This window comes from Aotus nancymaae, unplaced genomic scaffold (assembly GCF_030222135.1).
Source record: "Aotus nancymaae isolate 86718 unplaced genomic scaffold, 86718_ANA_hifiasm-v0.15.2.pri h1tg000016l, whole genome shotgun sequence".
Classification (NCBI taxonomy): domain Eukaryota; kingdom Metazoa; phylum Chordata; class Mammalia; order Primates; family Aotidae; genus Aotus; species Aotus nancymaae.
This window is the reverse complement of record NW_026988428.1, coordinates 672,764-816,942: the sequence shown is the minus strand read 5'-3', so window position 1 is coordinate 816,942 and position 144,179 is coordinate 672,764. Positions and strand designations below refer to the sequence as shown.

General features: G+C 39.2%; 3 protein-coding genes and 1 pseudogene across 7 annotated transcripts; all 4 read right to left on the bottom strand.

The window, feature by feature from the left end:
• Positions 1-13,277: 13,277 nt before the first annotated feature.
• Positions 13,278-14,209, bottom strand: LOC105728730 (small ribosomal subunit protein eS4, X isoform-like; annotated as a pseudogene).
• Positions 14,210-34,895: 20,686 nt separating this feature from the next.
• Positions 34,896-125,396, bottom strand: BLTP3B (bridge-like lipid transfer protein family member 3B). 4 transcript variants are annotated; one of them, XM_021675572.2, is made up of 22 exons: positions 124,768-124,962; positions 111,175-111,320; positions 95,608-95,770; positions 93,842-93,880; positions 92,652-92,743; positions 91,269-91,458; positions 89,939-90,079; positions 88,268-88,438; positions 82,506-82,686; positions 80,165-80,248; positions 78,368-78,550; positions 77,171-77,289; positions 66,918-67,059; positions 59,689-59,882; positions 57,864-59,365; positions 57,083-57,258; positions 51,059-51,201; positions 50,129-50,279; positions 47,832-48,085; positions 47,423-47,531; positions 41,839-42,023; positions 34,896-40,291 (listed from the first exon to the last, which is right to left on the bottom strand). In XM_021675572.2, exons 3-22 carry the CDS (start codon positions 95,668-95,670, stop codon positions 40,172-40,174), a joined length of 4,239 nt encoding a protein of 1,412 aa, XP_021531247.2. In that variant the 5' UTR covers positions 95,671-95,770; positions 111,175-111,320; positions 124,768-124,962; the 3' UTR covers positions 34,896-40,171. The 4 variants fall into 4 exon arrangements, with proteins under 4 accessions (XP_021531247.2, XP_012324683.2, XP_021531246.2 ...); XM_012469260.3 differs by lacking the exons at positions 111,175-111,320; positions 124,768-124,962 and adding an exon at positions 125,236-125,392; XM_021675571.2 differs by lacking the exon at positions 111,175-111,320 and having other exon boundaries at positions 124,768-125,048.
• Positions 125,397-133,220: 7,824 nt separating this feature from the next.
• Positions 133,221-136,691, bottom strand: LOC135275354 (golgin subfamily A member 2-like). Of its 2 annotated transcripts, XM_064376824.1 has the most exons (7): positions 136,649-136,691; positions 136,115-136,196; positions 135,736-135,867; positions 135,462-135,564; positions 135,280-135,379; positions 134,777-135,167; positions 133,221-133,800 (listed from the first exon to the last, which is right to left on the bottom strand). In XM_064376824.1, the coding sequence occupies exons 2-7, from the start codon at positions 136,115-136,117 to the stop codon at positions 133,633-133,635; spliced, it is 897 nt and encodes a 298-aa protein (XP_064232894.1). In that variant the 5' UTR covers positions 136,118-136,196; positions 136,649-136,691; the 3' UTR covers positions 133,221-133,632. The 2 variants fall into 2 exon arrangements, with proteins under 2 accessions (XP_064232894.1, XP_064232895.1); XM_064376825.1 differs by lacking the exons at positions 135,736-135,867; positions 136,115-136,196; positions 136,649-136,691 and having other exon boundaries at positions 134,777-134,970; positions 135,053-135,167; positions 135,462-135,729.
• Positions 136,208-142,705, bottom strand: LOC105728868 (golgin subfamily A member 2; the record flags this gene model as incomplete). The annotated part of the gene is given in 17 exon segments (XM_064376667.1): positions 136,208-136,695; positions 136,775-136,974; positions 136,977-137,016; positions 137,685-137,777; positions 138,039-138,128; positions 138,131-138,299; positions 138,301-138,340; positions 138,629-138,637; positions 138,872-138,950; positions 139,148-139,259; positions 139,365-139,426; positions 140,229-140,388; positions 140,718-140,776; positions 142,024-142,130; positions 142,227-142,320; positions 142,409-142,459; positions 142,589-142,705. Coding segments are annotated over 17 exon segments (1,617 nt in total), but the record flags the coding sequence as incomplete, so codon positions are not given.
• Between the last annotated feature and the right edge of the window lie 1,474 nt (positions 142,706-144,179).

Genomic DNA, 144,179 nt, shown 5'->3' with positions numbered 1-144,179 from the left:
TTCTTAATCTCTGCTTCTACTTTGTTTTGAATTTAAGGTTATTACTGTTACAGAATGTTCTTAATTTCAAAGTTATATAAAGTATTATAAAATGCTTTTTTTTAGAAATAAAGTTGCTTTTTCACTTGTATCTGGTGTCTGATTTCTATTTTAACTGACTTTGCCCACTTAGAAGTTTCTTTCATTCCGCATTTGAAGAAAACCAAAATAAGTAGACCATGGTTCACACTTTTAAAACGTCTACACATATTTTATGGATCAATGAATAGGAATGAGAATACTTTCATAAAACAATTTGCCTGAAAACAAAGCAAAGCTAAATATGAAAAAATGAGTAGTTAATTCTATCTATAATTATCCAACATACATATGCTTTTTAATTTTTTATACTAACAAAGAAACATGTGCAACTAATTACTTATTTGCCACAATCCAAAGTCCTCCCACCTACCATATTCATGGGCTGGATTCTTCTTGTTAACCAGCTGAGGCCCAAGCCTGCCAATATGGGGACCAAGCTGGACTTGATTTGCAGCCAAGAATAGAAGGGAAGGAATTGTGAGACTTTTATGGGCTCTGTAGCTAACATCTGATTAAATGTATGTGTCTTCTATGTTGATACCTAAATGCTATATACAGCACTCCTGTCATTACATTGCAAACTATGATTTTATAATAGAAAAAGCACTAGAATTGTGGTCATAAAACCTCGGTTTGGGCCAGGCATGGTGGCTCATGCATATAATTCCAGTCCTTTGAGAGGCCGAAGCAGGAGGATCACTTGACGCCAGGAGTTCAAAACTAGCCTGGATGATATGGAGAGGCCCCATCTCTACAAAAAATAAATTTTAGGAAATCAGCCAAGCTTGGTGGCACATGCCTGTAATCCTAGATATTTGGTAGGCAGAGGTGGGAGGGTCAGTTGGTTCCAGGAATTTGAGGTTAAAATGAGCTATGGTCTCACCACTGCATTCTAGACTAGGTGACAGAACAAGATCCTGTCCCGCCCCCCGCCCCAACCCCACCAAAAAAAAGACCTCAGTTTAAATCAGAAAATCTGAGTTTTGATCCTGGGGAGCTTGTAGTTGATGTTGTGGTTTTTTGTTTTGCTTTGTTTTTTGAGACAGAGTCTTGCACTGCTGCCCGAGCTGGAGTGCAATGGCATGATCTCAGCTCACCGAAACCTCTGTCTCCCAGGTTCAAGAGATTCTCCTGCCTCAGCCTCCCGAGTAGCTGGGATTACAGGTACCTGCCACCACTTCTGGCTAATTTTGTTTGTATTTTTAGTAGAGACGGGGTTTCACAATATTGGCCTTGGCCAGGCTGGTCTCAAATTCCTGATTTTGTGATCTACCCACCTCAGCCTCTCAAAGTGCTAGAATTACCAGAGTGAGCCACTGTGCCTGGCCTTATAGTTGATATTTAATAAATGCTAGTTAAATCTAAAAAAGGCTGGGCATGGTGGAGCCACCATCATACCTGTAATTTCAGCACTTTAGGAGGCCAAAGTGAGTGGATCACTTGAGGCCAGCAGTTTGGACCAGCCATTTGAAACCCACCTCTACTAAAAATACAAAAATTAGCCAGCTGTGATGGTGTGCATCAGCAGTCCCAGCTACTCAGGAGGCTGAGGCACGAGAATTGCTTGAACCCAAGAGGCGGAGGTATAGTGAGCCAAGATCGCACCACAGCACTCCAGCCGGAGTGACAGACTGAGACTCTGTCTCAAAAAAACTAAACAAACATGTAATTTTTGAGGTATCCATTGTTTCTAATATTTTTCATATCTCTATTCCCGAAACATAGGAAATTTGGTGTTGAAGGTAAACTAAATAAGAAATTTGTACTTTCCACAGGCATACACGACTACAATCTTGTAATAAAGTAATTCCAAAACCTTCAGTTACTTCTTTTGCTGCTTTTGAGATCCACCAGTAATCAAGGAGAAATATCTATGTGATCGTATTGTTCACTAGGCTCATACAAATTTTCTTTTTGGGAATTATGAGTATTTCAAACATTCTAGTAACAGAGTTGATGTATTCAAGGTTTTATTCTAAACTAGAGTCAAATTTTATTTATTTATTTATTTTAATTTGAGACAGTGGCTTGCTCTGTCACCCAGGCTGGAGTGCAGTGGCACAATCTTGGCTCACTGCAACCTCTGCCTCCTGGGTTCAAGCAAATCTTGTGCCTCAGTCTTCTGAGTAGCTGGGATTACAGGTGTACACTACCATGCCCAGCTAATTACTTTTTGTATTTTTAGTAGAGATGGGGTTTTGCCATGTTGGCCAGGCTGATCTCAAACTCTTGGCCTCAAGTGATCACCTGCCACCTCAGCCTCCCAAAGCACTAGGATTACAGGTATGAGCCACCACGCCTGGCCTAGAGTCAAACTTTTCAAGTTTGATTGCTTGACTCAGAAATCCAAAATGTGTGCAAATGTGTATGTATGTGTTTTCCTATGCATATAGTAAAACTGTAAAATCAGCAAAATACTGTGGAAGTGTTAATAAATACATTATGTTAATAAATACTACATTAGTATATGGATTATTGATATAAACAAAAATAAGTTAAACTTTCAGTATTTTGGCAAGTAACAAATATAGGCAGGAAATAGAAAAGATAAAGGCCTTCCCCATTGTATTAGGTCATTCTTGCATTGCTATATACCTAAGACTGGGTAATTTATATGAAAAGAGGTTTAATTGGTTCATGGTTCTGCAGGCTGCACAGAAAGTATAGCAGCATCTCCTTCTGGGGAGGCCTCTGAAAACTTATAATCATGGCCAATGGTGAGGCCAAAGCAGGCATTTCACATGGCCAGAGCAGGAGCAAGAGAAAAAGAGTGAAGGTGCCACACACTTTTAAACAACCAGATCTCACAAGAGCTCATTCACTATCAATAAGGACAGCACCAAGGGGCTGGAACTAAGCCATTCATGAAAAACTGTTCCCAAGATCCAATGAGCTCCCACCGGGCCCCACCTCCAACATTGGGGGTTACAATTCAACATAAGATTTTGATAGAGAAACAGATCTAAATCATATCACTAATAGTCTCAGTCACTGAATTACCTTTTTAAAAAATTATCAGGCCAGGCATGGTAGCTCACAGTTGTAATTCCAGTAATTTGGGAGGTTGAGGCAGGAGGATGCCTTGCACCTAGGAGGTCAAAGCTATAGTGAGCCATCATCATGCCACTGTACTCCAGCTTGGGCAACAGAGCAATGGCCAGTCTCAAAAAAAAGTAGTATGGGGGTAGGGAATTAGCCTGGTTTTATGATGATAATCAGTAGCTATAAAATGTCAATTTAATAAACAACATCACATTTACTAATGAACAAATACAGGTATCACTTCACCCAAATAAGTATGAGGTAAGATTCTGAATGAACATGGACAAAGAATTAAGTCATTTACAGAACTTGCAACCTGAAACAAGTATTTCACTTATTTGTTTCCTGGTTGGATAACTGTTTTAGTTAAGGAACTTACAAACAAAGTAGATCATTGCAACCCAGCTTGATAAAAAAGACATTTGTAAACATATATAGTCCAGAAAAAAAAATGGGATTATGTTCTAATATCTATAATTCAGGAGGAAGCTTAGAGAAAATTCCAGTGAGTCCTGCGGATGAGGAAGGATAAGGAAAGAAAATACTGAGGCCAGGCATGGTGGCTCATGTCTGTAATCCCAGCACTTTGTGAGGCTATGGCCGGTGGATTTGAGCTCAGGAGCTTGAGACCAGTCTGGGCAACATAATGAAACCCTGTCTCTACAAAAAAACACAAAAACTAGCCAGACACAGTGGCACATACCTGTAGTCCCAGCTACTGGAGAGGCTGAGGTAGAAGGATCGCTTGAAGCCAGGAGGTCAAGGCTACAGTAAGCCATGATCCTGCCACTGCACTCCAGCATGGGTAACAGAGTGAGACCCTGTGAAAGAAAGAGAAAAGAGAAAGAAAAAGAGAAAAAGAAAGAAAGAAGAAAGAAAGAGAGAGAGAAAGAAAGAGAGAGAGAAAGAAAGAAAGAAAAGAAAGAAAGAAAGAGAAAGAAAGAGGAAAGAAAGAGGAAGGAAAGAAGGAAGGAAGGAAGGAAGGAAGGAAGGAAGGAAGGAAGGAAGGAACTGAGACATTCAAGCTGCTAAAATAGAGACTTGGTGAACTACATTCCTTTACACATAGTAAATCGACCAGAACAATAAAAACACTTTTCACATAAAGCATTTAAAACTCATTCTACTGGGTAACTTTCTTTTCTAGGTATACATTACCTATGTTTGCAAGAATGTGGCAAGGAATAACTTCTGTAAAAATCCTCCTCTCTCATTCTCCTTCCCTTTGCTCTCACCATTCCCTTCCCCCAAAATTCAGGTATCCCAGGCTAAAGAGAGGTATTTATTTGGTAAATAATCTGAAGGTTTTTTTTCTGACTTTTGGTTTTCAAAAATCCCAGGCCCCTAGGAGAACGATGAAGCACTTAAAATATGGAGAGGTGGAGAGGTGAGGATAATAGGGTCCTCACCTCAATCCATCCCTGGGATAGAAAAATATTCCTGGTCTAGGTAGATAGCAAAAAAAAAAAAAAAAAAAAAAAGGCAGGAAAGCAAATGTATGAGATTGAGACCATCTTCACCCACACAGCTTAACTACTAGTACTGAGAACTCAGAGTCAACATGACTTTTCTATTACTCCAGATTTTTTTCCCAGGAAGATAATTCTATAAACCAGTACACTATTTCACTACACCCTTCAGGAGCTTCCTTAAAATAAATTTATCTGAACAAATAATTTGCTTAGCTAGGAAAAGAACCCCTTCTTAGGACTGTAGGGGGAAAACAAATGTGCTTTAAAGGAAAATCATGCATTGTTTAGAACAGATCTTTCTGGGCTATATAACTCTCAGAATTTTATAGAGAGTTCTCTGCCTTCCATTGCCTTTTAACTACTATACAACTCTTTAAATGGTATATAATTAATAGCAATGCAAAATAATTATTGTCTATATTCATGCCAATAAATGGTTCCATGAACATTCAGTTGGCTTTCCTCCTTCATTATAAAAAAAGCCCAGTTTGCCTTCATTTACACATTCATTTCATATTTCCGATCTGTTGTGTCCATTCTTTAAATTCTCCTTTGAGCCATTCAACATCTGCCTTGTTCCCTCATTAATAATTAGTTAAATAATAGTCTATAATCCCAGCAACTCAGGAGAATTGCTTGAGCCCAGAAGTTCGAGGTGCAGTGAGCTGTAATCATGTCACTGCACTCCAGCCTGAGTGACAAGTTCACTGCAACCTTTCAGCAACTTTGCAGAAAGTTCACTGTTCAATAAATTCAGTTTTGCTTGATCAACACTTAAGTGGCCTTTTTTGGGAGTTCTATATACAATGTATAGAGTAATGGCTTTCTAACTTTTGTGACTATGATCTACAGTTAAGAAATACATTTTACATTGCAATCGAATAGATAGATGCCCAGTCACTGTGTATGTGTCTCCATGTATGTAACAAACAAAATTTCAGGAAGCCAGAAAACTCTTTCTATAGGTGATGCATTCTGATATTTCTATTCTATATTATTTTTTAATGCTGATGTTGAGCATTAAATTGATGAGGTAGGATCCATATTTTAAAAAGCAAGACCATCCAGAAGAAATAATTGTTATCATTTGTGTAAGGCTAGGCAAATAGAGTCTTAGCCTCCTCATAATATTACCTGCCTCTCCTCACCTATCAAGTGAAGTGGACGCAACAGAATGACTTTCTTGCTCCTGAGCATTGGACAAAGAATGGGCATTGAAATGGAAACAGCATCACAAACAGACAATCAAGACTCAAGGACCAGAAGGGGTGACACGTATTTCACAGATGCCACTAGGAACAGGAAACATCAGGGGTCAGATGGTCCTTCTGTGTAAGTCTCCCAGAACTTTTTTGTAGCCACAAAAACGGAGAGCTAGGTGCATGTCTGTGAAGTATAGAGAGGGTTCTGAAGCTCTAAATGGAGTGGAATGGATTTCTACTTTCCTGACAGAAAAAAAAAAAAAATCTCAAAATAGAAATTAAGCTGAGTGATAGAAAGACAAAAAATAGTTACGTGTTTTTCATACCTGAATTTATGCCCTTAGATTCATATTAATCCCTTAAGATTATTTCAAAACTTGGATTTATGTTATGGAAATTATACATTCTTCAGATAAATTTTTTGGAATACTGCTGTGCTATCAATTAAACTCATAGATATTAATTTAGAGTAAATATTAGTGATGTTAGAGTAAATATTAGTGGTAAAAATCACCTGCTTTCACCACACACTCTCATTGGGACTAGAAAATTTGAACTATTAACTAGCATAGTTTTCAACTAAGTAGTAGTTTACAGGTAGAAAGCTGATTAAGCCAAATTATAACCAGAGCAATATTCTGAAAGCTTAAATTTATAGTTTAGTAAATTCAGCTCTATTTACTAATTGTATTAGTCAGCTCAGGCTACAATAACAAAATAACATAACCTGGGTGGTTTAAACAATAGAAATGTATTTTCTCACTGTTCTGGAGGCTGGAGGTCTAAGATTCAGGTGCCAACAAATTCAGTTTCTGGTGAGGGCTCTATTCCTGGCTTGCAGACAGCTGCCTTCTCCCTATGTCTGCTCATTGCCTTTCCTCTGAGCCCGTGTTGGGAGAGAGAACAAAACAGCAAGCTGTCTAGTGTCTCTTCTTATAAGGACATTAATCCCATTGAATTAGGGCCCCACCCTTATGACCTCATCTCACCTTCATTAATTCCTTATAGTCCTCTGGGGGTTAGGGCTTCAACATACGGATTTTGAGGGAAACACAATTCAGTTCATAGCACTAATGTTTTGGGATAAAGAGCTAGCAGAGGAGTCATGTTATAGGAACAAATAGGAACAAAGAGATGATTTATTGCAAGTAATACTTTTTTTTTTTTGACACAGAGTTTCACTCTTGTTGCCTAGGCTGGAGTGCAATGGTACGACCTTAGCTCCCTGCAACCCCCGCTCTGGGGTTCAAGTGATTCTCCTGCCTCAGTCTCCCCAGTAGCTGGGACTACAAGCACACACCACCATGCCCAGCTAATTTTTGTATTTTTAGTAGAGACAGTGTTTCTCCATGTTGGCCAGAATGGTCTCGATCTCTTGACCTCATGATCTGCCTGCCTCAGCCTCCCAAAGTGCTGGGATTACAGGCATGAGCCACTGTGCCCAGACAAAATTCTTAATTAGATCTGGACACAAGTGCTTTGTCAGATAAATACTTTGCCCATATTTTCTCCCAAGCTAGAGCTTGCCTTTCCATTTTCTTAGTGATTTAAACAAGCAAAAGATTTTAATTTTTCTGAAGTTCATTTATTAATTATTTCATTTATGGCTCATGCTTTTTGTATATCCCAAGGTCACAAAGGTTTTTCTCCTATGCATTGTTCTAGAATACACACGTTTTTACCCTTACATTTAGGACAATGATCTGTTTTGAATTAATTTTGGTGTATAATGTGAAGAAAGATTCAAAGTTTATTTCTTTTCCATGTGGCTATCCAGTTATTCCAACACTATTTCTGGAAAAGACTATATTCTTTTCCCATTTAATTTCTCTGGCCCCTTTACCGAAAATCAATTGACCATGTAAGTGTGAATTTATTTCTGGATTCTCAATTCTGTTTCATTGATCTATATGTCTATCTTTATGAATCCTTTCATTTTTAATCCTTTGGAACAGGGAAATATTTAGTGAAAAATATATATGTTCAATGCTTTCCACTGAAACTTACAATTTATCACAATTTAAATATGATAATTGTCAAACAAGGACAATGAATGGTTCTTTAAAATGTATTCTTACTAAACAGTTTAAAACAAAATGGTAATTAAATCATTTTGCACATTTTACTGAATCTATAAAAACTAGAAAAGAAAATCCTGTTGTTTAAGGGAATAAATCACTGCTAGTAACTGCTGCATTGATTATATTCATCAAGAATAATAATTTTCAAATTTAAGAGACACATAAACATTATTATGAGACAATGAAAGCATAGCAAGAACACACCTGGTTCCTTTAAACTGGTTCAGGTCTTTCAGCCACCAGTGAATTACATTCTTGGGAATAAAACATAATACTATGATGTAACTATATGCATGGTTTGAATGTCTCCTCCAAAACTCATGTGGAATCCCCAACTGATTGAGAAGTGGGTCCTATAACAGGTGATTGGATCATGAGGGCTCTATCCTGATGAATGGATTATTCCATTCATAGATTAATGGATTAATGGGTTATCATGGGAGAGAAACTGGTGGCTTTATATGAACAAGAAGAGAGACCTTAGCTAGCACACTCAGCCCCTCGCCATGTGATTCCCTGCACCATCTCAGGACTCTGCAGAGTCCCCACCAGCAAGAAGGCTCTCACCAGATGCATCCCCTTGACCTTGAACTTAGCCTCCATAACCATAAAAAATATATTCCTTTTCTCTACAAATTACCCAGTTTCATGTATTCTGTTATAAGCAACAGAAAACGAACTAATACACCATAGAACGACCATCAGTAATTTTGAGAAATGGAGAACACAAAGTTGCCAGAAGACTGAAGACGCACAGATGTTTCCATTTTCAAAACATAAAAAATGAATTCCAGAAACTAAATGCTAATAAGCATGATATTGAAAGCTGGCAAAATTATAGAACAGATGAAGCATATAGTTTATCAACATCTTTTCAAGTCATCAGTAGAAGATAAAATTGTTTCTTCATCAAACTAAATTACTTAAATTACATACCTGAAAATGGTTAACATAGATGCTGAATTATTGTAAGTATCCAGTAAATATCTTTTTTAAAAAAACAAACCAACTTCAAATCTGTCTCTGGCAAATTCTATAACAAAGAAGGAAAATGAAGTCAAAAACAGAGAAAACTACACAAAATTATTTTTTAAATATTGTGCATAATTCTACATTTAAAAATAAACAATCTTGGCCCAGATGCAGTGGCTCATGCCTGTAATCCCTGCACTCTGGGAGGCTGAGGCAGGCAGATCACTTGAGCCCAAGAGTTCCAGACCAGCCTGGCCAACATGGTAAAATCCCATCTCTACTGAAAATACACACACACAAAAAAAATCAGCCAAGCATGGTGGCATGTGCCTGTAGCCAGCTACTAAAGAGGCTGAGGTAGAGAATTGCTTGAACCCAGGAGATTGCACCACTGCACTCCAGCCTGGGTGACAGAGTGAGACCCTGTCTCAAAAAAAAAAGGAAAAAAAAATCTTGGCCAAGCACAGTGGCTCACACCTGAAATCCCAGCACTTTGGGAGGCCAAGGTGGGCAGATCACTTGAGGTCAGAAGTTTGAAACCAGCCTGACCCACATGGTGAAACCCCCATCTCTACTAAAAATACAAAAATTATCTGGCCATGGTGGTGGGCGCCTATAATCCCAACTACTTGGGAGGCTGAGGCAGGAGAATCACTTGAACCCAGAAGGTGGAGGTTGCAGTGAGCCAAGATCATGCCATCGCACTCCAGGCTGGACAGAGCAAGACTCTGTCTCAAAATATATTTTAAAAAATAAATGAAAATCTAGGGCCGGGTGCGGTGGCTCACGCCTGTAATCCCAGCACTTTGGGAGGCCGAGGCGGGTGGATCATGAGGTCAAGAGATCGAGACCATCCTGGTCAACATGGTGAAACCCCGTCCCTAAAAATACAAAAAATTAGCTGGGCATGGTGGCGCATGCCTGTAATCCCAGCAACTCAAGAGGTTGAGGCAGGAGAATTGCCTGAACCCAGGAGGCGGAGGTTGCGGTGAGCCGAGATCGCGCCATTGCACTCCAGCCTGGGTAACAAGAGCAAAACTCCGTCTCAAAAAGAAAAGAAAAGAAAAGAAAATCTAGATGATATGGATTCATCTCAAGCTGTCAAAATTGAGATGAAAATTGATTCATCTCAAAGTCGAGATGAAAATTGAGAAGCTCCTTCTCTGTATGTGGCAGGGCTGGTGACACAAAGTATAAACTAGAAAATACCCAAGTGGAGGTTAAATATGAGAGTTTAGAGTCCAGGGAAGAAGTCAGGGCTGGAAATTTGGGAACAGTCAAAGCATTTGTGGCATTTAAATCCATGACATCAGAAAGATCACAATGAAAAGGAATATGGACAGAGAAGATAAGTCCTAGGATTGAGTCCTGGAACAGCCAGGAATTCATTCACTAAAATAGAATGAGGAAGCAGCATTTTGGGAGGCCAAGGCGGGCAAATCACCTGAGGTCAGGAGTTTTAGACCAGCCTGGCCAACATGGCAAAATACCGTCTCTACTAAAAATACAAACATTAGCCAGCCGTGGTGCCAGTGCCTGTAGTCCCTCTGGGGAGGCTGAGGCAACAGAATCGCTTGAACCCTGGAGGTAGAGATTGCAGTAAGCCGAGATGGTGCCACAACACTCCAGCCTGGGCAACAGAGTGAGACTCTGTCTGAAAAAAAATAAGAGAGAGAGAATGAGGAAGTATAGCCAGTGAGGTGAGAGGAAAGAGACATGGGATAAAGCAGATCTTGAAAGCTAAATGAAGCAAATGTTTCAAAAGGAGGAAATGACTGACTGCATCAAATGCTGCTGAGTAGTCAGGTAAGATGAGGACTGAGAACTGAAGCAAAGTGGGGACTGGACAAGAGCATATTTTGTCCCTAATAGGAGCTAGACAAAAGCCTAAATGGAGTTAGTTCAAGATATAATGAGAAATGATAAAGAGAGTCAAACAGTACTTTGAAGAGTTCTTGTACAGAGAGGAGTAGGGAAATGTTGCAGAAGCTGAAGGGGAATGTAAGTTCAAGGAAATTTTGGGTTTTTTTTTTTTTTGGATGTTAAATTTTACAACACGTTTGTATGCTGTGAAAAATAATTCCACAGAAAGGGGAAAATTGATGATGTAGAAGAGAGGAAACAATTTCAGGAGAAATATCCTTAAATGGTTTAGAGGCATCACAAGTGGAATTATCTGGTGTGAGATGCAGCCTACACAACTCACCCATACAAGGTAGTGTATATAGGCCCCAATATTATTAGACCAATAGATTTAGAAGGTGTTGCAGGTTAGGTTTCCCAGAAGGCTAAGACAGAGTGAGGAGCCTAAAATACTTATTGGGGAATGACTCCTGTAAACAGAAAAGACGAGAATCAGCTGGAGCCATCAGACAACAATGGAGACTTCTATGAAGCTGTCCTAACAGTCTCTGCCAGCTCAGCTCCAAAGTCAAGATTGCCCATTATAGGAGTTCCACCTTGGGTGGAAATGAACACATCTTTGCATATTGCCTTGCTCAGTTGTTGGCTGAAGGTCACTAGAGAAGCCTATGGCATCAGGTTGAAAGCAGAAGGGAACCCTGAAGGGATTAACTGCTGGAAGCTAGCAGCTAAGCACATTCCTTGCAAATGGACAACTAGCCTTTTATTGAAGGGAGAGCTGAGTGGGCACATCTTCATGTCTGACACAGAATAGGAAGATGTAGAAATTCTCTTTTGTTTACTTTTATCTTCACAGTTGCACTAGGCCATTGTTGCATTGCTATAAAGAAATACTCAAGATTGGGTAATTTGTAAAGAAAAGAGGTTTAATTGGTTCCTGGTTCCGCAGGCTGTACAGGAACCACAGTAGCATCTGCTTCTAAGGAGGTTTCAGGAAGCTTACAATCAAGACAGAAGGTGAACAGGGTGCAGGCATGTCATATGGTGAAAGGAGGGGTAAGGGGTGGGGTCATGTGTCACATACTTTTAAACAATCAGATCTCATGAAAACTCATGCACTATTGTGAGAACAGCACCAAGTGGATGGTGCTAAAACCATTCATGAGAAAACCATCCCCATACTCCAATCATCTCCCACCAGGCCCCACCTCCCACTTTGGGGATTACATTTTAGCATGACATTTGGACAGGGACACACATCCAAACTGTATCAACAGTGAAGTAATAAACAAAGTCATCAGCTTGAATGAGATGAGGGAAGAAAGAGTATTGGAGGTTTCTAGCAGGAGGAGAAAACATGAAGCAGTTGACTCAAAGACTGCAAGAATGAATATAGAGAGATTACTAGGCAGCCCTGATAATTTATTTAATAGTGTTTAAATTTAAAGCAATATAAGCAGAAGAAAGATTGGCAGCAGAAGAAAGAATTATAAAAATAATTGAAGAAAACTTGTGGTTTTAAAAATATTGCTAGCAATCAGTCAACAAAAACAGACTACATGTAAGAAAACAAGAACCATGCTGGTCTCGTATTTCACTAAAGAAGCAACAAAACTTATTTTAAAACTATAAAACATAAAATATATAAAAGGTGTGCATTGGAAGATTCTTAGCCCTAAGAAATAGAAAACTATAGCTAGTATAAACAATAAGGCAGATTTATTATTTCACAGAAGAATTTCTAAGTTGGATCTGAGATTGGTTAATTCAGTGGCTTAGCCCTAGGTTTCTTCCATTTCTCTGCTTTGCCAGGCTCAGGAGATTAGCTTATCTTGAGTTACTCATCCTCTTGTTCATGAATTGGTCCTACAGTTCCAGGCATTACAAACACACATGACAATATTGAGCAGAATAAGACAGAAGATCTCACTGGCTAGAGTTGTGTCACATGCCCATTCCAAAGCCAATCACTATTAAGGGGAAAGCAATTGATTTAAAGTACATGTCTGGGTAGAGAAGCGTGGACTGCCCAAACAAAATCAGAGTTTCTTAATAAGAAAGGAGAAATGGCTGCTGGGTAGGCAATCAACAGTACTTCTATGAGAGGAAGAACATATTGTAACTTGAAAATTTAAAAATCCAGCAAAACTATCATTTTTTATGAGGGCACATCCTCAGAAATAAACATACTTAGAAAATATACCACCCATATACCTTTCTTGAAAATTTTTCCTAAAAATATTATAGATAACTGAGAGAAGAATAAGACAACTCAAAAGGAAGTTGTGTTATGAAATAACTGATAGTGATCAATGAATCCAATAACACAAAGTTAAATCTGATTGTTTTGTTTTGAAGTACACCTGCAAATTACATTAAAAACTAAACACTTAAATTATATTTAAGCTAGGATCTGAAAACTAAAAACCATTTAAACAGGTAAAGAGTTGAGAGAAGAGCACACCAGACAGAAGAAATGATGTGAGCATTTCCTTAAGGCTAGAGTGGAAATAAGCATAACATAGATTAGGAAGGAGTTAGATCATACTGAGCCTTGTGTGGCATGTTAGGGATTTGGAATTTTAAGCATATTGAACATTGCTAGTGTGTCAAGTATAGGAGTAACATATCTCATTCTATTTTGATAAGATCATACTGGTTTCTTTTTTTTTAATCATGCCACATTATTTTTAATTATGTACAATGATCTAACACATCACCCAGGGACCATTTCACCCACTGCTCTGTTTGGCCACCAGTCTTTTGTCTCTCTCTTCAGCAATGGTGAGGCAGATATCCTTTATTAGGGGAAGAGAAATCCATGGTTTGTTGCCCTTGCCAATAATAAAAATGTTGGAAAGTCAAGTAGCAAAGCTGTTGCCATCGGCATCTTTCACATAAACCATGTCAAAAGATCCAAGGTGCCTCTCTCTGTTGATGATCACACCAATTCTTCCCAGATTAGCACCTCCAGTAACCATTCACAGGTTACTAGTGTCGAACTTGATGAAATCAGTAATCTTGCCAGTCTCCAAATCAATCTGAATGGTATCATTCACCTTGATGAGGGGATCAGGGTAGCAGATAGTGCAAGCATCATTAGTCATCAAATGAGGGATTCCTTTTGTGCCCACAAAGATTTTTCTCACTTTACACAACTTGCACTTGGCCTTCTCAGGTGTAATATGAAATTCTCTCCCATCTTGTCAATGCTGATGACATCCATGAATCCAGCAGGGTAGGTAATATCACTTTGAACCTTTCCATTGATCTTAATGAACCACTGCATGCAAATCTTCTTTACTTCATCTCCTGTCAGGGCATACTTAAGTCTGTTCCTCAGGAAAATTATGAGGGGGAGACACTCTCTCAACTTGTGGGGTCCGTGGATGGACAAGGGGCAAACACACTGGTCAGTTTATGCAGCATCCAATGCTTTGAAACTGCTACTCACTTTAGATGCTTCTTGGGACCACAAGCATGGCTGCATTAAGCAAAGAAAGAGGACCTCTGTCTTCTAGAGCATGTAGAAATTTGGTTTCCCTTTAAAAAGGCAGATGAGAGCAAGGCAAGGGTAGAAGTTAGGACGCTACTGAAGGTGACAAATTATATTGTTTATACTAGGAAGGAGTGTGAAAATGAAGAGATATTGATAAATTGTAAATACATGTAGAGAGATGCAATAAGACAAGCTGAAGGATTGCAGCTGTATGAGGATGAGTTGAGGGAAATGGTAGAATCAAGGAGCCAAGCTTTTGGCTGTGTGGATGGTAGTGCCACTTACTAAAAAGGTAAGGCCCAAAAGATTAACAGGCTGCAGCTCGAGAAACGAGATGGGAGAAGGGGACCAAGAACTCTAATTTGAACATTTTAAGTATGAGATACCTGTGAGACTTCCAAGTAAAGACAGAGTACAGAATAGGTCTGATCTGGAGACATATTTTTGGAAGTTTTGGCATATATACAATACTTAAGACTATAGGGAAATGGCTATTTTATCAAAGGAAAGAAAAAGAAAGTAAATCTCAGCGCTTAAAGGTTGGTTAGAGAAAAAGAAAATAAAGGAAACTGAAAGGAAACAGGCAACAAATTAAGAGGAAAACCAATAGAGTGTTAGAGTCATGGAAGCCAAGAACAAGAAAAGAATAAACAGTTGTGTCAAAAACTAAATAGTTTAATAAGGTGATAATATGTACATTTTCATTAGATTTGGTAACAGGGAGGTTGATGACGACAGAAGTTGTTTCAGTTGTATGGTGGTGATTGGCATAATCTCAGTGCTTCAGAATGGAATTGAAAATAATGAATAAGAATGTGAGGAAATGAAGACAGCTGGTTTTAGAAAACACTTCTGGCACTTTGGGAGGTTGAGGAGGGTGGATCACACAAACAAGCAGAAAACAAATAACAAAACGGCAGGAGTAAGTCCTTACTTATCAAGAAAAATATTGAAGGTAAATGGACTAAACTCTCCAATAAAAAGAGAAAAACTGAATGAATTTTTAAAAAACAAGACCCAGGCCTGGCACAGTGGTTCACATCTGTAGTCCCAGCACTTTGGGAGGCCAAGGTAGGCAGATCACTTGACATCAGGAGTTCAAAACTAGCCTGACCCACATGCTGAAACCCCCCTCTATACTAAAAATACCAAAATTACCCAAGTGTGGTGGTGGGCATCTATAATCCCAGCTACTCAGGAGGCTGAGGCAGAAGAATCACTTGAACCCAGGAGGTGGAAGTTGCGGTGAGCCAAGATCATGCCACTGCACTTTAGCCTGGGTGTCAGAGTGAGACTCCATCTCAAAACAACAAAAACTAAAACAAAAAAAGACCCAATGATCTGTTGCTTACAAGAAACATACTTGACCTATAAAGACACACATAAATTTTCAGACACACTGAAAATAAAAGGATGGAAAAAATACTGCATACCAATAGAAACCGAAAAAGAGCAGGAGTAGTATACTTATATCAGATAAAATAGATCTCAAGACAAAAGCTATAATTAGACAAAAAAAAGTCACTATATAATGATAAAGGGGTCAATTCAGCTAGAAGATATAATAATTATAATATATATGCATCCAACACTGGAGCACCCAGATATATAAAGTAAATATTATTAGAGCTAAAGAGAGACATAGACCTCAATACAATACCCCACTTTCAGCATTGGACAGTGGTATGGTTTGGCTCTTCGTCCCCACCCAAATCTCATCTCAAATTACAACCCCCACTGTCAGAGGAGAAACCTGGTGGGAGATGATTGGATAATGGGAGTGGATCTCTCCCTTGCTGTTCTCATGACAGTGAGTTCTCATGAGAGCTGATGGTTTTAAAGTATGGCACTTCCCCACTCACACTCCCTCTCCTGCTGCCATGTAAAACATGCCTTACTTCCCCTTGAACTTCCACCATGATTTTAAGTTTCCTGAGGCCTCCCCAGATATGCAGAACTGTGAGTCGATAAAATCTCAACTCTTTTTAAATTACTCAGTCTCAAGTAGTCCTTTGTGGAAGTCTGAAAATGAACCAATATAGGAAATTAGAACTGGGATAGTGAGGTACTGCTATAAAGATAACCTGAAAATGTGACTGTAGGTAACAAGCAGAGGTTGGAACAGTATGGAGGGCTCAGAAGAAGACAGGAATATGAGGGAAAGATTGAAACTTCCTAGATACCTGTTGAATGGTTTTGACTGAAATGCTGACAGTGGTATGGACAATGAAGTCCAGGCTGAGGTGGCCTCAGATGGAGATGAGGAACTTCTTGGGAACTGGAGTAAAAGTGACCCTTGCTATGCTTTAGCAATGAGGCTGGTGGCCTTTCGCCCCTGCTCTAGAGACCTATGGAACTTTGAACTTGAGAGAAATGATTTAGGATATCTGGCAGAAGAAATTTCTAAGCAGCAAAGCATTCAAGATGTTACCTGGCTTTTTATAAAAGTGTATGGCCATATGCATTCATGAAAAGATGGTCTGAAATTGAAACTTATATTGAAAAGGGAAGAAGAGCAGACAACTTTGGCAATTTTGCAGGCTGATCATGTATTAGAAAAGAAAAACTCATTTTCTGGGGAGAAATTCAAGCCAGCTGCATAGGTTATGAGAAGCCAAATGTTAATATCCAAGGCAATAGGGAAAATGTCTCCAGGACATTTCAGAGACCTTCATGGCAGCCCCTTCCATCACAGGCCTGGAAGATTAGGAGGGAAAAGTGGTTTTGTGGGCCAGGCCCAGGGCCTTACTACTCTGTGCAGCTTCAGGACATGGCACCCTGCATCTCAGCTGCTCCAGCTCCAGATGTGGCTTAAGGGACCAACAATCAGCTCAGGCCATTGCTTCAGAGGGTGCAAACCCCAAGCCTTTGTGGCTTCCATGCGGTGTTGGGCCTGCAGGTGTGCAGAAGGCAAGAGCTGAGCTTTGGGGGCCTCTGCCTAGATTTCAGAGGATGTATGGAAACGCCTGGATGTCCAAGCAGAAGTCTGCAGTAAGGGTGGAGCTCTCATGGACAACTTCTACTAAGGCAATGTAGAGGAGAAATGTGAGGCTGGAGCCCTCACAGAGAGTCCCCACTGGGGCACTGCCTAGTGGAACTATAAGAAGAGGGCCACCATCCTCCAGACCCCAGATAGTAGATCCATCAACAGCTTGTACCATGCACCTGGAAAAATCACAGATACTCAATGCCAGCCCATGAAAGCAGCCACAAGGGATGTACCCTGCAGAGCCACAGGGGTGGAGCTGACCAAGGCCTTGGGAGCATACCCTTGGGCTCTCATTAAATTTTATGTATCACTGTGGCCTTGATGTTAGACATGGAGTCAAAATAGATTATTTTAGAGCTTTAAGATTTAATGAGTGCCCTGCCATGTGTTGAGCTTGCATGGGGCCTATGGCCCCTTTGTTTTGGCCAATTTCTCCTATTTGGGATTAGAACATTTACTTAATGCCAGTACCCCCATTGTATTTTGGAAGTAACTAATTTGTTTTTGAATGTACAGGCTTATAAGCAGAAGGGAGTTGCCTTGTCTTAGATGAGATTAATGACTTGGATTTTTTAGTTAATGCAGGCATGAGTTAAGACTTTGGGGGACTGTTGAGAAGGCATGATTGGTTTTGAAATGTGAAAAGGACAAGAGTTTTGAGAGGGACCAGGGGTGGAATTATATAGTTTGGCTCTGTGTCTGTATTAGTTCAGTTTTACATTGCTATAAAGAAATACCCAAGACTGGGTAATTTATAAAGAAAATAGGTTTAATTGACTCACATGGCTGGGAAGGCCTCAGGAAATTTACAATCATGGCAGAAGGGGAAGGGGAACCAAGGCATGTCTTACATGGTGGCAGAAGAGAATGAATTGTGAGAATGAGGAAGTGCCACACTTTAAAACCATCAGCTCTTGTGAGAACTCCCTCACTTATCACAAGAACAGCATGGGGAAAATGTCCCTATGATCCAATCACTTCCCACCAGGTTCCTCCCTGGACACCTGGAAATTACAATTCAAGAAGAAATTTGGGTGGGAACACAGAGTCAAACCGTATTAGTGCTCCCACCCAAATCTTATCTTGAATTGTAATCCCCACATGTCAAAGGAGGGGCCTGATGGGAGATGATTAGATCATGGTGGGCAGATTTCTCCCTTGCTGTTCTCATGATAGTGAGCTCTCACAAGAGCTGATCATTTTAAAGTTTGGCACTTCCTCCCCGCCCCCTCGCCGCTACCATGTAAGGCAATTAAATCTCTTTATAAATTATCCAGTCTCAGGTAATTCTTTCTAGCAATGTGAAATGGATTAATACATACAGATCTAGACAAAAAGTCAACAGAGTCAACAGAGAAATATTGAATTTAATCTGCACTATAGACCAAATATAGACCTAAAAGACATTTACAGAACATTTCATCCAAAGGCTGCAGAATACACATTTTTTTCCTCAGTACATGGATCATTCTCAAGAACAGACCATATGTTAGGTCACAAAAGAAGTCTTAAAACATTCAAAAAAATTAAAACAATACAAAGCATATTCTGTGACAACAACAGAATAAAACTAGAAATCAATAACAAGGAATTTTGGAAACTGTGCAAACACATGGAAATTAAACAATATGCTCCTAAATAACCAGTGGATCAACAAAGAAAGTAAAAACAAAATTGAAAAAATTTATTGAAAAATCTGATAATGGAAACACAACATACCAAAACCTATGAGAAACAGTAAAAGCAGTGCTAAGAGGGGAGTTTACAGCTGTAAGTACCTACATCAAAAAAGAAGAAAAACTTCAAATAAGCAGCTTAATGATACATCTTAATGAACTGAAAAAGCAAGAGCAAACCAAAGCTAAAATTAGTAGAAGGAAAGAAACAATAACAATCAGAGCAGAAGTAAATAAATTTGAAATGAAAAAAATAATACAAAAGATCAATGAAACAAAAAGTTGGCTTTTAGAAAAGACAAGATTGACAAACCTTTATCCGGACTAAGAAAAAAAGAGAGAACCTAAATACACAAAATCAGAGATGAAAAAGGAGACAATACAACTCACACTGCAGAAATTTAAAGGATCATTAGTGGCTACTGTAAGCAACTATATGCCAATAAATTGGAAAATCTAGAAGAAACAGATAAATCCCTAGGCACATACAACCTATGAAGATTGAACCATGAAGAAATCCAAACCTGAACAGACCAATAACAAGTAACAAGGTCAAAGCAGTCATAAAAAGTCTCCCAGGACTTTGCCCAGGACCTGATGTCTTCACTGCTGCATTCTACCAAACATTTAAATAACTAATACCAATCCTACTCAAACTATTCTGAAAAATACAGGAAGAGGGAATACTCCCAAACTCATACTACAAGGCCAATATTACTTTGATACCAAAACCAAACAAAGACACATCAAAAAAGAAAACTAGAGTTCAATATTACTGATGAATATTGATGCAAAAATTCTCAACAAAATATTAGCAAACCAAATTCAACAACACATTAAAAAGGATCACTCATTATGACTAAGTGGGATTTATCCCAGAGATGCAAGGATGATTCACATAAGTCCATTAATGTAATATATCATATCAACAGAATAAAGGACAAAAACGATATGATGATTTCAATTGAAATCTCAGGAGGCTGAGGCAAGAGAATCGCTTGAAATGGAAAGGCAGAGGTTGCAGTGAGCTCAGATTGCACCACTGCATTCCAGTCTGGGTGACAGAGCAAGAGTGTTTCAAAAAGAAAAGAAAACAATTTTACTTTAAATATATAATTGAATAACAGTAAAAGGAGATAAGAAAGTTAAAGAATAACAAAAATGCTGAAAAAGCATTTGATAACATTCAACATCCCTCATAACAAGAATCCTAAAAAAACTGGGTATAGAAGGAATAGCTACTATTTCTTCCTTAAAAAAGAAAAAAAACAACAATGAAACAAACCAACATTCTTTTGATCCCACTTTCAGTCACAGCCCTATCGCTTTCCTTTCCTTCCCAAAATGACATTTACTCATTTGGCATGACAGTTCCAGTTTATGCTTCATTATTAATTAATTAAATCATGGTTCAATTATTAATGGTGGCCTTTTCAAATGTGTTTTATTTTGGATTGTAAATATGTGGTTAGCTTTACCTTTTAATGTAGAACTCATTCTCTCCCATTTCTCACCTTATTTTCTCTCTTGAGCCCCACTGCAAACAGGTCTAGCCCCAATACTCCACTGAAACTGCTCTTTTCAAGGTCATCAACCATGTCCACGTTGTTAAATCTAATTGTCAATTCTCATTCCTCATCTTTTTGACCCTTGAATATCACTTGACATAGCCAATCATTCCTTCCTTCTTTAAACAATTTATTTGCTTGGTTTTAAAGGCACCACACTCTCCTGATTTTCTTTTTGTCACTCAGGAGAAACCATATATTTGCTCTAGCTGGTAGGAGGAAAGAATAAGTAAAGCTGTGTCCCTCCCTTTAAGAAAACTTCCCAGAAGTAGCACATACCTCTTTTGTTTGTCATATGGCCACCCTTAGTGGCAAGAGTCTTGGAATTGCATTATATATATACATATATATTTTAAATATACAAATTGACTTATATACACACATATAGGTATGGTAAATATACCACATATATATCACATATATGTATATACATGAAACACATATATATGTTATATGTATACACACACACACACACACACACACACACACACTTTTCCCCCAAGCAACCAGATAATAATGGGAGATTCTATAATGGAAGAAGGGGAGAAAGAATATTTGAAAACAATAACTATGGCCAGGCGCGGTGGCTCATGCCTGTAATCCCAGCACTTTGGGAGGCTGAGGCAGGCAGATCACGAGGTCAGGAGATCAAGACCATCCAGGCCAACATGGTGAAACTCCGTTTCTATTAAAAAAAAGAAAAAACAAGATTTAAAAAAATAATAGAAAACAATTTTACTGGCTGAGCATGCTGGCTCATGCCTGTAATCCCAGCACTTTGGGATGCTGAGGTAGGCAGATCACCTGACGTCAGGAGTTCAAGACCAGCCTGGCTAACATGGTGAACCCCCATCTCTACTAAAAATATAAAAATCAGCCAGGCATGGTGGTGCGCTTGGGAGGCTGAGGCAAGAGAATCGCTTGAACTGGGGAGGTGGAGGTGGCAATGAGTTGAGATTGCACCACTGCACTCCAGTCTGGGCAACAGAGCAAGACTCCATCTCAAAAAAAAAGCAAGAACACGATTTTATTTTACAAATATAATTGAATAATTTAATAATAGCAAAAGATGAGAAAGTTAAAAAATAACAAAAATGCTTAAGTCTAAGATTATTATACAGGTATCTCTTGGACTCTTTCTTCAGAAAAAATTTGAAGTATTAAATGTGTATTAAGTGGAGTGGATTGGGTCATATTTTTAGTAAATGTGATATAGTTAGTAGCTATAGCACTGTAAATATAAAAAGTTTATAAACCAAAAATTATCTGAGACAGGTTCAACCAATTTAGAAGTTTATTTTGCCAAGGTTTAGAACATGCACCCAGGAGACAGATCTGTGAATCTCTCAAAAGATGATTTTGAGGGCTTCAATATTTAAAGGGGAAAAGCATACTGCAGAAAAAGGAGGGAGGGTATGGTCACACTACTGAATCCACATGTAGCATGAGAAAAGGAGCAGGCAGGGAAATAGTAAATTATGTATTCATCTCAGGCTCAGTAAATTAGCATTTTACATAAGGTAAAGTGAACAGAGAGTAGCTACCTGTGGAGATACTTAACTTTTTTATCTGTAGCTGTCTGCTTAGGAACAGAAGAAAAGGCAGCTTCTTGCATGACTCAGTTTTCAGTTTATTTTTTTTTTCTTTTGGTATAGTGAATTAAGGTCCTGAGTTTTTATTTTCCTTTCACAAACTCATACAATTGAGAGGCATCATGCCAAGGTTCCAATACCTAAATTGGCAAAGAGAAAAAACAAATAGTACATAAACTATAGCACACTTAACTAAATATAATCTTTATCCTCCCTGGTAATTATGAGAAGTAAATTAAAAGAGCAAGATATAGAGTTATCTATCAATTTTACAAAAAAAAGTATTTGTTTGCTTTGCTATTGATGATACTCAACACTTTAAGAGTGCTTCAAAGAATATAAACTTTGTTAACCCTTAGAACAGCAATTTTTACCCTAGAAAATTAATGTCCTTGGTATCTACTTTTGGGAATGCAGTTAATCTAGTTTTGGGAATTTATCCTACAAAATTATTCTGACATGTAGACAATCTTTTGGCACAAAAATGTTCATTACAGAGTTATTTCCAATAAAGAAACATTGGGAAAATCCCAAATGATGAATAACAGAGCAACTGATAATAAATGTTGGTATATCTATTCAATGAAATATTATGCCATAATTAAGATTATATTTATAAAGAACTCATAATCACAAGGGGAAATGTTCATGATATATTATTAAGAAGAAAAAGTATTTTATGATTACATAAATATAAATGCCAGCAATTTATATAATTAGCAAATAAAAGAATGATGAGTAACACTAACCAAAGAAATACTGATAAAATATATTTAAAAGCTATTTTAGAACTAAGTAGACAATCTAAGTGATTGCACTAAAAAACAGCCTGAACCCAAAATAGAACCAAAAGTACAAGGAGGTTGTATTAGGCAAAATAATGGTCCCAAAGATGTTTATCTTCCTCCCCAAAACCTGTGAATGTTCATTACACGGCAAAAGGGACTTTGCAGACCCAATTAAGGCTGCAGACTTTATGAGAGGGAGATTATCTTGGATCATCCGAGTAATCCTAAGGGCTAATTACCCAAAGGCTAATTATAGGAGCCCTTAAAAGCAGAGGACATTCTCCAGGTAGCAGCAGAAGAGATGAGACAAAATGGGGAAATCAGAAAATTTTGAAATGTGAAAAGGACTTGACTCACTATTGCTGACTGTGAAAATGGAGGACAGGGATTCAGAGCTAAGGAATGTGGTAGCCTCTGGAAGCTGAGAATGACTCCCTTCCAGCTGAGAACTACGGCTAGCAAGGGCATGGAACCTTTGTTCTAAAACTGCAAGAAACTAATCTGGGCCTAAAACCCAAATAAGTTTGGAAGCAGGGCCACCCTAGAGCCTCCAGAAAGGAATGTAGCCTGCTGACACCTGGATTTCAGCCTTGCGTGACTAAGAAGTGGACCCAGCTGGGCCACACAGTACTAGGACCTCCAACGTGAACTGTGAAATAATAAAGTTGTGGTAATTTACTATGGCAGCAATAGAAAACTAATACAGAGAGCTGGGCAAGGTGGCATAGGCTTGTAGTTTCAGCTATACCACCCCAGAGGCTGAGGCAGAAGGAACGATTGGGCCCAGGCATTTGAAGCTGCAGTGAACCATTATTGCACCACTGCACTCCAGCCTGGGGACACGAAACTTGTCTCTAAAATAACTAACTAAATAAATAGAAATTATTTAAATGTTTATAAAAATAGAAAATACAGAGGGTGAATATTAGAAGGTCAATTTTTAAAAAATGCCATCAGTGATCTATAAGCATAAAGGAATATCTCCTTTCACAGATATTTGATCATAGAGACATCATATGCATACCCTGAAAGAACACTTAATAGTATTAGGGTTATCACCACAGAAGGGCTGGAAAAGAATAAAATAATATTGTCAAGGGCACCAAATCACTCTCTATCATATCATAATGACATGATAATCAAAGAAACTGTATGGCTATCCAAGAAGGTCTACTTGGGAAGCTAGGGGGAATTAAAAGAGGTAACTAAGAAATGGGTGATTATATATAAAGGATAAAGATTACTGAAAATATGGTGGATAGGAGGCAGGACTAACTTGCAGCTCCCTCTCAAATGGACAGAGCAGCATATGGAGACCCACGTCATGACCTTTTGCTACCACAGAAACATGCCAGGAAAGCAGAGAGAATCCACAGACCCTTTGAAGGAAGTGGCTTGCCACTACAGGCTCCGTGAGACGGCTGGAAAACTGTGAGTGCTCATAGTGTGAGAGGGGGAATGTCCGCCCCTGAAAACACATCCTCATTTGGACCTTTAGGTCCAAATCATGAGAGGATTTGACCTTACCTGGAGCTAAGACAAATTTAGAGAGCTGAGCAAAATATAGGGGACCAAATACATGGAAGCAAAACAGAGCCCACATAGCCAAAGCAAAGCTAAGCAAAAAAGAACAAATATGGAGGCATCACATTACCCAACTTCAAACTATACTACAAGGCTGTAGTTACCAAAACAGTATGGTACTGGTATAAAAAGAGGCACGCAGATCAATAGAGGAGAATAGAGAACACAGAAATAAAGCCAAATAGTTACAACCAACAGATCTTCGACAAGGCAAACAAAAACATAAAGTGGAGAAAGGACACCCTATTCAACAAATGGTGCTGGGAAAATTAGCAAACCATATGCAGAAGAATAAAACTGGATTCTTATCTCTCTGATCTTATACAAAAATCAAGATGGATCAAAGACTTAAATCTAAGACCTGAAACCATAAAAATTCTAGATGGTAACATTGGAAAAACTGTTCTAGACATTGGCTTAGGCAAAGACTTCATGACCAAGAACCCAAAACCAAATGCAACAAAAACAAAGATAAATAGTTGGAACTTCATTTAACTAAAAATCTTCTGCACAGAAAAAAAAAAAAAAAAGCAGAAAAAATAGACAACCCCAGAGTGGGAGAAAACAGTCACAATCTATACATGTGACAGAGGACTCATATTCAGAATCTACAAGGAACTGAAACAAATCAGCAAGAAAAAACAGCACCATCAATCCCATCAAAAAGTGGGCTAAGGACACGAATAGACATTTCTCAAAAGAAGATATGCAAATGGACAACAAACATATGAAAAAATGCTCAACATCATTAATGATCAGGGAAATGCCTTTTTTTTTTTTTTTGAGATAGAGTCTCACTCTGTTGCCATGCTGAAATGCAATGGTGCGATCTCAGCTTCACTACAACCTCCGACTCCCTGGTTCAAGGGATTCTCCTGCCTCAGCCTCCCAAGGAGCTGGGATTACAGGCATGTGACACCACTCCCAGCTAATTTTTGTATTTTTTAGTAGAGACAAGGTATCACCATGTTGGCCAGGATGGTCTCCATCTCCTGACCTCATGATCCGCCTGCCTCAGCCTCCCAAAGTGCTGGCATTACAGGCATAAGCCACCACACCCAGCCAACAATCAGGAAAATGCAAATCAAAATCACAATGTGATACCACCTTACTCGAGCAAGAATGGCCACAATCAAAAAATCAAAAAATAATAGATGTTGGTGTGGATGTGGTGAGAAGGGCCACTTTTACACTGATGGTGGGAATGTAAACTAGTACAACCACTATGGAAAACAGTGTGATTTCTTAAAGAACTAATAGTAAATCTACTGTTTGATCCAGCAATCCCACTACTGGGTATCTACCCAGAGGAAAAGACGTCATTATATGAAAAAAGATACTTGCAGCCAGGTGTAGTGGCTCACATTTGTAATCCCAGCACTTTGGGAGGCCAAGGCGACTGGATCTCCTGATGTTAGGAGTTCGAGACCTGCCTGGCCAACATGGTGAAACCCTGTCTCTACTAAAAACACAGAAAATTAGCCAGGCATAGTGGCAGGTGCCTGTAATCCCAGCTACTTGGGAGGGTGAGGCAGAAGAATCACTTGAACCTGGGAGGTGGAGGTTGCAGTGAGCCTTGATTGTACCATTGCACTCCAGCCTGGGCAACAAGAGCAAAATTCCATCTCAAAAAAGAAAATAAAAAGATACTTGCACATGCATGTTTCTAGCAGCACAATTTGCAATTGCAAAAGTATGGAATCAGCCTAAATGCCCATCAACCAATGAGTGGATAAAGAAAATATGGTATGTACATATTGTGAAATACTACTTAGCCATAAAAGGAACAAAACGGCATTTGCAGCAACCCAGATGGAACTGGAGACCATTATTCTAAGTGCAGTAACTCAGGAATGAAAAACCAAACATTGTATGTTCTCATTCATAAGTGGGAGCTAAGCTATGAGGACACAAAGGCATAAGAATGGACTTTGGGAATTTTGGGGGAAAGGGTGGGAAGTGAGTGAAGAATAAAAGATGACACATTAGGTACAGTGTACACTGCTCAGGTGATGGGTGCACCAAAATCTCGGAAATCTACAAAAGAACTTATCCATGTAACCAAACACCACCTGTTCCCCAAAAACCTATTGAAATAAAACATAATAATAAAGGAAGAACCAGCTAGTGGGCTTAGGTATGTGGGGTGTAGCTTTGCCTACTAACTCTGGTTAAGTCAATACAGTTAATAAAATCATTTAATTACAGATCCATAGATCACTTCTTTCCTGGGTTAGTCTCTACATGGAAATGGGCTGAGAAGAGATGGAAGTTCACTTTCCTGGTGCTGGGGGTAAGTTACCCTGGGACTGGAATAATACTGGCAGTCTAGGTTTACATCAGAGGTTGGCAGATAATGGCTCACTGCCTATTTTCGTTAATAAAGTTTACAGAACATAGCCATGCCCATTCATTTACACGTTGTCTGTGGCTGACTTCACTCTATGATAGCAGAGTTAAGTAGCTGCAACAGAAATCATATGATTCACAAAATACTTAATTTGGTCCTTTATACCAAAAAAAAAATTTGCTGACTCTGGGCCCAATACATATTGAACCTAAACACAATGAAGTAAACAGAAAGATTTATATTAAGGTGGGAAAAAAATTACCTGCAAATATACAGGATAGAGAGACCTGACTCATTAAGAAACGTGCTTGAATGGAAAAATCTTGATGGTTACAAATCAGCACAAATTATATAAGGAAGGAAAAAGTGCTTAAAAAACAAGAAAACATACTCTTAGACTACTCTAAAAGAAACAATATCTGGACCACTAGTTGCAGTTCTCCTGTATGAACCATTCTTCAATATATACTCTTGTCTCCAAACCGTTATCTGCCTAGCACCGTCTAACCAGTGGTTAATTTACGCTTACTGTCAGACTTTAGCTTAGATGTCATTTCCTCTGAAAGCCTTCTTTGATTCCCCAAGACTGGGTTAAATGGAATTACTTACTTTATCATGGCATTTAACATACCATATTGAAATTACTTCTTTATTTGTCCATCTCTTCAATTAGATGAATCCATGTAAGCAGGGATAGGTAGCTGGTATTCCAATACCAGGCCCAGTGCCTGCCACATAATAGTTTTTTTAAAAACATGTTTATTAAATGAATGCCACAACCCCATTATATTCCTTATCAGTTAGACTGCATAGTATAAGTATAGTCATGTGTCACTTAACATTGGGGATACATTCTGAGAAATGTGTCATTAGGTGATTTTGTCATTGTGTGAACATCATAGAATGTACTTACACAAACCTATGGTGTAGCCTACTACACACCTGGGCTATATGGTATAGCCCTATTGCTCCTAGGCTACAAATCTGTATAGCATGTTACTTCTGTGAATACTGTAGTCATTGCAACACAATGCTAAGTATTTATGTATCTAAATATGGAAAAGGTATAGTCAAAATTCAGTATAAAAGATTAAAAAAAAAAAAAAGTATATGCCCACATAGGACACTTACTATGAATGGATCTTGCAGAACTGGAAGTTGCTCTGGTGAGTCAGTGAGAGGTGAGTAAATGTGAAGGTCTAGGACATTACCGCATACCACTGTAGACTTCATAAACATTGTACACTTGGGCTACACTAAATTTATAAAAAATATTTTTCTTTCTTCAATAATAAATTAACCTCAGCTAACTATAACTTCTTTGCTTAGCTTACTGTAACTTTTTTACTTTATCAAGCTAACTCTTTATACCTTTTTGACTCTTGTAATAACACTTAGTTTAGAACACAAACATACAACTATGCAAGGATATTTTCTTTCCTTATGTCCTTTCTCTACACTTTTTCTACTTTTTAAATTTCTTAAAACTTTTTTGTCAGAAACAAAGACACAAACACATGTACTAGCCTCGGCATACACAAAATCAGGATTATCAGCATCACTGTCTTCCACCTCTATGTCTAGTCCTACTGGAAGGTCTTCAGGGGCAGTATCATGGAGCTGTCATCTCCGATGACAACAATGCCTTCTTCAGGAATACCTCCTGAAGGACCTGCCTGAGGCTGCTTACAGTTAAATTTTTTGTTTAGGCAGGGCACAGTAGCTCAACTCTGTAATCCCAGCACTTTGGGAGGCCAAGGCAGGTGGATTGCTTGAGCCCAGGAGTTCAAGACCAGCCCGGGCAACATCGTGAAACCTTGTCTCTTCAAAAAAATACAAAAATTAGCTGGGCATGGTGACACATGCCTGTAGTTCCAGCTACTTAGGAGGCTGAGGTGGGAGGATCACTTGAACCCAGGAAGTCAAGGTTACAGTGAGCCATGATTGTGGCAACTGCACTCTGCTCTGGGGCAACAGAGTGAGCCTGTCTCAAAAAAAAGAAGTTGTTTAATAAGTACTACACTCTAAAATAACAATAGTATAATAAATACATAAGCCATTAATGTAGTTATTTATCAAGTACTATGCACATAATTGTGCTATACTTTTTTTTCTCCTCCAGAGTAGGAAAGGAAGTTTATTTAAAAAGTCTTTAGAACAGGAAAGAAAGGAAAGTATGCTTGAAAGAAACTCAAGCAGGACACACTATAGTTTTACACCACTGGCAGCACAGTAGGTTTACACAAGCATCACCATAAACACATGAGTAATGCATTGTGCTATGATGTTAAGATGGCTAGAATGTCACTATGCGATAGGAATTTTTCAGTTCCATTATTATCTTATGGGACCACCTTTCTATAATGAGACTGTTTTTGACCAAAATGTTATTGTGCGGGACCTGTTATTCAGTTTTGGTAACTGGCAGACTTAATTCCCTGCTCAAATCTATCCCCTTCCCTACCCTCTGGTAGGCAGATACCTAGTTTTAACTGCGTTCTCTCCTCTGTGGCCACATACTCAGTAAAGAATCAGTACTCTAGCCTTTAGGGTGATTTATCTTAACCAGATGTTTCAGGCAGAAATGCAATGCATTTAAGTACAGTGACACATAAAGGGAAGTCGACTGAGCCATTATGGGGAAGGAGTTTTACTTAAAAGGAAATGTGTGAGGAAAAATAAGTTTTTTCTGCCTTTGGATGTGCCTGTGTTTAAAGAGGTTTTGTTAGAAGCTGCCTGCAACCATGAATGAGGATAAAAATTTCCTGCATTGAGGATGGCAGAGATGAAAGACACAAAGAGCTAGAGTCTGTTGCCATCAGTAAGCATCTGGAACCACCCCATCACCAAATGTTTTCTTATGTGACTAGGGTAACACTTTTAGTTGTCTTTTCCTTTACTTGTAGACAGAAGCATGCTAACTTATGTAAGTGACCACATTTTAAGAGGAACTTTAGCAAATTGGAGCACTTCTAAATGGCAAATAATGGTGAAGGCTTTGGAAACCATGTACTTTGAGGAATAAAGGATTATGGATGCAAAGCCTAGAAAAAAAGAAGACTTGGCATGAGATGTAATAGCTTTTTTGTAATATGAATAAAAAATCTAGGACCAATGTGTGGTAATAGAGAGCTACGTTAATTCACTAATAGGAGAAAAAAGGTCAAACTAGAACTACTTAAAACAGAAAGGTTTATGGGGTAGTCTGTTTTCTTGTTAAGAACTTCAGCTGTAATTTGGTGAGTCCCTGCTGTGAGCAATCTGGATTTGCTTTGGTGTGAGACTGAGCTACAGAACTTCTGTTTCCTTCCAATCCCTAAGATGCCATAATTTTATTCAACTTCGTGATATGTACTGCAATAATTGTACAAGCAGGAAGGAAAAGTACAGTTCACCCTTGAACAACATGGGTTTGAACTGCACAAGTCCACTTATATATGATTTTTTTTTTTCAACTAACAGTCAGCCCTGCATATCCACGGGTTCCATATCCACAACCAAACGAGGATATGAAACCTGGTGAATCAAAGGACCAACTCCCTCACTTGAAGATGCTTGGATTTTGGTATCTGAAGGGACCCTAGAACAAATCTCCCATGGATATGGAGGGATGATGGTAAGTATAAAATCACCAGTGCTTCAATCTCTAAAACTGGTGGCACTATAATGGCCTCTGGACATATTTATGGAACTACCCCAAAAAATCAAAATTGAAGGATACTCAGTAAAAAGTACTAAAAAGAAACTCAATTGTTCCTGAAGGCAAATAAATAAATAAATAAATAAAGAGGAGGGTAGAATTACTGTTACACATAAAAATTGCAAAGTATTAACTGGGCCCCCAATAGAACGTACAGCAAAGGATTACATATATGAATATAGTAATTCTCAAATATCTGTGCTAGGAAAAACTTAACATTTAAAATAAAGATATACTTAGCCTTAGCATGTTTTTAGATATTATACTGCAGGAACATTTTAAATTCTGGAAATTTATAGCGATAGGATATTAAAAAGTTGCTTAATTTACTCATTCTAGATCTCTCTTCAAAACTCTTCTGTCTTCATAGTTCCAATGTTTTGATTGAAAAATCTCTTGTTCAACTGCAAGAAATGGAGTAAAAATAAACTAGTGGAAAAAGCACCAAATATGGCTATCATAGCTATGCCAATTATGCTAATAAATTATAAAGGAACTATACTGAATTCAAACAAACACTAAATTGCCCCAACATTATTGGTATAATGATAAAAGTTCTCCAATAGCGATGAGAGTCCAGACTCACTTCTCATGTCAAATTGGAACAAGATTCCAATAGATATACCCTTGTGGGTATATCATTTAATGAAAAATTGAATTGTATGTGCCAGTTTTTTGTTTTTTTTTACATTAAATTGAAGAATTTCTGTATGTGCCAATTTATCTGCTTTAGGGTTTTGGTGGCGTTTTGTTTTTTTTTCCAGAGACAGAGTCTTACTGTTGCCCAGACTGGAGCTCAGTAGCACAATCATAGCTCGCTGCAGCCTTGAACTCCTGGGCTCAAGTGATCCTTCGCCTCAGCCTCCTAAGTAGCTATGACTGCAGGCCTATGCCACCATGCCCAACTAATTTTTAAAAGTTTTAGTAGTGACAAGGTCTCTCTATGCTGCCCAGGCTGAGTGCAAACTCCTGGGCTCAAGCAATCCTGTCTCAGCTTCCCACAGTGCTGGAATTTCTGGTGTGAGCCACCACAACCAACATACTTTAGGTTTTAATTCAAATGATACTTGCCAAGTGAATTCTTTATTATAGATCTTTCATAAGTGCTTAATTATTGGAATTTTGTTAAACATATTTCCTTAAACTGACTTGTTCAGTATAATTATTTTTCAAATCCCCTGCTTGGATTAACACTGTGTATCTATTTTAGTTGGAGTGGGTTTTTTTGTTCTGGAGATGGAATCCTGCTCTGTCGCCCAGGCTGAAGTGCACTGGCGTGATCTTGGCTCACTGTAACCTCTGCCTCCTGGGTTCAAGTGATTCTTCTGCCTCAGCCTCCCACATAGCTGGGATTACAGGTGCTAGCCACCACACCCAACTAATTTTTGTATTTTTAGTAGAGACTAAAAACACCATGTTGGCCAGGCTGGTCTTGAACTCCTTACCTCAAGTGATCTTCCACCTCCCAGAGTGCTGGAATTACAGGCATGAGACACTGCACCTGGACTTGGAGTGATTTTAAATATTGTGAAGGATGGACTTTCATCATACCCCTAAACATTTATTTTACCCATATCCTTCAGTGATACTTTTTAAGAAAAATTTTTTAAGATGGAGTTTCACTCTTATTGCCCAGGCTAGAGTGCAATGGCATGTTCACGGCTCACCACAACCTCTGCCTCCCTGGTTCAAGCGATTCTCCTGCCTCAGTCTCTAGGGTAGCTGGAATTACAGGCATGCGCCAACACACTCAGCTAATTTTGTATATTTAGTAGAGACGGGGTTTCTCTATGTTGGCCAGGCTGATCTCGAACTCCTGACCTCAGATGATCCGCCCGCCTAGACCTCCCAAACTGCTGGGATTACAGGCATGAGCCACCGCACCCTGCCAATACTTTTTTTTTTTGAGACAGGGCCTCACTCTGTCACCCAGGATAGAGTGCAGTGGTGTGATCTCAGCTCACTGTAACCTCTGCCTCCCTGGTTCAAGCTATTCTCGTGCCTCAGCCTCCCAAGTAGCTGGGATTACAGGCACTTGCCATTTTTTTTTTTTGTATTTTTAGTAGAGACAGGGTTTCACCATATTGGCTAGGCTGGTCTCGAACTCCTCACCTCAAATGAGCCACCTGCCTCAACTTCCCAAAGTGCTGGGATTACAGGTGTGAGCCACCATGCCAGCATAGATACTTCTGATCTTTTTCAAGATGGAGTTGCACTCTGTCGCCCAGGCTGGACCACAGTGACATGACCTCAGCTCACTGCAGCCTCTGCCTCCCGGGTTCAAGTGATTCTCCTGCCTCAGCCTCCCGAGTAGCTGAGACTACAGGTGCACACCACCACACATGGCTAATTTTTGTATTTTTAGTAGAGACGAGGTTTTACCATGTTGACCAGGCTGGTCATGAACTCCTGACCTCAAGTGATCCACCCGCCTCAGCCTCCCAAAGTGCTGGGATTATAGGTGTGAACCACTGTGCCTGATGATCTTTTCCTTATTTAAATATTTATTCATGTGTCTATTTTTCTTCAAAAAAAATTCTCATTCTTGATGACATTTTCAATTAGTATTTGAGTTCTTGTCATACAAATCAAAATGCTTCTGCTGAATGGTTGAAAGAAAGGTTCATCACCTTGCTATGTACTTTCCTATCCTTCATAATGCTCAAGTATTCCTAAACACAATGAAGAATTAAAAATAGAATGAAGACTTAAGAGAAATTCAGGTCAGTCAATGGGGTCAACAAATTAACCAATAAATTTTATAATAATACAAGAAATTTCACTTACCATTCAAATAGTATAGTTTGTAAATAAATTTCTTGATTCATGACAGCATGTTGAAAATAAAAACTAACTTATAAGTTACATAATATTACCTTTCTAAATGATTTCAGAATTTTTAAAAATTCAGATCACTCTTTTTATTAAGCAATGTTTTTTTTTTTTTCTGGGACCAAAAATTTATTGCACATGATTTATAATACTATATATAAAGCAGGAAAAACATTGAGCTTGTAATTCTTAATATGCTTCTCTAAAAGGTTTCAAATTCTCAAACCTGCTAAGATTATACAATACTGTTGACAACATATATGCTAAATTTCAGTATTTTAACATTCACATGAATTTCTTTAAAATTTACAATTGTCTAATATCTAATGGTTTATAAAAAAAATCATCATGCTTTCATTTTTGTTTCATGCTACTTTCATTTTTACACCTCAAAAAAGGCCATCTCAAGAACCCAAAATTAAAAATGTATCAAGTGGCTGGGAGCAGTGGCTCACACCTGTAATCCCAGCACTTTGGGAGACCGAGGCAGGAGGATCACCTGAGATCAGGAGTTCAAAACCAGCCTGGCCAACAAGGTGAAACTCCACCTCTACTAAAAATACAAAAATCAGCTGCACATGGTGGCATGCACCTGTAGTTTCAGCTACTCGGGAGGCTCAGGCAGGAGAACTGCTTGAACCTGGAAGGCAAAGGTTGCAGTGAGCTGAGATTGTGCCATTATACTCCAGCCTTGGTGACAGAGCAAGACTCCGTCTCAAAAAAAAAACAAAAAAAAAAATTATTGGCTGGGCGTGGCGTTTCATGCCTGAAATCTTACCATTTTGGGAGGCAGGAGTTCAATACTAGCCTGGGCAATAGAGGGAGACACCATCTCTTAAAAGAAAAAATAGCTGGGTGTGGTGGCACACACCTGTAGTCCCAGTTACATGGGAGGCTAATGGGGAAGGATTGCTTGAGTCGGGAGCTAGAAGCTACAGTGAGTTATGACTGTGCCACTACATTCCAGCCTGGGTGACAGAGCAAGGCTCTGTCTCAAAAACAAAAAAAGTATCAAGTATTAGAATTTAATAAAATTTGCATTTTAAAAACATTACTTCTTTAGTGTTTCTATATACTGTGTATCTCTAACTTTTGGTATTTTATATATTCAAAAGGAAAACTGAAACATAGCTCAAAATTTACTTTCTATAGCACTTCAAAGTTGAGACTAAAAGGGGATTGTTTGCACCTTAAGGAACTAGGCATAACTGAAATTAATTCTGAGTATTAGTCAACTTCCCAAAGAGAAACTACTTTAGCCACTACTCTTTTGGACTTACTTCCATCTGTTTAACTGAGAATACTGGCAGATCTCAACAGTCACAACATCATATGTTACAATCAAAGCTAGATGACATTCTGGCATTGTAGTACCATGAAGTGATATGCTAATTTTGTTTTGTGATAAATCAACTACAACTTCACATATTCAAAATCCAGAAGCCCACAGTATGGTAAATATTCCCACTTCACCCTCCCATCTTTTTTTCCCCTTTGGATTCAAGAAGTTTGTCCCCTTTTAATAACTACCAGCAACTACTTTTCTGTGTTCCATCTCCCTTCAATCCAACTGAAAGGAAGAATTTAATATCTGAAAAACATCCTTGATACCTCATCCATTCATTTTATTCTTTCAATAAAGTTATTGAGCACCTACTATGTGCCAGGCACTGTATGAGGCATAAAAAATACAAAGCTGAACAATGACAATCACAGAAACAAAATTCCTGTCCTCATCGAGTTTACAATCTAGTGGTTCTGACATTAATCAAACCAATACATAAAAAATTACACAAGTTAAATGCTAAGTAGAGGTAAGTGGTCAGGTGAGACGTATAACAGTGGGTCTTACTCTGTGACAGAAATTAGGGAATGCTTCCCTGAGGAAGTGATGAACTAGCTAAGATCTGAAAGACAAACAGGAATTAATTAGGCAATGGGACGGGATATTTTTTTTTTTTTTTTTTTTTTGGAGACGGAGTTTCGCTTTTGTTACCCAGGCTGGACTGCAATGGCGCGATCTCGGCTCACCGCAACCTCCACCTCCTGGGTTCAGGCAATTCTCCTGCCTCAGCCTCCTGAGTAGCTGGGATTACAGGCATGCGCCACCGTGCCCAGCTAATTTTTTGTATTTTTAGTAGACGGGGTTTCACCATGTTGACCAGGATGGTCTCGATCTCTTGACCTCGTGATCCACCCGCCTCGGCCTCCCAAAGTGCTGGGATTACAGGCGTGAGCCACCACGCCCAGCCCGGGATAGATATTTCAAGCCAAAGAAACAGCATGACAAAAGTCTTATGCTGAATGAAGCACTGTAATTCTCATTCCAAATACTTAAAGGACAATGAAGGTGTCAGTAAGTAAAACCTGGTACATAATGAGGCTAAATGGGAACAAGAATAGGTAACCTCTATTGAGTGTTTTTTAGGTGATGTGCCAGCCACTGAGACAGCAATTATTTCAATGCTTGGAAATACACTATAGATAGTGGCCCTAATATATTTAACCTATAAGGTCACATAAAATATTTTCTTTTCATCGTAAGGACAATAAAAAGCCACTGAAGTGTTTTAAGCTAGAGGTACAAGTTGGGGTAGGTGGGTTGTCTTGATTAAAATTGCACTTTAAACAAAAAGCATTCTGCCTGTAGTAGAGTGAATACAGGGAGGGCCAGAGTCGCTGCAGGAAGACCGGTTAGGAGACAACTGCAGTCATACAGACAAAAGGTGTTGATGGTAGCTTAGATTAGGGAGTGGTGAGAAGTGAAGTAGACAAATTTGAGAGATGTTTACAAGGTAAAAATGACAAGACTTGATGATGAAGTGATAAGAAGAGCAAGATGTCTTAAGATGATTTCTATGTTACCAGTTTGGGAACTAGGGTGAATGGTGGTGGCATTCACTGGGATAAGATGTCTTGATTAGACTGTAGGTTAACACAACCTTGTTAAAGAGAAAGTATAACTCCTAACTCCCCTACTGGCATGTATTAAATAAAAACCCATGAAAAAATTTAATTTTTTCCATACGTATTTGCCTTTGGTCATACACAGTCATTCTTACATGACTTAACTAGAAATAATGCTTCACCCCCAACTAGTATATATGGGGGAATTTTCAAGTTCTTTTTTTTGAGACGGAGTCTCACTCTGTCACCCAGGCTGGAGTGCAGTGGCACAATCTCAGCTCACTGCAACCTCTGCTTCCCAGATTCAAACGATTCTCCTGCCTCAGCCTCCCGATTGGCTCAGACTACAGGCGTGTGCTATCACACTCAGCTAATTTTTGTATTTTTAATAGAAATGCGGTTTCACCATGCTTGTCAGGCTGGTCTCGAACTCCTGACCTCAAGTGATCTGCCTATCTTGGCCTCCCAAAGTGCTGAGATTACATGCATGCGCCACTATGCCCAGACTCAAGTTCTAGGATAAGGTGAGAAAAGAAAAAAATTTAAAAATACCCAATGTTTTTCACATACATGAAATTAAAAACAAAGCACAGAAAGCCTACTACAAAGCTACTGTAATAAGACCTGTTAGAATGACTATTATCAAAAAGACAAAAGAGAAGTGTTGGAGAGGATGCAGAGAAAATAAAAGCTTTGTACACTATTGGCAATGTAAATTATTATAGCCATTATGGAAAACAGTACGGAGGGTCCTCAAAACATTAAAAAAATAGAACTACCATATGATCCACTATTTACGTTCAAAGGAAATTAAATCAGTATGTGAAAGACACATCTGCAATCCCATGTTCACTGCAGCATTACTCACAATAGCAAAGATAGAGAATTAATTTAACTGTCCATCAATGATTGATGGATAAAGCAAATGTAGAAAATATGCACAAAAGAATACTATTCAACATTTTTAAAAATGGAAATTCTGTCATTTCTGACAACATGGACAAATCTGGGTGTGGTGGCACACACCTGTGGTCCCAGCTACATGGGGAACCACTGTGTTAAGTGAAATAAGCCAGGCACACAAAGACAAATGCCAAATGTTACATGATCTCACTTAATGGAGTGCAAAAAAAGTTAACTTCATGGGATGGAGAGTAAAATTCCGGTTATCAGAGGCTATGGGGTTGGGGAAGCAGGAGATGTCTGTAAAAGGACACAAAACTGCAGTTAGTAAATATAAGTTCAAGAGATCTACTGTACATCAGGTGATTACAGTTAATAACAATATGTTGTATACTTGAAAACTGTTACAAAATTTTAAGTGTTCTTGCTACAAAAAAATATGTAATACGACAAACAGCTTGATTTAGCCATTCCACAATGTATACATGTTGTACACCATAAATATATAATTTTTACTTAAAAATATAGAAAACAAAAAAACTTCAAAAAACTCAGAAGTAAACAAAAAATAAAAAGTAAAGCACAATTACCATTTTCATCTCCTAATCGTTAACATGTCTCAGCTAGAGATTTTTTTTTTTTAATTCCAGAACATGACAACTTTATATCTAAATTATGTAATTTTTTAAAAAAAGAATGCTGGTAAGTCAATTATCAGGTTTTTCCTGTATTTCTCACACTGCTAAATAGTTTGGGGTTAACTTTAACAAAAATCATCCTGCTGTCTTTTAGGCAGTTTGAATAACACTAACAGGGTAACATATACCTCCTACATAGATGTGCATACACAATTTAAAGTTTTATGGTCATCTTTAAAAGATAAAAAAGATAAGAGAAAATGTGTGAATTAATGACTAAGCTATAATAAAAGCATATGACTAGGCTTTAAGTCCAAAAATCACATTACTAATTGTGATTTCAGTCAAGTTACTTGTCCTTTCTAAGCCTTAGGGAAACTTCTAACATTTGAATAATACCTCCTTCTCAGAATAGAGTGTTTAATAAATTTTAAACATCTATAAAAATAGTACTCCTTATAAATTAAAAAAAAAATCAAAATAAGCACAGAGAATGCTCAGATCATCATAATCTCTACTGTTTGTATGATTTCCTTGGGAAGACCAAATAAATTTAAAAGTAGTAAGGAAGGCATTCAGCTTCTATAACAATAAGCAATTACAATATACCACAGAAAAATTTAAATTTATATAGAATAGGTCAATCTTGAGAAACAATGTTAGCTCTGAAGAAGTTAATGTCCCATCAACCCTTCTTTTCCATAATAAACTGTTTTTGCTGAATGTATAACTAAAAATAAAATGTTCTCTTCTAAGGACATAAGCTATACATTTTAAATCTTTAATTAGACCTTTGCACATTTAATCTAAGGCTATTATATAGTTTTAGAATAACATGTCTTATTATGATATTTTGAATACCCCAAGGTAAAACATTATCAATTTGTTCTTGGCTCTATCCATAGTACCCAAAACAGTGCCTGTATATTTTAAATAATGTCAATGAAAATGGATCCTGGAGAAGGGAAGAAAAAAGGCCAGTACTGTTTTCAATAAAGCCTAAATCACTCCAAAATTTAATGTAAATGAAATATGTATTTTCCCCCCAAGCACTTAAGATATAAGGACTACTATGTATGTCATGCCAAACACGCAAAGCACCATAAAGTATCACAATGTGGTTTAAAATTTTCAAGTATCTTAAAGAAAGAGTAGTCCAGCTATTTCATCTTCTATCTTGGATATATTTAAGCATGTGAATTTTAAAATAGACACCACTTAGTTTAATTCTATCAGAAATATATTTTAAATCTCTAAAAGTCTCTGTTTCTTATCACCTATGTACTTTTATTTTATAATGCATGATTGAGATTCTTTCATGTTGATTTCAACCTTAATTCCTAACAAAATAGAATTCAAAATTCACCAACGACTCTTATTATAGAAGACTGTGTATGTGTATATATCTCTCTCTCACATAGAGCTTTATTCAAAACTAGCTTTATAAATTCAGTATGTGCAAACACCCACCTAATATGATACTATAAGAATGGTATAAAATTGTCTTATGTGCAAGGAAAAATAATTTTCCAAAAACAACTTCTTAAAGAGGAAAAATGAAGGTAAAGAAATTAATATAAATAGTACTAATCAAAATTTTTATAGTTACAAATGCTGCCAAAGTTAGCAGGATAAATTACTCTTTTACTTCTAACAATAAATGTTTAAAGGAATGTACAAGTAATGCTTTTTAAATCACTTGGCCATATACTCTAGTATTTTGCTTTTGTACAGTTTGTGCTTTTTATTTTTACATTTGTACCACCTTTTTGTTGAAAATTATAGCTTCCACTTATACAATGTACCCATTATTTAAAGTGAATTTTTTTCACATTTTCAAGATATTTAAAAGTTCAGTAGGGTGATGATTTTCCAGAGTTTTCAAACTCAACAATTATATAATTTATTAATCTGATTGGGCTTTTTACAGTAATTATAGATTTAAGTACACAATTTTAATAACATTTAAAATGTAAGCCTCTTTTCATTTTACATTAGCCATAAAAGCATTTGAATCTGTGTAAATAATAGTAAATTATTAACAAATATTGATAAATCAATTCAGCAATCTGTGTGAACACAAGAGGTTTTCCTTTTTCATTTAAAAAAAATGCCTACAATGAGATATCAAAATTAGGAAATGACATCTTTTCCTTAGGCATGTAATTACTTTACAGTATGTGTTGACTTCCCTAGATCACACCAGTTTAAAAGAGGGTTAAGCCCCCAAACACAGAACAACCAAAAGATTGTAATGCTCGTACCTAATACCTTCTAAACTAGCTTTGGAATAGTCACCACTTTATCACATTCCATTTTGTTTTATCATCTTTTCATGAAAATGAAAGTCTTCCCCTAACTGGTAACATCCAGATTATAAATATAACCTTCCTACTCCAGAGCTATAATTTGAGTTTTGACTGCCACTCCCGTTATTCAATTGTCATCTTCTTTATATGATGAAGAAGCGCATCTTTTTCCAAGTGAGCCTCTGCAAGAGCCATTTTAGCTTTAGCCAGTTCCTGTTTAAGAAATTCATTCTCTTCCATGAGCTGAAATGATAAATGGTTGGGGTGGGGATAAGATAATTTAATCATTTCAGGAAATACAGACTATACAGTATCCAAAGGCATGACACTTGGGATAGTAAAAATGTCCAATGCTGGTGAGGGTGCACTTAAGCTGAAAATTGCTTTGAGACAATATTTGGAAATATACATCAAGACTTAAAAAATGTTCCCATGCTTTGACCCAGTAATACAAAACACTAACTCCTAATTTCCAAGTCTAATAGTGACTTTGTTTCATATGAATTTTCCAGGACCTCTCTATGGCTTTAGACATTGCTGAACTACCCCTACCTTCTCAACCTCTCTCCTTTTTTGACTTTTATGTCACAGCTGTTTCATATTTATCCCTTTTAATCTATGTATGCCCTTTTCATCTTTTCTTCTACTTTTTAAAAAGTCTTAAAATTTGACATTCTGTTAGTTCCATTACTGGGTCTTCTCTTGTCATGAGTCACTTTCTTGGATGATCTCATCTACTCCCATGGCTCCAACTATCATAAATAGACTCACCTAGCACAAACCTCTCTCTTGAGCTCCAGACTCAAATTCTGAACATGTCATCAGACATTTTCATCTAGATGGCCAATAGGTCTCCTCTGCCACCCGTTTAAGACTTAGTTAAATTATTTGATCCTCTTAGAGCCATTCCCTCATAACTAGGAATGGCTATATTAGAGCAAATATATTAGAGCAAACATAGCCATTCCTAATTATGGAGATATGATAAAATCTGCATTACACAGATACATTAAAATATACGCAGTTAATTTCAAATAGTTCTCAAACTTCCTCTAGTTCTAGCTTAAGAATTCTTGCCTTATAGACCAAGTGAGGTAGTTTCCTATACTTTCCTTCATCTGTAGTATAGCATCTCACACAGTATGTTGTGACTATCAATTGAACACTCTTGTTCCACTAGACTTTGAGTTCTTCAATAGTTAGGGGTCATATACTATTCCATTCTATATCCCTAGCTCAGAGTTGGCATTGAATAAATCCTCACTGAACAAATGAATTAACTCATTATATGGTTGTATCATACAGATTAAAACTCTGCTGAACATTCTGTTTCTTTATAATGGCAAAAAAAAAAAAAAAACTCAGAAGCAACATGAATGTTAATAAATGTTTAGAGGAAGTTTCAGAAATGATAGCACACCCAAAACCATAATACTCAGCCATTAAAAATAAATATTAAACAAATATAGCAGTATGAAAGAATTTTGTTAAACAATTAAGTAAAATTATATAGTATGTACACTTGAATATTAATTGATTTTTTAAATAAAAAAGAATCTACGAGGAAAAATCACAAAAATACTAAGACAGCACTGGAGGAAGGCAGAAAGCACTAAATTTTTCTTTATCTTGCTCAACACTATAACCATAGCAACTAGCACAGCACCTGGGCACAAGAACAAGCACTCGGTACTTTTTACTTAAATAAGTAAACAATGATTTCACTATCAGTATCTTAATATTTAATGATTTAATTGCTAAAACTGAATCTGAATTAGACTTCCCATTACCTGTTCCCTCGTAAAGTCAGAGGAGCACTCAGGAAAGTTAGCTGACTGAGAAGGCCAAGGACTTGTCTGAGTGGCTTGAGTGACACTGCACTGTTTCTTCAGATCATACCTTCCACTCGTCAGCAGCACTGAATCGCTTTTGACATTTTCTTTCACATCATTTCCAGTGTTAAGAATGTGAGAATCTGATTAAATAAATAACATGCTCAGATAACATTTCCAAATACTTGACAAATCTTTAAAAGTTCAGTTGTGAGAATCTAATTTAAAAATAAATATCCATGTATATTAATATGAGGATAGCAGTATGACATAAAAAAACAATAAAACCAAAAGCTCATTCTCTGAAAAGATCAATGAAATGAAAGGATCTAAATAAACCAAAAGATCAATGAAGCTAAAAGATCTAAATAAATAGTTTCTTTAGGTCAACTAAATAAACTTTTCTTTCTAAGAATTCTTCCTAAGAATTTGTCAATTTCATCTAAGTTACATAATTACATAATTTATTATGTTTATACTAAAGGTTTGTTAGATTTAATAGATTTAAAGGCTTATGATTTAATTAACTAATAAATAAACCTTTAGTTAGATTGACCAAGAAAAAGAAATTACTAGAATCAGAAATGAAAGAAGTGACATTCTACCAACCTTACAGAGATAAAAAAAAAAAAAAATACTATAAAGGAATACTATAAACAACAGTATGTCAATAATTAGATAACTTAGGACAGACACAGTGGCTCACGCCTGTAATCCCAGAACTTTGGAAGGCCTAGCTGGAAGAATTGCTTGAGGCCAGGAGATGGAGATCAGCCTGGACAATGCAGCAAGACCTGACTCTGTAAAAAGTAAAAATTAAAATTAAAAAATAATTATATAACTTAAGGCTGGGCATGGTGGCTCACACCTATAATCCCAGCACTTTGGGAGGCAGAGACGAGAGAGGCAGATCACCTGAGGTCAGGAGTTCAAGACTAGCCTGGCCAACAGTGAAACCCCATCTCTACTAAAAATACAAAAATTAGCCAGGCATGGTGGTATGCACCTGTAGCTCCAGCTACTTGGGAGGCTGAGACAGGAGAATCACTTGAACCTGGAGGTAGAGATTGTAATGAGCCAAGATCACACCACTGCACTCCAGCCTAGGTGACAAAGCGAGACTGTCTCAACAACAACAACAACAACAACAACAACAACAACAACAACTATGTAACTTAGATGAAGTAGACAAATTCTTAGAAAGAGATAAACTACCCAAATAGACTCAAAAGACAATGTCAACAGACTTTTAGCTGGGAGAGACTGAATCAATAATCATAAAATTACCCACAAAGAAAAGCCCAGGCCCAGGTGGCTCTACTGGTGAATTCTATCAAACATTTAAAGAATAATATTAAATCTTTAAAAGCTCTTCTAAAAATCCGAACATTCCCAAACTTTCTATGAAGGCACTATCACCTTGATAGCAAGTCTAGACCAAAAAAAAAAAAAAAAAAAAAAAAACACAAGAAAACTAAGACCAATATGCTGATGAATATGTACATAATTGTCAACAAAATGTTAGCAAACTGAACCGAGCAATATACAAACATAACTATAAAGCAGGGTCAACTGGGATTTGTCTCAGGCATGCAAATATATCTATCATCAAAAATTAACTAATGTAATATATCATATCAACAGAATAAAAGGCAAAACCCACATGATCATCTCAATAGATGCAGAAAAAGCATTTGATAAAATCTAATATCTTTTCAGGGTAAAAACACTCAGTAAATTAGAAATAGAAGGGAACTTCCTCAATCTAATAAAAGGTCATCCTGTATAAACATCCCGCATCTAATATCATACTTAATGGTGAAAGACTAGACTCTTTTCCTATTGGCCAAAATCAGAAACCAGACAAGGCTGTCTATTATTGTCACTTCTATTCAACATTGTCTTAGAGGTTCTAACCAGTGCAACTGGGCAAGAAAAACAATAAAAGACATTCAGATTGGAAAGGAAAAAGTAAAATTATCTCTATTAGATATAATCTTGCATGTAGAAAAAAACTTAAGGAAACAACTAAAAAACTACTGGGACTAATCAAGTTCAGTGAGGTTGCAGGATATAAAATCAATATACAAAAATAACTATATTTTTATAATGTGTAATAAAGAATCCACAAATGAAAGAAAACAATTCCATTTAAAATACTGTGAAAAAGAGTATGAATAAACTTAACAAAAGAAGCACAAAACTTACTATACTTTGAAAACTATAAAATATTGTTGGAAGAAATAAAAGACGATCTAAATATATGGAAAAAAATCCCACTGTTCATGGATTGGAAGACTTAATGTTGTTAAGATGGCAATAATCCTCAAACTTATCTACAGCTTTAAAGCAATCCCTATCAGAAGTTGAGCTGGCTGCTTTAGAAATTATCACGCTGATGTTAAAATTCATATGGAATTGCAAGGGACCCAAAAGAGTAAAAAAAGTATTGAAAAGGTACAAAAAAGTTGGATGACTCACATCTTCCAATTTCAAAACTAACTCCAAAGCAAGCTGGTAATCAAGACTGTGGTAGTATCAAAGACAGACAAGTGGAACAGAATTAAGAATCCAGAAATAAATCCATGTCTCTTTAATCCTTACCCACACATCAAAAACAAAAATTGATATATTTGCGTTAAAGAGCTATAATGAATCGCTAATTCTGTAACATTCTTCAAATAAAACATGAGAAAATATTATGATCTCAGATTTGGCCATGGATTCCTATATAGGACTGTCAAGGCACAGGCAACAAAAGATAACAGATAAATTGAACACTGTTGGTTTAAGAAATTGCCACAGCTACCCCAACCTTCAGCAACCATGACTGTCATCAGTCAGCAGCCATCAAGACCCTCCACAAGCAAAAAGATTATGACTCACTGAAGGTTTGGATGATCATTAGCAGTTTTTAGCAATCGCGCAATCTCGGCTCACTCCAACCTCCGCCTGCTGGGTTCTAGCAATTCTCCTGCCTCAGCCTCCCAGGTAGCTGAGATTACAGATGTGTGCCACCACACCCAGCTAATTTTTGTATTTTTTGTAGACAGGGGTTTTGCCATGTTGGCCAGGCTGGTCTTAAACTCCCGACCTTAGGTGATCCACCCACCTCAGCCTCCCAAAGTGCTGGATTACAGGTGTGAGCCACTGTGCCTGACCAGCAATCAAGAATTTTTAAATTAAGCTATGTACATTTTTTAGTCATAATAATAGTGTAAATATGACTTTCATATGCACTGGTAAACTGAAAACTTTGTGTGACTTGCTTTATTGTGATACTCACTTCATTGTGCCGGTCTGGAACCCGATCTGCAGTATATCTAAAGTACGCCTGTATAAGGAAGAAGTTCAGCCTTCTTCATGTGGATATCTGGTGATTCCATCACCACTTGTGGAAAGGCTGTTCTTTTCCCCATTGAATTGTTTTGCCAGCCTTGTCAAAGATCAATTAATGTTAAGAGTTTATCTCTGGACTCTCAATTCAATTCATTCCAATTATCTTTCACCAAGCTCCTTTTCTACTCAATCAGCTACAGAGTATTTCTAGCTTATAATTATAAAAGTTGATTAGTACTATTATTTTCAAATGTTTGAGAATTACTGCATGTCTTGTGTTTTCCTATTTTCTTATTTATGTTTATCCCATTTTCTTGCCTATAAATACTGTTTCCATTTGCCATAGCCAACCTCTAGTGATGGTGGGAAAGGAAAGGCTGCTCAACTGGGTGAGATATGCCAAGTCTGTTAATTGGATAGGGAATCATTCCCTTTCTGGGGGCTTAGCAGCTGCAGAAACTACCCTCAATATTTTACTCTATATGCAAAATCTACTCAAGTCTACTACCGGGCAGGGGCACAGGAGAGGATCCCAAAAAAGCAATGCCCATATTATTCATGCTATTGCCTCAGGGCTCATTCCAACCTCAGTATCTTGTTGGGGAGATTCCTCCTATTTTTGAGGAGGAACTTCAATCATGTAGTCCTCTTGAATTCTCTTGGTCCTGTTTCTCACTGCTTCTCCGGGAAGAAGGTATGACTTATCTGATTGATGATTTTTTTTTTTGAAGGACTATATATACATGTGGTTCAGTCTCTTGCTTTGGTATATGCTGTACCTCCTGCCGAGAGGGTGCATTCTTTTCTTTTTCTTTTTAGAAGACAGACCTGAATTTCTGGGAGCTAATACATTTGGGAAAGAGAGCTATGCAGCAAGCCCGGCTACTCAGATACCTAAGCTATTCTCTCCACCTGCGCTTTTATCAGTAACGAAGCTACAATTTTGATCTCTGTTGGCCTTTCTCCTATGTCTGACTCCAGTTGTTCTCAAACTACAGAGGAAAAGACTCTTTGAGTTAAGAGTCTCCCACAAACTGTTCCCACATCTGCAATTGTCGTCTCCTTTCTTTTGTAGCACTGTTAATGACTTTATTCTTCAGTGTATGTTTTCTGTCATTTAAATAGGCTTTTGATAGGAGATGAAAGAGATGTATATATCAGTCCTTCAATTAGCTACAATAGTGAAGCCCAAAACATCTAAGTCTACTGACTCACACTCTTTCCACTACCCCACATCACCTTGTAAGACACAGACCTTACTAGAGTGGAGATACAAACATTGAATGTAAACTAAGTATACGGGAAATACACTAATGCACAGAAAAGTCCAAAAGAAGTGGAAGAACTCACATCAGAATATAAAGAAAGCGTCACTATACATCAGAGTATAAAGAAGAAACTTGAGACAATATTGAGAGGATGAATGAAATCCACATAGCGATGAGCAATTCCAAAGAGAAATAACAAGGCAAGTAAGAACACAGAGATGGAGAAGTGCAAGGTAAGTTCCATTATAAGGAGTATAAGTAGGAAATAAAGCGAAGAAAGATATCAACTGAAAGACATGAGTAAGATCAAGAGACGTGTAAGACCTTGAAGGCCTCTCTCACTTTCTACAACATTCAAAACACGTGTGTACAACAGGTACTAAGCCAACCATATATGAGGTTTTTTCCCCAGGGTAGAGGCCCGTACATATATAGATAATATTTTATTACAATATACTGAAGTTGTCCCTCAATCTTCCACTGCTGCATATGTACATACATATAAAATAAATGAGTGAAAAGAAACAATCAGTATGTAAATAATTTAACTTCAAAATTTGAGGTGTTCATTTAAATGTTTTTTCATTGGCTGGGTATGGTGGCTCACGCCTGTAATCCCAGCACTTTGGGAGGCCGAGGCAGGTGGATCACCTGAGATCAGGAGTTTGAGACCAGCCTGGCCAACATGGTGAAACTCCATCTCTATTAAAAATACAAAAATTAGTCGGGTGTGGTGATGGGCACCTGTAATCCCAGCTACTCGGGAGGCTGGGGCAAGAGAGTCTCTTGAACCAGGGATGAGGAGGTTGCAGTGAGCTGAGATTGCACCCCATTGCACTCCAGCCTGGGTGACAAGAGTCAAAACTCTGTCAAACAAACAAGCAAGCAAACAAACAAAACAACAAATAAATAAATAAATGGTTTCTCATATATACCTCTAATATGAAAAGAGCCATCATCATTTCTTTCTACCACAAGATGATCAATATGTACAGTTACAGGAGTTGGTTCAAGGGATACTGTACTACTCCGGGGACTGTCATCCTACAGGAAAGAAAAAGAACATTGCCATGTTACTCTAGCCAGTCATATTTTTAATGAGTTAAAGATAAAACATGTATCTTTATATGTTTCAGCTGATACAGTGAGAAAATTGCTGGTTATATTTTGACATTTCCTAATTTCCAAAAAAGATCTCTACGTCATTTACCAAAAAAGACAAACAAAATTGTTTTAATAAATGCTGATAGAACATAAATTATAGAGAGGGCACATTCTTAGACACGAATGAAAGTCCAGGTAGGCAAAAGGAACATGACAATATAAACTTATTTATTAACATACTTTTAAATTTATTTTTGTGTTAGAAACTTGTATCTTCATTGGCATTACTGTTGCAACAGTTTCATCTTCCAAAAAATGTTGAATATTCAAAAGGGAAGATGTAAGAAACTCAGTGCTGAAGTTTTCTATGTGGCACTGCAGAAATCCATTTTTTTCTGCAAGTAAAGAGTGTATTACAGCACCAGGCCCACTTTCAAACCTCAGAGAAATCTCAGGAGAGGATTTGGAATGAATTACAGCTTTCTGATCGGAACCTAAGGAAGATGAACATATAAAAATGTTTGTAGCACTGTTCAATAATATTACTATTATGTGTCATGTAGTACATTAAAATAATACTAGTTTTACTATTTACCCCGAGTTTAAACGATATTCTACAGCACATATACAATATACATACATCCACTAATTCCAATATTTTAAGGCAACTTTCTCCTACAATAATGTTGATTTTTCTATATTTTCTGTTTTTTTTGATAATAAGAAAAACATGTCATGATATAACTCTGGTGTGATACATACCTCGGATACTTAGTGTGTGTTTGATTGTATACCTAACTATACATTCAAATGGTGGCTGTGATGCAGAAATAAGTTAGATATTTAAAGTGACTCTTACGCCATTTCTCAAGAAGCAACAAAAGCCTGAGGTTTTGCAGTTTCCTCATAAAACTGGGGCCTTAAATAACAGAAAAATAAACAGAGAAGACCTCATTAAATTGTTTCTATTAGAAGGCAAACCAAAAACGGAAATTATAATAAGGGAAGAGCGTGTGTGTATGTGTGGGCATGTAAAACTACATTTACTTATGCCTGGACCCTGTCTCCCAAAAAAAATTTATAGATGGCGTAGAGAGGTATAAACACACAGTTTAAAAACAAATTTTAAAATTCCAATGAAGCTCCAGTAGGATATCTAACTTAAAAAATACAAGTTGCTAGTGAAATCACTGAAGTAAATTACTTGTGAACTCATGGTAACTATTTTGCTTATTTATTTTATGTTACTTGGTTCCAAAATGTGTAACAGGCAATATGCACATGGTATAATCTGATAAAAAATGAGGAGACAAGGAAAAAAGGAAGGAAGGGAAAAGGGAATGGTAGTTGGTAAGGTTAATAACCCAAAATGCATCATTTAAATTCCTATACCAAAAGGTGGACCAAAAATGAGCTCCCTAGCAAAAAAGATAAAAATATGATCAGTTTCACAACTCATATAAGCCATAAGATAAAAACAAACTCGTCCTGGAAAGGCAAAGCCGTTTCAGTTTCTGAGGTATGAAAGTTATTTATCCTATGGGTCCCCATAAGAAGACTGCTGTATCAATTCATGACAGATTTTTAAAAATTCATAATGAAAAGGTATTTTATTTTTCTTCAGCATGGGTGTGACTAGTCTTAAACAGGTCAAATACATGCATATTTGTGAAAGGGGGAGAGTTGCAAGAAACTAAAGATGTGTGTATTTATTTATACCAAGGATAGGTCTCCATTCACAATTCCAGGTGGAGAGTTGTTCTTAAAACTTCCATTCCATCACGCCTGTAATCCTAGCACTTTGGGAGGCCAAGGTGGGTGGATCACCTGAGGTCAGGAGTTCAAGACCAGCCTGGCCAACATGGTGAAACCCCATCTTAAAAAAACAAAACAAAACCAAAAAAACTTCCATTCCAGGTACAGAATTATACTTACTGTTATTACTACTTATTAACATTCCAGAAAATAATACAAGAGTTCAAATGTAACTCTAAAGAATTATTTCAAAATTCACGTATTTTTATTTTTTAAAATAGAAGGTAAAAGTAACAATCACAAATTGGTAATGGTTAGTATTCTTTCCCATGTCAAGAAAAACAAGAGTGAACTTGCTGAACAAGAGAACTTGCCAACAAATAAACTGGATAATGTGATTTTATTTTGCCTTTTTAACCTAGATCTACACACACACACACATTCTCATTCCATGGAGTAAAGCCAGAAATAATTTCAAACAAAAAGAGGTTTTTTTGGAGACAAAATAAAACAAAACAAAAACTTTCTTAGTCAAAATCATTCCTCCCTACTACCCCTTATGCCATGGAACTATTATGCCATGTCTTCCTATTGAAGCTCCACATACTATAGAAAAAACAACCACAAACTACAAATAGTAATTATTATTATTATAAATAAATGTAATTTTCCTTGAATTCAATTATAGTCAAGATAGGACTCCTGATGAGACATATGTAAAAGAAAAAAGTTAAAACATATTAAACCACTATATATGAAAAGTAATTAAAAAAAAATCTTACCAACTGGACGATTACAAAGGTAATGCCGCAGACTGATATTTCCTAACTGGTCTGGTGTCACCTGATTCACTTGAAGACAAATTTCTGTATCTTCCCCTCGGATGTCAATTTCCCCATTAACACCAGTAATTTTAAACACCACAACGGACATCTATTAATGATTGCATAAATGATATTAGTATGCCAAGCAGTTCAAAACAAATTTTAAGAAATAATATAGGAAAACTACCATTACCCTCTAAAAATATAATTGTGACCTTCCAGACCAAAAATATACTTGTGACCTATAGAACATGGTTGTTACATTATAGTGAAAACCTTTTCTTTCATTTATTAAAAAAAAAAATTAGGTCACAAGGATTGCAAAAGGATTTTCATTAAAAGTTAGACATAATATCTTTTTCAAGTCTTCCATAAGAATATTTCACTGCATCAGGAGGGCTTAAGAGAAACCACTAGCTTGGGCAACACAGTGAGACTCCCTCATATCTACAAAAAAATTTAAAACAGCCAGGTGTGGTGGTGTGTGCCTATAGTCCCAGTTACTTGGGAGGCTGAGGCAGGAAGATCACTTAAGCCCAGGAGTTCAGGGTTGCAGTGAGCTATGGACACAGCTCTGCACTCCAGCCTGGGCAACAGAGTGAGATCCTGTCTCTAAAAAAATAGAAATAAAAAACATAGAATGCAAGACAGAAAAAAGAAAGAGCCTCCACTCCTCAAAATGAATAAAACAAATTTAGAAAAATAAAACCAAAGGAAAAACAATTGATTAGGAGGGAAGCGTTTTCAAGAATAAAAGGAGCAAAATGAATTGCCCACCATCTAAGAATTCATTTTATATGAGTGTCTCAAAATATGTACATATCAAATATGAAATATAATTGGTGGCATTTTTCTTCATAGAATCTCTCTCAAATGATTACTACCAACCAGGTCATCATGATTTTCTTGAGCACCCTCTGAATTTGTACTGATGGCATCTGGAGAAGTTTCACCATAATTCTGTAAGTTTGCACTGGCATTCACACTTTCTGTTGTGCTCTGGTAATTTGTAGTTGAGTTCTTTTTATTTCCTAAAATAATACAAAAGTAACTTAATAAATTAAAGTCAGTTTTGCACATGATCTAACATTGCATGCTTATTTAACAAAAATGGACTATCCTTTCAACTCCTTCTCAAGCACTGCCTCCTTTAAAAAAATGGACCAAGAAAAATTAGACTGTGATTAGTTAGCAAACAATGAATGTGCTATAATTCAATATTTCTCAAATTATCTGTGGTAAAAAACAATTTTTAAAACATTTTGTAGCCATCAATACTTTTTAAAAATGCCATGAAAATGAATTAATAGAAAAATGAGGTAAGAAAACCTAAAGACCTATAAAACATAGGTCCTAATTTATTATTATATTTACTACTTTAAAATCAGCTTCTAAACTAGTGCTTGGCAATGTGTTAGGTGCTCAATAAATTATTAAATAAATGGCCCAGAAAAGATACCTGTAAATACAGTTGTAGTATGAGGGGCTAACAAAAGCATTTCATGGGGGATTCCTAACATTGTCGGGGTTAAGAAGACATCTCTGATAAAATAATATTTCCACTAAAGTGAACAAAGGCTGGGTGCAGTGGCTCACGCCTGTAATCCCAGCACTTTGGCGAGAGGATCACTTGAGCCCAGGAGTTCAAGACCAGCCAGGGCAACACAGCAAAGCCCCATCTCTACCAAAAACACAAAAATTAGCCAGACATAGTGGCACTCCCCTGTGCCTCGGGAGGCTGAGGCAGAGGATCACTTGAGCCCGGGAGGTAGAGATTGCAGTGAGCCAAGATAGCACCACTGCACTGCACTCTAGATTGGGTGACAGAGTGAGACCCCATCTCAAAAAAAAAAAAAAAGAATTGCCTTAAAAAAATTTTTTTTTTTTTGAGACGGAGTCTCACTCCGTCACCCAGACTCTCCACCTGCCTCAGCCTCCCAAGTATCTGGGATTACAGGCACGCACCACCATGCTCGGCCAATTTTTTCTATTTTTAGTAGAGATAGGGTTTCACCAAGTTGGCCAGGCTGGTCTCGAACTCCTGACCTCGAGTGATCTGCCTGCCTTGGCCTGCCAAGGTGCTGGGATTACAGGGGTGAGCCATTGTGCCTGGCCCCTTTTAAAAAATTTAAAACAAAATGTTTTCTTAATTTACGTGGAAAAGAATAATTGTAAGGAGAGCAAAAAGACACGCTGAAAAACACTGACTGGATAAAATAATGGATGGGGAAAAAAAAGCCAAAAGAATTGTCCTTAACTACTCTAATTAATATCAAAAATAATAAAATAAATAGAAAAAGAGCATTCTAGGAACAGGTACAACAAACTGAGATGGAAAAGCTTATCACAGTAAAGAAAGTGACAGAAAGGCTGAAGTAAACTATGATCCATCTGAAGTATAATGAGCACATGGGAAAACATCAGAAGTAAGCTGGAGCCACATCACACAGAGCATTGTCAGTAATGTTAAGAATTTTTAACTTAACAGCCTTATAGCAATTATAAGTTATCAGCAATACAGTGGTAAATGTTATCATGAAACTTGTGTTTTTTAAAAGACTATTTTGCCTGGCAAAGCATTGTGGCTCACAGCTGTAATCCCAACACTTTGGGAGGCCAAGGTGGGCGGATCACCTGAGGTCAGAAGTTTGAGACCAGCCTGGCCAATATGGTGAAACCCCATCTCTACTAAAAATACAAAAATTAGCCAGATGTGGTGGCACACACCTGTAATCCCAGCTATTTGGGGAGCTGAGGAGGCAGGAGAATCGCTTGACTCCAGCAGGCGGAGGTTGCAGTGAGCTGAGATCGCATTACTGCAGTCCAACCTGAGTGACAGAGTGAGACTCGGTCTCAAAAAAAAAAAAGAGTATTTTGGCTATAGAATAAAGAATGAACTGCAAATGGACATGAAGAGATGTGGAAAGACTAGTTGAGGACCAGAGGTAGGCTGATGGTCCAGCTGTATGTCTATGTGTGTTCATAAATATGTACATACATTCACAAATATGTATACATGCACATATACACATACATATCTTTTTGTATACATATACCTGTGTATATATCTGACACACCCACACACATATATACAAATACATAGATAAAGGCCTGGAAGTATATATACCAAAAGTGGATGGTAAAAGCAGATAAACCAGATAATATGGAAATGCCTAGAGTAAAAATTGAAGGTGTGACCTTAGTATCACCCTATTCTCCTTTTAAAATGAGAGAATATTCATATATTTCTTATAAAAAAACAAAATGCCAGAGTCTCCTTCCAATGAAAATTAATGACCTTGACATAAAAAGAGTATCTGTTCAAAAGAACCAGGAATGTATGTCATTAAAATGTTACAAAGTCCACACTTTCTAGGATCCTAAAAACAGTCTACTGCTGGAATCTATTCAAAGATAGTCATCAAAAATTGAAACAAAAATTTGTGAACAATAATATAATTACAGCACTTTTATAACTGATAAATTATAAACAATCTAAACATCCAACATCAGGAAAATGTTTAAAAGGCCATGGTACATTCTTAAAACAATTTTATATAAGCTTAAAAATATTTTCAAAGGAGTTTAAATAATATTAGAGAATACTTACAGAAGATAAAAAGCAGGCTACAAACCAAACATGTAATATGACAGCAAATATACAAATATATGGGTACATATATAAATTCATAAAGTAACAGTTGACATCTTGTGAATGTGAGACTTTTCGGTGATTTTATTTTCCATATTGTAGTTGTATTTTCCACATTGACTGGTAGTCATTTTTACTTATTATTTAATTATTAGAAATAATAAAATCACTGATGATTTGATCTGCCACAAGAACATTGTTTTTGAAGTATATTTTGATCACAGGACAAAAATTCTCTATTAAGGTAGGATTTTAAGCCAGAAAGGGGGCCCAGGGGAACTAGAGCTATCTGCAAATCTAAACTAGATTTTCATGACTCATATCAGTACCTCTTCTACATTCACATGATATGCTGGAAGGAAGATTGCTATGAATTGTAACAGAGTTAGACTCAGAATTTTTGTTTATGTACAGTACACATTCCCCAAGTCTGGGGAGCTAGAATAGCTTAATGGTTGGTTAAAAACTTGGGCTCTTCAGTCAGGCTAGCTGACAAATCTGCCTCTTACTACTTCCTGGCTATAACTGTTGGACAAAATATCTTATTTCTCTAAGCTTTAGTTTCTAAATCTATAGAAAAGTGATCAATAATAATAACTACCTCATATAATGGTCTCAATGATTAAATTAATATATTTGACAGCACTTGGCAGCATGACTAGGGGTGGTTCAACAAATGTTTGCTATTGTTCTTATTAAATATTATCATATAAGGTAAACTGACTAGTGTCTCCCACCAAGATAAAGTAAACTGAGATCTAGTAGAGAGATTTTTCTCTGACTTGTGTAAAGGGTGTATTTTGTTTTAAGAAGACGTGTTTGCATCAGATAGAAGAGCTCAGACTTTGAAGTCTGACTAACTGGGTTCAAATGCTAAACTCTACCACTTACTAGCTGTGTAACCTTGGGCAAGCTGCTCACCTACCTAGGCTTTGTTTGTCTCATCTTTAAAATGAAGATAACAGTTCCTACCTCAATTTATTTGAAGATCAAATATATGTAAGATAGTTAAAATAGTAACTGTTATAGTAAGTCCCTAGTAAATATTAGCTTAAAATAACAAATGAGAGGCCAGGCATGGTGGCTCACACCTGTAATCCCAGCAATTTGGGAGGCCAAGATGGGAGGATCACCTGAGACCAGGAATTTGAGACCAGCCTGGCCAATATGGTGAAAAAAAAAAATTAGCTGGGTGTGGTGCCAGTGCCTGTAATCCCAGCTACTTGGGAGGCTGAGGCAAAAGAACTACATGAATCCAGCAGGTAGAGGTTGCAGTGAGGCGGAGGTTGCAAGTGAGGCAATATTCTGCCATTGCACTCTAGCCTGGGCAACAAGAATGAAACTACATCTCAAAAAAAAAAAAAAAAAAAAAAAAAGAGTAACAAACAAGAAAGACAATCCCAGCTCTGTGTACAATAATATGACTATAGGAAAACCGCTCAAACTTCAGGAGCCTCAGTTTCCTTATCTGAAAAGATGGATAAGAATAAGCACTTATACCTCACAGGGTTGAAGCAATTTGGTACATAGTAGACAGTAGGCTCTAGAGCCAGAACACCTGAATTTAAACCACTAACTAGTTGTGTTACTTTGAGTTAGTTATTTAACCTCTCTCTGAAGATAACAGTATACTACTAATAGAATTGTTGTGAGGATTAAATGCATTAATATATATACAAAGCATACAGAATGGTATCAACACAAAGTAAATGCTCAATAAATGTTAGCTTCTATTATTACAGGGTTGTAATTCAAATTAAAAGAAGTAAATTATTTAAGCACATGCAATGGTTTGAATATGTCCCTTCAAAATTCATGTGTTGCCAAAGTGATAGTACTAAGAGGTGGGGCATTTAACAGGTGATCAGCCCATGAGAGCAGACCCCTACACGAAGGGATTAAGACCCTTACAAAAGAGGCTTCAGGCAGCTTCTCTTACCCTCCAGAAGATGCAACCTTTACAATTTGATGAGGTTTGATCTTGGACTTCCCAGCCTCCAGAACTGTAAGAAATAAACTTCTGTTTTTTATAAATTACCCAGTCTGTGGTATTCTGTGATAGCAGAACAAAACAGACAGTGCCTGGCAATAAATGGTAGCTACTATTATGGTACTTATATTAATAATACCTGTTATACTATTACTTAATACATATTTGCTATATTAATTATATTACTAATGATCTAAACTTTTCAACTAAATCAATAGGCTTATTTACTTTCAAATAGAAAGTAATTGAGGCCAGGTGTGGTGGCTCATGCCTGTACTCCCAGCATTTTAGGACAGCAAGGCACATGGATCATTTGAGGTCAGGAGTTCGAGACCAGCCTGGCCAACATGGCAAAACCCAATCTCTAATAAAAATACAAAATTAGCTGGGAATGGTGGTACACACCTGCAATCCCTACTACTCAGGAGGCTGAGGCAGGAGAATTGCTTGAACCCAGGAGGCGGAGGCTGCAGTGAGCTGAGATCACAATACTGCACCCCAGCCTGGGCGACAGAGCAAGGCTCCCTCTCCAAAAAAATAAAGAAAAAATGAAAAAAGAAAGAAATTCATATTTGCCACTGGTCTCCTATGTTTTTGTGTCTGCAGCAACTACTTTCTGACTATGTCCCATACTTCTAATTCCTGTTCACAAACTCCCTAATGCTTTAGTGAGGAAGATGCAACTAACAGCTTCTAAGTCATTCCTAGTAGTCTTTACTGGAGCACTGGTTGTGTCTCAATAAAATGGGGAAATCATGTAGTTCCACCATACACTATCATGTATGTGAAAGAATCCTGATTTTGTAAATCAGCAGAATTCACCAAATTAAGCCCACCTAATCAAATTTCCAAATATAGGAGTCTCTGTAATAGAGGCTGGTAGCCTTAATGTTGGCTGCCTTATGGTCTAAATGACTGGATACAAATAATTGCTGGATGTCAGTCATAGAGAGGCAGGAGTATCTGGTTAAAAGAAACAGTGGAACAACCATTAGAAGAAAGTTAGGTACTCTTATATAGTCCATGTATATATAAATAAGTCTTTTGGGGGGCTATAATGAACAATTACTGAATTTAACTAAAAATAACTAAATATTAACAATCAATAACAATTGTTGAATATAAGTAAAAATATTCAGTTATTTTTAGTTATGTTCAATAACTTTAAAAGGCATGGAAACAGTTAACAATTATTGAATATAACTAGAAGCATACCTTTTCTCCTAAGGTGTATGTATGTAATATAAATTCTTAAACCATATCACTTTACCTTTTTCCAAAAACATATGGCTATCACTTCCATCACTTTCTAACAACTGTTCTTCCAATATCATGCTGTCAAGTGAAATGGTATCCAATGACATTTGTGAAGAGCTTCTTTTCATATTCTTATAAGAAACACAGAGAGGAGCCACGTTGGGTGGGTAACGTTCCTTAGGCTTTCCACTGTTAACAAAATTATTAGAAAGTTATTACATATAAAGAAAAAAATTCTATCTTAAAAGATGCTTCTAACAAAATTAAAACTATGTATATGGCATCCATAGCTTAAATTATGTTTAAACATATAACTGCAAAGAGTTTTCATATTTTGAAACATCTACTCTTCCACGTGTTAACAATGCCATATTTTGTCAAGAGGTTTTCTGCCTCAAAACAAAATACACATGCAACAATCCTGCAGGATCTGCACATGTACCCCAGAACCTAAAGTACAATGAAAAAAAAAAAAAAGAAAACAGGTGCTAAACAGTATAATCTTGGTCAAAAATATATAAAACCACATCTTATGTATAATACATGCCTGAAAAAGTTAAGAAACATATTTACTATAGAGTTAACTTAGGGGATTTCTGATGGTGACAATGCGAAGGCTTAATTTTTAAGTTTTTCCTTACTTGTATTTTCTAATTTTCTATGATGCACATATACCATTTTACTGTAATAAATGGTATTTTAATTGATAAAAAAACAAAAACAAAATACACTCAAATGTGCACACACTCAGCAACATAAAATAATTTTTAAAAAGGCCAATAAAATGTTGTTACCTTAAAGATGACTGTGATTTAAGTGTTCTAACTGCGGGGGTCTCTTCTTTACTGATTTCTAGGTTTTCAGAGAGTGAAGCTGCTTCTGTAAGCAAATCTTCAGCTTTAAAGATTAACTCTATGGTTTCGTTTCCTTTACCAGTTAAACTATTTGAAAGTATGTTTTGATTACCATCACTATCAAATGACAGCATATTCGAATCTTCTCTGTAGTTTAAAATACTACTTGAATCTGTATAAAATGAATCCTTTTTGTCACTTGTTTCTGATCCCATTTCTCCTGAGCCACTTTTGTAAACAAGTCCACTACTTTCATCTTCACTTATTTTCCCTAAATGTTTATCTGATAAATAGTCCATAAAAGAAATGCCTTTTTGCAGATTTGTATCACTAGCTGATTTAAAAAGCAAAGGATCCTTTAAAGGGACATGGCTAAGGTCAACACTCATAGATCTGTTGTCCGACATATGATTAACAGTTACACTTCTAATTCTATTTACATCCCTACTAATTTGTTTTGTTTTTGAAGACAAAAAATCCCCATTTTCTGTAGACAAATAATCAGGAACCACTGGGCTCACACTTTCAGAAACAGGAGACTTAAGAGTATTTGCTTGATCCACTGGATGGAGCAAAAGAGCCAGTTCTGCACTTCTAAGTAAAATTCCAATACAAATGGATGTCTGACTAGCAGGACTGCCAGTCACAGCTTCTACATCTTTCCTTAAGTTCTCTGAAAGCAGGATAAGTGACTCATGCAGGAAAAGCAGAAGCAGATACTGGTAGTGATTAATCTGCATACTGACATGTTTATGAACATGAACTAGGACATGAATATCCGCCTCTGAAGAGGAAGAGGACAATCTGAAAAATGTATCTGATGAAGGTTTCTGACCACCATTTGTCAAGGGCTCAGACTCTGTACTATAATACTCCTTCAAGAGCTTCTTCCGCTTCAATCGGCCAGCCAGATCACTAGATTCACTTTGTGATGTATTTAGAGATAACTGACTACAAGTCTGTGGCTCTTTTTGTGACTCTGCATATCTTGTTGGTTGACAAATCCAAATGGAAAGAGGGAATGAGTCTACAAAACTTATTGGCCGTCCTTTTCCACTTTTCATCCCTTCATAATCTATCCAAAATTGAGAAAAGTACACAGCCCAAACATCCATGGCAGCAGAAGTTTTAAGAGTGTTTTTACTCAATTGGGGAGTAATATTTCCTTTATAAACTTCATGCATTTTCGTATCTTGTTCATGAGCATGTCTCTGGAAAATTGGATGTAAAAGATTAAAACTGTCACAAGATTTGGGGAAGCTGGTATATGTTTTACTAAAAAAATCACAATCTTTAAAGTCTTGAAACAAAGCTTCTAGGTCAGAATGTCGACAGTTTGGACAGTGCCTTGTATTTGTGGCAATCATTTCAGAACTCTGAATAGAAATGGCACGTGGCTGATCTTGATGACATTCAGATTTCATTTCAGAAGGAATCACAAACTAGAAGAGAAGAAAAATTAATGTCATCCAACTGGCAAATCCATACATCTTGAAGATAAGAGAACATGACTTAGCTCAGAAATTCTTCTTCCTGACCTTTCCCCCAAAATACTACTTTCTTATTAAGACATAAAACACTAACTCTTCCCATCAAATCTTTTTATTGAACTGCATAAAGAGACCTTAAATGACCACTAGAAGAGAATTATCTTTTTAAAAAACATAATACGAAAAATGAATGTAATATATATATATGTTCACAATAAATCGTAAAATAAAAAGAACAAAATTTAATTAAATCATTGCTACTGCTTGTATGATACCTTTAGCATTAAGCCATCAACTCGAACATCAACATGCTCATCGGATTTTGAATTGTCATTCAACTTGTACACAGCCATGAACTGATTAAGACTCTGTTTTAAATCCAACAGAAATTGATTCAACCATAGAATGCTTCTTTCATCCACAGTAAACTGTAGGGCATTCAGCTGGCTATAGAGGTTGGGAGATGGAACTGTGGAGAGAAGATTTTTTTTTTTTTTAATTTTTAATTGGATGGTTCTAAATCTTCCCTGAGAACAAAAAATTCATGTTTAGTCAGTTTTATTCTCTCATAAGATAAATTTGAGGTGTTATTTATAAAATCAAAGTGATACATGTGAATGACAGCAAACACATTTAGACAAAAAAAATTTTCCATGCCTTGCTAACTGAAAAAAAATTTTAATATTTTAAAATATAAATCTATAAAACACATAAATATTTTGAATATATAAATTAATCTAAAACTAACTGCATAAAATGAGAAGCACTGTTTCAATTTCTTTCCTAAGGTTGTATTTACCTAGAAGCAAACTTCTAAAAACATCATCTTCTTGATGAAGTATCATATCAAAGTGGTCCTCAATCACCTATTTCTGTAAAGACTTTACAACCTGAATCTTAATCTAAATCCTCTAAAATGAGAGAACTAAGTCTAATGACCAATTTCTTATGAAAGTGCTATGCTAGCAGGATCTCCTTGAAAGAAGGGACCACGCATAAATTTATTCCCCACTTTAATCAAGGCCTAGAATATTTAGAATATCAAGTATCTCCTGAATAATAAAGGGAATTCACTCTTTTTCACAGCTCTCCCAAAACAAACTAATATTTACAATTAGAGGGTACATCACTTCTTGAAATATACATATTTTTCTACCATAAAAGCCATTTTGTTTTCAGAGCACCTTGATGAAGATCCTTTATTCTAAAAATTCAGACATTTTATTTCTACCAAAGCTAAAATTATGCATATCTAGAACACTTAGACTAAATTTAAGAAAAATAAATCTAAGGTGTAAGATATCAATAGAGAGAGAACATGTAACAACGTCCTGAATAGGGTTTATTTGCTCATATAATTTATTTATTCATTCACTTTCCTTTAAGAGTCACTGAATGTCAACTACATTGTCTGTCTTACCCTAAGCACAAACACAAAAACAAATAGGGCATGGTCCCTTTCCCTTAAAAGTTCATAGTTTATTACATGAGACAGATACAAACAAAGAAAAATTATAATTCAAGTCTATCAGAGACATGCAATTGTGCAGTAGAGATGCTTGCCTCTGGGAACAGAAATAAAGTGGGTGCTGCAGAGACTGCATCACATTCTGGAAGGAAAGAAGAAGAGGGAATATCTCAACATACAGATTGAGTGATGATGGTAGCCACAGAGCAGACTAGGGAGCAAATGCTGCCCAAGAGCTAGAGCACAGAAAGAACCCTGAGAGCAGATCTGGGACTGAGAAAGGAACCCAGGACACTAAGCAGTAGAAAGATCTATATGCAGTTTCCAACAGAGGTCTACTTATAAAATAGATTAGTATGTAGTTAATAATAGTTAAAATCAGCTTGTGGAAACCCTCAGTATTCTGACATCACTAAGGGAAAGGAGAAGGGTGCAAATTAAATATGTAAAAGAAACACATGCATTAAAAACAAGACTAACAACGCTATACTTATTGCTATGGATTGAATTAGTCCCTCTAATATTCATTTACTGAAGTCCTATCCCCCAGTAGCTCACAATGTATTTGGAGCTAAAGCCTTTAAAGAGACAATTATGATAAAATGGGTGGCCCTAGTCCAATATGACTCATATCCTTATAAGAGCAGAATCGGATGGACACACACACACACGGACACACACACACACACACACACACACACACACACACACACGGAAGACCATGTGAAACCACAGGAGGAAGATAACGATCTACAAGGAGAGCAGTCTCAGAAGAAACAATCCTGCTGAAGTCCATCTTGGACGTCTATCCTCAGAACTGTGAGACAATAAATTTCTGTTGTTTAACCCACCCAGTCTGTGGTATTTGTTACAGCAAGTCAACATAATACTGAACGGGAAAAAGTTGAAAGCATTCCCTCTGAGAACTGGAACAAGACAAGGATGCCAACTCTCACCACTCCTCTTCAACAAAGTACTAGAAGTCCTAGGTAGAACAATCAGACAAGAGAGAAATAAAGGGCATCCAAATAGGTAAAGAGGAAGTCAAACTGTCACCGTTAGCCGATGATATGATCATTTACCTAGAAAATCCTAAAGACTCCTCCAGAAAGCTCCTAGAACTGATAAAAGAATTCAGCAAAGTTTCCAGATACAAAATTAATATACACAAATCAGTAGCTCTTCTATATACAGTGACCAAGCTGAGAATCAAAGAACTTAACCCCTTTTACAATAGCTATAAAACAATAAAATAAAATACTTAGGAATATACCCAACCAAGGAGGTGAAAGACCTCTATAAGGAAAACTACAAAACACTGCTGAAAGAAATCACAGACGACACAAACAAATGGAAACACATCCCATGCTCATTGATGGGTAGAATCAATACTGAGAAAATGACCATACTGCCAAAAGCAATCTACAAATTCAATGCAATTCCCATCAAAATACAACCATAATTCTTCACAGGACTAGAAAAAACAATTCTAAAATTCATATAGAACCAAAAAAGAGCCCACACAGCCAAAGCAAGACTAAGCAAAAAGAACAAAACTGAAGGCATTATATTACTTGATTTAAAATTATATTATAAGGCCACAGTCACCAGAACAGCATGGTACTGGTATAAAAACAGGCATGTAGATCAATGGAACAGAATAGAGAATCCAGAAATAAACCCAAATACTTATAACCAACTGATCTTCAACAAAACAAACAAAAACATAAAGTGGGGAAAGGACACCTTTTTCAACAAATGATGCTGGGATAATTGGCTAGCCATATGTAGAAGAATGAAACTGGATCCTCATCTCTTACCTTATATAAAAATCAATTCAAGATGGATTAAGGACTTGAATCTAAGCACTAAAACTATAAAAATCTAGAAGATGACATTGGAAACACCCTTCTATACATTGGCTTCTGCAAGGATTTCATGACCAAGAATCTAAAAGGAAATGTAATAAAAACAAAGATAAATTGCTGGGACTTAATTAAATTAAAGAAGCTTTTGCACAGCAAAAGGAACAGTCAGCAGAGTAAACAGACAACCCACAGAGTGGGAAAAACTCTTCACAATCTATATATATCTGACAAAGGACTAATATCCAGAAGCTACAATGAACTCAAATCAACAAGAAAAAAAAAAAAATCCCACCAAAAAGGGATTGATGGCTAAGGACATGAACAGATAATTCTCAAAAGAACATATATAAATGGCCAACAAACATATGAAAAAATGCACAACATCACTAATGATCAGAGAAATGCAAATCAAAACCACAATGTCATACTACTTTACTCCTACAAGAATGGCCATAATCAAAACATAGATGTTGGCAAGAATGAGGTGACAGAGAACACTTCTACACTGCTGGTGGGAATATAAACTAGTACAACCACTATGGAAGACAGTGTGGAGATTCCTTAAAGCACCAAAAGTAGGCTGGGCACAGTGGCTCATGCCTGTAATGCCAGCACTTTGGGAAGATGAGGCGGGTGGATCACAAGGTCACAAGTTTGAGACCAGCCTGGCCAACATGGTGAAACCCATCTCTAAAAATACAAAAATTAGCTGGGTGCAGTGGTGTGCACCTGTAGTCCCAGCTATTCAGGAGGCTGAGGTAGGAGTATCGCTTGAACCCAGGAAACGGAGGTTGCAGTGAGCTGAGATCACACCACTGCAAGCCAGCCTGGGCGACAGAGTGAGACTTTGTCTCAAAAAAAAAAAAAAAAAAAGGCACAAAAAATAGAACTACCATTTGATCCAGCAATCCCACTACTGGGTATCTACCTAGAGGAAAAGAAGTCATTCAAGATACTTGCATACACATGTTTATAGCAGCACAATTTGCAATGGCAAAAATGTGGAAGCAACACAAATGCCCATCAATCAATGAGTGGATAAAGAAACTGTGGGGTGTGTATATGTGTGTGTGTGACAGAATACTACTCAGCCATAAAAAGGAATGAATTAATGGCATTTGCAGCGGCCTGGATGAGACTGGAGACTATTATTCTAAGTGAAATAACTCAGGAATGAAAAACCAAACATCGTATGTTCTCCCTTGTAAATGGGAGCTAAGCTATGAGGATGTAAAGGCATAAGAATGATACAATGGACTTTGAGGAATCAGGGGAAAGGGTGGGAAAGGGGTGAGGGATAAAAGACTACAAATAAGGTGCAGTGTATACTGCTCAGGTGATGGGTGTATTAGAATCTGACAAATCACCACTAAAGAACTTACTCATGTAAGGAAATATTATCTGTTCCTTAATAACCTAAGGAAATTTTTTAAAAATTAACATAAAAATAAAAGAGAATAAAATTTTAAAAAATTACGTGTCCAATGATATATTTTATTTAAGAAAAACATTTATGGGGGCATGGCTGGAATACTATGATTATGCAATAACAGACAATGGCTATGGTGAATATAGGGGCAAAGGGGAGTAGTGTAATACAGTGAGGAAAAAACAATGAATTAAGATTTACAAAACAATGCTTGAGTTTCAACTGTGCCTTTTTACTCCCTATAAGATGCTGAGCAAATGTCTTCATCTGAGTTTTCTCATCTGCTTAGAAAGGCAGCTGAAAGAAACAAATGAGAAATACACACAGATAAACAAAACTAAAAAAAAAAACACAAAAGACTGTTGAAAACATGAAGACAGGATGAGATGCCAGAAGTTTTGTTTTGTTTTTTGTTTTGAGATGGAGTTTTGCTCTTGTTGCCCAGGCTGAAGTGCAATGGCATGATTTCGGCTCACAGCAACCTCCGCTTCCCAGGTTCAAGCATTTCTTCTGCCTCAGTCTCCTGAGTAGCTGGGATTACAGGCATGTGCCACCACGCCTGGCTAATTTTGTATTTTTCATAGAGATGAGGTTTCATTGCTGGTCTCAAACTCTTGACCTCAGGTGATCCGCCCGCCTCGACCTCCCAAAGTGCTAGGACTACAGGCATGAGCCATAGCACCTGGCCGATGCCAGAAGTTTAATACAAATTAGGAATAAAGCAATAAAATAGATGGACATCTTTGTAATCCCCAGGATGCCATCTTTTAATCTAGCAACAAAGGCAAAACTACGGTATGAGCATCAGAAGTTCCTTGCGAAACTAAAAACATATATTAATAGGGTGGGCACAGTGGCTTATGCCTATAATCCCAGGTCTTTGGGAGGCCAAGGAGGGCGGATCACTTGAGTCCTGGAGCTCAAGACCACCTTGCCCACCATGTAGAAACCCCACCTTTACTTAAAAAAAAAAAAAAAAAAAAAAAAATCAGCCGGTGTGGTAGTGCACACCTATAGTCCCAGCTACTCAGGAGGCTGAGGCAGGAGAATCGCTTGAACCTGGGAGATGGAGGTTGCAGTGAGCTGAGATCGTGCCACTGCATTCCAGCATGGGCAACAGAGCAAGACTCTGTATCAGAAAAAAAACATATATATTAATAAATCAATGTTAAACAAATGGGCAAAGTAGGTCTAAGTATTTTGGAGTTCTACTTTTAAAGAAAGGGCATACAACTTGTTACCTCTGATAACCTAACCTATTTTATCTAAATACTTTCAACTATGATTTTTCACCCAATGAAAAAGGTATCACATAAAAGAGGGCAACATTTAGTTTAAGAATTCAGAGATAAGCAGATCACTTGAGGCCAGGAGTTGGATACCAGCCTGGCCACATGGCGAAACCCCATCTCTACCAAAAATACAAAAATTAGCTGGGAGTGTTGGCATGCACCTGTAGCCCCAGCTACTCAGAAGGCTGAGGCACAAGAATTGCTTGGGCCTGGGTGGCAGAGGTTCCAGTGAGCCAAGATCATGCCACTGCACTCCAGTCTGGGCAACAGAGCAAGACTCTGTCTCTTAAAAAAAAAAAAAAAAAAAAAAAAAAAAGAATTCCTAGAGGAACTGAGACAATAGCACAGAGTTTTAATATTCAAAGAATACAAATGTACAATCATTTTAATGTTAGGAAGCCCAAGAGTTTTAATATTCAAAGAATACAAATGTATAATCATTTTAATGTTAGAAAGCCAAAGAATCTTCTACAAATAAAAATTCATGTAATTCAATGTTTCTGAAAACCGCAAATGCCAAAAGGTGCCCAAAGTATACATTTGGGCATTTTAAACAGTCAAAAAAAATTCTCTACAGCTAAAAGGACAACTTCAACTATTACTTCTTCAGTAATATATAAATGGAGTTATACAGCTGAAATATAAATGGAATTTTACTATGGAGAAACAAATGACTTCATTCTACAAATAACCTAACTTTCATTGATTCTTTAACAAATAGCTTTTAAGCACAAAGTGAACTGAATATCTGGGATAAAATGAATCATAAATACCAGATGGGCTGGATGCGGTGGCTCATGCCTATAATGCCAGCACTTTGGGAGTCCAAGGTGGGCAGATCACTTGAGGTCAGGAGCTCAAGACTAGCCTGGCCAACATGGTGAAACCCTGTCTCTCCTAAAAATACAGAAAAATTAGCTGGGTGTGGTGGTGCATGCCTGTATCCCAGCTACTCAGGAGGCTGAGGCATGAGAATCTCTTCAACCCCGCAGGCTGAGGCTGCAGTGAGTCGAGATCATACCACTGCACTCCAGCCTGGGCAACAGAGTAAGGCTCTGTCTAAAAAAACAAAAACAAAAACAAAACCCTCATGATTCCTGCCATCAAGGATTCTACAAGCTAGGGAGGGAAAAGGATACATGAATAAATAATAACAACATGTAAAACTGTTAGACTAGAGTTATGTACTATACACAATAAGAATGAAGAACAATAGGGGCCAGGCACAGTGGCACTTTGGAAGGCCAAGCAGGAGTACTGCTTGAGCCCAGGAGTTTGCGACCAGCCTGGGCAACATAGTGAGATGCTATTTCTTAAAAATATATATATAATAAAATAAGGAACAATATAGTTTTATTTCTTTTTTCATATCTATAAAACTCAAAAATATTAACAAGAAAAAACCCTTCCCAAATAATGGACAAATGATAATAGAAAACGCTCTTACTTGGAAAATCCTTTCCATCTGGATAGTAATATTCTGTGAATTCTATATAGACAGCTGACATTTCTTGTGGAAGGTATAGGGATTTTTTATTGCAGCAAATCATACTTTTGGGGGAAGAACGACATTGTTCTGCTGTAGAGACCTGAAAAGATAAACAAGTTTACTGAAATCACACTGAATAAAAACCTTTCAAAATAATTTATGCAACCCAGACAGTACTTTTAAAACCACTTCCAAAAATTTGCTAATGGTTAATTTCCAGTGTAAACTTTATTATATATTTAATTTCACATGGAATTATTTTTAAACACCCATCAACTATTCAGAAAACTCTATAACCTTTTTGGATCCTTATCAATCACAAAATCAACACTGTACATTATTTCTTGCGAACTTATTATTGTGAGCCTTAAAACAACAGATAGAAAAATAATGATAATGATATCCTATCAGATAATACAGATAAGTAAATGGCAGTCAGGACATAGATCCAAGTCCTCAGATCCAGAATGCTTCCCTGTATGCTATTTAAAATAATTCTTTATCATAATTTCTCCATTATCATGAAAAATAATAGAGCTATACATAGTTTCAGCTTGAGATAATAAAAATCCTGGAGATGAATAATGGTACTGGTCACACAGTAATAAGAATGTACTTAATGACAATTATTACATTATATACAGATTAGTAATGTTAACATAGATATAGACATAGATTTATTTTGTGTTTTTTTGGTAGAGATGGGGTTTTGCCATGTCAATCAGACTGGTCTCAAACTCCTGACCTCAAGCGATCCACCCACCTCAGCCTCCCAAAGTGCTGGGATTACAGGAGTGAGCCACTGCACCCAGCTGACATTATTAGGTTGGTCCAAAAGTAATTTCGGTTTTGCCATTACTTTCAATAGCAAAAACCAAAAAATATATATAATTTAGTAAATTCAGTCATATCTTACAATAAAAATAACTAATTTAAAAATAATAACTATAAACACTTCTGTCAAATAGTTTGATTGCTCAAATTATTTTTCCAAAAAGACATTTATACACAAACCAATAAATGTGATTTACCACATAAACAGAACCAAAAACAAAAACCGTATGGTTATTCAATAGGCAAAGAAAATGCTTTTCATAAAATCCAATATCCCTTCATGATAAAAACCCTCAAAAAACTATGAATCGAAGAAACATACCTCAAAATAGTAAGTGTAATCTATGACAAACTCACAGCCAACATCATTCTGAAGGGACAAAAACTGGAAGCATTTCCCTTAAGGAATGGAACAAGACAAGGATGCCCCTCTCACCACTCCTATTCAACATAGTACTGGAAGTTCTAGCCAGAGCAATCAGGCAAGAGAAAGAAAGAAAAGGCATCCAAATAGGAAAATAAATCAAATTATCTCTCTTTGCTGACAATGATTCTATACCTAGAAAACATTAAAGACTCCACAAAAAGGCTCCCAGGACAGATAAGCAACCTCAATAAAGTTTTAGGATTCAAAATCAATGTAAACAATCAGTAGTATTTACCTACGTCAATAACATTCAAACTGAAAGCCAAATTAAAAAACAACAACAACAACAAAAAACACCTAGGAATACATCTAACCAAAAAGGTGAATGATCTCTACAAAAACTGGACCAGTCATGATGGCTCATACCCAGCACTTTGAGCGACTAAGGCGGGCAGATCACTTGAGGCCAGGAGTTAGACCAGCCTGGCCAACATGGTGAAACCCCATCTCTACCAAAAATACAAAAATCAGCTGGGCATGGTGGCACATGCCTGTAATCCCAGCTACTCGGGAGGCTGAGCATGAGAATCGTTTGAACTTGGAGGCAGAGGTTGCAGTGAACTGAGATTGCGCCACTGTATTCCAGTCTGGGCAACAGAATGAGACTCTGTCTCAAGAAAAAACAAAGAAGTCCATTCTGCTCAAACAATCTACAGTCAACGTCATTTCTATCAAACTACAAATATCACTTTTCACAGAATTAGAAATAAATATTTAAAATATTTAAAAATTCATATGGGATCCAAAGAAGAACCTGAAGAGTCGAAGCAATCCTAAGAAAAAAGAACAAAGCTGGAGGCATTACATTACCTGACTTTAGACTATAAGGAATGAAAACAGCATGGTACTGGTACAAAAACAGAGACATAGATCAATGGAACAGAACAGAGAACCCAGAAATAAAGTTGCACACCTATAACTATCTGATCTTTGACAAATTTAGCAATAACAAGCAATGGGGAAAGGACCCCCCTATTCAATGAATGGAGCTGGGATGACTGGCTAGTCATAGTTAGAAGAATGTAACTGGACCCCTACCTTCTACTATATACAAAAATTAACTCAAGATGGATCAAAGATTTAAATATAAGAGGTCAAACTATAAAAGTCCTAGAAGAAAAACTAGGAAATACCATTCTGGACATAGGCTTTAGCAAAGGATTTATGGCTAAGACCTCAATGGCAATCACAATGAAAACAAAACTAGACAAGTGAGACCTCATTAAAGAGCTTCTATACAGCAAAATAAACTATCAACAGACTCCTACAGAATGGGAGAAAATATTCACAATTATTTAAGAATTGTGAATATTTTTTCGGACAAAAATCCAGTATCCAAAATCTATAAGGAACTTGAACAAAAGTCAACAAGCAAAAACCAAACACCATTAAAAAGTGGACAAAGGACATGAACACACACTTCTCAAAAGAAGATATGTACAGCCAACAAGCACATGAAACAATGCTCAACACATCACTAACCATCAGCGAAATGTAAATCAAAACCACTGTGAGATACTATCTCACATCAGTCAAAATGACTACTATTAAAAAGTCAAAATACAGATGCTGGTGAGGCTGCAGTACTGCATGTTCTGACTTATAAGCAGGAGCAAAATGTTGGGTACACTTGGAGACAAAAAAGGGAACAACAGACATTGGAGACTCCAAAAGGAGGAAGGGAAGGAGAACAAGGGCTGAAAACCTAACTGCTGGGTACTATGCTCACCACCTGGATGATGGGATCAATCACATCCCAAACCTCAGCATGATGCAATATAACAACGTAACAAACCTGCACAGTACCCCTGAGTTTAAAATAACAGTTGGATTTTTTTTTGAAAAAACTATTAGTTTTAAGGTTCTGGTTACATTTTTTTCATCCACTCCCCCTAGTTAATTACATAAAAAAATGTATATATTAATATTCACAAAGTTCAACCAATAAAGTTTTATCAGTTTCATTTATTTGCATTAGCTTAGTAGACCCAGGGATGCAGCTTAAGTTTTTTTTTTTTTTTCCATTCATCATTCAATTTTTTTCCATTCATCATTCAATAGATGTGTATATGTCTCATATGAAGTAGAATAATTTTTCAATGGTTTATTTATGGTTCCTCTTACATAAACTGCCTAATCAATCTTTCTCTTTTTTTTCTGAGATGGAGTCTCACTCTGTTGTCCAGCCTGGAGTGCAGTGGCGCAATCTTGGCTCACTGCAACCTCTGCCTTCTGGGTTGAAGTGATTCTCATGCCTCAGCCTCCTGAGTAGCTGAGATTATAGGCACACACCATCACTCCCGGCTAATTTTTGTATTTTTACTAGAGAGGGGATTTTACCACAGGCTGGTCTCCAACTCCTGACTTCAAGTGATCCGCCTGCCTCAGCCTCCCAAACGGCTGGGATTACAGGCATGAGCCACCATGCCCAGCCAAATTGCTTAATCAATCATTTTAATTTGTACAGTCTTTATAAATTCAAGTCAGTTCCTTATAGTATCTAATTAAAAAGCTTTTCTCTGAATGAAAGGAAAAAAATTCTTTTCAGTTCAAAGTGTCAACTTACAACAAATAACAGCTTCTTTTTTCCTTTAATAATTAAAAACCTATTCAAATTGGGACAAACATACTATCTAGCTTATGTTCTTCTACTTACTTTTGTTTATTTTGTTTTGTGTTTGGTGTGGTTGTCTATGTATATGTGGGGTGTCTTACTGTATTTCACTTGCAACCATGTAGGAGTATAAGTGATTCTTCCTTCTTGTTTTCACATAAGTTTATTTAAATCTTAAAATTTAAAGTCTTTCAAAAAGCTGCAGTATATATGTAGTCATGCACCATATAATGACATTTCTGCCAATGACAGGCCACTTATAAGATGCTGATCCCATAAGATTATAACAGAGCTTTTATACTGTATTTTTACGATATATTTTCTGTGTTTTATAATGTTTAAATACACAAATGCCACGGTGTTATAACTGCTACAGTATTCAGTACAGTAACATGATATACAGGATCACAGCCTAAGAGGAACAGGATATACCATATGGCCAAGGAGTGTAAGTAGGCTACATACCATCTAAGTACAGTTTATGACATTCACACAATGACGAAATAATATTCCCATCATTAAGCAACACATGAGTGTATATCGAATGTAAAAAAAGTAGTAACTGCACAATGAGAAAAACTGTTAAATCCGAGTTTCTCAAAATTGGCACTTTTGACATTTTAGGCCAGCTAATTCTTCACTGTGGAGAACTGACCAGCACATTGTAGGATGTTTAGCAGCATCACTGGTCTTTACTCACTAGAGGTCAGCAGCATCCCTGTCCAGTTGTGACAACCAAAACTATCTTCAGATATTGACAAATGTCCCCTTAGGGGCAAAATTGGTCCCAGAGGGGAATCATTGAGTTAAATAAAAACTTTTCAAATAAAACTGAGTCTCAAAGCCATAGACTTATGAAAACAAACCAGAACAATTTATACATGATAATACAAATCTAGAAATCTTTTATTTTTTTAAGATTGGTCATATATTCCTATTGTGTTGGTCTCAAACATTACAATTAGACCATGTTAGGTGATTATAAGCTGAGTAAGACTGTTAGTATAAATAGGACAGAGTTCTTAGCTATAGAATTATATTCACAGTGTAGCCAATACAGTATATACAGCATACTGTAGTTCCGTAAAGCCAAAAGGAAATTGGTCTCCCTTTGACCCTGCTCCTGGGAAGCAACTAGGAATTGGAATTTCCTATTCACAGTGGGCCCCTGACAGAGTTTGGATATTGGGCCCTCTAAATCTCATGTTCAATTGTAATCCCCCATGTTGGAGGTGGAGCCTAGTGGGAGGTGTTTGAGCCATGGAGGTGAAAACCTCATGGCTTGGTGATATGCTCACAATAGTGAGCTCTCACAAAGTCTGGTTGATTAAAAGTATGTGGCACCTCCCTGCCCGACTCTCTCACTGTCTCACTCCTGCTCTTGCCATGTCACATACCTCCTCTTGCTTTACCTTCCACCATGTATAAAAGTTCCCTGAAGCCTCCTTCCCAGAAGCTGAGCAGATGCCCACATCATGCTTCCAATAGTCTGCAGAACCATAAGCCAATTAAACTTCTTTTTTAAAACAAATTATCCAGTTTCAGGTATTTCTTTATAACAACACAAGAACAGCCTAACACAGCCCCTGACACTACAACTGATAGTTTCTGATAACAAGACAATGCAGGGTGGAGCTGGCCACACTTGGTAGCCTAGGTATGTTTAGAGGGTGGGGGCTTTGGGTAATCTGAATACCAATTCACCTAGAGACTGAGTAAAACCTCATAGGCAATACTTCATGCATATTGTTAAACATCCATCCATCCATATTGTTACACATCTATGCATAGGGTTGCACATCCTTAGAAAGCTAACAAGTCCTCAGGAAAAGTTTCACATTTTAAGTGTTCCAAGACTCGGCCTTATTACATAAGTATAGTGTGGGGGTGATATGGTTTGGCTGTGTCCCCACCCAAATCCCACCTTGCATTGTAACTCCTACAATTCCCACATGTTGTGTGAGGAACCTGGTGGGAGGTGACTGAATTACAGGGGCAAGTCTTTCCTGCACTGTTCTTGTGGTAGTGAATGAGTCTCACAAGACCCAATGGTTTTAAAACTGGGAGTTTCCCTGTACAAGCTCTCTTTGCATGCTGCTATCCATGTAAGACATGACTTGCTCCTCCTGGCCTTCCGCTGCCATGATTGTAAGGCTTCCCCAGCCACGTGGAACTGTAAATCTATTAAACCTTTTTTCTGTATAAATTGCCCAGTCTCAGGTACATCTTTATCAGCAGTGTGAAAACGAACTAATACAATAAAGGGGTACTCACAGAGTGGGGTGCTGCTGAAGACACCTGAAAATGTGGAAGCCACTTTGAAACTGGGTAACAGGCAGAGGTTGGAACAATTTGGAGGGCTCAGAAGTCAAAAGGAAAATGAAGGAAAGTTTGGAATTTCCTAGAGACTTGTTGAATGGCTAACAGTGATATGAACAATAAGATCCAGGCTGAGGTGGTCTCAGATGGAGATGAGTAACTTGTTGGGAACTGGAGCAAAGGTGACTCTTGTTATGTTTTAGCAAAGAGACTGCAGCATTTTGTCCCTGCCCTAGAGATTAGTGGAACTTTGAACTTGAGAGAGATGATTTAGGATATCTGGTGGAAGTAACGCATTTAACAGGTGACTTGTGTGCTTTTAAAGGCATTTAGTTTTATAAGGGAAGGAGAGCATAAAAGTTCAAAAAATTTGCAGCCTGATATGCAATAGAAAAGAAAATCCCATTTTCTGAGGAGGAATTCAAGCCAGCTGCAGAAATTTGCATAAGTAAAGAGAAGCCTAAAGTCAATCCCCAACACATTGGGGAAAATGTCTCCAGGGCACGTCAGAGGCCTTCATGGCAGCCCCTCCCATTACAGGCCCAGAGGCCTAGAAGGAAAAAGTGGTTTTGTGGATTGGGCTCACAATCCCTGTGCTGTGTGCAGCCTAGGGACTTGGCGCCCTGCATCCCAGCCACTCCAGCCATGGCTGAAAGGGACCAACATAGAGCTTGGGCCATGGCTTCAAAGAGTGCAAGCTCCAAGCCTTGCCAGCTTCCACATGGTGCTGAGCCTGCTAGTGCACAGAAGTCAAGAACTGGGGTTTGGGAGACTCCACCTAGATTTCAGTGGATGTATGGAAATGCCTGGATGCCCAGTTAGAAGCTTGCTGCAGGGTCAGGGCCCTCATGGAGAACCTTTGCTAGGGCAGTGCAGAAGGATAATATGGGGTCAAAGCCCCCACACAAAGTCCCTACTGGGGTACCACCTAGTGGAGTTATGAGAAGAGAACCACCATCTTCCTGATCCCAGAATGGTAGATCCACCAAGAGCTTGTACCACAGGCCTAGAAAAGGCACCAGCAGACACTAAATGCCAGCCTGTTGGAAACAGCTGAGAGGAGGGCTATACCCTGCAAAGACATGGTGGCGGAGCTGCCCTAACACCATGCACCCCACCTCTTACATCAGTGTGACGTCTATGTGAGACATGGAGTCAAAGGAGATCGTTTTTGGAGTTTTAAGATTTGACTGCCCTGCTGGATTTTGGACTTGCATGAGGCCTGTGGCCCCTTTTGTTTTGTCTAACTTCTCCCATATGGAATGGCGGTATTTACCCAATGCCTTGTACTCCCATTGTATCTAGGAAGTAACTAAATTGCTTTTGATTTTATAGGCTCATAAGCAGAAGGGACTTGTCTCAGATGGGATGTTGAACTGTGGACTTATGAGTTAATGGTGAAATGAGTTAAAACTCTGGGGGACAGTTAGGAAGGGATGATTGGTTTAGAAATATGAAGCCATAAGATTTGAGGGGCCAGGGCAGAATGTTATGGTTTGGCTGTGTCCCCACCCAAATTTCATCTTGAATTGTAACTCCCACAGTTCCCACATGTTGTGGGAGGCAGATGGTGGAAGTGACTGAATTATGGGGGTGGGTCTTTCCTGTGCTGTTTTTGTGGTACTGAATGAGTCTCACAAGATCTGCTGGTTTTAAAAACGCGAGTTTCCCTGAACAAGCTCTCTCTTTGCCTGCTGCCATCCACATAAGATGTGACTTGCTCCTCCTTGCCTTCTGCCATGATTGTGAGGCTTCCCTAGCCACGTGGAACTATATGTCCAGTAAACCTCTTTCTTTTGTAAATTGCCCAGTCTCCAGTATGTCTTTATCAGCAGCATGAAAACAGACTCATACAGGGAGGAATAAAAAGACTCTGCCTTAGGCATCTGTTCCTACGGCTGGTTCTAATTTGTATAACGTGACTATAACAGATGTATAATGTGACTATAATAGATTTCATATAAATATGAAATATTTATATATAATTTAGATATATTTATATAATAGACTTTAATATATTTCAATGGGTTCTGTGAGTCTTTCTAGTGAATTATTGAACCTGAGAATAGTTTTCAGAAACTTCCAAAGTTGTAGTTGGTGTACAAAGTCTTTTATTCTTCCAACTTTTGCTTTAGATTCAGGAGGTACATGTGCAGGTTTGTTATATGGGTAAACTGCACTGGGGTTTGATGTACAAATAATTTCACAACCCAAATAGTGAGCACAGTATCCGTTAAATAGTTTTTCAATCCTCACCCTCCCCCGACCCTCCACCCTCAAGTAAGACCCCCTGTCTACTATTTCCCTCTTTGTGTCCATGTGCACTCAATGTGTAGCTCCCACTTATAAATGAGAATATATAGTACTTGGTTTTCTTTTCCTGCATTAATTCACTTGGCATAATGGCCTCCAGCTGCATCCATGTTGCAACAAAAAATATGATTGCATTCTTTTTATGGCTGCATATTATCCTGTGGTGTATATGTACCAATTTCTTTATTCATTGCACCGTGGATGGGCATCTAGGTTGATTCCATGTCTTTGCTATTATAAATAGTGCTACCATGAACATACAAGTGCATGTGTCTTTGGTAGAAAGATTTATATTCCTCTGGGTATATATATCCAGTAATGGGATTCCTGGGTCAATTGGTATTTCTTTTTTAAATTCTTTGAGAAAACTCCAAACTGCTTTCCATAGTGGCTGAACGAATTCACATTCCCACCAACAGTGTATAAGCATTCCCTTTTCTCTACAACCTCACCAATAACTGTTATTTTTTAACTTTTTTTTTTTTTTTTTTTTTTTTTTGAGACGGAGTTTCGCTCTTGATACCCAGGCTGGAGCGCAATGGCGCGATCTCGGCTCACCGCAATCTCCGCCTCCTGGGTTCAGGCAATTCTCCTGCCTCAGCCTCCTGAGTAGCTGGGATTACAGGCACGCGCCACCGTGCCCAGCTAATTTTTTGTATTAGTAGAGACGGGGTTTCACCATGTTGACCAGGATGGTCTCGATCTCTTGACCTCGTGATCCACCCGCCTCGGCCTCCCAAAGTGCTGGGATTACAGGCTTGATTAACTTTTTAATAATAGTAATTCTGACTGCTGTGAGATGGTATCTCACTTTGGTTTTGATTTGCACTTCTCTGTTGATTAGTGATGTTGAGCACTGTTTCATATGCTTATTGGCTGCACATATGTCTTCTTTTGAGAAGTGTGTTTTCATGTCCTTTGTCCACTTTTTAACGGTGTTTGGTTTTTGTTTGTAGATTTAAGTTCCTTATAAGTTCTGGATATTAGACTTTTGTCAGATAAATAATTTGTAAATATTTTCTCCCATTTGGTAGGATGTCTGTTGACTCTGCTGATAGTTTATTTTGCTGTATAGAAGCCCTTTAATGAGGTCTCACTTGCCTATTTTTGTTTTTGTTTCAATTACTTTTGGAGTTTTCCTCATGAGATTTGTGGAGGCCAATGTCTAGAATTCTATTTCCTTGGTTGTCTTCTAGAGTTTCTACAATTTTGGACTTTACATTTAAGTCTTTCATTTCATCTTGAGTTAATTTTTGTGTGTGGTGAAAGGATAGGGTCTAATTTCAATCTTCTGCATATGGCCAGCCAGTTATTCCAGCAACATTATTAAATAGGGAACCATTTCCCCACTGCTTATTACTGTCGACTTTGTCAAAGATCAGATGGTTGTAGGTGTGCAGCTCTACTTCTAGGTTCTCTAATCTGTTCCATTGGTCTATGCATCTGTTTTTGTACCAGTACCATTCTGTTTTGTGTCAGAAGCATTTAGGCAAACTTAAGGACTGTGCCTATAAGGTTAGTTTGGCTAACTCTGAGTAACCATATTATCAAAAATTAATAAACTGATATTTTCTATGTCATCTAATATGGCCATTTCATAAAACTTGTAAAGACTTTTTAAAGAAAATGTTAGCATTTTTTATTTGAGTTGCTTAGATGAGATACTGTGTTTATAAGAAGATTTAATTGGAATAAAAAACATACCTGGTAGATATTGAAATCTGCAAGTCTAACCACAACAGAACTAGACATTAGCTTAGCTTTTGATTGCTGAGATAATACTGAAGGTGTTCTGCATGTCCCTTTCAGAGTGTAGTCCTTCTCTGTTGGAAACAAAAACACCTTTCAATTTGTCGCAAAATTATTTTTAACAGTCACGCTTCTATTATTAAGGCAGGTACCAGAAATAATATGGGAATACTAACTTCTCAAACAAGATAATATTTGCGGACATACTTTATAAATTATAAAGTGATACAGGATGTAAGTTATTGTGGTGATTATTCTTTTAAGAAGAATCACATATATCACATTTAAGTTACTCTTCTACAAAACTTGGAATGGCATTCTTGTTAAAAATGAGATATTTACATAGAATTAGAAAAGGAAGAGTATGGGGGAGGGCAGGGGAGGGGCAGACAAAGGGTAATTAGTGAATACAAAGGTACAGCTAGATAGGAGAACTAATTTCTAGTTTTTATAGGGTGACTTAATAATAATTTTTTTTTCAAATAGCTAATAAGAGCAGATTTTGAATGTTCCCAACATAAATGATGGATGTCTGAGGTGATGAATATGCTAATTGTTCTGCTTTTATCATTCTACATTTGTATACATGTATCAAAATACCATACTTCAATCCTTACTGGGCCAGCAAAAAATAAAAAATAGTATCATACTGTACCTCATAAATATGTACAATTATTATGTGTTGACTAAAAAGAAAAAATAAGAGACCTTCTAGCTACTTAAAAGTTCGAAAAATTCTACCTGGGTGTGACTATTATTGGTTATTTTAAGTTTAAAAGTGCTTTGGTCTACAAGCCTATGCTGGTCTGAATGAAGGATGCAGGGATTTTAGCCATTAATTAAAAACACTTGGCTGGGTGTGGCTGACGTAATCCCAGCACTTTGGGGAGGGCTGAGGTGGGAGAATTGCTTGAGGCCAGGAGTTTGAGACTACCCTAGGCAACATGGTGATACCCCCATCTCCACATTAAAAACAAACAAAAAATACTTATTTACAGGAAATATGATCATACACACAGACGCATGTGTGCGCGCACATGCACACACACACACACGTACACACACACACGTGCACACACACAGACACACACATACAAGCACAAATACCCCTAAGATCAGGGGAATGCCATAATGTTATTATAGATAAAATACCTGTTTGTGTGTGCTGGGGAGAGGCATGTGTTGGGGATTTAGGAGGTGAACCTACATTATGATCCTTCACAGCCTGTTTAAGCATTTCAACGTTGCACTCAAATTCATGCAATAACTCGTTGGCCCATCCATTTTTTGCTTTGGTTGCATCACTAAAATACATCCAATGATTACAACTATCTCCTGTAAAATGAATAACAGGTATTTCATTGAAAAATGTACAACTTTCAATTATTATAGTAATGCTTAATGAGATTTAGTCATTTATTTAAGAAAGGCACTGATATCCGAAAAATTTACAGGCTTTACCTACTACATGTTATTCTGAAATATGAGTAAAACATTTGAAACAGAGAGAAAGAATGTCAAAAGCAAATCATCTGGAGGAGTTTCCATCTAGTACATATTCTTAGTAGAAAATCACTCAGGATCAATTTAAAGCCATTTGACTGGTCACCCTTCACTGGATGCTCAATTACCTGGTAAACTTCCATTAAACTTAATCCCAGAAAATGTTAGGAAAGAAATAAAATCTGTTCATCAAAGATTTGTTATAAAGTAACTAACAAAAACCTAAACCACAAAAATGATAAGATGATGATGATTAAAACATTTAAGAAACCAATAAAACTGCTCAAGATGTACTCAGCCATAGTTTCTGGAAGAAAAATATAAAATCAGGATTATTAGTTTTCTCTGTAGCAACTAAGAAAAGTAATATGCACATAAAAGGGTTAAGACGATAAAATCAGGCTGGGCATAGCAGCTCACACCTATAATCCCAGCACTTTGGGAGGCTGAGGCAAGAGGTCAAGGCTGTAGTGAGCAGTGATCATGCCACTGTACTCATGAGGCCTTGTTTCAAAAAAAAGAAAATCTACTCTATGAATGTTTTACCTCCCAAAAAATAAATAATTTCTATTTAAAAATTTTATGCATTTTTAAGTTAATTTATGAGTCAGGAGGATAATACGTAAGACAAAATGCTTTAAAAGAAAATCATTATATTGAATATCGGCAATAAAAATTTGAAACAAAAAAGAAAAAAACAAAGCAAATCGTACAACCTTTAAATTTAATCAGGTACCAACATAGAAATGACAAACACTGGTAGAAAACGTTAAACAGAAACACTTTACCATTTTTTAAATGTCCTGGAAAACTCTATGATCACTAGTTTGGTTTTTTTCGCTTGTGTTAATGCCAAATAACACCAACATGCAAAAATGGGCATAAGGTTAAATTACTTAATTTGGCCACAATAATCATACTTTTTTTCTTTTCATTATTTGGGAGAAATAAGCTACCAATACTAGATTATTAAGAGCCTATGAAATCTGAAATCCTATAATTTAGCTAAACCTACTCCCAAAGTGCTGGGATTACAGGCTTGAGCCACCGCGCCCGGCCCAAGCTAAACCTATTCTTATTCTTAGCTTCATACACTTTTCTAATTTTTAAATATATAAATCATTTAAAAATTTAAAATATTTATTAATAACCTGTTTTTGTCACAACTAACAAAATAGCACAAACACATCTCCTCTGTACCCTGATTTTTTCTTTAAGTTTTAAATTGGTTATTTGGAAAACTGTCAGTTTCTAATAATTTACATAAATCTCAATATAAACTGTATGACTAAATTCCATGGCAATTCCACTTTCTTACTAAAATACTGCCAGGAGAAAAATACCAATCTCTTCATCTCATTTCTTGTTAACAAAATAAAACTAAACAAATTAGCTATATAATTTTAAAACAACTTTTATATCTTTTAAAGAAGCTGTTATACACACCTGCTTTATGATAAGGATAATAATCTATAGTTAGCTGCGCAAAAGAAAGTTGCATTGCCCCTCCAGTAATACGTCTGTTTGACTCTGGGAAAAGAAAGAGAAAAAAATATTAAGGAAATTATCAGAAACATTTAATTTACCACAAAAGATTTTTACCATACTTGGAGTCCAAGTGGTAGTAACTGTCTTTCTTTTATAAAGCACATTAAGGATTTTAGGAAATATAATTCAATCCAATAAGTATTTACTGAGTCCTCCTCATTTGCAAGGCATTAGGATGAAAGGTAAGAATACAATAATAGCAGAATCCCTGCCCTGGTAGAGTTCACAGATGATAATAGCAGAACTTTTATATTTACAGGGCTTCTCCATATGTCAGGCATTATTTTAAATACTTTAGGTATACTTACTCATTTGATTTTCATAACAACCCCATTTGATAGGTACAATCATTATTATCCTCATCTTCAAGATAAGAAAACTGAGGCCCAAAGAGGCCAAGGGCATACAGCTAGTTAAGTGCAAAGTTTGGATTTGAACCCAGGAAATCTTAACCACTACACCGTATCATCCTACCTCTTACTGAAAAGGAAATTAAAAGTCTGTTAGGTTAGGTAAGTTGTTCAAAGTCATACAGCTATAATAAGATCAAAAGTAGATCACAAATTGGTGTAACATGAGCATAAAAATCAAATTTTAAAACAAAATGGGCAAATCAATCAGAAGTAAGAAAAATACAAACTGACATAGCTATGTATACACCCTCTATATTAATTTGTTAAATCTAATTTATCTCAACTAGAATTTCCAGTACAGGTCTACAATCCCTTACATAAAACCTTTGGAAAGCCAGATGTTTCAGAATTCAGAAATGTTTAGATTTCGTGACAGTAATATGGTATATACAGGATATACCATGCAACGGTCCCAGCAGGTTCTGAGGCAGCAATAATAAAAATAGCAATTCTGCGGCAAAACATAAATATAAACAATGTGTTGGTGTAAGTCAAGTTTTGTCACAAATGCTTTTTTCACAAACTTATAAAATAACATTTCAGAGCCTTTTGGATTCCAGAAAAGTAGTGATTACAGACTGCACTATTAAGGAGATATTTTGGTGGAAAGGTTTTCCTCCTAAATAAAATCATTCAACTTATTCTATGAGGGAATAGTGAGGAATGTAAGGCCTTAGAAAATACTTTCTCCATTCTCGTTACTTAATCTTGACCACTTCATTTTCTTAGTTTGGTTTGTTCTAACTTTTTTGGATTTTCCTTCCAAATCTCAAAAGTAAAAGATACCACTGTAGATCGAATGACACAATGGTATAATGTGAACATAAAAATCACATTTTAAAGATAACAAATCACCTCCACAAACCCCAAATCTTCCTCATCTTTACCCCTCCAACCTTTTAGGTAGCTGCCTTGTCTAATGAAGGCAGGGTAACTTCTACTGCTAAGTATCCATGGTCTCAATATTCACTTTCCTAGCTTAAAAACACAGGGCAAAAATTTTCATAGATACAGATCCTGATTCAGATCTGAGGCACAGAGATCAGATAACTCTATTATTTAAAGGTCTTCAGCTTGATTCTAACACTCACCAAAGTTGGAGAATTATAGACCTTAAGGTGGGCCTACCTGCTGAACTCACGCTCAATACTTCTGGGCCAGGGATACTCTCCAGCAAAGAAACAAAAAAAATGCCCAGCACCTAGATTACAGAACTACACATTTACAGAATGGCAAAGGGCAGCTTCCTGGTTACCCTGTTATGTTTACTAAACAAGGAAAAATAAGATAGACAAAAACTAAAAGAAAATTAACTAAAATTTTGCTTCCTAATCAAATTTTGGAAGGATGGGAGGAAAGGTAGTCATAAAATATGTTAAAGAGTTACACAGTTGTATTTCTACTCAAAATAGGCAGATAAACTACAATGCTGAAAACACAACTACAAATAATTATGAATTAAGTATGGACTAAAGTTTAATTTGCAGACAACTTCAAAATTATGAAAAAGTTAATTCAAAGGCAAGTCTAATATTACATCATCCTCCCAGAGTGTCATCTATTCAGTGTTTGACTTTTTAAAGCTAATTTTATTGTTAGTATTGATAGTTAACAACTAATTAACCTTAAGTACTAACTGCTAAAGCAAAACAAAATTTCCTACTGATGTATGCTTCCAATTGTGCCTTTCATCTATACAGTCATATGAACACAATTACGACAAATTATCTTACAAGACATCCTACACAAGAAATTTAATAAACAACCTAGTTTTGTAGTCAATTCTAGAAAATCCAAAATAGTTTGAAATAAGCAAATTATTTTACCTTTTTCTTTAGCATGAATGTCATCACATATATGTAGATCTAGATGAGAAATCACTAAATGATGGGAGGTTTCCTTAACATCAAAGTCATTGAATAGTTTCACGATTGCATCATTTACATCAGGAGCATTTGAAGTTTGTGTCGTCTTCACTTCCTGGGCAGATGCGACTACTGTAGAGCTCTAAAAAGATTCAAAACTCCCTTATCACTGCCAATTTAAATATTGGAAATTTCACACACAAAAAAAAGCTAAATATTTTCAATTGAAAAGTGATGAAAAATAACCATCATACATTTTATTTTTCATGAATAACTTAGCTTCACTAAAATATTTTCTGAATTACCTAATAAAACTAAAGCTTAAAAACTGTAAAACTATACACAAACCAAATATGAACCCCAATATGTCTCAGTAAATATCTGAAGTTATATTTAACATATTTATAGCCCTTGTTTTAGAAAATGTAGTTAACTCTTAAAGGCAGTTTATTTGAATATTAGTTCTATATATTAAAAAGAAAACAAATGTGGGCCCTGTATACACTGTTATGTATCTGATATGGTTTGGCTCTGTGTCCCCACCTAAATCTCACCTTGAATGTACTCCCATAATTTCCATGTACTGTGGGAGGGACCCGGTGGGAAATAATTGAATCATGGGGGCGGTTTCTCCCCTACTGTTCTTGTGGTAGTGAATAAGCGTCACGAGATCTGATGGTTTTATCAGGGGTTTCTGGTTTTCCATATTCCTCATTCTCTCTTTGACTGCTGCCATCCATGTAAGAAGGGACTTGCTCCTCTTCACTTTCTGCCATAATTATGAGGCTTCCCCAGCCACATGGAACTGTAAGTCCAATTAAACCTCTTCCTTTTGTAAACTGCCCAGTCTCAGGTATGTCTTTAACAGCAGCGTTAAAAAGGACTAACACAATATCCTATAGAGATAAAGCACATCTTTGTAGATGCCCCTGTGATATTATTTCGTACTCTAAGTGTTCTGGTGCCTCTCCTAAAAGATATGGTGTGTCCTTTGAACTTGAATAACTAAAGAAGTCAGAAAGGAGACAGGATTTATATAGTGGTTGTGAGTTCAAATATTTTTCTGAAGCCCCTATGATATTATTTAGCATTCTAGGTGCTCTGGTGCCTCTCCTAAAAGATGTGATGTGTCCTTTGAACTTGAATAACTAAAGAAGCCAGAAAGGAGACAAGATTTATAAATAGGTTGTGAATTCAAATATTCTTTTCCCTAAAGAGAAATAGTATAGAACACTTTTGACATATAAAAATATATACGAACCTCTAATAGCCTAAAATGATTCTGTATATACAACTATAATGTAAGATTATCTGACATATGAGTTACAAAACTGTAGATGAATTTTTATAATAATTATGATAAACACCAAATTTTCTACTTTAAAAATTAACAATGTTCAAATTCATAAGTTATAATAAAAGATGGTTAATTACTTAAAGAAAATCAAAGTTTATATATCTTGTATGTATATATATCTACATACATTACATCTATGAAGAACTATGATCATACTGTAAAAGAACTGCAAAGTGTAATTAGTAAATGAAAATTTCTTCATGAAAATGATTGCAGACCACAGTAAGTAAAGAAACAGAAAGGTGAAATATAGCTATAGAATGTTAAATACTAGATACTCTAGAAAACTTTTTATTAATTATTAAACTGATGTCAAACAATTTTTCTCCTGTTTTTCCCATCTATTTTCAAAGCTATAGAAAGGTATTCATGCCTATGATGGTGCTATTTAAAAATACTCTCCAAACTTCTTTTACTGTTTTCTCTCTTCTTTATTAAGATAAATACTGATAAAAATAAAAACATGAACATTAATCTCCCTACAAACCTTCTTCTTAATACTATGGTAAAGTCAGGTTTTTGGATACTATTTCTGGAAGAAAAAAAATGGGCCATTGTATGCCTCATTAATAATTTTTTTTTTTTTTTTTTTTGAGATGGAGTCTTGCTCTGTCACCCAGGATGGAGTGCCTCAGCTCACAGCAACCTCCATCTCCCAGGTTCAAGCGATTATCCTGTCTCAGCCTCCCAAGTAGCTGGGATTACAAGCTCCCACCACCATGCCTGGCTAATTTTTGCATTTTTAGTAGAGACAGGGTTTCACCATGCTGGCCAGGCTGGTACTGAACTTCTGACCTCAAGAGATCCACCCGCCTCAGCCTCCTAAAGTGCTGGGATTACACTGCACCTGGCCCCTATGAATAATGTTAACACCTCTTAATTTTCAAGATAGTCTTCTTTCTCTTTTAGAGAAGAGTAAGATGAAGCTAAGCAAATACTTGTAATAGAAAACAATGGCCTAGTTGTAAAGTTGAGTAAAGAAACACTTGTTAACTAATTCACTTTCTGACATGCTCTCTCTGGGACCTGAAATAATCAGATTAGGACATTCTGTGTGATAGCTAAAGTAGTAACATGGTAACTACTATCCAAGAAAGCAATTCTATCCTAATGGTTAAACATATCTGCTATGACATATTATGGAGCAACAGAACGTAATAGTTACAAAGACTAGAGACATGGAAGAAACTTGCATATGCCCACGAACTACAACTAGGAAAAAGTACATATGCTGGGGCAAAAACCACCCTCGAAATGGTAGCACAAGTTTTATTAGCATGGTGAGATTACAGAATTTTGTCCTTGTTTCTAGTTTCCTAATAGATACGTATCTAATTTTCTAATCCACAGTCCATTTTATATAAACATACCCACATAAGAGCTATACAGTAATATCAACCTTCAATCTATTAGTCTTTAACTATGACCACCATCTCTGTTAATCACAACCTAAACTACCAAAAATCTTTGTTGCAAGCCTTAACAGAATAATATTTATGTCTATGATGGTAATATTGTAAAGTACTCTCCTCTACTTTTTTCCTTAAACTTTTTCAGCTCCAAAATGGCTTTTCTTACCCTTATCTCCCTTAGTCAAACCTACTTCCTTCTTCTGCCTTCCCTTATTGGCTAATGACAGTACCAATTGTCATTCTAAAGTCCTCAACTTTTCTCTCTTCCTTATCCTCAACTTACTTAAAAACTTCCACTGGCTCCCAGATGCCCAGAGAAAAATGTCCAAATTCTTCCATGTATTATACAACATGTTTCACATACAGTCACTGCAAACTTTTGTTTCAACTCAGGCTACCAGTCGAAGAAAACTATTCTATGTTAGAGTCCAGTGGTCTGTTTGCCAAATGGTTAAAATCAGAATCCCCCGAGAATTCTGCAGATGCCCCATTGGATGAATAATTTATTGGTAGAATAATACAAAATTCACTTTCAATTCTGTATGTTTATTTATTTTTATGGCTATAAGCTCTAAAAAACCATGTTCACATAAATAGGTAGACTGAAAGGAAAGCAGTTTTGTTTTAGCCATATGACTAGATCCTTTCAATGCCTTCAGGTTACCTTCACTAAGTGATCTACTATAAAAAATTATTTTAATAATCTCTAATAGCTGAGAATTATTTGATCGTCCTTCACATGCATTAAAAACAAAGAAAACAAAGAACTAATAATCACCTGACTTGTTCCTTTGTCATTAGAGCCATTAACTTCCAACATGAATAGCAATATTTCAAAACGCCACTGTATCTTGTTCCCAGAGGGGTTTTCACCCCCTCCCTGTTCAAATCCATCCTAGTAAGACTGAGGATGAGTAATAATGCCTTTCATTTATAAAGTAGGATTAGAGTCATTATGGAAAGGGAGAGCCAGTCTGACACCTTAATGCAAGCATATTCTCTGGTAGATAAGTAAAGAATACACATCAAAGTGGAATATGTAGAACTCAATTTCTTTAAAATATAAAACTTGGAAAACTGTTATATCCTGAGGCATTTGAACCTCACTCCTAAAAACATTAGTAACACCAAATTTCTTATCTTTATCAGAAAATAACATGTTCTTTAAAAATACTATACTTGTGCAGATTCTATTGTCTCTTCTGAAATGCCTTTCCCCCATGTCTGCCTGTGAATTGCTACTCATTTCTAAGACTTAATTTTATTATCCTCTTTGTGAAACTTTTCTAAACCCTGCAAGCAATTAATTGAAACCTCTGTTTCTGTAGTCCCTACACATAACCCTTTCCCTTACTTCTTCATGCTAACATTTACATTAAACTACAATGATTTGGGGATTTTTCCTTTTCTTTTCTTTTCTTCCTTTTTTTTTTTTTGAGACAGGATTTCACTGTTATGCAAGCTGAAGTGCAGTGGTACAATGGCTTGACTTCCTGGGCTCAAACAATCCTCCTGCCTCGGTCTCCCAAGTAGCTAGGATGACAGATATATACCACCACACTCAGATGATTCTTAAATTTTTTGTAGAGATGGGTCTCAGTACATTGCCCAGGCTGGTCTTAAACTACTGGCCTCAAGTAATCCTCCTGCCTAAGCCTCCCAAGGTGCTGGGATTACAGACATGAGCCCCTGTCCCCTACCTACAAAGATTTGTTTCATATTTGACTCACCATTATACTCTGAGGTCCTTGAGGCCAAGGTCAGATGGTATTCATTTTTACATCACAGTGTCTACTCCTGCACCTTAGGACATAGTAGGCAAGCAATACAAAATGCCAATGTGATATTCATTGAAAGCCTAGGCTGGGCATGGTGGTTCACACCTGTAATCCCAGCACTTTGGGAGGCCGAGGAGGGCAGATTGCTTGAGGCCAGGAGTTTGAGACCAGCCTGGCTAATACAGTGAAACCCTGTCTCTACTAAAATTACAAAAATATTAAGGGGTCAAGGTGATGCTTGCCTCTCAGCTACGCGAGAGGCTGAGGTACAAAAATCACTTGAACCTGGAAGGTGGAAGTTGCAGTGAGCCGAGATTGCACCATTGCACTCCAGCCTGGGCGACAGAGACTCTGTCTCAAAAAATAAAGAAAGCCTAAATATATGCCATTCCCATGTACAAAGCCAGATAACCAACAAGCTATATATCTGAGATGTATAACACTGTTTCCAAGGAAATAGCTTCACAGGTGCATAATTTTATACTATCCAGTTTTTATTAGGGGTAGATATAAAAATTCATTTATACTTTGCATAAAATTATTAACAATATTATCCATTATAATTATCATTGTCTCTTCTATAAAGACCTTTATGTATTGGTACTCAGAACTTACTATGGGGAAAGACTAGAAAAACTTTTCTTCTCCACACCAACTAATAATGCTCCATATAAACTAATAATCACTTTCAAGAAAGTGATAAATAGCTCATTATGCTTGTCCCTGTTCTTGCACCAGCCATCAGACAACTTCAGCAGTTTTGTGTCCAATTTCAGCAATTCCTTATGGCTTTGCTTCTCTGCACAATTAACTCTCACATGTCCTCTCTTGCCTATGATTACCCAGGTTTTTCCTCATTTACTTTTACTTTAGTAGTTTTAAAACTATACTCATTTAACTTCCCAAACAGAGGTATTAAAACATCAATACTTTTATGTCATCATTACCCTTAGTGCCTAATACAGAGCTCTAAACAAAATAAACACTAATAGATACGAATACGTTTTCATATAGATACCACTTATATAAAATTACCTAGAAGACATCTAGATAAAGAAGATTCTTGTATTCAAAGCCTCACAATCTGTTTCTTAAAGAAAATACCAACAAATCCTTCTGATTTTTAAACTATTTTCATGTAAAATAAATATTTTTCCTGTTAATTTTACAGCATACCTGTGTAGGTTCAGGAGCCATACTCTTCCTTTGTTCTGTTGATTTTTCTATTGCTTCACTAAGAGATTTTGCATATTGTACCATAGCTTTCAACTGGGAATCAGTTAAAACCCATAATAAGTCATCCAATATTAGAACTAACTTTGTTGCTATGACATTGCAGTCTTTTAACTGTGGGGGAAAAAAAGTTTCATAAAATTAAGCCAAGATATAAACCTTATAACACAACTGTATTCAAAAATTGTTTTCAAAACCTTTTTGAATAAAATTAAATATGGATTCTTCCTTCATTCAAAAAGTATTTGCTGGCCAAGTACAGTGGCTCATGCCTGTAATCCCAGCACTTTTTGGAGGCTGAGGCAGGTGGATCACCTGACATCAGGAGGTTGAGACCAGCCTGGCCAACACAGTGGAAACCCCGTCTCTACTAAAAATACAAAAATTAGCCAGGCATAGTGGCGGACACCTGTGTAATCCCAACTACCTGGGAAGAGGAGGCAGGAAAACTGCTTGAACCCAGGAAGCAGAGGTTGAAGCAAGTGGAGATAGCACCACTGCACTCCAGCCTAGGCGAGAGAGAAACTTTGTCTTTTTAAAAATAAAAATAAAAAGTATTTATTGAGTTTCTGTAACATGAATGGAGTATCTCCTAGTACTAGAGATGCAGTGGTAACAAAAGACAGACAAATCCTTGTACCTTACAAGTTATATAGTACTTATATAACTTAACTTGGCATTAATAGCTGATAAATCATATAATTACTTATATTAATTCAAAGATTCAATAGAAGAAATTAAATTATAAGACAGTAAATGTTCAACAAATCTTGGCAACTGAGAAATATATTCAATTTACCAAAAACAAAAATGTTTAGGCCAGGCATCGTGGCTCACACCTGTAATCCCAGCACTTTGGAAGGTTAAGACAGAAGGACTGCTTGAAGTCAGGAGTTCATGATCAGCCTACACCACATAGCGAGGCTCTGCCTCTACAAAAAATTAAAAATTAGCTAGGCATTGTGGTACATTCCTGTAGTCTCAGCTACTTGGGAGGCAAAGGCGAGAGGATCCCTTGAGCCTAGGAGTTCGAGGCACTCTAGCCTGGGCAACAGAGCAAGACCCCATCTCCAAAAATAAAAATAAAAATAAGGCAGGGGCAGGAGGATCACATGAGTTCAGGAGCTCAAGACCAGTCTGGGTAATATAATGAGACCTCATCTCTACAAATAACTTAAAAAATTATTCAGGCACGGTGGTGCATGCTTGTAGTCCCAGCTACTTGGGAAGCTGAAGTGGGAGAACCACTTGAGCCTGGAAGGTTAAGGCTTCAGTGAGCCTTGGTCATGCCACTGCAATCAAGCCTGGTCAATACAGTGAGATCTCATTTCAAAAAAAATAAGATAAAAATAAAAACAACAACAACAAAAAATCCTGTGAAACTCTATTAAACCTAAGACTGAAGAATATTATAATAGTTTTCTACAAATATTATCTAAGTAACTATACCTCCCTTTATTTTATATTATTTTAATATGCCACTGCTAGTATGCCAATATTTCACCTAAGAAATTATTTAAAATTTCCTATAGTTAACTAATAGTTAACACACAAATCAAAAAGTCAAATCCAAAAGTTAATACATGAATCAATAATGTAATCCTGTTGACTCACCCTTCTTTTAAGTGTAACTCTGATTTTTGATTGGTTGGTTATTAATCGAACAGGAGCACACATAATTTCAAGATGTGAACTTTGGGTAGCATCTGCCTCTATTCTTATCATCTGCCAATTTATTTCTTTAAAAGTCAAAACCTAAGGAGAACACAGAGATTAACTTCACCTACTCATGCAAAACAGACTGAGAAAAATGTAGATTTTAAAAAACAAAGCGAATGTATCTTCTCAACTAATTTTCAAATGACCTATATATATTCTAGATATATTCACCATGTTTTTATTTTTGTAAATTGTATGATTCCATCAAATTCAGTTACACATCTTCATATTCATGTGTAAAGCTGTTAATACTTTTATTCTAAGTAATTCAGTTAATGTAAAGCTCAAATGCATTTAAATCATGTGACCAAAAACAACTAAATAACGTATTTTAGTTTGAGGGATTTAAACATTCAATTCTGAGTAGCTGAGAAGTTAAAATAGGCTTTAAATTGAAATATTTATTACAGTAAAAGCATTAAAATATGCACATTTTGTAACTGAATGATTAAGAGTAATGGCCGGGCGCGGTGGCTCAAGCCTGTAATCCCAGCACTTTGGGAGGCCGAGGCGGGTGGATCACGAGGTCAAGAGATCGAGACCATCCTGGTCAACATTGTGAAACCCCGTCTCTATTAATACAAAAAAAATTAGCTGGGCACGGTGGCGCGTGCCTGTAATCCCAGCTACTCAGGAGGCTGAGGCAGGAGAATTGCCTGAACCCAGGAGGCGGAGGTTGCGGTGAGCCGAGATCGCGCCATTGCACTCCAGCCTGGGTAACAAGAGCGAGACTCCGTCTCAAAAAAAAAAAAAAAAAAAAAAAAAAAAAAAAAAAAAAAAAAGAGTAATACGGAGAGCTAGGTGCAGTGGTTCAGGCCTGTAATCCCAGTACTATGGGAGGCCAAGGTGAGTGGATAGCTTGAGCCCAGGAGTTTGAGACCAGCCTGGGAAACATGGCAAAACCCTGTCTCTACCAAAAATATGACAATTAGGCAGGCACAGTGGTGCATGACTTTAGTCCTAGCTACTCAAGAAGCTGAGGTGGGAGGATCACCTGAACTCAGGGAGGTCAAGGCTGCAGTGAGCCGTGATTGTGTCACTGCACTCCAGCATAGGCAACAGAGTGAAACCGTGTCTCCCCTGTACACCCCCGCAAAAAAGTAATACAGAGAAAAGCAAAGTTAAAAGGCAAGATTCTGGCAACCATGAGACGTGATTATTTTAATTGTTCTCCTTTATTTGTCACTAAATGAAGCCTTTAAAAAGGAAAGAAAAAAAATTTTACCTCTCCTCTCTGTGGATCCTGAATACGAGTAAATCTTAAATCTCCATGTTCCCAGTGTGCATTTACACTATAGATCCGAAGCTGAGAAAGTTCAAATGATGCATTGAAGGCTTTTGCTCCAATTCTGATGACTATAGAATTTACAGAAACAGTAATTCCCTCAACTACTTTTTCAGCAAAGCCATATTCACTGGAAAAACAAAGCAAAATAAAATACACTAAAGATAAAACTAATTTTTATAAGTTCTACTAATATTTTCACATTGTTGGCTGGGCATGGTGGCTCACACCTGTAATCCCAGCACTGTGGGAGGCTGAGGCAGGCAGATCACTTGAGGCCAGGAGTAATTTTCTGTACAGATGGGTCTCAGTATATTGCCCAGGCTGGTCTTAGACTACTGACCTCAAGTAATCCTCCTGCCTAAGCCTCTCAAAGTGCTGGGATTACAGACATGAGCCCCTGTCCCCCGCCTACAAAGATTTGTTTCATATTTGACTCACCATTACACTCTGAGGTCCTTGAGGCCAAGGTCAGATGGTATTCATTTTTACATCACGGTATCTACTCCTGCACCTTAGGACATAGTAGGCAAGCAATACAAAATGCCAATGTGATATTCTTGAAAGCCTAGGCTGGGCATGGTGGCTCACACCTGTATTCCAAGCACTTTGGGAGGCTGAGGAGGGCAGATCACTTGAGGCCAGGAGTTCGAGATCAGCCTGGCCAAAACAGCGAAACCCTGTCTCTACCAAAATTACCCAGGCTGCAGTGCAGTGGCACAAGCTCAGCTTACTACAGCCTTGACCTCCCAGGTTCAAGCATTCTCCTGCCTCAGCCTCCCAAGTAGCTGAGACTAAAGGTGTGCACCGTCCCCAGCTAATTTTTGTATTTTTAGTAGAGATGCGGTTTCACTATGTTGACCAGGCTGATCTTGAACTCCTGACCTCAGGTGATCCGCCCACCTCAGACTCCCAAAGTGCTGGGATTATATGCGTAGGCCACTGCACCCAGCCCAACTTAACTCTTAAGAGTCATAAAAGTTCCACTGATGCACAGAAAATAATATGCAGAGAAACAGGGGCTATTTGATTTACAGGATGCCTAAATTCTTTTGTTTCCATTTTCTGCTGCTGCTCTGCCATTAATCATTATTATTTAATAATAGCGAGGAATGCAAGATGAATAAAAGAAGTTAAAAGTTAAATCTGCAACTTTGCAATGTATATAACTAAACTGTAAAATGTTTGATGAGAGAGCTGACTTAAATGGAGGCCAGTTGAGGTTAATGCATTTTTTTAAACGCCCTGTTACTGTTAATAACAGAGTTGACTATAGAAAAGAACTCCCTTTGGCAGTCATGCCAATTTATGGAAGTAACTTACCTTTGCCCTGAAGCAGTTGCAATTGGTGATGGACCATTAGGGCTTCTTGGTTCTTCACAGGTACTCATTTCCATTATTACTTTATCCAGGGACTAATAAAAATGTTAAAATGTAAACAATTAGATATGTTATTTTATGTATATTATTAAAGTATTATTTAAGATTATTTCTTCTCTTTCATTTTTCTTTAGGAGGAAAGTAAACAGTAAGTGAGCAGAGTCATTTTAAGTGTCTCTCTACAGGTCTACAAAGACAAATGCCAAAAAAGAACACAAAGCACTCAATCAGTTCTCAAGGCATTCATTATCTGGTGGAAAAGCTGTGTATTACAGGTGTATGGTATGGGGGGGGGTGAAATTAAGATATAGCCATTAACTACTGAAATCATCAGATTTCATGAAAACGGAATCTCTAATCCCAGATGTATTATCCATTGATAAGATTATATATTAATAAATAGGATTGAACTTCCCCAAAAAGCTTATCCCAATCTAAGAGCTGAGATATGAGACACAAAACTATGGGAAATACAAAATAAGCAGGAAATGTAAAAAAAAAAAAAAAAAAAAAGAAAAGAAACACTCAAATCATGGAAAAGGTTCTTTCTCAGGGTAATACTTTTTTCCTTGAAGAAAGATCTAATGTCCTTAATAGTCATCACTAACACAACTCCAGTCATTCTTCATTCACTATTTCATATATAGCATTTACTATTATCTGAAACTGTCTTGTTTTATTCATATTCTTGATAATTATATTTTTGAAATGAATGAAGTACCAAATGATCAATTTTCTTCAACTTTCCTTAAAAAGCAAAGTATATTAAAGAATATATTTCATAATTTACTAGATCAGTAAAAGGAGAAACAAAGACAATCTGGATCAAATGTTATTGAAAGAATAATCCCATAGTACATCACCAAAGAGTCAAATGATGCAATAAAATACTATACCAATTTAGAAGACAGTATTCTAGGCCTGAAAAACTTTAAAGATGCTCCTATTTTAAGGTTAAAACTTCTCATTTAAAGGATAAGAAACCTGAGTCCTATCAAAATAAAATGAAAGCTTTTAATGAAATGGTGAAAAATCCAGACAATATTTCCATGAAACAGAGGATTACTATGAACAGAGTAGCTAAATAATGTATATATATAAATGTTTACTTCTGAAGTGGTTTCAGAACTCACCAAACAGATGGGATGTGTTTTCAGTTTTGTCCATGGGATCTACAAATGAAAACATTTTAATTTAAGATGAATCATTAAGAAGAAAGTAATATAAACAGTAATCAACACAGGTGTTATATTAATATAGTGACAGACACACCAAATTATATAAATAATCACTTTGATTAAATTACAAAATAAACTGAGCAACTCACTCACACTTTTGAAATCATATGTACCCATTTTATATAAGAAATTATTACTAGCTGTATCTTCTCAGTCATCTTTTGAATAGAAATTTTAAGTTCTTTTTTCTTTTTTTTTTTTGAGACAGTCTCCTGTTGTTTCATCACTATACAATTCATTCATGTAAACAAAAACCACTTGTACCTCTAAAGCCATTGAAATAAAAAAAATTTTTACTAAAATAAAAGTGTCAACTCTTTGTAGATATTTAGGTTTACCAAGGATAGAACAAAAATTAAAAGTGACTATCAAAGGATATAGGAACTTCTTCTATAATCGTTTCTTAGGAACCCAAATTTCAGTTCTATGTATGAAACAAATCAGCATGCAATATTTCGATTAAGCAGACAACTCAGAGAAAACCTCATCTTTAAGACCAAGAGGTGACACAAATTGACATATGATTAAAGATAAGTAGAGGTCGGCTGGGCATGGTGGCTCATGCCTATAATCCCAGCACTTTGGGAGGCGGAGGTGGGTGGATCACCTGGGGTCAGGAGTTCAAGACCAGGCTAACCAAAAGGGTGAAACCCCATCTGTACTAAAAATACAAAAATGAGCCAGTTGTGGTGGCATGTGCCTGTAATCCCAGCTACTCGGGAGGCTGGGGCAGGAGAATGGCGTGGATCTGGGAGGTAGAGTTTGCCACGAGCTAAGACGGCACTACTGTACTCTAGTCTGGGTGACAGAGCAAGACTCCATCTCAAAAAAAAAAAAAAGATTAAGTAGAATAACAAGTTATAATAATAGGAATGATACTAATAGTAAACAGAACCCCTTAAAAATCTCAAAATGAAAAAGAAATTAATGAAGAAAAGGGATAAAATTCCAAATTTATTAATTCTCATGTCTTCATTTGAAGGAGTGTTTTACTCACTTTTAAAAAATTTTTTTGAGACAGGGTCTCACTCTGTCACCCAGGCTGGAGTGCAGTGGCACAATCATGACTCACTGCAGCCTCACCCTTCCAGACTCAATTGATCATCCTGATTCAGTTTCCCAAGTAGCTGGGACTACAGGAGCACGTGTTACCATGTTGGGCTATTTATTTATTGATTGATTAATTGATTTTTAGTAGAGATGCAGTCTCACTATGTTACCCAGGCTAGTCCCAAACTCCTGGCCTCAAGCAATCTGCCCACCCTGGCCTTCCAAAGTGCTGGCATTACAAGTGTGAGCTACCATGCCCAGCGACTCACTACAAGTTTATATTGTCCCAACTGAAAATAAAACTTATGAAAAAACTATCTTTGAACATGTACCAAATGGATGCAATTATTTTATTAACAAATTAATAATTTTAAAATATTTATGAAATCATACTTAAACAAAAATTAAGATCTATAAAGTAGTTAACATATGCCTTTAAATAAAAGGCACACACATTTATGCAAAAGGTATCTTTCTTTCTAAATTATAGTAATAAAAATGTTTTTACAGAATTATCTAAAACTAAGTATCTTAAAAGATAGAGTTGAAATATAGAAAGAAAACATAAAAGGCCTTCCACAAATATCAAGCCACAGATATCAAAGTCTCACCCTAATGGACGCTTTATTACAAAAAACTTTGTTGATAGCAAGCCATGTTGGCAAATCCAACATATTCTGGAGCACTTCTTCATCCAACTCCAAATTCTTCAGTTCACCTTCTCCTTTAAGGGTACTTAGATTTATCTTGTCAGGAGATAAATTTTTGGTAAATCTGAAAGAGAATATACATTCACGTTTATTTGTGTCAGTTACTGTACTCCAGAGTCATTTTTGCAAATATACAGAGCACTAAAAATGTAATAGCTATGGATGCAACTTAATGTTTATCAACAGACAAATGAATAAAGAAAATGCAGTACATATACACAACGGAGTATTATTCAGCCATAAAAAAGAATGAGATCCTGTCATTTGCAACAACATGGATGGAACTGGAGGACATTACAGTTAAGTGAAACAAACCAGTTAGAGAAAGAAACTTTACATGCTCTCGGTCATTTGTGGGAGTTAAAAGTTAAAACAACTGAACACATGGAAATCAAGAGCAGAAATGATGGTCACCAGAGGCTGGGAAGGGTAGTGACGGGGAGCAGGGGTGGGAATGGGTAGTGGGTACAAAAATACAATTAGGTAGAATAAAGAAGATATTAATATGGTTTGGTTCTGTGTCCCCACCCAAATCTCATCTCCAACTGTAATCCCTACATGTCAGGGGAAGAACCTGGTGGGAGGTGATCGGATCATGGGGGAGTTTCTCCCATGCCATTCTCATGATAGTTAGGGAGTGGGTTCTCAAGAGATCCGATGATTTAAAAGCGTTTGGCAGTTTCTCTCTTTCTCTCTCTCTCCTTTTCTCTCTCTGTCTCTCTCTGTCCCTCCCTCCCTTCCTCTCCATTAAACCTTTCTTCATAAATTACTCAGTCTTAGTCTCAGATATGTCTTCATTGCAGTATGAAAACAAACTAATACAGATATAGTATTCGACAGCACAAGGTGACTACAGTCAAGAGTAATTTATTGTACATTTTAAAGTAGTTAAGTGTATAACTGGAAAATTTGTAACACAAAGAAATGATAAAGCCAGCCAGGCACAGTGGCTCACACCTATAATCCCAGCACTTTGGGAGGCCAAGGAGGGCGGATCACTTGACGCCAGGAGTTCAAGACCAACATGGCGAAACTCTGTCTCTACTAAAAATACAAAAAATTAGCTTGGCGTTTTGCACATGCCTGTAGTCCCAGTTACTCGGGAGGCTAAGGTGGGAGGATTGCTTCAGTCCAGGAGGTGGAGGTTGCAGTGAGCTGAGATTGTGCCACTGCACTCCAGGCTAGGTGACACAGCAAGACACTGTCTCAGAAAAAAGGGGGAAAAAAAAAAGATTGGAAATAACCAACATAACAGTGAGCATTTTCCAGGGGTTTAGTGTGTTCCAAGCTCTTGGTATACATGCATGACTACTTCATTTAGTTCCCATGATAACATATTAGGGTCAGTAATAATTTTACCTCATTTTGTGAATGAGTAAACATAAGGAGAAACTTGAACTTACTTGCCTAATGTCACAACAATGATAATAATAAATTACACATCTACTTTAAAATATGTTCATATACATTACTTTATTTATTTATTTATTTTTTTGATACAGAGTCTCGCTCTGTCACCAGGCACCAGGCTGGAGTGCAGTGGCACAAGTTTGGCTCACTGCAACCTCCGCCTCCCAGGTTCAAGCAATGCTCCTGCCTCAACCTCCCAAGTAGCTGGGACTACAGGCATGTGCCACCACACCCAGCTAATTTTTGTATTTTTTAGTAGAGATGGGGTTTCACCACGTTGGCCAGGATGGTCTCGATCTCTTGACCTTGTGATCCACCCACCTTGGCCTCTCAAAGTGCTGGGATTACAGGCGTGAGCCACCATGCCTGGTCCATTACTTTATCTTTAAAACAACCCTAAAAAATAAAAAAATTACTAATTATGCTCAACAAATACTTTTTCAAAAGTGAAGTAACTGAAAAAATTACTGGGTAACAAGAGTTAGTCTTTACTTTTTTTGGAAACTAAATATCAAAGCAACAATATGTACTGGGTTATTTACATGCCCTACTTGTCAACAAGAATACCAATCAATAAACCCATGTTTCTCCAGTGACTGAAAATCAGAATTTCTTTTTTTTTTTTTTTTGAGACAGAGTCTCGCTTTGTTGCCAGGCTGGAGTGCAGTGGTGCAATCTCGGCTCACTGCAACCTCCACCTCCTGCCTCAGCCTCCAGAGTAGCTAGGACTATAGGCACGCACCACCACACCCAACTAATTTTTTTATTTTTAGTAGACATGAAGTTTCACCATGTTGGACAGGATGGTCTTGATCTCTTGACCTCCTGATCCACCCACCTCGGCCTCCCAAAGAGCTGGGAATCCAGGGGTGAGCCACCAAATTCTGGCCCAAATCAGAATTTCTTGAGCCAGATTCTATTTGGATTCATACCTTCTTATGGGATGTCAACTGAGAAATACAACGTTCATTTAACACATGTATTTGACAAATGATGCTGGGCTGTATTATACTTGCTTCTGATCATGCTTGATTCAATACCATGAAGCTTTCTCATAGGCTGCCATTCCTAACCATAGAAAACAAACAAACAAACAAAAACCCTGCCACTTCCCTGAGGCAGAATATCAGAGCCAGAAGGAACATTAAGTAAGTATGTATTGAGAATTCATTATGCAGACACATACACTGGCAAGCAGCACACTCAAGGTTCCTGCCCTTGTGGAGTTTTCAGTTTAGTTGGTGAGACAGATCAAATGGCACAACTAAGAGAGAATACAGTAGGAGTTCTAATCCAGAGCTTCTCTGAAACAGGGACTTTTGAGCTGGTATCTGAAGGATGAGAAAAAGTTAACTAGGCAAGGAAAAAAAGGGAGGTAGAGAAAGTATTCCAAGCAGAGGAATAAAATGTATAAAGGTTCTAAGACTGGAGGGAAAATGATATAAAATGGAACTGAAAAAATATTAGAAATACTGTAACCTATAATACTTATAGGGAAGGAAGGAAGGATGGACAACAGACTAATCTGAGAAACTCAAATGGAACATTTGACTATATATCCTTAGTCTTGGGCATGGAGGAATATGGGGATGGAGGTGATTAGTGGAGAAATCAGGCAACATCTTGATTCGGTATGTACAGGAACGTTCACTTCAAGGATACTTACAAGAAAGAAAAAGTAAAAACAATCTAAATGTCCCGAGAGGAATCACCCATCTAATTACAATACACTATTCTATTAATACATACATATCGAGTAATATATGTTGTCAATCATATAAAGAAATGCTTATATTATAATATCTGATAAAAATTTAAGACAAAATTATGTGCTATAATGTCAAGTATGTAAAAAACGCATTACAAAATCCTGTGACTACTTACGGCTGGAGGAATTTTACATTTTTTCATTTTTGTTTTTGAGATAAAGTCTCGCTCTGTTGTCCAGGGTGGAGTGCAGTGGTGTGATCATGGCTCACTGCAGCCTCAACCTCCTGGACTCAGGTGATACTCCCACCTCAGCTTTTCAAGAAACTGGGACCATGGGCGTGTACCATCACGATCAGCTAATTTGTTTATTTAATTAAATTATTTGAGACAGGGTCTTACCCTATTGCCCAGGCTAGAGTGCAGTGGTTTGATCTTGGTTCACTGCAACCTCCATTTCCCAAAAGGGTGGGACCACAGGCACATGCCACCATGCCCAGCTAGTTATTTTTTAAAGACAGGGACTCACTACGTTGTCCAGGCTGATATCAAACCCCTGGGCTCAAGTGATCCTCCTGCCTCGCCTCCCAAAGTGCTGGGATTACAGGTGTGAACCACCACAGCTAGCCTAGATTTACTTCTTATTTACACTTTTCTGTATAAGTATTCCATAAGGAGCATATATCACTTTTATAAAGACAACAGTTCAAGAGAAACACAAGAAGACTGGCCTGGCAAGAGCAAAAGTGAAAAATGAGGAAGATTAAAATACATGTAATTTAGCCAGGAGCAGTGGCTCATGCCTGTAATCTCAGCAGTTTGAGAGGCCAAGGCGGGAGGATCACTTGAGCCCAAGAGTTTGAGAACAGCCTGGACTGGTCTATATATTAGTGAATTACCATATTAGTGAGACCCTGTGCCTACAAAAAAATTAAAAAAGAATTAGCCAAGCATGGTGGAACACTCTTGCAGTCCCAGTTACTCAGGGGACTGAGCTGGGAGGATCCCTTGAGCCAGGGAGGTCAAGGCTGCAATGATCCATAGTTGTGCCACTGCACCCCAGCCTGGGCAACAGAGCCTTTGTCTCAAAGGCTAAACAAAAAACAAAAATAATAGCTAACAACAGCAATACAACTTCCAAGCAAATGAAAAGAATGGACTTGAGTTAGACTGTACATTTTACAATCAATACACCACTCTCATTCTTGGAGTCTAAATTATGTACACTGTACTAAGCAAACATTAAAGGGCAAAACAAAAAAAGGTCCACATAATCAAAGATTTATAATTTGGTGAAGGGAACAGAGCATAAATGCACAGACAATCAAGAACCTCAGCTTGCTAGGCACTGGAGCTCATTCCTGTAATCCCAGCACTTTGGGAGGCTGAGGCAAGTGGATTGCTTGAGCCCAAGAATTCAAGACCAGCCTGCCTAACATGACAAAACCCCATTTGTATGAAAAATACAAAAATTAGCCAGGCATGGTGGCATGTACCTGTAGTCCTAGCTATCCAGGAGGCTGAGGTGGGAGGATCACCTGAGCCCAGGAGGTCAAGCCTGCAGTGAACCGTGGTACTGCCACTGCACTCCAGCCTGGATGACAGAGTAAGACCCTGTCACACACACACAAAAAAATCTCATCTCAACAAGGGGTAAAATACTACCTACTGCTTACTATTTAACCCATATCTCAGATTCCTCATTTGTAACCTGAAGATAATAATAGTATCTGCCTCACAGAGTTGTTTTAAGGATTAACTGAGTTAGAACATGTAAAATGCTAGTTATGATCCCCAATAAGAGAAATAACTCAGCAAGTGCTAGCTATTATTAAGACTAAAATACAGGCCAGGCAGGTTGGCTCAGGCCTCTAATCCCAGAACTCTAGGAGGCCAAGGTGGGAAGATAACTTGAGGCCAAGGGTATGACACTACTCTGGGCAACATAGTGACACCCTGTCTCAGAAAAAAAGAAGAAGAAAACAATTCCTATTATACAGTATTTCATGGTAGAACATGAAAAACTAGAAGTTACAGGGAATTTAACAATGCATGTTAAATTGTTTAATTAATAAACTTTAAAAGTAGGCACTCTTAAACTACAGGTAACAGATAGGCTTCAAGGAGTCCGCAATATTTTATCAGACTTTCAAAGGGGGTTTTCGGACACAGAATAGGCTAAGAACCACTGCCTTAAGAAAAATGATTAATTTTAGCCACCCAGAAAATAAGTATTTTCAACACTGTAATTCAATATTTAATAGTTATAATTCAATTATTTAGCTTGTTATTAATAAATACCTCCTGGAGTGGCTACCCAGTTAACAGTGATTCATTCTTCTCTAGGAAAAGATGTATACACAGGGGAAAGATGCACATCTAAGATATTTTTTAACATACTTCCTTGGTTATAGTGATTGATCTAGAGGTTGACATGGCATCTAGGCTAGTCAATCATATTTTTTTCTACAGAAATTTGAAACAAATACACTACTTTAGGATCAAACTTATAAATTAATAATGGAGAGTGACTGAGAAACACGTAGCCACATTTTAGAACAGAAAGGTACTGAAAGGATTCTTCTCTATCATTTTCCATTCTCCTCAACTTGGCCCAACTCAAATCCTTAACATGAACCAGTAACTGAAATCACTAGCTAGTATCTCAAGACTATGTGTTCCTACAAGGATGAAATTCTCATTATCATATGAAGAGTTTTTATAAGAACCAGTATCTTTATGCAAGCAAATTAATTTAACAGCTTCTGTTTGATTTTATTTAAAACAATACTTTCAAATGAGAAAATACCTTAAAACCACATTTTAAAGTCATACAAGAGAAGATGTTTCAGAAAGACTTTCCGAAATCTGACAGACTGCCAAGTACTTTGGCTAGGATCACTAAGTTATTATCTGTAACTAATTAAATCCTTTCACATCCCACAGACCTCATCATGCAACCATAAAGATCCTTTCAATCAAAACTAAGAAACAGATCAAAGCTTTTCTACACAAACTCCCTATTTCCTCATTTTCTTCTTTAATCAACTACACTCCTGTCACTCCAGGTGTACCTCTTTTAATACAACAATTCATTATCTGAGGTACTTCATTATCTGCAGGCTCACAAATGTTAATTAGTTTTGGGATTTTCAAATTTTTTGACATAATCTAAGGCAAGAAATATACTTTATGTAACAATTTAGTAAGTACACAAACAAAAAAACTCAAAAATTTCATGAAGCAATATTTTAATAGTCTGATATGTTCTATTTTATTCTTTTAAAATAGTGATCAGCCCAGTGTGGTGGCTCACGCCTGTAATCCCAGTACTTTGGGAGGCTGAGGTGGGTGGATCACCTGAGGTCAAGACCAGCCTGTCCAACACGGTGAAACTGTCTCTACTAAAAACAGCAAAAATTAGCCAGGTGTGGCTGGCACTATGGCTCATGCCTGTAATCTCAGCACTTTGGGAGGCTGAGGCGGGCGGATCACAAGGTCAGGAGATTGAGACCATCCTGGCCAACATGGTGAAACACTGTCTCTACTAAAATACAAAAAATTAGCTGGGCATGGTGGCACACGACTGTAGTCACAAGTTACTTGGAAGGCTGAGGCACAGGAATCGCTTGAACCCAGAAGGTGGAGGTTGCAGTGAGCGGAGATCGGGCCATTGCACTTCAGCCTGGTGACAGAGCAAAACTCTGTCTCAGAAAAAAAAAAAATTAGCCAGGTACAGTGGTGGGTGCCTGTAATCCCAGCTACTTGGGAGGCTGAGGCAGGGCAATCACTTGAGCCCAGGAAATTCTCTTCAGTTACTATTTTGCACTCCAGCCTGGGCGACAGGGTAAGATAACATTTAAAAAAAAAAAAAAAAAAAAGAAATTTTTAGGCACAAATTTGTTAAAAGGTGTGCAAGACCTAGAAATTGAAAACCACAAAATGCTGTTGCAAGAAATTGAAGATCTAAATAAATGAAGAAATAAAACATATTTGTGGATTAAACTCAATATTGTTAAGATGTCATCAATTCTCTTAAAAAGACATAGATTCAAGGCAACCCTAAGCAAAACCCAAGCAGGTTTTTTTGAGAGAAATGACATATATATTGATTCTAAAATTTTTATGAAAATGCAGAAGACCTAGAATATCCAAAATAACTCTGAAAAAGATGAACAAAGTTGGAAACATTATACTGCCAATTTCAAGACTTACCTAAAAGCTACAGTAATTAAGACAGTCTGATAATGTTGGATGTAAATGAATAATAAATAAGACAAAATACAGAGTTCAGAAATAAGAGCAAAATTTATGGTTAACTAATTTCTAACAAAGGTGCAAAAACAAGTCAATGAAAATAATTATTTTTGAGACAGAGTCTCGCTCTGTCACCCATGCTGGAGTGCAGTGGCAGGATCTCAGCTCATTGCAACCTCTGTCTCCCAGGTTCAAGTGATTCTCCTGCCTCAGGCTCCCGAGTAGCTGGGACTACAGGCACATGCCACCATGCCCGGCTAATTTTTTTTTTTTTTTTTGGTATTTTTAATAGAGATGGGGTTTCATTGTGTTAGTTAGCCGGGATGGTCTTGATCTCCTGACCTCATGATCTACCTGCCTTGGCCTCCAAAAGTGCTGGGATTACAGGTGTGAGCCACCTCGCCTGGCCGAAAATAATATTTTTAACAAATGGTACCAGAACAATGTCATAGCCACATGCGGGGGTCGGGGGAGGGTCTGTGACCAAAAAAACCTTGACCTTTACACCTTGCTCCATAAACAAAAATTAACTCTAAATGATCACAGATCTAAATCTAAGAACTAAGACTATAAAACTTATTAAGAAAATATAGAAGAAAATTTTGGTGTCCTTGAGTTTGATAGCTTTAATGCAACAAAAAAATGCACAAATCATAAGAGAAAAAATAAATAAATTAGTCCATCATAATTAAAACTTCTGCCCTTCAAAAGACACTGTAACTACAGGGTAAACCACAGACTGAAAGAAAACATTTCCAAAGCATATATTTGAAAAAAAGACTTGTAACTACAGTATTTTTTTTTAATTCTTACAATTTGAAAATAAAACAATTCAATAGTAATAGGCAAAATATTTAAAGGGATCCTGGAACCAAAGAAGACACAGATGGCAGATAGGCACTTGAAAAGATGCCCAACATTAATTATTAGAAAACTGCAAATTAAAAACCACAGTAAGATATCACTACTAATCCACTAAAATAGCTAAATTAAAAAGGCTAACTATACTGAGTATTGGTGAAGATAGGAGCAACTGGAACTCTACTATACTTATTTGTGAGAATGTAAAATGAACAAGTTGAAACCACTTTGGAAAGCTGTTTGGAATTTTTTTAAAAGTGATACATGTACCTTGCATATACCCAACCATTCTACTACTAGGAATTTACCTAAAGGAATTAAAAGCTTATGTCCTTCATATGAAAGTATAGTACATACAGTTATGTAAGAGAGAGAGAGACAAGTCTATGTCCTTGTGAAGATTTATATATGAATGTTTATAATAGCTTTATTTCTAATAGTTGAAAAATGGACACAACCCAGATACCTATCAATAGGTAAATGGATAAATTGTGCCATATCCCAATAGAATACTCAGCAATAAGAAGGTATGCATACAACAAAATAAATTAATTGCAAAACAATTAATGCTGAGTGAAAGAAGCCAGAAAAAAAAATGCATACCATATTATGTCATTTATTTAAAATTCTAGATAATGCAAACTAACCTAACGTGATATAAAGTAGATCAGCGGTTGCCCAGGAATAAGGCAGTGAAGAGAGGATTACAAAGAAGCCTGAGGAAACTTTTGAGAGTGGTGAATACTCATTTTCTTAATTATGGTAATGGTATTATGAGTACATACATATGAATATTGCATCAGGCCAGGCTCGGGGGCTCACGCCTGTAATCCCAGGACTTTGAAAGGTCAAGGTGGGCAGATCACCTGAGGTCAGGAGTTCAAGACCAGCCTGACCAACATAGCGAAATACCGTCTCTACTAAAAATACAAAAATTAGTTGGGCATGGTGGCACTCGTCTATAATCTCAGTTACTCAGGAGACTGAGGCAGGCGCTGGAACCTGGGAGGCTGAGGTTGCAGTGAGCCAAGATTGCGTCATTGCACTCCAGCCTGGGCAACAAGAGCAAAACTCCGTCTCAAAAAAAATTTTTTTCAGCAAATTGTACACCTTAAATATGTGTAGTTTACTATATATAAATCAGTTATATTTTAATAAAGCTGTTCAAATGGGATACATACATACAATATATACATGCATGTATGTGCAGATGTACATAACTTAAAAAATAATGAGTTAGCCAGGCATGGTGGTGCCTACCTGTAATCCCAGATACTCAGGAGGCTAAGGTGGGATCACTTAAGCCCAGGAGTTCCAGACCAGCCTGAGCAACATAGTGAGACTCCATATCAAATAATAAATGAAAATAAATGAACTTGTTAACTATTAATAAAATACAAGGGAATACAAATATATAAGGTATTAGAACTATGGCCTTTTGAAAATCATCCCATTGCATCTGCCATCTAATGAAGATATTAGAAGCAATTTTAAGCTTAAAAAAAAAAGTAGAGCCATAGGCTGTCCTCATACTACAAAGAATTTCAAATAATTTAATCAACTTGCTCATTTTATAGCAGAGAATGTGAAGCCTAGAGAGGTTAAGTTAAATGCTGAAGGTCACACTAAAGTAGAGCCCAGACTATAATCAAACCTGTACAACTGTAACTTAAGAGTTATTTTAGGATCAGTTACCATTCTATTATCATGCTGATAAATTTTCAATTCAACCATATTTACTGAGCATTGTAGCAATATATGGCAACTCTCACCCTCAAGGAGCTTTCAATGTAAATTTTTAAGACTTAGCATATATTCCAGGCATAGACATTTATTTTTATTTGTTTTTCATAAACTCTGCCTTTGTAACTCCTAAGAAAACTAATGGTGTGCCTGTGATCCAATAAAACTTTGTTTCCAGAAACAGGCAGTGAGCCAAAGTAGGCCTTTGGAGCTGTAGTTTGCTCCCTGCTTTACACAAATCCCACATGCCACACCCCTGCTGAAAACTCTTCAAGAGCTCTCTTCTCTACTACATTTTGAATAAACTCCAAACTCCCCCAAGGCCCATAAGCCCTTGCACCATCTCCCTTAGGATCCCTTGCCTTCTTTCTGTCTGTTCCTAGAGAAAGCCAAGTTCTTTCTCACCTGAGAACAGTTGGACATGCAGTTCCCTGTGCCTGGCATGCTTTTCACTCTCCCATCTTTCTCATCTCCTAGGTTTACCCTAACTCATCATCCCTTCAGAGCAGATTCTCTCCTCTCTCCTCCTGCCCCATGCTCTCTTCACTTCATCCACTTTGATCTTCGTGGTCTACCAGAATTTGTAATTACTTGTCTTCTCTCATGTTTGCCATTCCCCAACTCTAAGATCAGCTACAGAAGAGCAGGGACCTTGTCCTCAGTCCCTAGCAGAGTGTCTGACAGATTGAGGGTGTTGTATATTCAACAAATATTTACTAAGGACCTACTATGTGGCAGGCACCATTCCGGGTGCTTGGGATGTATCAGAGAACAAACAGACAAAGATCTTTGCCTTGTAGGGCTTACTATAGTCAGGGCAGACAGAGCCAAAAACAATAAATAATAAATTTTTAAAACATATAGTATTTTAGAAGGAACTGAGTGCTGTGGTATAGGGAAACTCTCTAACCATGTTGTTCCTCTGCTCACACAACAATAATCATCAACACAGAAAAAGTCTGTAACCATGTGTGTGGAGTTTTCTCCCCAACACACCAAGCAGTGGACACCAATGCCCTCCAATTCAGTTCAGACACTGTCTACCTGGAGATGGTATCAGATTCCACATCCCACATGGTGAAGGCTCAGTCTCAAGACTGCTCCCCACAGCCCTGGTCCTCCCCAACCAAAACTGTTACAAGTCCGGGTCTCCAGAACTTCTGAATGACAGGCTCTTTGGGTTCGATTAATGTCAAGGCATAAATTTTTTTAAAAATAAAACCTACGATGTTAATGGAACAAGAATCAAAGTATGCTCCCAATGGCTTAAACTGCCTTTTTTTAAAAAACACATTCTCAATTTACACAGAGTTTGTTTGGTTTGGTTATTCTTGTAGTTACACGTGTAATTAAAAAAATCAATCTCATATAACCGGTTTCTCCAAATAAACATTTAAAGAATGAAAGACTCAAAACTGGCAGTCTGTGAGCTATGTTCTGCCCACAGATACTATTTGTCTGGCCCACATAGTGTTTTTAAAAATAGGAAAGCTTGGCATTGTGGCTTATGCCTGTACCCTCAGCACTCTGGTAGGCCAAGGCAGAAAGACTGCTTGAAGTCAGGAGTTCGAGATCAGCCTGGGAAATACAGCAAGACCTCATCCCTATAAGAATTTTTTTTTTAATTAGCCAGGCATGGTAGTACATGCCTGTACACCTAGCTACTTGGGAGGCTGAGGCAGGAGGATCGCTTGAGCCAAGAAGTTTGAGGCTGCATCACCTGTAATCCTAGCACTGAAGGAGGCTGAGGCAGGAGGACTGCTTGACATCAGGAGTTTGAAATCAGCCTGGACAACACAGAGATCCTGTCTCTACAAAATTTTTAAAAAATTAAAAATTAGCTGGGCATGGTGGCACACGTGTAGTCCTAACCACTTGGAAAGCAGAGGCAGGAGGACTGTTTGATCCCAGGAGTTCAAAGCTGCACTGATTTATGATCACACCACTACACTCCCACCTGGGTGACAGAGAGGGACCCTGACCAAAAAAAAGTGTGAGTAGACCTTACATCAAAATAAGGGCATTGAGGTCGGGTGCAGTTACTCACATTTGTAATCCCAACACTTTGGGAGGCCAAGATGGGTGGATCACCTGAGGTCAGGAGTTCCAGATCATCCTGGCCAACATGGTGAAACCCCGTCTCTACTAAAAACACAAAAATTAGCCAGGCATGGTGGCGCATGCCTATAATTATAGTTACTTGGGGAGACTGAGGCAGGAGAATCGCTGGAACCTGGAGGCTGGACATCAGGCTGGGTATGGTGGCTAATGCCTAGAATCCCCACACTTTGGGAGGCCCAAAGCAGGAGGATTACTTGAGGTCAAGAGTTCAAGACCAGTCTGGGAAACACAGGGAGACCCCATCTCTAGGAAAAATAAAACACTAGCCAAGCACGGTGGTGCACCTGTGGTCTCAACTTGCACCTAGAAGGTCAAGGCTGCAGTGAGCTGTGATCATGCCATAGCACTCCAGTATGGGTAACAGAATGAGACCAGGGAGGAAGGAAGGGGAAGGGGAAGGAGAAGTGGAGGGGAAGGGGAGGGGAAGGGAGAGGGGAATAGGAGGGAAAGGGGAGGGGAAGGGGAGGGAATGGAATAGAATCCAGGCATCTAGATTTTATTGAAATACTCAAAGATCTGACACAACTAGACATATATCCTACATAGCAAAAACTGAGTGCCTACTATTTGCCAGTCACTCATTAGCCTCTTGGGAAACTTAAATAAGAAATAGTTACTGTTTTCAAGAACTTCACATTTTAATATTAGAAGCAAGCATATAAATAAATCACTGCAATTTGTTATGATTTTACTATGTACTGGGTACTATGTGATAGATAATAAAAATAATAACAGGATAAAATGGAGGCACAAGGAAAAGGGCGAAGACCAATTCTGTTAATAGTAAAGAAGATGTCTGAGCACAGTGGCTCACACTTGTAATCCCAACACTTTGGGAGGCTGAGGTGTGAGGATCACTTGAGCCCAGGAGTTCAAGAACAGCCTGGGAAAAGAGTGAGACTCTGTATCTATTAAAATAAAGAAAATAGTAAAGACGTCTTTGGGAAGGCTTCATAAAAGTAGGCAGCACTCAAGCTATGTTTTTAAGAGTAAGTTTCTGCCAAGTGAATAAGGCAGAGAGAAGGACATTTCAGGCAGAGGCAGCAGCATGTTCAAGATTATAGGGTCACATACAGTAGGCACAGACGTAAGATAAGGCATCTGGTAGTCTGGAAAGAAACAATATGCCTTGAGAAGCCAACTGAAGCCAGATCATGAAGCGCTCTTGTTTTCCATGCCAAGGAATATGGGTTTTATCCTATACATCAGTGTTGTTCCTATAGTGTCCCTAAGAAGACTGCTCATGGTTCAGTCAACCCAGGTAAGAGGAGGAAAAAAAAAAGAAAGAATATGCCAGAGGAACCACCCCCCGCCCCAACAATTACTGATTCAACCAGAGAGGCTCTACTTTTGTCTATTTTGCGCAGCAAAGTTCTATTTTAAAATCTTTTTGGGTACAAAAATTCGAATGTTATAAACAACATTTATTAAAAAAAGAAAGCTTGAACAGGAGCCATTAAAAGATTTTTAGCAAAAAATTAAATGTTAAGATTAGCATTTTGGAAACATCTTTCTCTTAACAGTGCCAAGGATGGAATACAGAATATAAGACCCAAAGGACATGAAAACACTTAGCATTTAGTTGCAACAACTAATGCAATAAATAATTAATGAAATCTGATAAGGAGAGAGATTTAAATCTTACTGATAACTACTTTGTTCCAAGCAGCCTGCTATATCCTAGGTTCAGGATAAAGAACCTAGTTATTTCAATAAATTATTTCAATAGTTATTTCAATAAAATTCAATCGTTATTTCAATAAAAAGTAATCATGACTGATTAAAACAAGAAGGTAAAGAAGAAAAAGTAATTAATCTTGGTAAATGACTTGAATAAACACATGGATAGGTATGGTTAAAACTTGGAATATAGTCATAACACTTCACCTTCAATAAGCTAAGCATAAACCAGGCCAGAAAAAATATATGTTTTAAGGAGGTATAATCTAGAAAAAGGGCTACAGTTGTGACTACACTTCACCAGCATGTGTCTCAGAGGATTTGCGAGAGGTATACACAAAATCAGAACCATCCTTGAAAGCCATTATAAACAACAAAAGACCTTAACTATTAATATACTAAAGTGAATCTCAAAGGTTGCTACCTGAGGTTAAAGCTTGATACCTTTCCCTTGGAATTTTGAGATCCAGGTTCCCAAATGAAAGCATGGAATCAATGCAGACAAGAACAGAAAACAATATTTAGGTCACTAGACCTATACAATTGCTAGCTAGCATACAATCAACAAGTTTATCAATTCTCCATTACTCTTAAGGTAAGTATGTAATAAGTTGTACAATTCTACTCGTGATGTTTAACAATTTACGACAAGACTTTTGGAAGTTCAAAGTATTTATGTAGATAAATTTCCCAAGAATTAGAAGTATTCAGTGACATGAATTTCTAGGTTTTTCACTGGTTTTATAACATAATTGCTTTCCCTGATAACGAAATTTTTAAAAGAGCAGGAGAGGGTAGAAGAGAATAGGGTAAAACTCTTATACTCTTCAAAGATGAATCCTGGCAGAGCATGCTGGTACATACCTGTAATCCCAGCACTTTGGGAGGCCTAGGTAGGAGGACTGCTTGAGCCCAGGAGTTTTGAGACCAGCCTGGCCAACACAGTGAGACTTCATTTCTATAAAAATTTTAAAACTCAGCCAGACATGAGGTGTGTGCCTGTAGTCTCAGCTACTCTGGAAGCTGAGGCAGGAGGATCACTTGGGCCCAGGAGTTTGAGGTTACAGTGAGTTGTGACTGCACTCTAGCCTGGGCAACAGAGCAACACCTTATCCCCCTACCATCCCCCTGCCTCAAAAATAATAATAATAATAATAAATCCATTTGCACTGCTATTTGTGATCCTTATTTCAATCTCTTTGATAAAGATTATAACTAACATTAAATACACAAAATAAATTCTTAAATCCCTCAATGATGAATGAAAGAATTATTCAAAACATCCTCATCAAAGGAGCCTATGTACCTCACTAATTATATTAAACTAAGAAGCCCTACCTATTCATTTAAAAGTAGATCAAATGCTAACTACTATTTACAAATAGCTTGCAGGAAGTTAAAAAACTCTTGCAACATCAGGAAGAGCTGGTTGTAACTTTAAATATGTTGCCAAATCTTATCTATTAGAAAAGACACTGATGACAGGGGAGACTCCGTCTCAAAAAAAAAAAAAGAGAAAACACTCTGAGAGAGGAATTTTATGAGCTTCTAGCTACATAGTAAAGAAAATGAAATAAGTATCTGACTAAAACAGTAAGAAAATATTCTCAAAGTATCTTTATGTGGGGCATATTAAGTACTTGGATTTATAGAATTAAAAAAAAAAAGGATGGGGAATAGAAGTATTACCTGAGGGCAGGAAATTCAGAAAAAGGTCCCTATTCCTGGTGAAAGCAAGCAGTCAGTTGCCAGGGTTTCTTAGACTCCTCTGGTACTCATTTGGGTGATTATGCAATTCACAGCACACCAATCTCCACCACAGCCAGCAGGGAACGCTGCAGGGAATGGGTACACAGGGGACACAGAAGGGAGCAAGTTTAAGGGAAGGAAGAGGAAAGGAATGATGATAACAAAATTTAGCTGTGGTGCACTTTGGAAAAAAAATACAGTTGCATTTCACACTGGATTAACTAAAGGCAAACTGCCTAAATTCTAAGATGAATTAACCATCTAGGATTTTCTTCATTCTATCACAACTGTTATTACTACTCCCCAATTACATTCACATTATCTTTTTAATTTTATATTAAAATGTTAATTAACAAAAATGAGATACTATGTTGTAGAAGTTATACAAAAGATGAACTGTATAATTTACATTAAATGAAATCAATTAAGACAAGCAATCTATAAAGCAAGCAATCTACACATACAGATTATCAAATTGGTTTAAGTGCCAAAAGCCCCACTTTTAACTGTAATCCTCATTTCACCGAGAATACTGAGGCATAAAGCTACCCATTAAAAAAAATCCAAAAACCAAAGAGATATCCAGCAATAGGTCATATCCATATACTCAAAAATAAATGGAAAAACTATAGTATTCATGGTAGGAAAAAAAGCTTTTAATCTAAATTTTCTGAATATGAGTCAACTAGTTAAACCTGCCAAAAATGTATTCAGGGCAACCAGTTTATGTTCTATGTATTCTATGGGGGACAAAGTAGTACAAATTTGTTTCTCTGGTCAGTTAAAATTGTTTTTGAACAACTACTATGTACTGCAGTCCTGTGGCAGATGCTAAAGAAACAATGGTGAACAAGAGAAGCACAGTCCCTGGCTTCTTAAACATATCAGGGTGATTCTGCCTTTAAAGTGATGACTATCTACACAACAAAAAATGAAGCATTTGTTTTAATAAAATAAACAGGATATGCTTTAAGACCTAAAGGACTTTTAAAATGGAAGAGACCAATGATTAGCCTTGTTAAAGCTACCCACAGAAAAATGTACAACTAAAATAAAGCTGAGAGAAGATGGCCTATTATGAAGAGATGCAGAAAATTTGGCTGCAGGAATAAGACAACAAAAGATGGGTGAGAAACAAAGGAGAAAACTGTAATACTGGAAAGTTAAATTGCAATCAAATTTGGAGGACCTAAAAAATTACCCTTAACTTCTCTGGATATTTGCCTTAAATATTTCTTTTGTATACATGCCCTAGTCCAGGAAAACAGATTTAATAACTATTTTATTACTCTCAAGCTGTCATTTATGTCCTTTATTTTTTTCTTGAGATGGACTCTCGCTCTGTTGCCCAGGCTGGAGTACAGTGTGGCACGATCTTGGCTCATTGAAGCCTCTGCATCCTGAGTTCAAGTGATTCTCCTGCTTCAGCCTCCTGAGTAGCTGGGATTACAGGTGTGCACCACCACACCCAGATACTTTTTTTGTATTTTTAGTAGAGACAAGGTTTTACCATGTTGGTCAGGCTGGTCTTGAACTCCTGACCTCAGGTGATCCAACCACCTCAGCCTCCTAAAGCGCTGGAATTACATGTGTGAGCCACTGTACCTGGCCCTTTTCATTACTTCTTCGCAAGCTTCTCAGACATTCAGACCACCTCTGTCTCACTGTCTCTTTTTCTGTTAAGGTTGCATAGCGTTTTGCTTGTGACTCTCTCATAAGAGTCACATTCTATCCTGAATTCTATTTATTCACCCATCTACCAGACTGTTTCCAGAAGACATTCCTATATCGTAATTTTATTTGTATATTTTACAGACTCTTCCTTAAGTACTGGTAGGAATGAACAATCTACTAATGAGGATAATCAAAATCATACTCAATACCTGTATTCTTTAAAAATAAATCTTACATTTTATGGATGCCCCTCTTTATAGTGCATTTCAGTTATATATAAAATTGCAGCACAGCAAAAGTAACAAGTTGGGGCCAGGCGCAGTGGCTCACACCTGTAATCCCAGCATTTTGGGAGGCCAAGGCAGGCGGATCACCTGAAGTCAGGAGTTCGAGACCGGCCTGACCAGCATGGATAAACTCCATCTCTACGAAAAATACAAAATTAGTCAGGTGTGGTGGTGCATGCCTGTAATCCCAGCTACTGAGGCAGGAGATCCCTTGAACCCAGAAGGTGGAGGTTGCAGTGAGCTGAGATCGTGCCATTGTACTCCATCCTGGGCAGCAAGAGCAAAATGCCATCTCAAAAAAAAAAAAAAAAATTAATAAGTTAGAACAAAAACACAATCTAATATATAAAAATAGTGGCCAGGTGTGGTGGCTCACCCCTGTAATCCCAGCACTTTGGGAGGCCAAGGCGGGAGGATCACCTGAGGTCAGGAGTTCGAAATCAGTCTGGCCAACATGGTGAAACCCCATCTCTACTAAAAGCAAAAAAATTAGCAGGGCATGGTAGCACATGCCTGTAATCCCAGTTACTTGGGAGGCCAAGGCAAGAGAATTGGTTGAACTCAGGAGGTGGGGGCTGCAGTGAGCAGAGGTCATGCCATTGCACTTCAGCCTGGGTGACAAGAATGAAACTCCATCTCAAAAAAATACATACATATATATACACACATATATACAATTTTTTGCAAAATCTTAAAATCACTGAATTTTCTGGTGTCACAAAGTTTATTCCCAAATATTCATCCCTAACAACAAAAGTACACAGAAAAGATTTACAAATAGTTGCTCACACCCATAATCCTAGCACTTTGAGAGGCCAAAGAGGGTGGATTGCTTGAGTTCAAGAGTTTGAGAAAAGCCTGGGCAACATGGCAAAAACCCATCTCTACCAAAAATACAATAACTTGCCAGGCATGGTGGTGCACACCTGTAGTCCCCACTACTTAGGGGGCTGAAGTAGGAGGATCGCCAGAGCCTGGGAAGTCGAGGCTGCAGTGAAGAGTAATCACGCCACTGTATTCCATCTGGGGAGACAGAGCAAGACCTTGTATCAAAAATAAATTAATTAAACTTTTAAAATAAATTTTTTAAAATTTATTTTTTAAAATTTTTGGCTGGGCACAGTGGCTCATGCCTGTAATCCCAGCACTCTGGGATGCTGAGGCGGGTGGATCACGAGGTCAGGCGTTCAAGACCAGCCTGGTCAATATAGTGAAACCCGGTCTCTACTAAAAAAAAAATACAAAAATTAGTTGGGTGTGGTGGCATGTGCCTGTAGTCCCAGCTACTTGGGAGGCTGAGGCAGAAGAGTCGCTTGAACCCAGGTGGCGGAGGTTGAAGTGAGCTGAGATTGCGCCACTGCACTCCAGCCCGGGTGAGAGTGAGACATATAGACTACAGTAGAGGAAAACCTTTGATGCTATACTAGTAAAAAGAAGCCAGAGATCTCTTTCTTAGTAGTATTTTTGGGTAGAAAAGGAATATATACACATAAAGTTCAAAATCAGCCTAGTTGATGACTAACATGGAAATTCAAAATTTATATACAACATTCATCATGGCTGGGAATAATCTCAAAATAAATCAATAAATTGTCAAACAAACTATCAGTAAATCTAATGTCTGAAAAACCAAACAATAAATTATATCCTGAATCATACTGGCTTCAATTTTATTTGAATAACCTGATTTTAATATGATAACTACTCGATTTTCACTTATGGAAATAGCCAAAAGTATTTTACTTGTAACTTACATTCAAACTGAACTCCAGCCACTAATACCCACTGTTAAATACCAATATTTAATAAAAAAAATTATTCATCCTAAGCATGTAATATGCAGAATTTAAAACGCATGTATTCAATAAGAGATCAACTTATTTAAAAAGTGTTTAAACTGCAGTACCAAGGCAAAGTGTAATCCTGCAAAAAAGGAAAATTATTCAATAAAAAGAAAAAAATAGAGAAATTGTATTGCCCTGCTAATGTCTGAATATGGTTTATTTGCCCCCACGAAAATTCATATTGAAAAGTGATCCCCAATGTGACAGTGTTGGGATCACGTGGGGCCTAGTGGGAAGAGTTTGGGTCTTCCTAATAAATTATAAATCGCAGGGGCAGATTCCTTATAAATGGCTTGGTATTGTTCTTGCAGTAGTAAGTTCTCACAGAAAATAAATGAGTTTCCACATGAGTAGGTTGTTATAAAACCAGGCCACCCCTCAGGTTCTCCCCTCTTCAAATGTCTACTTCCCCTTTACCTTCTTCACTATGTTCTTATGCAGCATAAAGCCCTATCTGGAAGCCAGCACCATGCCCTTGAACTTCTCAGCCAGAACCATGAGCTAAATAAACCTCTTTTCTTTATAAATAAATCTCTTTTTTTTTGGCCAGGTGCGGTGTAATCCCAGCACTTTGGGAAGCCGAGGCAGGTGGATCACTTGAGGCCAGGAGTTTGAGACCAGCCTGGCCTACAGGGCGAAACCCTGTCTCTACTAAAAATACAAAAATTATCCAGGTGTGGTGGCACATGCCTGTAATCCCGGCTACTAGGGAGGCTGAGGCAGAAGAAATGCTTAAGCCTGAGAGGTGGAGGTTACAGTGAGCCAAGATTGCGCCACGGCTCTCCAGCCTGAGTAATGGAGTGAGACTCTGTCTCAAAAGTAAGTAAATAAAATCTTTTTTTTTTTTTTTTTTTTTAACAAATTACCCAGCCTCGGGTAATCTTTTATAGCAACACAAAATGGCCTGGGACATCCCCCAACTTTGAAGAATTGCTGAGTCAAAATGTTATATTCCTCCAACTTCAAAGGACTTCAGAGTCAAATGATTCTCAAGTCATAAAAGAATCTCCTAAAGGATACTGCAGCAGGATGGTAAAACACCTTAGTAAGAGTAGTGTTGAAAACTGGGTAAAAAGAAAAGCAAATTGTTGAGGTGGGGTGGGAGTGGGTAGGAAACACCCTAACAGGCAGCACAGAAAAATCAAATGAAAAGGGTACAAGATCAGTGACTCTGCCACTAGGCACTATCTGTGAGATCTTGGACAAGTCACAAATGTCAACGTTTTAATAATTTCCTTCTCTGACACAGGAACAAATCCCTTCTGATTCCTGGATTCTAGGATGCTAATAATGCAACATTTCCTAGACCAAGCATTCAACAAGAATCAGTATCTGGTTTCAGTTGGAAATTAATCTGAAAGAAAAAGACACCAACTATATACAGTAGTCCTCCCTTACCCAAGATTTCCCTTTCCATGGTTTTAGTTACCTGTGGTACAGTATGATAATTTGAAAAAGAGAGAGATCGCATTCACATAACTTTTATTACAATATACAGATATTGTTATAATTGTTCTATTTCATTATTAGTTTTTGTTAATCTCTTATCATGGCTAATTTATAAATTAAATTCCAGAGGGATGTACATAAAGAAAAAAATACAATATACTATAGTTAATTCAGTACTATCTGCAGTTTCAGGTATCCACTGAGGGTCTTGAAATGTGCTGCCCATGGAGGAGGACTATTGTAGTGCATGCACTTAAAAGGAAAACAACAACAATACCAAAAAACCCACCCCTGAAAATTCAAGTCACAATTCACTTTGCAGTAATTATTTATTGCATAAGCTAAAGGATAACCACAAATATATTTTCATTGTTGTCAGACTAAAACATGTTAGTCTAAATTAGATGACAAATAAAAGGGAGGACATCTCCAATTAAATAACTAACATTCAGGCCAGGCGCAGTGGCTCAGGCCTATAATCTCAGCTCTTTGGGTGGCTGAGGCGGGTGGATCACTTGATGTCGGCAGTTCGAGACCAGCCTGGCCAACATGGTAAAACCCCATCTCTCCTAAAAATACAAAAAAAAAAAAAAAAAAGTTAGTCAGATATGCGGCGGGCACCTGTAATCCCAGTCACTCGAGAGGCTGAGGCAGGAGAATCGCTTGAACCCGGGAGGCGGAGGTTGCAGTGAGCCGAGATCGGGCCACTGCACTCCAGCCTGGGCAACAGAGCAAGACTGTCTCAAAAAAAAAAAAAAAAATCTAACTTTCATCCAAATTAACACATCCAAAACAAACTCCTGATCTTCTCGAAAGTTAGATTTTTTTTTTTTTTTTTTTTGAGACAGAGTCTTGCTCTGTTACCCAGGCTGGAGTGCAGTGGCCCGATCTCGGCTCACTGCAACCTCCGCCTCCCGGGTTCAAGCGATTCTCCTGCCTCAGTCTCCCGAGTGGCTGGGATTACAAGTGCCCGCCACATATCTGGCTCAAGGCTTCCCAGTGGCTTCCAATCTCATAGAGTAAAAGCCAAAGTCACTACAAGGTCCCAAATGATCTGGGCCTTTTCTCTTTGATCTCATTTTCCTCTTCTCACTTTACTCTCTCCACCTATATTGGTGGCCTTCATACATTTTAAAAATATCAAACAAGTTCCCAACTCTGTAGCCTTTGTATTTGTTCCCACCATCCCTCTCAGGTCTCTTCTCAAATATTAATTTCTTTTTTCTTTTTTTTTTTTGAGACAGGGTCTCACTCTGCAGGCTGAAGTATAGTGGTGCAATCCCAGTTCACTGCCACCTCTGCCTCCTGGGCTCAAGCAATCCTCCCATGTCAGCCTCTCAAGTAGCTGGAATTATAGGCACATGCCACCATGCCCAGCTAATTTTTGTATTTTTAGTAGAGACAGGGTTTCACCAAGTTGGCCAGGCTGGTCTCGAATGCCTGACCTTGTGATCCACCCACCTCAGCCTTCCAAAGTGCTGAGATTACAGGTGTGAACCACCACACCCAGCCTTGAATATTACTTTCTCAATTAAGCCTTCCCAATCACCAGATTTAAAATAGCCAACTCCATCTCCAATTTCCTATACTTCCCATCCCCATTCCCTGTGTTACTTTTTCAGTAGCATTTAACACACTGATATACTGTACTATGTATTTCATCTATTTATGTACTTACTATCTGCTTGTGATTAAAATGTAAACTCCATGAGGGCAGGGATCTTTGCCTAGTGTGTTAACAGCTACATCCCCAGCAGTATGGTGCAATTCCTGGTACAAGGCAGGCACTCAGTAAATTATTTTAAATAAACAACTAGTATATACAGTGTCAAAATCCACATTAATGAGGATTATTTAAAAGTGAATACTGTTGGCCGGTCATGGTGGCTCACACCTGTAATCCTAGCACTTTGGGAGGCTGAGGTGGGTGGATCACAAGGTCAGGTATTTGAGACCAGCCTGGCCAACATGGTGAAATCCCACCTTTACTAAAAATACAAAAATTAGCTGGACATGGTGGTGTGTGCCTGTAATTCCAGCTATTCAGGAAGCTGAGGCAAAACAACTGCTTGAACCCAGGAGGCAGAGGTTGCAGTGAGCTGAGGTTGCTCCATTGCACTCCAGCCTGGGCAACATAGTGACACTCTGTACCAAAAATAAAAAAAAAAAAGGTAAATGCTATCAATTTACCTTAAAAACCCTCAAACCTACACACATAAATTTATAATCCAAAAAACTATGATTTTTAAAAATTTTTTCTTCCTTTTTCACATCACCCACAATGCCAGACAAGTAGTCCAATTTAGAAACAGGTTACAGTTAGTGATCATACTTACACTTCTTATGTTAGAATAGGGATCACTGAAGCTTCCCACGAACTGAAACAACGTCTTACTGATGTTTGTATCTCTAATGCCCATTAGAGATGTGTGGCATATATATGTGTTCAAAAACTTGGAATACATAAATTCTCAAAAATTATTTACTGAGTTTTACCATAAAAGTGAAGGATGCAAATAATTAGCCTATCAATAATGATGTGAAGTTAGCATTTGCAAAAAAAAAAAAAAAAAAATGGCTGGCAGACTAAATAAGCTACACCGCATTTCCTTTTAGGAATGGTCAGTACCGGAAAGATTTTAGAACAAGCCATATTGATCTTCAGTTATATGCACCTTAACTTCTCTTCAGCAACTCACTCCTATGGCCACATCTGGTAGCTTTTCCTAAACCAGATCCACTTCACCTCTAAAATCTTAAACTTCAAAGTGACAGTTTCAGACAAAATCTCCAATCCTTCCAATTATCTCATTCCTTTACTCCATTACTCTTCCACCTAGATAGCATTCCCAATTCTTTGATGGTTCTCTCCTTTTCTCTCCAGGCTATCAGCTGCTGCCCTCTCCTCCCCTTCCTATATATCCTCAATCTAGTGGCCTATCCCATCAACACAAAGTGAGGCACTCTAATCCCCCTCATCACTTTGCCATTCCGGCACAAAATCTTGCACATGTTTAACCCTTCTGAATATCCGTAATGAATGTTCTTTTTTTTTTTTGAGACCAGGTTATGAGACTTGCTAATTTTTGTGTTTTTCGTAGACAGAGTTTCATCATGTTTCCCAGGCTGGTCTCAAACTGCTGGGCTCAAGTAATCCATCTGACTCGGCCTTCCAAAGTGCTTGGATTACAGGCATTAGCCACCACACCTGACCCCATTTTCTATTTAAGTTACTCAGAGTCCATTTGTAGACTCTGTATTTCCACCCTAGATATTTCTCCTAAATGCTAGACTCCAAAAATTAGACTGCTTTAATTAGCATATCCCTCTTATCTTTATTAGTAGTCATTCTTTATCCCCAGGATAAAGTTCAATTTCTTTAAGATAGCAAATGAGGCCCTTGGAAATCTAATTTAGTTCAGTGCCTATGACAGATGACAAATGGAGCAACAAGTCTAACTCAAAACAGCCATTCCCATTACCATATTTTTGTTGTACAACCCTTTACCATTGCTAACTGAACCATGGATAGACAAAATTGGGTCACAAAAGCTCTCTCTCTCGGGATTCTGAAACCTGACAGGTGAGATCAGAGACTGGGAATTATAGAAGATAGGCCAGCACTCTAAAGCTGTAGCTCCCAGTCAGGAGTAATTTTGTCTCCCATGGGACATTTGGCAATGTCTGGAGACATTAAACATCCTACAATGCACAGAACAGCCTTCATAACAAAGAACTATCTAGTTCAAAATGTCAATGGTACCGAAGTTAAAAAACCCTAAGGCTAGTTTAAGATGAAGATCCAATAACTCTTCCAATGAGATTCTAGGAGCTGGCTGGTTTCTGTTCTTTCCTTGGTTTGGCTGTTCAGATATTCCGCTTTCTGTTACATTTCCCTTTGTACTTAAATAGATCAGGTTTCTGATGTTTGCAGTCAAAACAACTTCTGGCACAGAACTCTAGCTCAATCATATGACACACACCTGTACACTTTAAACTGGTTTCTCAATCTCAGAACTACTGACATTTCTCAGCAAATAATTCTTTGTTGTGGGGGAATATGCTGTGCATTATAGAAAGTCTAGCAGCGTCCCTGGCCTCTATTCACTAGATGGCAGTAGTACTACCCTCCCCTCCAAGTCTTAATACTTAAAAATATCTCGACACTGCCAAATGTCCCCTAAGGGGCAAATTGACCCTGGTTGACAACTGCTGCTTTAAACTATATAATGACTCCACCCAGGTGAGGTGTCTGTCTGCCCAGTCAACTATCACTCCCAGGAAACCTTGTGCAGAGCACAGTATGCCCTTAGCCTAAGGGAGGGAGGGAGGGAGGGAGAGGAGAGTGTCTGTATCAGAAACTTCCCTGCCCCTTTTCAGGTTCTGGCTTAATTGAATATACGCCCACTTTGCTGATTTGCAGGTGCCTGTTCACACATGTACACACACACACACACACACACACACACAAACACACACAGGTCTTGAGTTGAAAAGTAGCTTCTGCTCTTATTTCCTTTCTCACTTTTGTTATGACTTTTCTTTAGAACTTTCTATTCCTGTGTGAAAAACTAGCCTAGAAAATCCTCCCAAAATACATTCAGTCCTATTACAGTTTGAAAGATCTGGGCAGTTTCTCCTTCAAAAGCTTTCCCTGTTTCACTTCAGAAAAATGTCACTACTTTAACCTCCCTCCAGTCCCACCAAGACACTCCTTGTCCTCATTCCAGATTCGTCAAGTAGATAAACTTTTTATTAACTCAAGAGATGCCTGGAATACAAACTAACAATTAAGCAAGAAACAAGTCCTAGATTTACACTTCTCAAATAGTTTAGCATTGACCTAAGTATTTGTTAATCTCTTAAGAAAAATTCCTCTTTCATACTTTCCCAATATACTAGCTTCTCTAGTCCCTTCAACCAGGCAAAGATGTTTTTAATCTTGCAACTACACTATATTTCAACCTCAAGGCTAAGAGCGAGAGCTCTTTCTCATGTTGGTTCATAGTCTTCCTCCTTCCTCCTTATTGACCCCTCATATAAACCTCTATAAGAACTAGGTCATTTTCCTTCTTATTTTCCAGGATTCCAAAGGTACCACATTTATTTAATGATTCAATTACTCACTGCCTCCTAAAGCCACAGGAAACTGGTCATGCCCAAATCTATAAGAATATTGGCAGTAGGCCAGGCACAGTGGCTCATGCCTGTAATCCCAACACTCTGAAAGGCTGAGGTGGGTGGATCACGAGGTCAGGAGTTCAAGACCAGCCTGGCCAAGATGGTGAAACCTCATCTCTACTGAAGATGCAAAAATTAGCCAGGTGTGGTGGCACATGCCTATAATCCCAGCTACTCTGGAGGCTGAGGCAGGAGAATCACTTGAACCCGGGAGGCGGAGATTGCAGTGAGCTGAGAGATCATGCCACTGCACTCCAGCCTGGATGACAGAGTGAAATACTTGTCTCAAAAAAAAAAAAAAGGAATATTGGCAGTAGTCTTGCCTCAGTTAAAAAAAAAAAAAAAGGCAACATTAAGGGAGAGTAAGCTCATTCGTGTTATATACCCATTCATGCAACAAATAGTTTGTTGAGTACGTACTTTATGCCAGTCTCAAGGCAAAAATCCCTGCTCTCATAGAGTTTACATTCAAGTGGAGAAAGACAAACACCTAAAGAAATAAATATGTGTTATGACAGACAAGCATGAGTGCCACGGAGAAAAATAACGCAAGCAAGAGAACTGGCGGTATGGGGGCTCACAATTTTAAACTCTGTGGTTAGAAAGGGTCTCCTTTGAGAAGGTGCAATGGGTTGCATACACAGGCCTCACGTGATGCCTTAGTATTAGAAAGTAATATGTTTAACTATTTCCAGGTAAACTGTATTATACTGTATCCCAGACCAGTGGTCAATGTAGTGACATATTCATTACTGGATACTCTATAAAATTAAACTTGAACCAGGTAATTTCAAAAGTTCATTCCTACCTGAGTAACTATACTTTATCACAACACCTGCCTTGTTTTGTCAATTATAAGCTGCCTTTAGATTTATGAATAACTATTTTTTATGGATGACAACAATTAGCAGTAAGATTAATTAACCAAAACTAAGAATTTGATACTCTTTAGTCACCTGAAGTAAGGATGTTTCGAAATATGAAATAACTGAAAACTCAAATATCCCAAAACTCATCTCTGAAAAAAAAAACCTTCACACTATTTACCACACAGCTATTAGAAATCATACAGATTTAAAAACTAACCCTAAGAACTGGGTGCCAGCCTGTAATCCCAGCACTCTGGAAGGCTGACGTGGGCGGATCACCTAGGTTGGGAATTCAAGACCAGCCTGACCAGCATGGAGGAACCTCACCTCTACTAAAAATACAACATTAGCCAGGCATGGTGGTGCATGCTTGTAATCCCAGCTACTCAGGAGACTGAGGCAGGAGAATCGCTTGAACCCAGGAGGCAGAGGTTGAAGTGAGCCAAGATCAGGCCATTTCACTCAAGCCTGGGCAATGAGCGAAACTCCGTCTCAAAAAAAAAAAAAAAATTAATAATAAAATAAAAGCTAACCCTAAGGACTCAATTTTCAATATATGGGTGTTGTCCATCTCATGCAGTAAGCCATTACATCTTTGTTCTTAAGTTTTTTTAATTATACTTTGGTATGCATACTCATAATTTTTAAGTCCCTCTCAAATGGAGTTCTATAAAAGAATTAAACTATAATGCACTATTTGTTGATTGAATTAACTTTTCTCCTAAGCATCTGGAATGGTACTAGCTATGTAGCATCATCCCTTGACGAGTGAGAAAATAGGCATTCAAATCATTTTCTGCAGATCTGAATTTTCTTACAAAGCTGGGTATAAGAAAGGCTGGAGGACATAAAATAAAAATAGATAAAATCTTCCAAAATAAGATAGTTAAGGATTGGACCATATATATATACTTTTAAAAGAAACTTTCCAATGAGTGATAACTTTAAGAAATACATATATACATATTCATGGAGGGGGTGGTGGCTCACACCTGTAATCCCAGCACTTTGGGAGGCCCAGGAGAGCAGATCACCTGAGGTCAGGAGTTCAAATAGCACTACACACACACACACACACACACACACACACACACACACACGCTGCTATACTTCGCTACTTTAAAAAAAAAATGCTGTATCTTATTCAATATTATAAATGAGGAAAATATTTGCTGAATCACAGAAGTAGGAATTCTGTTCCCAATACATAACCTGTGGTATAAGACAATCTGGGGAATCAAGAATTATGTTTACTATACAAATCTATCATCATATCCGAGTGTCTCCCCAAAATTAGTTAAAATTAACTTACAAATAGAACAGAAAAGGATCCTAAGCAAGAGCTTTGAGTTTGCTAGTAACAACTTGGAACAACAAGATCCTACATTTAGCCTGTGTCTTGAGACAAACATGGAGAAGCCAAGAGCAGTAACAAACTGCCAGTCTACTGAGTCATGTTTCTGACTAAAACCACGTTGTGAAATGGAGATAATGACGTCTTGGGTTTAATTACCACAGATGTTAATCCCCTGAATTTTAGAGTTTCAGAGGAAAAAGAGCAAAAACCAAAAGAAAAAAAAAAAACTGTTCAGTAAGTACGATGTGGGTCTCATATGACTCCAGAAAGAACTTGCCAAAGCTGAGAACTCTGCTTATTTACATAAAACAAATCCTAACTGTGCAAACAGGCACACCCTCTGATGCCTCAGAGCGGGAACGCCAAGGTGGGGGAAATTCAACAATCACAAGGTTAACGTTTCACTGAGAACACAGCCTCCTCTGAGAGTCCACTCTGCGCCAGACGCCCTCGGTTAACGGAACCGCTCTGCTTCAAGGGGAACGAGCACTGAGCACGAGTTGGAGCCCAGCACGTCAACCAGGCACCTGGGTGACGCCAGGCCACCTCCAGCCTCCGCGCAGTACCACTCTGAGCGGACCCGAGACGCCCCCAGACGCCGCCGGGAGCAATCCCAGTCCGCCGCGCTCCGCGCTCCTCCGCGCGCCCGCCGGGGGAGAGGACGCGTCAGGGGCCCGACTCGTGAGGCCAGCCCCGGGAGCCGCCAGCGACGAGAAGTCGGGGCCGCGACCTCTGCCCCGGCCGGAGCGGGGAAGTCCGAAGGTCGCCTCCAGCACAGCCGCCAGTCGCCGCCGCCCCCGAAGCTGCAGGCTGACTCCAGTTAGGGCTGGGGCGGAGACGGACTGGCCCCAACGCCCAAGGCGCTCACTGACCTGGAAAGGTGTTTCAGGATTTGTTTCTTGATGATCCCGGCCATGGTGCCGAGGCGGGAGGCGCTGCGCTCTCGTCCTGTTGCTCACTGCCTCCTCTCTTTGTGGCCGTCTCCCCTCTGTCCCAGCTAGCCCGGCCGGAAGAGAGGCGCCGATCGCTCACGACCGGGAGAGACCCGAGGCCCCGGCCAAGGCCACAGCCGCCGCCGAGAACCCGGAGCATCTCGCTCAGACCGCCACGGCTGCCGTCGGCGCCATCTTGGCTGCAGCATCACCTAAGAGACCCGGGGGAGGGCGGGGGCGGGGCGGCGCCAGGCGGGGCCGGCACGAGGCGGGGCGGGGCCAAAGCCCGCTGTAGGCGGGCTCTGGGCGGGGGCGGGGGCGGGGGCGGGGGCGGGGGGTCTGCGACCCTGGTGCCAGGGTCCTGCGCAGCCCTCTTGTCACTGGGCCCTTGACTCCCAAACCACTAACCTTCTTGGGCTTAATCCTCCCTCCTTCCTCCCTTCCGCTGGTCTTGTTACTGCCTCCATCGCTGACCCGTCGCTGACTTATCTTTCCACATCCTACTTCTCTTTTTCATTTCCTCAGAATGGTTTTTTTTGGTTTTGTGTTTTGTTTTTTTTCTTTGAGACGAGTCTTGCTCTGTCACTCAGGCTGGAGTGCAGTGGCGCGATCTTGGCTCACTGCAACTTCCGCCGCCCGGGTTCAATTGATTTCCCTGCTTCAGCCTCCCAAGTAGCTCTAGGAATTACAGGCGTGTGCCACCACACTGGCTAATTTTTGTATTTTTAGTAGAGACGGGGATTCACCATGTTGGCCAGGATGAGCTCAATCACTATTTGCCCGCCTCGGCCTCCCAAAGTGCTGGGATTACAGGCGTGAGCACCCTGCCAAACCAATGTATTTCTTTTTTTGTTTTTTGTTTGTTTGTTTTTTCTTTTAGAGATGGGGTTTCACCGTGTTGGTCAGGCTGATCTCGAACTCTTGACTTTGTGATCCACCCACTTCAGCCTCCCAAAACGCTGAGATTAAGGCGTGAGCCACCGCGCCGGGCCCAGTGTATTTCTTAAATGTATTTGATTGCTGTCTCATGCCTCCCTAAAATGTATAAACCAAGTTGCACGCCTACCACCTTGGGCACATGTTCTCAGAACCTTCTGAGCACTGTGTCATGGGCCATGGTCCACTCATATTTGGCTTAGAATAAATCTGTTCAAATATTTTATAGACTGACTCTTTTTGTACACAAGGGTAGTTTGAAATCAGCCATGATGACAGTATTTACAACAAAGAAAGCAAGCCTTTTTCCTCCTAGAGATATAGTTGTTAAACATTCACCAGCACAAGACTATGAGTTTAGGCTCGGCCTGGTGGCTCACACCTGTAATCCTAGTACTTTGGGAGGTCATGGCAGATGGATTACTTCAGGTCAGGAGTTCGACACCATCCTGAACATGGTGAAACCCCACCTCTAGTAAAAATACAAAAAATTAATTGTGCATGGTGGCAGGCGCCTATAACCCCAGCTACTGGGGAGGCTGAGGCAGGAGAATCGCTTGAACCCAGGAGGCAGAGGTTGCAGTGAGCCAAGATCGCACCATTGCACTCCAGCCTGGGCAACAAGAGCAAAACTCCGTCTTAAAAAAAAAAAAAAAAAAAAAAAAAAAAAAAAAGAGTTGGAAGGAGATGAGATTGTAAATGTAAATATGTGGACATTATTTTATAGGAAATAGTGAGTCCTGAAGACCTCTACGATGGGTGAATTGGAGAAGATATTCATATTTCTGAATTAGAAAAATATTTACAATTATGCTGTCAGTTCAGAGGATGGGGAACAGAATGGATGCAGAAAGGGCATTGAGGTGGTGGTGGCATTATTTCAGGTGAGAGGTAAGACAGTATCAGTAGAGGTGGAAGAAGGTGAAGGACACATTCCAGAGATTAAATTAAGAATAAACATTGAAGGTAATTGAGGTTATTTGCTTGGGACACACCATTAGTTAAGTAATATAGTTGGACAGGCAGTTTTGGAAATAAGATCTTGTTGAATTTCTTGCCTTTAAGGCTTTCTGAGGATTTCTCAGTGGAAATTTTGTGAGGTTACGGTTTTGGGTGGAAATTCTGGTTTACGATTTGTGGTAGCTGAAGCCAAGAACAAGAATGATTTTGATCAAAGAGTATGTAAGTGATGAGGAAAGGAAAAAGCTTAAATGAGAAAGGGCTGAAAAACAGGAGAGACAGGATAGAAAGAGCTTTTTTTTTTTTTTGAGATGGAGTCTTGCTCTGTCGCCCAGGCTGGAGTACAGTGGTGCGATCTTGGCTCACTGCAACCTCTGTCTCCTGAACTCAAGCAGTTCTCCTGCCTCAGCCTCCTAAGTATCGAGAACTACACGAGAGCACCACCATGCCCAGATAATTTTTTGTATTTTTAGTAGAGATGGGGTTTAACCATGTTGGCCAGGCTGGTCTCAAACTCCTGACCTCAGGTGATCTGCCTGCCTTGGCCTCCCAAAGTGCTGGGATTACAGGCATGAGCCACCACTCCCGGCCTGGAAATGGCATATTTTAAAGGATGAGAGATAAATAGAAAATGATGGCTGCACTGTAAGATTTACAAAATATTCTTTACTTGATTGAAATAAGAAATCTTATAACTTTATGAGGTTTTTTTTGAGATCTTAAAACTTTAATGTTAAGTTGGAGAAAATAGAATGACTATGAGAAAGAAAAGTAGCTCAGAGCAGTCTGGAAAATGTGAGGTATGTAAAATTTATTAGACCCAAAGTGACAGGAGAATAAGACATAACTCACATTCTCCCACCCATGTCTAGGGTTGATTGTTTAAAGGCATTTTCATTTTTTATTTCTTTCCCTGTAGTTTCCAGACTAGCTGACAAATTACCTAAAATGTTTGAGTTTTCTTTGTTTTCTCTTTTTTTTTTGAGACAGAGTCTTACACTGTTGCCCAGGCTGGAGTGCAGTGGCACAATCTCAACTTGCTGCAAGCTCTACCTCCCAGGTTCAAGCAATTCTCTGCCTCAGCCTCCTGAGTAGCTGGGATTACAGGCGCCCAAAGACAGGGTTTCACCTTGTTGGCCAGGCTGGTCTTGAACTCCTGACCTCGCGATCCACCTGCCTCGGCCTCCCAAAGTGCAGAGATTACAGGTGTGAGCCACTATGCCCAGCCCCTCAATGTGTTTTTTAAAGCACATTGTTTTTCCTTTTTACAAGAATGCAGAGAAATTATATAACACATTTATGTTCTCATCGCGCTATCACAATATGTGAATGAATAACCTTTTGCTAACTGCGTTAGCAGAGTAAGAATTGTTGGGAAATGCTCTATCAAGTCTCGTCGGAGTTAACCCCTCCACAAACTGCCTGCACAGCCACATTTTAGGCAACACCACAACCTCTTCAGCAGTGGGATAACACGGATGAGGCAGAGGTTTGCACTTGCCGGGACTTTGTGTACAGGAGGGAGGCAGGCTACCACTGTTGTCAGCTCCCTCCCTCCCTCCAGACTACAAGCCCAGTTAAGGGAAGCAAAGTTTGCGGGAACAGGGAGGAGGCTGTTGAGAGGGTTTCCTCTGATTGGCAGTAGTCATCCCAATAAAGTTGACTCAGTATTTCCTCCTCTACAAATTAATTCTTCTCTTCAAATATATTCTCACAAGGGCACAGAGATACATGTACAAGGATACCAGAAAAATGCTATTCAAAATGACAAAAAAGTAGAAACAAGCACAGGCCACCACGCCTGGCTAATTTTTGTATTTTAAGTAGAGACAGTGTTTCACTATCTTGGCCAGGCTGGTCTTGAACTCCTGACCTTGTGATCCACCCGCCTCAGCCTCCCAAAGTGCTAGGATTACAGGTGTGAGCTACTGCGCCCAGCCCGGTTTTTGTTTTTGTTTTGACAAAGTCTAGCTGCAATACCCAGGCTGGAGTACAATGGTGCAATCTCAACTCACTGCAACCTCCGCTTCCCAGGTTCAAGTGATTCACCTGCCTTAGCTTCCTGAATAGATGGGACTACATGTGCACACCACCACACCTGGCTAATTTTTGTATTTTTAGTAGAGACAAGGTTTCACCATATTGGCCAGGCTGGTCTTGAACTCCTGACCTCAAGTGATCCTACCACCTCAGCCTCCCAAAATGCTAGGATTACAGGTGTTAGCCACAGTGCCTGGCCCAAATTACCTAAAATGTTACCACAAGTTGCACAATGTACCCTCATTCATTATCTTCATGTTCCTGGAATTTCTGATACAAAGAGCAACATATAGCCAATAAATAGCTTATGTTATTTTAATAAACCAATGTAAATTCTTGGTAAGCAACTTAAGAACTGCTCCTTCTCTTTTCCTTTAAAAACCCACTTAAGGCCAGGTTTGGTGGCTCTTCCCTGTAATCCCAGCACTTTGAGAGGCTGAGGTGGGTAGACTGCTTGAGCCCAGGGGTTCAAGACCAGCCCAGGCAATATGGTGAAACCCTGACTCTACAAAAAATACAAAAATTAGCCAGGAGCGGCAATGTGAGCCTGTAGTCCCAGCTACTTAGGAGGCTGAGGAGGGAGGATTGCTTGAGCCCAGCAGGTCAAGGCTGCAGTGAGCCATGATCACGCCACTGCACTCAATAAAAACCCAAAAAACAAAACAAAACCAATTGTAACTGCTTCTAGTTGGAGCATATATTCAAGGAAACTTAAATCTATGTCTTCAGGGTTGCAGTTCTCAAACTTGGCTCAAAGAAACTTTCCACTGAGAAAATAAGTAACTCTGGCTGTACACGATGGCTCATGCCTGTAATCCCAGCACTTTGAGAGGCTGAATTGGGAGGATTGCTTGAGCTCAGGAGTTCAAGACTAGCCTGGGCAGCAGGGTGAAAACCAATCTCTACAAATAATTTAAAAAATTAGGTGGGTATGATGGCTCACATCCGAGGTCCCAACTACTGGGGAGGTTGAGGCAGGAGGATCACTTGATCTCACAGAGGCTGCAGTGAGCTGAGATCACGCCACTGCAATTCAGCCTGGGCAACGGAGAAAGACCTTGTCTCAATTTTTTAAAAAAGAAAAAGAAAATAACTCCAAATATGAATTGTTGGAACTTTAAAATAGTCTCAGCCAAGGAATGTGATTACAACACTTGAGTCATAAAAACAGGCAGCTATAACCTAGGCAGCTGTAACCTTTGTTTCTCTGATTATAGATTAGCCTTATTCTTTACCTACATTGTTTTATAAAATGTTGTAAACAACTAAAGAGCTCTAAGGAAGACTCTTTGTTTGTTTATTTAATTTTATTTTTGAGACAGGGTCTCACTTTGTCACCCAGGCTGGAGTGCAGTTGTGCAATCTCAGCTCATTGCAACCTCCGCCTCCCAGAGGGAGTCTATCCCAACCCTTCTTCATGGAGCTCACCTGGGCCTCATCCCTCCTCAGCTCCACATTTCTACTGAGTATAAAGAGATACCCCCCTTATTTGTCTCACTTTGGAATCTTCACTTCTGGCCTATAGCCATCCTGGGTTCTGCCCCCTTTTGTACGAGCCTTTTTCTTCTTAGGAAAATGATCAGGTTCTGCCCATAAAAGTATCCAACCTGAAAGGGAGGTGAAGAGACAGTGCCTCACGGAAAACTGTAAAAACACATTTCTTTGTATTTGAATACTTCCAGACCTCACTTTGGCAGCAAACCTACTCTGGGTTAGACCCCAGCATCCTTAGCCTTTTTGTGCCATGGACCTGTTTGGTGTCTGAGGAAGCCTATGGACTTCTCAGAATAGATTTTTTAAGTGCACAAAATAAAATACAGAGAGCGATGGAAATAAATTATATCAAAAGTTTATGGAAATATTTGTGATATTACATGATATGCTTTATTGGCACATTAAATAACAAGATCCAAAGTTGGGTCTAATTACTATAATTTTGAGGCACTGATGAGCAAAAATGATATCGCAAAATGCCTGCAACAGCTGCAGTGTAATATGAAAATATCTGTGATTTCTATTGGTAACAAAGTAACAGGTGCTGCTAACACTAATGAGGTTTGTTCCTAGCAACATTCACCATGGAAGGAAAAGCTAAATTTCAATTACAGTTTAGAGAAAATCAAGATGTGATCGCCCTCCTTCCCATCTTTCCCAATTTTTTTTTTTTTTTTAGACATGGTCTTGCTCTGTTGCCAAGGCTGGAGTACAGTGGCACAGTCATGGCTCACTGCAGCCTCAAGCTCCTGGGCTCAAGCGATCCTCCTGCCTCACACACCTGGCTAATTTGTTTCTGTTTTTTTGTTTTTGTTTTAAGTAGAGATGAAGTCTTGCCTCCCTCCCAGGTACTGTCATACCTGCTGGCATGTGACTGAAGGCAGTGTCTCTGGCCCCAGCTGAAGGACCATAGCCAGCGAGTGGGCTCACACACCTTGGCCTATTGCTCCTAGGGGTCGCCTATGCTATTCAGCCAAGGGAATGATAGTGCCTGCTGGCCCGGCTGAGCTCCAGCCAGGCTTCCCCTGCCACTGACTCTCTTCTGCTTTTCCCAGCAGGAAGGGCCAAGCCTCACCTATGCGACCCGCACCCCCCCCAACCAGCTGACGCTCCCCTCTTAGATTTGTAAATCTATGGCCACTGGTATCCAGCTGCCCACCCTCCCTGCTTCCCCCAGGTCCCTTCAGAGGGTCCTGGGCTTTCTAACTGCCCAGAGCGGACTCTGGCACTCCCTCCAGCCATCTATCACTTTTAGCTTCACCCTCCTGGTTCAACCAGTATTTGTTGTCTATCAGGCCTGGTGGCTGTTGCATAGGGCTCTCCAAGATGAGGGGTGGCCCTGGAGAGCAGGTTGGAAGACAATGTGACCAGAGAAGAGGGACGCCCAAGGGGGCTGAGCATCAGTCTGAACTGTGGGTGCACTGCCTTGGTGCCATGTGAGAGGCCAGCATGTGTAGGGTGGGGAGGGCTGCCGCAGCCCCTAGGCAGTACCTGTGAAGCTCCGGCTCCTCCCTCTATCTTCTGCCCCTTTCCCTTCCAGCCCCTTTTCCAGGAACCTTGCCACACGTGCGCCTCTGTCCTCCACTCCCTGGCCCTCCCACCACTGCTGCGGCATGGCCGTACGCTTGACTTGCCTTACCAGCTCTCTCCTTGCTTTTCTCTCTCCCATTTTTTCTCTGCTTTCTCTCCAACTGCTAGCCAATTGGGTCAAGCAAGTCCATCCCATCCTGAGAGCCCCGGGCCCCTCTTCCACCTTTAAACAGATCCCTCTTCAGAGACTTCCCTTTCCAAGCCTGCAAGTCCCCAGCCCCCTTCATCTGTGATGGTCTATCGTAGTGGTGAGCTGACACACCCAGGCATGACCGTTGGTGAAAACTTCTGTCCACTCTGTGGTATGCCTCTGCCCTGTTCTATAAATACTAATATTTATATATATATATACACACACACACACACACACACCCCTACACACGGCTAACCACCTAGCCTCTAGCACTAGGAATCAGTCACCATGCTGTTCCTGTGGCCCAACTACAAGAGAACACTGTCCCCCAATAATCCCCATCCAAAGTGTGCCACCTCCAGTGAGCCTCCCTGTCATGCCTGGTCTGTGAACAGCCAGCCCCCTGCCATCCCTCCTGCCCCCACCACACTGACAAGCATGGGGGTGCTGTCAAAACAGCCGCATGGCCTGACAGTCTCCACCAGTCCTGCTGTCCCTTGGCTGAGAATAAAACCAATTTCTGTATGACAGGGAATCTGTCCTCTGCTGGTTGTGTTGTCTGTGGAGCTCAGGGGAGTGGAAGGGCCAAGTCATTACTAGGGTGCAGTTGGGAGCAGTGAAAAGGCCCTATCTTTTTTTTTTTTTTTTTTTTTTTTTTTTTTTATTGCATTTTAGGTTTTGGGGTACATGTGAAAAACATGCAAGGTTGTTGCTTAGGTGCATACGTGGCAGTGTGATTTGCTGCCTTCCTCCCCTTCACCCATATCTGGCATTTCTCCCCATGCTATCCCTCCCCAATTCCCCACCCCCCCGCTGTCCCCCCCACTCCCCCACAACAGACCCCCATGTATAGTGCTCCCCTCCCTGTGTCCATGTGTTCTCCTTGTTCAACACCCGCCTATGAGTGAGAACATGTGGTGTTTGATTTTGTGTTCTTGTGTCAGTTTGCTGACAATGATGGTTTCCAGGTTCATCCATGTCCCTACAAAGGACGCGAACTCCTCGTTTTTAATGGCTGCATAATATTCCATGGTGTATATGTGCCACATTTGAAAAGGCCCTATCTTATCCAAGGGACAATTTTCCTGGAAAGCTCATGGAGCTTAGCCCACTCTCATCCTGTGAAGCCGGCTCTGGCCAGTAGGGGGCAGAGCCATGAACTTAGCCAGGAGGGAGCCTGCGGGGCAGCTGGCACTCTGGAGGGACAGACAGAACAGGCCACCAGGCACAGACAGGAGAGGGAGGCAGGGGGATAAAATGGAAGACACCTGGGCTGGATGGAAGTCAGTGCCCTTGGATGCTGGCACCTGCCTTCCCTGCCACCGTTAGATCAGGCTTCTGAGCCTATTGACCGTCAGGGCCCCACTGTCACCCCATAGGCTCCATGGCAGCCCCTGTGGAATCCCCCAGGTGTCATCAGGCAGCATACAGGTAACACGCCTGGAAGGTCCCCAACAACACAGCTGGACATGCTCAGACACTCTGGGGCTGGCGGTTCAGTTGCACAAACTCCAGGACCCAATGAGGGAAACAGGAACACACCAGGCCAAGCAGTGTAGGGTTAATCATATTTATTCCAAAATAAAAAGCAAAATAAACAGGAGTTGCATCACCATGGAGCCACAACCCCATCTCTGCCTCCTTCCTCTGTCCTATGCTATCAATAAGTAAGTTTCAATATCAATAAGTAATACAAAATTAGCCAGGTGTGGTGATGCATGCCTGTAATCCCAGCTGCTCAGGAGGCTGAGGCAGAAGAATCGATTGAAGCTGGGAGGCAGAGGTTGCAGTGAGCCAAGATCATGCCATTGCACTCCAGCCTGGGCAACAAGAGCAAAACTGTCTCTAAAATAATATAAAATAAAATAAAATTTTAAAAAATGTTTCCCAGCCCCAAATAATTAGAACCTCCTTCCCATATGCCAGCTCCAACCTCTGCTATGATACAGAGGGAGGCCCAACCACCAGAATATACACAATGTTACACAGATAAAGTATGTACACTGGGGAATGGGGGCCACCCCAGTAGGCCATGCCCTCACCTGGTCTACATTAGCCCCATCGTCCTGCCTCAGCTGCCTCTCTGAATAAGAAGGTAGGAGCCCCCACTGAGGGAAAAATTGCTTTGGTGAGAGTTAAGGAGGCCATCAGGCCTCCTCCAAACAAGCCAATTCTATGAGCCTCTGACTCTTAAATAACGATAATCATCATCCAGAAATTTAAGGAGTCAGCCCTGGCCAAGGTGGCAAAAGGTCTGCATGTTTGCCTCCCATTAGACAGGGGTCTTATTTTGCTACTGTAAGGGTAAAGGGGTGACTGGGAAGGGGTGGCAGGGACATAATGGGGGTGGAGCCTCCAGCCTCACGATTCTCCAGGCTTTGCTGACTAGTGGCCTGCTTTTATTTTTTTAAAATTTTTATCCTGACTTTTTTTAATGACATAACTTCTTTTCATAACTTTTTTCCGTAACTTTTTATATACCGTAACTTAACTTTTTTAATCCCATATTTTATCCCATAACTTTTTTTAATCCCATAACTTCTTTTTTAATCCCATTCTTTTTTTTAATCCCATAATTTTTATTTTTTAATTTAGTGGCCTGCTTTTAGATTATGGTGATCTTCACCTCATCTGCACCCGTCTCCCACCATTAGACAGAGGTCTTACGCTTGCTACTTTAAGGGTAAAGGGGTGGCTGGGAAGGGGTGGTAGGGACATGGTAGGGGCAGAGCCTCCAGTCCCACTTCTCCAGGCTTTGCTGACAGTGGCCAGCTTTTAGATGACTGTGATCCTCACCTCATCATTCTCATCCGTCCAGTACAAAAAAGGAATGCAGGGGCTGCTGCCCAAGCCTGGGCACTCCTGGGGGTTCTGCATCTCACAAAGCAGCTGCATGATCTGCTGTGCAGTGAGGCTGTCACAGGGAGAACTCTTCCCCCCCCATCCTTGTGCAGGCTCCACGCTGCTGGCAAAGCTCACCTTGAAAAGATCTTTGAAGAGAGGGAGGCAGGGTGCTGTGCAGGAGCCCTCCCCTGCTCCTGTGTGCCCAGCCTGCCCAAGGGCTCTACTCACCACTCTGCTTATTGGCAGTCCCAAGCTCCTGGGGAGCTGGGGCCCCTGGAGCAGGCTCATCAGCAGGGTTCTGGGCAGCTGCCAGGAATCTGCCACTCCACTCGTTGCAGTAGCCCACAAATTGCAACACCAGGGAGGGGTGCTCAGCTACTGCACCTCTGCCTGTGCCTGAGCCCATCCCCACCCCACCCCCACTTCCACCCTACAGAGATGTTCCACGCCCTACCTTCATCTCCTTGTCCTGGATCAGCCTGCTGATACACTCCTTCTCCCGGTGCTGCTCCTTCAGTACCGCCCTCTGGCTCTGGTACAGTGCGATGTACTCTCCTGCAGGAGGACAGAGCTCAGATGCTGGGGCCCCTCTGACTGATGTGCAGCTCCCCTTGCAGTGCCCTGGCTTCCCACTCACCGATGGTGTCTGTCTCTCCAAGCAGCTGAATGCAGCGATGTTCCAGTTCCTCGACTCTCTCCTTCAGGCCCACCTTCTCTTGCATGAGCTCCATAATGTGGCTCTGGAGCCAAAATAATGGGGTTACATCTCAGCAGTGACCTGCCTGCCCCGACCCTTCTTGGCCCATGCCAGGAAAGACTCATTCATCTGCATCTTCTCCATGGCCGCCTGCAGGGCCCAGTGCGTCTCCCCAAATGGAATTGCCCCCAGTTCCTAGGGCTGGGGCTGCCACCTCAGGCTTCTTGTGGGTGAAGGCCAGTAGATGAGCCAGGTGCTGGCAGTGTACGACTTGCTCCTTCAGCTGCCCACCTAGCAGTGCCTGCTGCTCCTCAGTGCTAGCTACAGCTGAGCTGAAAAATGCCACCTGCAGGGAAGAGGTGTGCATTCTTGTAGGGGGATACACAGGACAAATAGGGCCCGGAGGCACCTTCCCTTAGGGCCTCAGAGGGTGTACATGTTAGTCACAGGTGAAATGGTGTCTGACCACTGGCTCCCAGAAAAGGGGTGAGGGGCCAGAGAAATCAGAAGGCTGGGAAACCAAGAGCAGAAGGGGGTCTGGGAGGGACCACAGAGAGAGGCAGCAAAGGTGGGGCAGGGGGAGTCAGGCTCACCATGGCCTCCTGGTTCTCCAAGTCCTCTGGATGCTCAGCATGGACTGAGGCACCTCCTCCTCCTCACTGTCTAGTCTGTCTCCTGTGGGGGTGGTCAGAGGGGTCCTCAAAAAACCCAACAAGGGTAGAGTGGGCCAACCTCTGCCCCCACCCTCACTGTGTAGCCCTGGGCAAGGCCCTCCCCAGGGGAGAATAAGCAGCTATTATTTTTATTTTTTTAAGAGCCAAGGTCTTGCTATGTTGCCCAGGTACAGTCTCACTACCAACAGCACAAAAGTTCTGACCTGCTCCACTTCTGACCTGAGGTAGTTCACCCTCCTTAGGCAACCTGGTGGTCCCCTGCTCCCAGGAGGTCACCATATTGATGGCAAACTTAGTGTGGACACCCAGTCAGCATAATGACCGGCTGTTCTAAAGGTCTCTTCTAACTCCTCAATCCTACACTGCTAACAGTTCCCCCTTCCTCCTGGGCCTCTCTCCTCTTCCTGTGAGCACTCTCCGGTATTTTCTCCAGGGAGAGCCATGAGGCTTAACTGGGCCTGAGGCTGTCGGTTCTGCTGGCTAACAGCTTCCAGGCACTCCTAAGGGGGCAGGAAAGAGACTGAGAAGGAGGTTGCCAGGTCATCCCCCTCGGGGCCTCACCCTCAGCAACTCCCTTACCTGGGTCTTCTGCAACTCTTGGCAGGCTATCTTGGCCACTGCTTTGCTTTGAGTTTGCTGCTGCAGATGGTCCATGAGCTGGGTCTGCAACAGCAACTGGTTGTGCAGCCCCTCCTTCTCAGAAGTCAGCTGCTGATAGATGGCCACCTGCTGCTGACAGGCGGCCACATACTGCTGCAGGTGACCCAGGTACTTGTCTTCTGCCACTGCAGATTCTGAGCCTCTTGGCTCTTCAGCTCCATCTGCAGAAAGACCCTAGGTGTGAGGACAGGTGGTGGGTGGCCCATAAATAGGGTGGCAAGATCACTGTGGGGCTCTGTTGCCTACCCAGGCCCCTAGCCCCTTGCTTCAGGACTAAGAGACTGCCTCCCTTGCCCAGAGCCCCATGCCTCCTTCCCCAGCCTCAAATCTCACACCCTTCTTCCCACCATTTAAACTGTAGGCCACAGACTGGTGGAAAAGCAGAGGGAGCCAACCACCATCTGCTAAGTGTGCTACATGCCTAATGCTTTCCACGTGTTATCTCATTTAATCCTCAGCACCTCTGCAAAGAAGGTGCTAACTTCCTTTTTAAGTTAAAGAAACCGAGACTTAGAGATGCAAAGTAGTTGAATGGTGACCAGTGGAGACGAGGCCGGAATTCTAGTTTGAATCTAAGGAGCCTCTTATACCACCATCCTTTCCCTATGATTGGGGGGCTCCATGCCTCTAGCTGGGATGATGATGTCCAGACCTGGGAGGAGCTCACTGCTAAAAGTCAGAGGGCAGGAAGCAAGAAACAGTCACAGGACTGCCCTGGAGGGTGCTGGGGTCACCTGTCCCCCAGGTTGGAGCTGCCTCTGGCCTCTCCCCTCCCCTCCCCAGAGCCCGGTGCCTGCCTCCCAGCCCTTCCTGGATGGAGCAGGGTTACTATCTCCTTCAGCTCATCCAGCTACTTTCCCAGCTCCCTCTTTACGTGCTGCTCCAACTGCAGCACGCTGGTGATCTCCATGCTCTTGTTAGTCTGTAGAGACAGAAGCAATCAGCGGCCACCCACTGCAGCTGGAGACCCCAGAACTTGGTGTCTGCCTCCCATGGCACTGGGAAGGGTGAAGGCAGTTTAGAAAAATTATTCCCTCTTCCCCACAGCCATCAGAGCAGGGTTCTGGCTCACAGGTGCCTTCAGAAGTACCATCTCACATGAGGGTGCCCCATTTTATGGGTGGGAAAAGAAAGGCTGGGAGGGTTAGGGAGGACAGCAGGCTCTCCAAATGGGGTCACACACCAGCTTTATGAAGCCGCTCTGCAGCTCAACCAGCTGCTCCTTGAGCTCACAGTTCTGGGACAGCATGTGACTGATGGTGGTGCAGACATCATCTGCATGATCTCCAGGATTTACCTAGGCAACTCCATCTGCTCCCCACAGAGCTCAGCTGCCCACTCTAATTCCAGCAGCCTCTCCTCCTGCCCCTGGTTCAAGTGACTGAAGCGCTCATTTTCTTGCACCTGGGCTTGGAGCTGTCCTGCCAGACTCTCCAGCTCCTTCTGCCTCCACTTGTAGCTGCTGCACAACCTTGGAGGGCCCTGCTGGGAGTTCCAGGAGCAGGATTCAGCTAAGAAAGGAAGCAGACAATAAGGGCCTCTGGATTCTTTTTTTTTTTTTTTTTGTCTTTTTGTTTTTTTCCTTTTTGTGGAGAACGGGGTCTCGCTATATTGCCCAGGCAGGTCTCGAACTCCTGGGCTCAAGCTATCCTCCTGCCTCTGCTTCCCTAAGAGCTGGGATTACAGGCGTGAGCCACAGCGCCTAGCTGGCCTCTGGATTCTTTAAAAAAAAACTCTCCTCTTGGTCCACAGCTCCTCTAAGGCTCCCCAAACTTGGCCTCTCTGCTCTATCACTTTCTGTAGAGACATCTGCAGGTGGCTGACAATAGGCACTCCTCCCTCTTTGCTGATGGGGACACTGAGGTTCATGGAGATTACCAGACTTGCCATCTCCTGGCACAGACCTTTCCCTCTATCCCAAAGCCCTCCATCCACCACCTTCCTGGGGCATTCTAAGTCACTCTCACAGCCCTCTAACACCAGTACTGCTGCTAGGTCACCCCAGCCCCAGCTTACCCATCTGGTTCCTCCGTTCAGTCAAGCTCATCTCTAGCTCCTGTACCTGACTCATGCTCTCCTCCCTCAATGTGTGCACCTGTCCAAAGTACAGGGGAAAGGGCCCTGAAGAGAGGAGCTGGTGGCTGGCTGGACAGGCTACCATCTCCCTCTCTGATCCCACTTCCACACAGCCCAGACCCATGACAAGCTCTGGTTGTAGTCCTCCCATTTGATAGATGTCGAGAAAGATCGAGTGACCTACCTAAAGTCGGGGGCTGAAGGGTCAGGTCTCACCTGCTCTGACATCTGCTATATCCTCTGCCGCCACATGGCGCTCTCTTCTTTCAGATTTTCAGCATACTTGTCTCTCTCCATTTGTAATTATCTAACTGACTCTATTACCTGCAAGAATGGCACAGAAGTTAGGAAGGACTATCACTGGTCCTCACCAGCTCCTGGCCACCTGGGGTCATCTTCCTTCCACATCCCTCCCCCGCAAAGCCTCATCTGCCCCAGGTGTGCTTCCAGCTGTGCCCACTCCTCTGTGCCCTGCTGTAACTGCTGGTTAGCAAACTGGATGGTGAAGAGTGAGAAGTTTAGATCTGGGGAGCCCGTGCCATTCCACACAGTGCCCCCTAAAAGAGCTAGGGCTAGGGCTAGGGTCAATGTACAACTCAGTCAGTACAACTCTGTTGTCAAGTTTCTTTGGCTTAGAAATAAAAAATTAAATAATTTAAAAAAGACCTCAGGCTGGGCGTGGTGGCTCCTGCCTGAATCCCAACACTTTGGGAGGCTGAGGCAGGTGGATCACTTGAGCTCAGGAGTTCAAGACCAGCCTGGGCAACATGGCAAAGCCCCATCTCTACAAATACAAAAATTAGCCAGGCGTGGTGGTGTGCACCTGTAGTCCCAGTTACTTGAGAAGCTGAGGCAGGAGGATCGCTTGAGTAGAGGCTGCAATGAACCGAGATCACACCACTGCACTCCAGCCTCAGTGATAGAGCAAGACCCATCCTTCCCCCCCAAAAAAAGATCTCCACTCTCTATTATTACCATGGAATAGTGAAAGTGTTGGCTTGAACCTCAGAAGAAAATAAACAGACTCGTTAACTAGCCATATAAACATAACCTATAAAGTAATGGTTTCCATCCATGATGCTTAAAAAAGGAAAAAATTTTTTTAAGCCCTAACCCTGAGATTCTGATTCCCCAGGTCTAAGGCAGGGCCCCAATTTGTAGATTTTTAGCACTTTCTAGAGGATTCTATGGCAGGACCAGAACAAAGACCCCAATTTTCCAACTCTTGGCTGGAGCCTTCCCATACCCTGCATGATCCCTAGACCATGGCCCAGGTGAATGGGGCTCCAACCACCACGCCCCCAGGGCTGCAGCCAATTGCCTGTTGAAGCAGGAGTTCAGTCACTTGTAATTTCTTTTGCAGCTCTTCCAAGTTAAGCTGCATGCCAACCTTCTCAGTCACTAGGACTCGAAGCTTCTTTTCCAATTCTGATTTCTCCTGCTTCAGGTCCTTATTGCTTTGGTTATGGCCAGAGGCAGTAGAGAAAGGAATGAATGAAGAACAGAAAGGACTGCTTTGGTGATCAACCCTCTACCCTTGCCCTACAACCACAGAACCATGGCACTGGAAGGAACCCCAGGAATCAAAAGTCACAGTTGGCAGGCCAGACAGAAAACATGAGTTGCCCAAGGCTACAACATGAGTCACCGGCACTAGAGCTTAGCCGTGCATACATGCAAACCTGTATGACGACCTCACCATGATTACCTGCACCCCCTCAACCTCCCAGCACATCACTCATGCTAAGGGCCCCCAGACCTCCCATCCCACCTTCCCCCATGCTACCTGTTCTTGTATAACTCCAGCCTGAGAGCATCTCTCTTTTTGGTTAACTCCTTGTTGTCCTGCAAATACAGACCAAAGGTTAAGTCAGGATACAGCAGGCAGAGGAGCAGCTGGTCGACCAGTAACAATAGCTACAATAACTATTCCACACTAACACTTCCTCACTCTAAATCACACTTGACATTTTTTGAAGGCATTTCCAAGTCCATGGACTCATTTGTTTTTAAAAGAACTTAGTAACATGGAAAGGACAGGGAAAGAGATCAAATTTATAGTTGACTAACAGAGGCCCAGAGAGATCAGTTTTACCATTATTACTACCACTGTTTGAACCTTTATTGAGTGCTTCACCAGGCACCATGTTAACAATCCCATTTAATCCTCACAACCACCATGAGATAGCTACTATTATTACCTCTATTGTGTAGATGAAAAGCATGGAGTATTAGAGGTTAAGTGCTTGCCTAACATCACTCAGACAGAGCTGGGATTTGAACACCCAGGTATATCTGATTCTCTAAGCCCATTTGTTCACTGGGGGTGGGGGCACAGATAGGAAGGACAAAATTAATCTTTTGTTCACTTTTTAAAAGGATGATACATTCACATAGTCCAAAACTCAGAAGGTACAGAAGGGAAATATCTCCCAGCCGCCCTGTTCCTCTCTCCTGAGTTTTTTGTTTTGTGTTTTATTTTATTTGTTTATTTTTTATTTTACTTTAAGTTCTGGGATACATGTGCTGAAGGTGCAGGTTTTTACATAGGTATACATGTGCCATGGTGGTTTGCGGCACCTATCAACCTGTTATCTAGGTTTTATGCCCGTATGCATTAGTTATTTGTCCTAATGCTCTCCTTCCCCTCGAGTTTTTTATGAATCCTTCCAGACATGTTTTATGTGTATTATCATAGTATGTATGTACGTACACACACACACACATTCCCTCTCTCTACACAAATGGTAACATACTAAAGATACTCTTCTGTACCTTCACAGTACAAGTACCATATTCCATACCTAGGACTTGGCAAAGGCCACAGCCAAGTAAGGGCAGGGCAAGCACTTGGCTTCGGAGCTCTGCATCCAGTGCTTGTTCCCCATAGCACCCCCAACTCACCCACAGCAGCTGATTCAAACACAGCAGTGTCTGTTAGGCTGCCTCTAACAAACATACATAAAAGCAGCGAGAAATGGCCCATGCTGCCTTCTGGGCAGGACACTCCATCTGGCAGAAGGGACCTTTAGGCTCACTCCTCCATCTGAGAAGCCAGGCTGCCAGGGAATGGGGTAAGTGGTTGGAATCACCCTGTCTGCCTTCTTCTGCTGTGTGGTGAAAGCAAAGAGAGCCCACTCCAACTCTCCCACATGCTGCCGGGAATACTGCAGGCTGCTGGCCAGATCTTCAGACTCTCCTGGAATGAGAGAGGTTGAGATGGAGCCCAAAGGACTCCCCCTAAAGGCCTGTCAAAGTGCCAGGTTGAAGGATGATGGGATGCCCAGATTCCCACCTTCTTTTTGCCTGGAAGCATGCTGCCTGTGAGCCAGGGCTGTCTGTAACTCAGCTTTCTCTGATATGAGGATTTCTGCAGTCTGAATGTGAATCTTTGGGAGAAAAGCCAAGCAAGAGCTGAAAGAAGAGGAAAGAAACATTCTCCAGAGGACAAGAGGGAAATTCACACCCTCCACTCACCTGTAACTGCTCCCTTAGGGCTCCCTGCTTTTGGTGGCATTCTTTCTTTTCCTATAGGAAGAGAAAGACAGAGCTCTTACTGGAGGAGGCAGAGATGGCACAGCAAGGAACATGCCCCCAGAAAGCTAACAATGCCCTAGGATAGTTCCACCCATGGGACCAAGTTATCAGGGAACTTACGGGGATGGAGTGGAATCTGGGGGTGAGCCTTCTTCCCCAGGCTGGGAGTGAGCGAGATGAAACTGAGGCCTCTACATCTGAGTGCCCCCTAAACCCAGCAGTCAAGTTGTGAGCAAAGAGTTACTTCTTCCAACTGATCCACAATTTCTTGGTTCTGTTTTTTCCTGTGGGGAGAATCAAAGGAAGAGGACTGAGGGTGGCCCCTTGACTCTATTCCCCAAACCAGGAAGGGGTAGGCAGGGGCCAGGAATGGATTTTAAAGGCAAAGTTCTCAGACCCAGTGGAAACATGAACTGGTAAACTCTCCTCAAGTTCCCAAGGAAAGGGGATTTGGGTCTTTGTTGGTTTTGGCCCATAGCCACAGGACTGAAAGTCTGAATCTGGATTCTCTCAAAGGGACAGTAACATAAACCTCTACAGATGAAGTTTGAGAAAAGCCCACCCTTCTGCCAGCTTGTGATTTAGAAAGGTGCATTCATTCAACAAATGTTTACTCAGCACATACCAGCCAGGTATGGTTCTTAATCACAGGGATGTAAGACGGAAAAAGACAGGAGCCCTTGGCCTTGAGGTTTACATTCAAGTGGGCCTTTAAACCTTTAACTCTCAGAACTAACAAAGACCTTTAATATTCTCTAACTCTATCTCCTCAAGAAATGCAAGCCCAAGGAGGAGAGGTGGCTTGTCCAGAATCAAAGAACAAATTAAGAACCGAGTCAGGGCAGAAACACAGGGCTCCTGACAACCAGTCAGGCTAGCACTTCCCTGAGAGGCAACAATCCCAGGCACTCAAAGTACCCCAGGTTGAGATGATATGAGGAAGATTCAAGCTGTCAAATTCAGTTTCCCAAGATCTGTTCCACAGAAAATGAGCAGATCTCACTCCAGAGACCACTGACTGAAGGGTACTCTGGTCCCAGAACCATGGAGAATTCAAATATGAGGTGAAGAACTCAGAAAAAAATGCTAAACTCTCTGGAGAGTAGAAGCCTGGGAGAAAACCAAACCAAATCCATTCTTCTATTGCCACCCAAAGACACCGTCAATGTTTTGAACTCACATGGGAAGTGTGGGCTTTTCACCCTGCCAATGTCTATGTTAAGGGAGTAAGGCAGCCTGAAACCTCTTGCTCCTAGGTCCCATAGTCTCCATTCCCCTTCCAGCTGGAAACTTACGCTGCGACCAGAGGAACCAGAAAGAGGGTGAGAACACTTAGGGGGCTGGGTCCTAAGATCAAAGGCTGGTCTCGTGGCAGTAATAATAGTTCCTAGGGAGACTGTGACGTCACTACATTTCACTCCTCACTGGGGTGGCGGGAGATCAATGTGATGCCTGAGTCACTACCTCAAGATGGAGGAGGGGGTGCAGGGCCAGGACCCAGGTCCTTGGAGATGTGAGCCCAAAGACCCCAGGGAGGTCAGGCTTGGGGCAGCAGAAGGTGAGAACTGAGTATGGAGCAGGGAGCTCCAGGAGTCACCCACCCAAAGTCACCCTGGGGCAACTGGTGAGGGCCGGGGCTAGGCTGCTGAGGGAGCAGTGCTGGCTGACAAGATTTTGGTGGGTGGAGCCCAGAGGCACTGAGGGGGCCTAG

What these genes read in the sequence shown, in the direction of transcription:
- BLTP3B (XM_012469260.3), bottom strand. Translation starts at nt 125,294, where the DNA reads ATGGAGGCAGTAACAAGACCAGCGGAAGGGAGGAAGGAGGGAGGATTA. An exon ending in GAGTTACACTTAAAAGAAGG is followed by an intron (nt 88,439 to 89,938) that starts GTGAGTCAACAG and finishes TTTCCCCCACAG; the next exon opens with TTAAAAGACTGCAATGTCAT. An exon ending in TTGATGGCTTAATGCTAAAG is followed by an intron (nt 59,366 to 59,688) that starts GTATCATACAAG and finishes CTTCTCTTCTAG; the next exon opens with TTTGTGATTCCTTCTGAAAT.
- LOC135275354 (XM_064376824.1), bottom strand. An exon ending in TCACCCACAAGAAGCCTGAG is followed by an intron (nt 135,565 to 135,735) that starts GTGGCAGCCCCA and finishes TTTTGGCTCCAG; the next exon opens with AGCCACATTATGGAGCTCAT. An exon ending in TGGAGAGACAGACACCATCG is followed by an intron (nt 135,380 to 135,461) that starts GTGAGTGGGAAG and finishes GTCCTCCTGCAG; the next exon opens with GAGAGTACATCGCACTGTAC.